This window comes from Cygnus atratus, chromosome 26, assembly GCF_013377495.2.
Source record: "Cygnus atratus isolate AKBS03 ecotype Queensland, Australia chromosome 26, CAtr_DNAZoo_HiC_assembly, whole genome shotgun sequence".
Lineage (NCBI taxonomy): Eukaryota > Metazoa > Chordata > Aves > Anseriformes > Anatidae > Cygnus > Cygnus atratus.
The window spans coordinates 3,456,693-3,600,871 of record NC_066387.1 but is presented as its reverse complement, the minus strand read 5'-3'; the positions used below and the strand labels follow the sequence as shown (position 1 = coordinate 3,600,871).

General features: G+C 45.1%; 1 protein-coding gene across 1 annotated transcript; it reads left to right on the top strand.

Annotated features, from left to right (window-relative positions):
* Positions 1-32,306: 32,306 nt before the first annotated feature.
* LOC118258995 (fibrillin-2) lies at positions 32,307-143,502 on the top strand. The gene is made up of 64 exons (XM_035568150.2): positions 32,307-32,476; positions 53,293-53,375; positions 55,671-55,769; positions 61,014-61,109; positions 63,893-63,988; positions 82,314-82,511; positions 83,763-83,888; positions 93,595-93,720; positions 102,013-102,165; positions 102,852-103,049; positions 103,694-103,837; positions 104,440-104,559; positions 105,032-105,157; positions 105,643-105,765; positions 106,462-106,737; positions 107,126-107,179; positions 109,580-109,705; positions 110,676-110,801; positions 112,386-112,505; positions 113,316-113,453; positions 113,542-113,592; positions 114,118-114,243; positions 114,969-115,196; positions 115,338-115,463; positions 115,732-115,860; positions 116,966-117,091; positions 118,024-118,149; positions 118,526-118,648; positions 119,464-119,589; positions 119,734-119,859; positions 120,204-120,326; positions 120,815-120,937; positions 121,297-121,422; positions 121,999-122,121; positions 123,314-123,436; positions 123,735-123,896; positions 124,395-124,463; positions 124,766-124,891; positions 125,226-125,351; positions 125,770-125,919; positions 126,369-126,440; positions 127,591-127,716; positions 128,251-128,376; positions 128,881-129,006; positions 129,870-129,986; positions 130,269-130,397; positions 130,927-131,046; positions 131,438-131,563; positions 132,243-132,395; positions 132,785-132,850; positions 133,091-133,216; positions 133,440-133,559; positions 134,744-134,866; positions 135,166-135,297; positions 135,888-136,013; positions 136,478-136,684; positions 136,948-137,073; positions 138,376-138,498; positions 139,245-139,361; positions 139,642-139,770; positions 140,290-140,409; positions 140,722-140,953; positions 142,184-142,352; positions 143,128-143,502. Exons 1-64 carry the CDS (start codon positions 32,307-32,309, stop codon positions 143,500-143,502), a joined length of 8,622 nt encoding a protein of 2,873 aa, XP_035424043.2.
* Positions 143,503-144,179: the final 677 nt, after the last annotated feature.

The window sequence follows — 144,179 nt, the reverse complement described above, 5'->3', positions numbered from 1 at the left end:
TTTGTTTAATTTGGTTTTGATATTTAGAGAGAAATTATAGCCAGTGTCTTCTCCAAAACATGGACAGCTCCATGAAGCTAAACTGGTGTCCAGCACCAGTAAGGATGACACCACATCTCTTCCCCTTCTATGCAGTGCTCCCTGATGCAAGAGATCCACCCATGCTTTTCCTCCTACTGCAGAAATTAACTCATCTACTTATGAAAAGGCAGAAAAATAGGCCAAATGCACAGGAAGAACACAGACTGTGACACCAGAGAAGAAGCAGAGCTAACGGTTCTTTAGGACTCATTTCACCCACACAACACACAGATGTCTCTTGAAATAGGTTCAGCAGAGAAATAGTTGACAACACTCTCCTCTCTCAGCTTCAGTTTGGGCATATTTTGAGCTGAACAGAGTAGCTGATATCTTCCAAAGCCGCTTTTTTTTTGTTCTGACAGGCTCAGTCCCTTCCAACCCAAGCCATTCTATGATTCTATGATTGTGCATAAACTTTGGACCAAAGCTTACGATGGTTTCAGAAAGGTCCACGTTATGGAGTATTTTTCACTTGATAAAGGATATGTAAATTTTTCCTACTTTTCTTTGGTTCCTGGTGATCTTTATTCAGCCCAATTTTATTTCATGTGGCACACATTCCTACTTGAATCGACCCCATTCTTTAATGCTTCCTAAAGCTAAAATGTAAAGTTTTAGGAATCTGAGAAATTGCAAATGTCTTTCATTATCCTTTTAATCTTCCAAAACCGATTAGATTATAGGATATCTCTCCACTACATAGCAAACAGATGTTCTTCTTGTAGTGGTGACCTGTGGGAGGCATCATTAAATTTGTTTAGTTTAGGGTGTCTTGGAGATGCAATTATTCTTTGTGGTTACAAGTTGCTGCAACCTTCTATATATGAGCTAGGATTTGGCTGAATTTAGAGTGGTGTCAGTAATGGCTTTTTCTTGAGTTTCCTTTCACCATTAGTGCCCATCTCTTAGACAATCTTTGAGAGAGAATTTCTGAGCAGGTTTTGATATCATTTGCTATTCAACTTAGAGGTGACTACTCTGAAAACATGACTGGGGGATGGTATGGGATGTGGCTGTTTCTCATTTTAGTAAGGAAATAGCGTAACCTACAGATTCAGAGATTCTGTGAATGGATTTAACTCTTCCTAGTGCTATAGTGGGTGAGGCACTGATGAGACGTATTTTATTCCTTTTATTGCACTTCTCTGTGACATCTGTGCAACACCAGTAGGAGGACCTTGTTAGAATTCAGTGTGGTTGTTTTTGTGTACATGTAACTCTTGTTTTTTTCAGACCTCAATTTTTCTTTTTACTGTGTTCAAAAAAAATGTGCTTTCACTGAAGACACCAAGGGAAATGCCAGTGTTATATCCAAATTTTTTTATTTTCAGCTATATTGGAGTTTCAGAGTGAATGTTTTTGTGTGGGTGGTGATTGTTTTACAGAATAGCTAAGATTCTTCCAGCTTCTATTTATTTTATTTTATTTTATTTTATTTTATTTTCCAAACAAGTTAGTCAAATATGAGTTTTACCTTCTGAAAGATCTGGACTTCACTTGGGATGAAGGTCTCCATACATAAAAGAGGCTGAATAGAAGCTTTTCTTACTGGAGAACATTTATTGCTTTCTTACTTACAGGCTAGGCCACAGCACAACAGTGTAACACCAAACACAGAGAGGGAATGCAGTTTTATCTGGTGGACAGATTCTCCTCTCTGAGTAGGTGTTGATGAGAGTAACAATGACCAATGCTTTGGAAAAAGTGTCTTAAGTGTAAGCCAAGTAAAGCCAGGTCATTAAGGGGTGACACAGTGACTGCTGAAGGACATTTAATGAAGTCATTAGAATGTATGCAAAGGAAACTCTCCAGTTTTCAGGGTTCTAAAGAGTGGGTAGCCCTCTGATTTGGTTAACATGATGGGTAACTCCAGTAGAGTAAGAAAAGGGTATGACACCAAAACCACTAGTGTCTCAACGTTAACAGCAGATGGATCTGCACCTGCTGTGGCTGACAGTGACAGACAAGATACAATATTTGCAAATACTTTGAGGAGTTTGCAAACTCCTATGGCTTGCATAACTATAGGATGCGAAGGCATGCACAACATGGATCACAGGCAGGAGAAGTTTGGAAGAGTTCCTTTTCAGAAGAAAAATGTATCAGAACATCAGAAACTGCCTAAAAAAAGGCAAAAAAAATTTTTTGAAAAAGAGATCATAAGTGTAGGTGTAGCAGTGATTGTAGGATAGGTGTAGCAGTGGTACTCGCAAGAGACCCTCTTGGGCTTGAGCACCATTAAATTCTGCTGATCTGGCAAAGAACAATATGTGAGAAGGATGAAAATACTGTAAAAGAAGATGACTGAAGATGAAATTTAGTGACACAATGTGAAAAGACATGTAGTTTATAAATCATGAACAGTAACTTTGGATGTAAACTGGCATTTACAATTAGCAAGTGGAAATAATGGAGGGTGATAAAGATTGGTATGAAGCAGTCAATCAGAAAAGGACCTTCAGCTGAGGAGTTAGCATGGTAACTTATTCAGGCAGAAAAGATGTGCAGCACTGCTTATGCTAGCACTTCTATCAGCTTTGACAGCTACCTAGTGCAGTGGCAAGCTATGGTCAGTTAGTTGGTAGTTTCTGGCAGTCATGACCACATGGCTAGTAGCTACTTTGAGGTTTGTTTTCATAGGGATATTCCTAGCCAGTAATCATGACTTACCCATTTTTTTTCTGGATTCCAAATTTTCCTGTTTCTCTGGCATGTCTCAGCTATACTGAATAGAGTATTTTTTTGGTGCTCTTCTTGTGTTCTCAGTACCTCCTCCATGGGTCAGCCCGAGTTTGATTTCAGCCCTTCCTTCTAGGAAATAACCAAGTCTGTCAGCAAAGCTGGAATTTGCATCAGAATAAAGAGTCCAGAAGCTGGCATAAGCCTTGACCGGAAATGCAAAGTTCTTGGGCTGTGGAAAACTTCTGCTCATTCACTGTGCAAATATTAAATTCAGGCTCCCTTGCTGCTTAGTTTTGTCTGAATGTAGAGGTTAAAATACTGTGAGAATGGTTTGTTTTATTTCCAACTTGCCGGAAACCAGAGATTCCTGGGTGATTTCCAAGGCAGTCACTAAAACCAAGTGGATTTTGTTGCTCTACCACATGCGAACCTGAAACTCTCAAGATCCTCTGATCCCTCCAGCAGTGTGACTGTCTTCACTCCCTCTCCTGCCATCACTCTGGACCATTCACGATTCCTCTGTGTGTATTCCTTTAATTTCTTTTGTATCCATCTTCCAGTAGCTAGATATTTCTCTGGTTTCTCTCCAAGACTGTAACCATCTCAAATGCTCTAATAAAGTGGAGAGATGTGACTTGCAATGCATTTTGTCTCTTTTAAGCTTTAAATCTGAATGAAGGCAATTCAGCTGCTTTGACAGGGTGGTTTTCATGGGCCCCTATTTCATCATTTCCACAGAATCACAGAATGGCTGAGCTTGGAAGGGACCTCTGGAGATCATCTAGTCCAACCCCCCTGCGAAGCAGGACCACCTAGATCATATTGCACAGGATGGCATCCAGGTGGGATTTGAATATCTCCAGAGAAGGAGACTTCACAGTCTCCCTGGGCAACCTGTTTTAGTGCTCTGGCACCCTCACAGTAAAGAAGTGTTTACTCATATTCAGCCAGAATTTGGCAGAGATGCCTAGAGTTAATGCTGGAAATTTCCTATCAGTTGACTTAAGGAAAAGAAAAAGGTAGATTTTTAAATATATATATAATATTTATATATATGTACATGTATAAATATATGGAAAGGCTGGATTCCCCTTCACTAATATCTGGACTTACAAGTTAGGCACTCTGGCAAAATGGTTCATTTAATCACAGTAGGTGATGCAGTAGATCTGCACAGTAACCACAGGTGTGGAACATGTCAGCCAGATGAGCTAGCCCACCAGCAGAAGAGTTGCTGGGACAGCAGAGACCTGCCTTAATGAGACAGTGCAGTGGCTGAGTGTAAACTGCCTGCCAGAACCTATTCACACACAAGTTAAAATATGGCAGGGAGATACAAAAGATGTGGAAGTATCAAAAGTAACGAGAGATTTCCCCTATAACTTTATATATATATATATTTATTTATTTATTTTTGCCAGCTTTGTAACATTTTTGGATAAGTGCAACACTTGAGAACCCCAAACTGGCACAGATTAAATTTCCTATGTGCCTGTTTTCTACCATGGGGGCAGTATCTTCAAGTGTGTTGATAATGGAATTGAAATGCAAAACACATCTTGATGTGTCAGACTGTAATTTATAGTTTGTCATATTTCTCAAATTCCCCATATATGCAGCAGGATATTCTCTCCTTTTGTAAATTATTAGAGTTATTTTGATTTGAAGTCAAGGTGCATCAGGAACAGCCATTCAAATTGTGTGCGTGCAGCACTGCGGGAATTGCATGAGGCCACAATACCTGCAGCTGCTGCTCTTTGAGCCACAGCAGATTGTTCTTTCACTCAGCTGTGAATGCTGTGCATTGCTTGCAAGCTGGCTTACCATGTTGCAGTGGTGCATTGGAAAAAAAGCAGGACTTCTGTGTTTTGTCCTTAGCACGGAGGGAGAAATGCCTAGACTAACCCCAGCAGATCCAAGCAAGCAGGGTGGGGAAGTGGCCAACAGCTTGGAAGCAGGCCCAGGCTCCAGCCCTGAGCCTGAGAGGAGCACAGGCCTCAGCTCAGTGCCATGGCAGCTGTCCACATGGAACGTGACGGCTTTGGAGAACTGCACTTCTGCAAGTCCTCAGTTCCAGGAATGTTCTAGGAAGTGGGCAGAATCCTACTGATTTTGGTGAATGCTGGAAAAGCCTGTTTTTCCCTTGAGACTCCATGTGTTCTTTCACGATGCCGGTGTGACATAGCAGCCTCTGATGTTTGGGTGATATTTAGGGGAAGGAGGCCTACTGTCCCCCATTTAACCTGTGTGCTTTCCTCTCTTTATGTACTTCCTTCTCATTCAACCAACCCTCTTTCCCTGCAGCTAGCAGAAAACAGGCCTTTCTAGTTTTTACCAAAATAAACACAGTTCTGTCCAACATGGGAGGGAAGAAAGAAGGGGGAGAGCACAGGTCTCAGTTGTAAAAGGAGCACAGTAGGAAAGGGCTGCATATCCTGGCCCGGCAAATGCTGGAGGTGATGCAGCACACTAAAATACCAAAGGAGTCAGCAGAGTTGGGACAGGACCTTCTCTAGCTCCTACATCATTAGGAGTGTTTACTGAGGGAATTCTCTCCTTTTCACTTGGGCAGGCACACTGTACAATCAGTGCTGGGAATTCAGTGTTTGTTCCAGTGCATTTCTTTGTAGTGATGGGGAAAACATGAGTGACCACAACAGATCCGTCTCCCTACTTACGAACAAGACACTGTAACGGGAATTAAACATGATGCCAGGAAAAGAGGGCGGTGGAGATTAAAGGTCTTGCAGATGTGTGCAGTGGGATGGCAGCATGCAGAAGTGTCGAGGAATATTATAGGTGTCTGAATATTTTCTGTGTCAGTACAGGATTCATCCACCTGCTGGTGGATGGAAAAAAAGATTTAAAAAATTAAAAAGACTTTAAAATTTTCATTTAAAATATTTTTTTTCTTTAAAAAGATTTTAAAAGATTAAAATGGTGCTGTTACATTTGTTTTTTTGCCATTTTAATTTGGTTCCCTTCCCCCAGCAATATATATACATAAAATAAATGGTTTGAAAAGTGGATTTGGCCTTTACTATTTAGAAGTAACTCATGATCCTCCAACTACCCCTGGCAGATCTGCTTCAGACAATCCTGAAGTAGTGGGGTTAGAGCTGGTCTGAATTTTCCGTCCTTCTTCCTGTTGAATGCCCATGCTCATCCACTTCACCAAGCAGCTGGAATCCCAGCCACATAGTAAGAGACTGGCTCCTAAATAAGATTTTGCAACAAGGAATATTCAGAAATCTGTAATTAATCGGGCACATGTGAGGCTCTCTGAACTCTGTATATATCCCCTTCTGTTACACTGGTGACATGTCTGTTTGCATTTTTAACTTTGTAAAGTAGTGGTCCATGGTCCTACTTTACGGCATATAACTGCTTTCTCCTTTTGGTCTTTATCTGCAACCTCATGTCTAATCTTAACCCAGAAAGACAATATTTCTTGACCCCAGTGTTAAAAGCAGCAACTACTCATGAGGTATTTCAGAGAACGTGACTTTTCTGGGATTCTACCCCTCCAGCCATGGATGTTTAAGCTATCAGGTGGGATTCCTTATCCATGTTATGTCTTCACAAATTGGCCTCTTGGCCCTCCCTGGGAGGGTCTGTCTCCCCTGGAAGGAAGCCTGCCTGTTTACATTTTGCTATAGACCAGGGCCCATGCAGGCTGGACTGTATTTCTTGGGGCTTTAGAAATGAAAACAATGATACTGTGATAGAAGAAGTTGGCAAACACAGAATGGCCAAATGCAGAGAAGGAGGAAGAGGAGCAGGAGAAGGAGGAGGAGGAAGAGGAGGAGAAGGAGGAGGAGGAGGTGGCTTATGTCGTCTAGGGTTCACATCTTGCTACAGCAATTGACCTAAAATAGTTTGCTTTCCTGCCTGTGCTCCCTGATATGAGCAACTACAAGGTGTTTCTCCTCCACCTGGCATTTAGAGAATAAGTGTCCTGGAAAGTCCTGAGCCTTGTGATCAAGGTTTACTGGGACAAGCAAAGGAGAACTGTGTCTGGCACATTGCTCCCAGCTCATTGTCTAGTCTCCATACATTTTCTACTATCTTTCCTTTCCCAGCACTGCCTCCACATATTCAGAGGGGAACTCAGAAGAACCTGGTCGTATCTCTTGACTGTAACAGACTGGGACACCCACAGAGGAGGAGGAAAGCGTCAGGTGCTGTGGTGAAGTGGTGTGTTGTACAGGAGAGCAGAACCACACTCAGACCTGGAGACATGAATTCCCCCTTATTGAAACTCAGGCAGGTTTTGTCCAGCCCAAAGGCCTGATCCTGCCTTTTGGCAGTTTGCCCTTCCAAACTTCATCCCTGTAGGATGGCCCAAGAGCTGTTAATGAAGGTACTTACATGTTTTTGTAATGAGAAAGGTTTATCTTTTCCCATTACTTTCCCCCACCTGCACTCATGTTTGATCAAATCCTATTTCAGTGAGGCAGGTACTCACAACAATATGAGATACAGGGGTCTTTATACTACAGATACTCAACTTCATCTGTCTTAGCAAGGCAGACAAGCCTCTTCTCTGCACACCAAAGGCTGTCAGAAAATTGTGTCTGTGAGCACAAAGGAAATATGAAGGACTTCGAAGAATACAACCATAGGGGATGAAATTGTTTAAGAAGGAAGATGAGATAAAATATTTCAGAGCATACGGGGCTTCTTGACCACTCCATCGTTACCCATCCACGCCTTTCAAAACTTGAGCCAGAAAAACAAAAACAAAACAAAAAACAAACAAACAAACAAAAAAAACCAAACCAACCAACCAACCAAACAAACAAAAAAACAGAAGCAGTTAACAGAGACCTGGGCAGGAGCCAAGAGCTCTTGCTGGAAGCTTATCTTCCCCAACAAAATACCTGATGTTTGCGGCAATGGACATGGTGTTGTCCTCATAAAATACAACAATAACAAAAAAAAACCCAAGCATTGCTATTCACAGATCAATAACAAGCCATAAAAAAGCACTAGAAATGCAAGAACATTTATTAAAATGGAACCATGTGTTTCACATAGTCCTGTCTTCACAAGCTTGTGCACATAACATTGATGTTTATGTTCTCCTCTGGTGTGTGAGGTTTTTTTTCTGTGCATGTGCCATTTAGTGACTATCCAGAGGAAGCCTGAATGGACTCATGTCTCCAGTAAGTAGGACCAGGAAACCCCGTACACACCGGTTGATACGCAGCTGCAGAAAAAACACAAACTTCCTGCAGAATGTTCTTGCTTGTGTCCCTGCAGAAACAATCAAGGAGACACGATCTTATGGGTGTAAGAGACCAGCAGCAGCTGGCTGCTCCTGAAGAGATTGGGAGCCTGGAGTGAAGGGGGATAGCCTGGGCAGCAGGTCAGGGCATGATGTCACAGTACTGGAGCAAGTCAAGCAGGGCAGACTCAGGGATGGTATCAAGGGTCCACCAGGAGTCCAGATCATCAGAGAAGTCCATAGTTATAAGGCAGATCTGAGGTCAGCCCAGGATTACAAGTTGGGGTGAGGATCAAGTCTGGAGACAATAACCAGGGTGAGACAGTCCCGTGTACACCAAGCAAGTCAATAGCAGAGCTGTCTGGACGTGCTCTCCACATGGTCCTCAGAGGTGAAAGGGGCAGCTGTCAATGACACTGTCTCAAAATTGGGCACCCAAGCTCTCAGGAAGTGGGGAAGAATGCCATCAGGGCCCTTAGAATAACCCTTTCTGATCAGTAGACTTAGCAATTGCTGATCTGCCTTTTCTTGATATAAGCACAGGAAGCCTGCTACACCTTGCAAACTATTTAGGACTTTGTCAAAATCAAGTACCATGAACTTTACAAATAAACACTAGTTGGCTTTTAGGGAGTAAAATGATGTAATCACTCTTACTTCCCTGTTTTCTTCGGCTATAGCACCTGTGCATTGTAAAGCCTTTTGATGACTTTTGTGGTCTTTTTTTCCACTTGTGCAAAAGTATTCCTTTGCAATAAAAGTAGCACTGGACTCCTCTGCTGCGCAATTGTGATACTGGAAAATCATATTCTATTCCTCCTAATGTCTTTGTTTCTGTCTTCCTCTTAACCAAATTCAGTTCAGTGTAGGTAAGGCTCTGTGACTATGATGGAGGGCTGCCTTGCTTGCTTAGTTGTAAATTACCTCCCCTTCAAACTGCTAAGACCAACTTTCTATTCTTCATCTAGGACTTACTTGGTTACATCATGCCAATCAGCAGTCAGTTCTAACATAAGAATCTGGACTTTCCTTTCTCCTGATACTTTGTGCCAAAACTTCACTTAAACAATATTGCTATGGGATGTGAGACTGCTAGAATTTCGAACTCTTAACAATGTCTTTTTGCAAATGAATTCAAGCCTCAAGTCTTAGTAATCAAAACTGGATATCCCTGCTGGAAAGAGAGCCTAGTTATCATTTCCTCACAGCATGGGAGATTTACCAGATGGCAGAACAGCATTTTCAGTCAGCATTATAGCGCTGAATAAAGGAAAAGCCTAGCTAAAGCAATCTGAAAGGGAAGAAACTAAAGCTTGTCAGCCTCTTATGGAAGTCACATACTTTACTCTGACAGTCTGCAGAAACCTGAAATTTTCAGGGCCTTATCTCGCTGGCACTATATTCTCTGTATTTCACTGCATCAGTCTTCTTGTTTTAATAAAAGGGAGAACCTTCAAGTGAGAACAAGTTTTTGCTTTAACCTTAAATGAAATCAGTGTTTCTCCACCTCTACTACAGTAAAGGCACTAATGCATCCATATCGTTGAGAACTTGGCCTTGTACACAGAGCTGCAAACAATTAACTTTAAAGTGGTGGAACTAATCTTAAAGTGATGGGAAAATCCTTGTAGATAGTTATTTCAATGTACATAGCACTGAGCCTCATTTTATGATTGCCTTCTTTGGCTTACTTTGTGTCACTTACAAAAAATCCTATTTAAGTTTTTTGCTAAACTGTATTTAACCTTCTGCATATCATAGAAATATAGAATCATACAATGGGTTGGGTTGGAAGGGGCGTTAAAGATCACCTAGCTCCAACCACCCTGCCATGAGCAGGGACACCTTCCACCAGATCAGGTTGCCCAAAGCCCCATCCAGCCTGGACTTAAACACTTCCAGGGATGGGGCATCCACAGCTTCTCTGGGCAGACTGTTCCAGTGCCTCACCACCCTCTGAGTAAAGAATTTCCACCTTATATCTAATCTAAACCTACCCTCGTTTAGTTTAAAGCCATTTTCCTTGTCCTATCACTACATCCCCTGACAGAGTCTCTCCCCAGCTTTCCTGTAGGCCCCCTTTAGGTACTGGAAGGCTGCTGTAAGATATCCCCAGAGCCTTCTCTTCTCCAGGCTGAACTACTGCAACTCCCTCAGCCTGTCTTCATAGGAGAAGTGCTCCAGCCCCTTGACCATCTTGGTGGCCTTCTTCTGGACTTGTTCTAATATGTCCATGTCCTTCTTGTGCTGGGGGCCCCACAGCTGAACACAGTGCTCCGGGTGGGATCTCATGAGGGCAGAGTAGAGGGACAATCACCTCCCTCAGCCTCCTGGCCATGCTGCCTTCTATGCAGCCCAGAATACAGTTGGCTTTCTAGGCTGCAAGCACGCATTTCTGGCTCATGTCAAGCTTTTCATCAACCAACACTCCCAGGTTCTTCTCATGAGAGCTGCTCTCAATCCATTCTCTGCCCAGCCTGCTTTTGTGCATGGGACTGCCCCAGCCCAGATGCAGGACCTTTCACTTGGCTTTGTTGAACCTCATGAGGTTTGCGTAGGCCCACTTCTCAAGTTTGTCAAGATTGCTTTGGATGGCATCCATTCCCTAGAGCTTGTTGACTGCATCACACAGCTTGGTGTCATTGGCAAACTTGCTGAGAGTGCACTTGATCTCACTGTCCATGTCACCAACAAAGATGTTGAACAGGCCAGTCCCAATACTGAACCCTAAGGAGCACCATTCATGACTGATCTCTACCTGGGCATCAAGCTGTTGACTGCAACTCTTTGATTGTGACCATCCAGCCACTTCCTTACCCACTGAGTGCTCCATCCATCACATCCATGTCTCTCCAATTTAGAGACAAGTATATCATGGGAGACAGTGTCAAATGCTTTGCACAGTCCAGGGAGATGATGTCAGTTGCTCTTTCCCTATCTACCAATGCTGTAACCCCGTCATAGAAGGCCACCAGATTTGTTAGGCACAATATGCCCTTAATGAAGCCATGTTGGCTGTCACCAATCACCTCCTTATTTTCCATGTGTCTTAGCATAGTTTCCAGGAGGATCAGCTTTATGATCTTGCTAGGCACAGAGGTGAGACTGACTGGTCTGTAGTTCCCCATGTCTTCCTTTTTCCCCTTTAAAAAAGGAGGGTTATGTTTCCCCTCTTCCAGTCAGTGGGAACTTCACTGGACTGCCACGACTTCTCAAATATGATGGATAGTGGCTTAGCAACTACATCCGCCACTTTCCTCAGGTCCTGTGGATGCATCTTTTCAGGTCCCATGGAATTGTGCACCTTCAAGTTCCTTAGATGGTCTCAAAAGTAATCTCCTCCTATAGTGGGCATTCATCATTCTTCCAGTCCCTGCCTTTGTCATCTGGGGCCCAGGCTATGCGGCTAGAGCTCTTGTCAGTGAAGACTGAGGCAAAAATGTCATTGAGTAGTCATATGGTCTGAAGGTTTGGGTAGACCTTTGTGGAGCCAGGATTTGGACTCGATGATCTTTCTGGGTCCCTTCTAACTCTGGATATTCTATGATTCTATGAGTATCTTGGCCTTCTTCATATCCCAGGAGACCAGGTCTCCCATTACGTTCCAGAAAGGGCCCCCACTTTCCCCAGTCTTCCTTCTATCACCGGTGTACCTGTAGAACCCTTTCTTGTTGCCCTTGATGTCCCTGGCCAAATTTAATTCTAAACAATCTTTGGCTTTCCTAACCTGATCCCTGGCTGCTCAGACAGTGCCTCTGTATCTGTCGCATGCTATCTGTCCTTGCTTGCACTCTCTGTAAGTCTCCTTTTTCTGTTTGAGTTTGGCCAGGAGCTCTTTGTGTTGTCCGTAGATCAGCAAAACCTAGGTATTTCAGACAAACTGGGAAGTTTAAGTTATTTCCAGATTAATTATGGTGTAACCTAGGTCCAAAAAAGTTATACCATATGTTTTTTTTGCCTAGGAAAACTGACCATGACTCTGGGGGAAGTAAACATAAATTGCAAACTGGAATGAATCGAAGTATGATCTTTCTAGGAAGGATGCAAGGAGTTCTTGGGGTGCAGCCGACTCAGTTGCTTGAAAGACTTCAAAACTAACAGTAACTTTTGTGAGCTGCTGGATCTTGATTGCTCTGACTGGTGTTTTCTGCTTGTAATAAAGACAGTTGCACCTGGCAGCAGGGAAGCTGGGCTTTTTGTTTTAAGTAACTAGTAGTCTTATATATGATACTAGCCATATTAAAGAAGCCTTGAGTCTGTTTTGTCTTCATCTCATATTGAAGCAATCCTGAGTTCCCTGTGAATGACAGGAGTTGCCAGGCTTAAAAAGAAATATGTTAATCACCTGGATCTGTGTATATGTACTTCTTAAATGGGCATGGCATGAGAACCAAGTGGTTCATGTTGTAAGGTCAAAGTCAACATAGTAAGGTGCCATCAAAAACATATTAGCAGTTGAGTCTTAAAAAGGTGACACAAATAGCAAACTGTTCAAATGCACATTCCTTAGATGTCAGCTTCAGTGGAATACAGAGTAGATCCAGGGAAAGAAGAGTCACAAGTACAAATATGTGTGGGGTCTGTGTATTATGTATTATGTGTGGGGTCTGTGTATTATGAGGTGCGTTATATAAAACACTGAAAACATCACTGATTTGCATTTAGCTTCAATGTATGACCCATTCTTCTCATCCTTTAATAAATATGATTGTAGGTAGCCCTAATAAGGCTATTTTTAAGTATAACAGATAGTGTGTTGAATACCCACTAGTACATACATGAGTAAACATGCTGAAAGTAAGTGATGAAATGACCAAAGAATGCTTCATTGTTGTGTATGTGACTAATGATTTATTTATTTATTTATTTATTAACTTTTGCTTGACAGATTGTGATAGTATTCCATCCACTAGTCATTTCTTTTATACATAGCCACTGACTGCATTGGGTCTACTTTTATTCTAGTCACCATATCCTGTACCAGAATGCTGCAGTTCAGCGCAAGCTTTTTGCCATATGATGTAGTGAAAGAAAATACATCACAAAATGGGAATAGAAAGTAATGATACTAATAAAAGGAAGACTTCTGCACTGAAAAAAAGTCTGATCTCATCTAGCAATGCTTAGTTCACTAGTGCAAGATTAATCAGTGTGTCATTGTCACTTGCAGACTACCTTCTTTCTCTAGTTCCAGACTCTCATCGCCTATAGGAGAGGTCTTTGTTTTTGAAGCATGAAAACCCAGCTTTTTTTTTTTTTTTCAGTGATTTGCTGATGCTAGGTGATGGCATTGTGGTTTAACGCTGATGGAAAGCTAAGCACCACCCCATCACTCTCTCACTTCCCTTCCTCAGAAGGACAGGGAGAGTAATTACCGTCATGGACAAAACAGATTCAGCACACAGAGATTAATGTAATTTATTGCCTATCACTAGCAGACTAGAACAGTGAGAAACAAACAAACAAACAAACAAACAAAAAACTAAAAACACCTTCCCCACCATTCACCCTCTTCTACCTCCTCCCGCTGAGTGGTGCAGTGGAACATGGAATGTTTCTCCCACAAATAGACAATATAGGGAACAGCACAGGGCATACAGTTAATCCTATGTTATTCAGAAGGTCAAATTTGATTGTCACAGAATCATAGAATCATTCAGGTTGGAGAAGACTTCTAAGATCCTCTAGTCCAACCTTTAACCTGGTACTAGAGTCCACCACTAAACCATGCTACCAAGTTCTACATCTACACATTTCTTGAAAACCTCCAATATGCATTGCCTGGATCATGTCAGACACCAGAAAGAGACAGCATTAAATGACTATTTCAAACAAATAAGTCATGTAGGTGTTGGCACTGAGGAAAATTTGCTTCTACTATTAGTTCATAGCTGTCACTAGGAAGAGAACTAAGAAGAAAAAGGGTGTTTTGCACCTCCCAGAGAAGAAAATGTTAAACTATTAGCTCAAATCTATATATGTTAAAAGGAAACAGATTTACTGCTGGCACTTGGTTTATTCTCTCATTACATTGAACTGGAAAAGAGACCCTTCAGGCAATGGACTAAAGACATTCAGGTTACTATGGCCAAACAATGACATCAGCTGATAGACTAACTCATAACAGAGGATGATGGTGACTCACACAAAGCCCTGACAAGCAGTCTGTTAATGAACCAAAAGAATAAAAAGGAAAATGTATTTCCCCAGATCTTGAAATATTAATGATATTCACAAGAGGACAAAATAATGATACAACTCCCAGTAGAAACAGAATGATCTTCTGCCAGACATCCAAAGACACAAAGACATCTACTGTGCATGTTACTTATGACACCACTAAAAGCTGCACTGATTTCATGATTTAAAGACAGGAATCCTGCACTCTTACACTGTCTAGCCATTTATAAATGGCCATTGTCATTTAGTAACTGGTGGACAAAATTTGTGCTTAACACTTTTAGTCTTCCTGTGTTTTTCAATAATTCATTTCAAATGTATCCTGAAGGTTTTGCATTCTTTATAGACAATAAGGTTAAACTCATCACCATGCTGACCCTCGTATGGGTCTATGCATGCCTGTGATAGTCCAGCCTAATATACTGCTAGTACCAGGTCTGGATTAAGCCAATGAACTTTCTTCCATCCAATTACCATGTTCAAGGGATAAGTGAGGTCTGCTTTATTCTGGGGCAGGAAGGGAGTTTAAGTATCTGGACATTATCCATGCTATGATGGTTGTTTTGAGGGCAGGAGAAGAGTTCCCATTAGTTTACTAATCCGAATGGAGATGCTTCCCCCTTCTTATGGCATAGCATAACACGTGTGGCAGAAGAAGGCTTTGCTCATGCATTTAAAGTATTGCAGTTTACTGCAGACACAATACGGGGCTGATATTGCTGCATGGGTTGGCTTGTTTTCTGTGACATCAGTCTGCTTTTGTGTGACAGTAGCACTGTTACAGCAAACTCTGCACTGTTCCAGCTTGAATGTTGCCTCTGTGGTCTTACAATAATCACAATACAGATGCAGCTTTGCACAGAAACTTCCATGGATGCAAATCTTCGGAGAAGAACTGAAGAAAAGAATGGCCTCATTCAGTATAAAACTTGAGATAATTTTGCATTTACCAACTGATTCTGAACAGGCAGACAAATCAATCACAGTGCTTTTCACTGCCCCATGCCCTATAGAAAAATACTTTAATTTTACCTTAAAATACAACCAGGTCTGAAGCCGAAGACTATAGTTATTTGATAGCTTAGAACATTACCTTCAGCTTTAGAAGTAAATATAGGAAGGAGTACTTAGAGAAAAAACAAAACAGGTGCTCGTGGCCAAGCTGGATTGTAACTAGGCTGCTCTTACTATGATCAGTCAACATCACTTATGCTGCTGAAAACTGACTTCTTGTTGGTATACAGGAGAATGACTTTTAACATGTTTTGACAGTCTTGGTGGCATGTGGGAGCCTGGTGGCCATAAATGCAATAAAAATGTACAATTTTATTTATCTTTACATGGTCAGGGAGCTGAATTCACTGCTATAGATAATTTCCTCAGAGATGGGAAGTCTTTACTGAAAACACACAGGACTTCCCACTTTCTGTGTTAGAAGTGACCAAGACTGAAAATGAGACAGGAAAGAACAGGCATATGCAGGACTCCTCCACATGTGAGCATCCAGAAAAACCTTCACAAGGGATCCTCATCTTTACCCAGGTATTCATCTAGTACATCTTTGTGTACACACAAAGATCAAACATTTTTTCTTAAAATCTCTGATTTTAGCAGAGCTTGTGCAGAGTTTGAGAAGGCATCATGTGAAAGAAAATGATTAGAAGTTATTAAAGGGCATGCTTCCATTGCTTGATAGTAGGTCGAGAGCTCAAGAAAGAGTCAGTGTTACAGGGGATCTATTCAAGGAAAAACAATGCTGCTTTAGCACAATGTTTTGTATAGCTGCAAAAATTCATAAACATAAATATACTGTGTTTCATAATTGCTTTTAAACCCCTCTACAGACCTTGGCTTTCTAGTCAGCTGAAAGCTCCAGTGCTTGGTCAGAGTGTTAGGACACCTTTTCAGTGACATTGCCAGAATTTGCTAGGTTGGGATGGGTTGAAAATGCTAGCATTTGAAACACTCATAGTCAGTCCAAAGAAAGATGATAGGAACTTTCCCCACAGCCATTCATTCACATTGTTCAGTCTATGCTCTGCTATTGGGGGTCCTGAAGAATCACTTGTTTGAACAGTGCAGTACCAAATATAGACAAATTTTGAAGAACAAAACTTGCGTTCAGTGGTCTCAACTAACATAGAGTTGTTTTGTCTACTGAGAAAGGAAAACAAAATACAATATAACATCATGCATTGGCAGGGAACACAACAGATGACCTCACAGGTATTACCCATCTAAAAACAGTGTTGAATGAGAAAAAAAGGACATAAACAGGACAGCTTTTATTATCCAAATAAATAGCTAATTAAGCTATCTGCTTTCATCTTTTTGCAAGGGATGCTTGTCATTTGCCTCTCTACAATTCATGAGGTGGTGCATTCAGTCTGGCAGTGGTATGGGGCAATGTGAGATTTCACTCCTATTTCACTTCCTACTTAGAAACTTAGCACTGTGTTCAGATGGAGCGTACTGTATGTCTTGTCTTTCCATAATAACGTTTCAATGTTCACCTTTCTGCTTGAATTCATGAGCTATAAAACCAGCTCATCGGCTTTTGAAAGCAGACACTTGCACAAAAGAAAAATGGTTTTCTCCAACATTTTTTCTTAGTTTTCTCATTTTTGCTTCTTCACTGAGAATTTCACAGCTGAGAGCTATAGGAAAATGCCAGGCCTCCTCTCTTGTGTGTTAATGAGTAATACTAGAATATCATTCATAGTCATCCAGTAGTTCTTTTTGACACACTCTTACCCTATACTTACTGGATGATAATTCAGACCCTTCAGTACTACCCCCTTTAGGATGTTGTTCTGCAAAATAGAACAAATGCATTTTTTTTGATTCACCTACATTTTTATTAGTTTTTAATTGATCTTAATTTTACTTTAGGTCAACCTGAAATTTTCCCTTTGACCTAAAATGAAAAATTGCACTTGTCTTCACTTTTTTTTTTTTTAATCAACCCTAAAAATGACAAGACAAAATTTGTGATGGAGCTATTATTTTAATTTTAAAACCTGGAGGTTGGAAGGGACCTCATGTAGGTTGGAAGGGATGTCTAGTCAACCACCTGCCCAAGGCAAATCCAGTTCAAGCATGTTGTCAGACCATACCGAGTGTTATCTCCAAGGCTCGAGATGCCATCATCCCTCTGTGTCTCTTTACAGTATTCAACCATTCTTTGTTAAAATACAACAACAACAACAATCAAACAAACAAAAACCATTTTTCCTTATATCTCTGCAGAATTTCCATTGCTCCAACTTGTGTCCATGTCATCCCAGCCTTTCTTTGTGCACGTCTGAGAAAACCTGTCTCTGCCTTCTCTTTACCCTCCTGTTAGGTAGCTGTAGACAGGATCTTTCTCCCCTTGCTTTCTCCTCACTGAACAAACCCATTTTCCTCAGCCTTTCCTCATACATCATGTAATCCAACTCCCTGACCATCTTGGTGGCTTCTGTTGGACTTCCTCCAATACATCAATGTCTTTCTTAGACTGGGGAGCCAGAAACTGGAGATAGTGTCCAGATGTGGTCTTACAAGTACTGCACAGAGGGAAATAATCGCTGCCTGTGACCTGCTGGCTGGACTCTTGCTAATACATCCCAGGATGTGTTTGGTCTTTCGAAGGTGACAAAATCTCACAATGTCATTACCATCTTCATCAGCACATTGACATGCATCCCATCTGGCCCCCTGCATATTTCTGTTTTGGAAAAAAATAAAAAAAATAAAAAATCCAAGAAATACCAAAACTTGAAATTCTTACTTTAAAAAAAAAAAAAAAAGTCCTTCAGATTTTTTGGGGGGCTGAAAAAACCTGCAGATGGTTTCAGAACACCACACAATATTTTTTTTTTCAGCAAATTTGCTTCCCATTGAAAAATTCTCCCCATCACCACTTCAGATCTGTTTGTAAACTCTATGAAGTTTACCTTATCTCTCCTTTGTCGCATGTTGTAAAAAGACTAGTAAGTACTTTACAACTGAAAAGGGGAAACTGTTGCCCTCTGCTCCCCTCCTGAACCTCTCCAGTCCCTGTAGGTTCATTCCTTTGCTATGACTCCTTGTGCCAACTGACAGCTCTGGGCTTGGACTGTTCACAATGTTAATGGGCACAAACATGTTTTTTGCTCATTTGTGCTGAAAGGAAAAAGGATGTTCTCTCCCCTGAGGAATGACTCCAACCTGTGCCTTGCCCATGTCTGAGCTCAGAAGCGTGTGGATGTGCTTGAAAGGCAAGCACAGAGCTCTGCCTGATCTTCATCTTCAAAATAAACTAGCCGTGGATTTATCACACTGATACTTCTACAAAGTGAGTCATATGAAGAGATATTACAGGTTTCCCTAAAATTATCTTTTTTTTTTTCTTTTTTCTTTTTTTTTTTTTGGAATTAGTCCACATGAAATGTGCACACTTTGGACCTTCCACTGGGGAAGTACACTCATGTGGTGACTCACTGATTGCTGATGTCCTAGAGAAAATCCCAGTTTCTCTATCTGAAAATTGTTTTTAGACTTTGCCTGGCAGATTCAAGCAGTAAGTGGCTGGAAATCCTGCATACAGCATTGAGCAGAAGAAGTTCCTGGGATCTAGGGAGTTGGTCCAGTGTTCTCCATCTGTTCCAGCACTGTTGCCAAGTTAAACTTTTGTGCTACAGATTGCACAAAGGAGAGAAAAGAACTACAAATGAAAAGGTTTGAGAGTGGGAGACTTTGAATTCAACCAAAGGAAAAGAGAATAATGTGGGCCTCTTTGGGACCAGCGCAGACAGCTGCAGCAGGAACTCTCTGCCTTCAAGCATGTGGCAGGAGAGTTCAAGGGAATGACCCCTCCAAGGCTGTGAATCCCCCACCCCACAAGCGAGGGCTGCATGCAGACTCCAGCTCACATGAGTGCAAGGAGAAAGGTGTTTGTATCCCTGATTTGAATTTCACAGGAAATGGAGGGATCGCCTTACTCCTGGCAGGAGAAAGACATGATTTTCATTCTAAATAAGGCAGCTCACATGTATGTCAGAAGTTCCACAGTGAAATCCCACTGCACTCACTGCATGTCTTTTTATGAATAAAATTTTAATAAATGTCCAGTGTTTGATTTTTTGCAGCAGACTTGCCTGGCTTTGATCTACATTTGCCTGGGCTCAGCATGGCTGCTGCTGCCTGCCAAGCTAAAGAGAAAAAAGTTACTTTCCTTAGTTTAAGTAAAAGCGTGTTTTTTTTAAAAACATCTTGGCTGTTGAGTTGTATGTTATACATCATGCCTTAGCCCCATCCCTTCTCTCCCAATCCAGAGCGCACACTGAAACAATTTCCCTGTGGTTTCCCTCCTTGGTGGAGTCGAATTCCTAGAAAACAAAAGGAATGTTGCAACTGTGATCACAAGCTCTAAGACTGCAAATCTTACATAGACAGGAGCCTCAGTCTGAGCAGGACGCTGGTAGCAATTTATCATGAGTGGGTACCTTTGGTTTGAGCCTTACTGTTGGCTCCAGCTAAGCAGACAGGTCTGTTCAGACAAGTACGTGTTTGTCACAGGAACATCATTGTCCTGTTACATAAAACCTCATATGTGTGCAAAACCAAGGGATATTTCTACAGCCCTGGGAATGGCACAAAGCAGTGAGGATCTGATCGCTTCTGTTGGCCCCTTGTCCCTCCAACCCTCATGCAATGTCACTCAGCCCTCCCAAGGCCAGTGCTTTCTGTGACTTCCAGTGGCAAACCCATTAGGGCCTGAATCTGACCCAGTCTCATCTGAACGGCTCTGACTGAATCCCAAAGTCTCAGAATGGCATATAGGCATTCATGTAAATTAATCTGAATTAACTCTTGCAAAAGTGATATAGCCAAGAATCCACCTAGCTGGCAGTTGGGCAGTGACCCACAGCCCTGCTGGACCCAACCTTCCGCCACCCGCCCCAGAAGGCTGACCTAGATTCACACAGGGAGCTGGTGGAAAGGTGAACTGGTAATGAGAGCCTCACCGGCTACTCTTTGGGCCAGTGTGACAGCAATGTCAAAAAACGCCAGCCCTATAACTCTGTTTGTCCATGCATCACCGACTTCTGTTACAGCAAACCAGGAGAGCTCTGGGAAGGAATCAATTGGCAAGAGTGGCACCTGCCCAGGCATCTATAGCATAGGGCTGTCTCCTAGCCAGCACATATTCCCCATGTGGGATGCCGTCCTGTTGCAGAGAGAAATGCTGAAATGATGTCAGGCAACCCTACTGCAAGGGCAAGGCAACTGCAGGCTCCATTGGTGTCTGTGGGCCACCCAAAATAGTGGTGGTTCCTCTGCCAGGCTGGCATCGCATGCTAACAGCGTGAACAACACTGAGAACAGAGGATTGCTCGTGATCGACATGTCTAGAAGAAAGCTGCCCTTTTCTGCCCAACCTCAATCATTTCTGTCCATTGTGTATGGGCTTAAAATCTGGACTGTGTGACCCAAAGGGCAAAGAAAATAAGTAGATGCCACCCAATGCTCTTTTTTTGGCACTTCAGTCACTCTGGTTTTACCAAGCCTTTCCGCTTTGGGAAATCTATGAAACAAAGCTTCACTTTATTAAAATGGCATTCCAGTGCCTCAAGTGATTGGTTTGCTCAATGCACCAGAAGCTGCTTGCTGGTCCCTTTCCCTGTCCTTCCACTACGTGTCACTTAGTGTGCTGGAAGTCAAATGCCCTTCTCATCCCTGAGGAACCCTTTGCAACACACCAAGCAAGCTTTGGCTTTCTAGAAGTACCAAAAAATGCTCAATGCTGAAGCGTGCCCAATGTGGACATTTGCAATAACAGGTACCCCTCCTCTCATAAGTCCTGCTCTAGACCTTCTACCTTACTTGGAGAAGATCTTAATGAGAATCTTTTTTTTTTTTTTTTTTTTTTTCAGAGAAAAACAAACTTGCTTTTGTGAGGGATTGAGAGGCCTCGCAGAAGGATCTAAATACACTGGAGCAGTAGACAATCAACAACAGCATGAAGTTCAACAAAGGTAAATGACTGTGTTATAGGTTTGGTGGGGATAGAGTTAATTTTCTTTATAGTGTCTGGTAGGTGCAATGCCAGCAGGTCAAAAGAGGCAATTCTCCTGCTACATGTAGCACTGGTGTTGCCTTACCTTGATTATTGTGAGTAGTTCTGGGCTCCACAAAAAGGATGTTAAGGTACTCGAAAACATCCAGAGGAGGGCAAAAAGGCTGGTAAAAGGGCTGGAAGGCATGGCCTGTGAGGAGAGGCTGAGGACACTTGGGTTGTTTAGTTTGGAGTAAAAGAGAATGTGTGGCAGTGAAATTTCTGGCCTGAATTATTTAGAATGTCAGATAAGATGATAAAACTCTTTTGATGTTAAATACCTGATGACAGTCCGAAGTGAATGAAATATTTATTGTTGTAGGATGATTTCCCTAAAGAAACCTTTGTCTGAATTTGTTCCTCACACTTTTTAAATTCTTCACATGGTGTTGATAGCTTCCACTTTTGATGTCAATTTGTTTGAGATGAAATTGGACAAGAAGTTTCTGGAAATTCCCTGCATTTATTTTTTATTCCTATTCACTCCAGAAGCATGGTTCAAAGGAAGATGGCATCATACCCACATTTGGGGGCATGACACCTGAAGCACAAAGAGATGACTTGATTATCTCTCAGCAGATCTGAAGAAAGATGAAACTTGTCTTTTGAGCACTGCCTTGAGCCCACATAAATCACTTACATTGTAGAACACCCAGGAACAGCATCAAAAACGTTGTCTATGTAATACCAAGGTTACGTGGGACTTGTGCTCCTGCAGCATGTCAAGAAAAATTTTGTTGTGGGGAAAAAAAAAAAAGTAATTTAAGTGTCTGTAATGGCTGCGAGCAGCACATGCCCCTTTGCTATGTGTCTGCCCCCATGCCATCTGCAGACCGCTCCCATGCCATCTGCCCAGACTATCAGACATTCTGCTAACTTGCCAGGTTTATTTGGACTTGGCTTCCTGCACACACTATTGTATGTCTTCTGCCGTGCCAGTGCGTGAACTTCAGGATTACTGGTTTGTACTGCCAAAAACCCAGCCCGGAAGATAACACTAGAGCTTGCAGTTAAGCACTTTCAGGGCACATGTCTTTCCCTTCCATTACCTAGCACATCTGACTCTGGCCTATTTCTGAACAAGTCTTGTTCTTTGAGGAACATGTCTCTGGACATACTCTGCAGCTCTGGACTAGCTAGTCCAGAGCACTGCAGGTTGTTCTGGACCCGAGGGACATCTACCTGCCTTTCAGGAGGAGTCCAGTTGCGACAGCTCCATCCAGAACAGAGCATCATCAACTCCCTATCAAGAAGAAGTGGAGACTAGTCACCTGTACACAAACACAGCTATCTGGCTTCTTAGAATCCTTTTTATGACCCCCTTCATCCTCATTATCTGAGTAGCTGGTTGTAGCGATCACAGCACTACCTGCTGGCAGCATCCCATGCCCCGGCATCGCAAAGCTCTCAGGTAGTGCAGGTTTATCATATGCACTTCATTGCATCCTGCTCAGACCATTATACACCATATCCCTTAAATAAAATCTCGAATTTCTTAGAGATTTCAAGGCTAGAGCGAGCAGCTGTGGGCCTGCCAGGACACAGCCTTGCAGGGATCTTGGAGCAGCAGTATAAATCTCATATTCCCTGACCTCAGTTCACAGCAAGAATCTGAATACAAGAGCCTGATTTTGATTTTTTTAGATGACTTCATGCTTAAGAACTGTTGCTGTCCTGACAGCAATTGTGTCATCTTGCAAGAAGCAACATGTACTAATTTTAGATTACCCTCACTGAAGTCAAAAATAGAAAAGTTAAAGCAACCTTAACTCGGATTTGTTAGGCTTTGTTACATGTTTTTGACAGTCACTGATATGACTGAAGGCATCATCTGCTACACATTCATGCAGAAATACAGGAGAGAAGTGTAATAATGTGTAACATCAGGACTGACAATGGTGAAAGAGACAGAAAAAAACAAGTTCCCTTCTCTCATTATACTCCTTTTTACAAGATCCTGATACCATGTATTGCCCAGAGAAAGAGCCAAAAGATAGCCAAGTCAGGCATTAAAAAGAAAATGGGGTTCACAACCTTATAGGTAACCTTAAACGTTCTCCCTTATGGATTTTAATGATTATAGTGACACAAACAAATGATGATCTCATGTCATTTTTTGATTAGATTGTTGCATGCAGTGCACATGATAGTGCTCACCAAAATTAGAAGTGATCTTCTTCTCTTCTCTGTTGGATGGTTATACGCATTGTTTTTTGCCCACAGTCAGTCTAAGACCAAAAGAGACATGGCAAAAATTCCTGGCCAAATGCAGTGAAAAACTTATAAATCTTTTTTGAGGTTGTCAAATATTTTTGAGAGATGATTATTTACAAATATTTCATTAATTGTAAAATTGTATGTTGTACTTTTTCCTATCAAACCAGAATTTTAGGAACTTCAGTAAATAAATATATATATAATATAATGATTAAAAAAAATCCAAAACCCAAAGTGCAAAGTTTAATATCAGATTATATGTTTATGTCAAGCTAAAAATGTGTTGATTTTTCATACATCAAATCACCCTTAATGACTCTCTCTTTCCCTTCCTTTATTTTTCAGTTTGTTCAGTGTAGAAACAAGCAAACAAACAAACAAAACCAATTACTTGTACAACTCTATTCTAATGAATAGAATTAATAATAATAATCAATAAAAAGCGTTTTATATTATGCTTCACCTTTTAAAACTTGAAAATTTCACTATTAGTGTCTCTGCCTGACAGCCATGTGAACTAATGCAAGACGTTATCCTGTTTTACACAGAGGCATTTTAAACAGTGCAGCTGACAGGAAAAAAAATTGCTTATTTTGAGACATATTTTACATCCTCCTGGAAGCAATGTCAAGGCACATGCAAGACAAAGAGGTGATCCAAGATAGCCTTCACCAAGGGCAAATAGTACCTGACCACCCTGGTGGCCTTCTATGATGGAGTGACTGCATAAGTTGACAAGGAAAGACTGACCAATGTAATCTCCTTGGACTTCTGTAAAGCCTTGCTCTGCCCTTGTGAGGTCCCACTTGGAGTGCTGCATCCAGGTTTGGGGCCACCAGTACAAGAAGTATGTGGGGCTGTTAGAGTGGGTTCAGAGGAGGGTCAAAGATGATCAAGGGGCTGGAGCACCTCTCCTGAGAAGAAAGGCTGAGAGAGCTGGGGATGTTCATCCTGGAGAAGGGAAGGCTACAGGGTGACCTCATTGCAACCTTTCAGTACTTAAAGGGGACTTATAAAAAAGGTGGAGAGCGACTCTTTGTTCTATCAGATATTGACAGGACAGAGGGGAATGTTTTTAAACTAAAAGAGGGGAGATTTAGATTGGATGCTAGGAGGAAATTCATCCCTCAGAGGATGGTGAGGCACTGGAACAGGTTGCCCAGAGAGGTTGTGGATGCCCCATCCCTGGAGGTGTTCAAGACCAAGTTGGATGAGGCCCTGAGCAACTTGATCTAGTGGGTGGCATCCCTGCCTATGGCAGAGGGTTGGAACTAGATGATCTTTGAGTTCCCTTCCAACTCAAGCAATTCATTGATTCTATGATCATTTCTGCAAAGGAAACCTACTTGTTCTGTGCTAGGCCTCTAAAAACAAGGGACTCCAAATCATATAACTATGAAACGATCAGTTTAAGTGGTGCGTCTGTCACTTCACAGAAGCTTGGTGGCAGGGGCAGAGATTACAATGTTCTTCAGACCTGTATTCACAGATTTAGCAATGGTACAAACCTTGGTTCCATATCTCTCACCTCTTGCTAACAAACTTTCTGAATTTGCTACCTCTACATAAAACTTACAATGAGTAAATTTTCGCTCACCTGTGATTTGCTTTACTGATATTTATGTAAGGATAAGAGGTGTTTCACCACGGAAAAATTTAGAATCTTCATTTCATAAGACAGTAGTCCTCATTCTGCTTGAAATTATACTAATCAAATGAGATGTCTGTACAGCTTCATGTGAGGCATAGAAGTAGATTAATGACTTAATTTACAGATTAATAGCTGATTTCCATGAATGACATACAAATAGGTAAAACAGATGGCAGTTTGCAGTGTATTAATATAAAAAGCATGTTTACCTCTTTAGTTGTTCACTTGGGCTTTATTATTATTTATTATTTATTTATATTTATTATAAATATTATATATTTTGGGGTTTAATGTCCTTCTAATATCAAAGCACTCAGATTCACAGGTAGCTGAGATAGAAAAAAAAATAAACATTTGGAAACAGTATAGATCAGATTAGTTTATAATCAAATGATCTGAGTATATTTCTTGCAGTATGACAATTGACTGTTACCACATATATCAGGAATGCAGTGTTGGGCTTTATATTTTACTTTGATTAGGTGATGAAAAATGGCAGAAAAATAACCTTCCAAGATATTTTACAGTCCATCTGTATGCATATATACTTACTAAGTTATGCAGGCTCTGCACCAGCACAACTGTCTCCGAGTCTTAAGCAATGTCTCAGATGGCACTCACTCCGAAAAACAGGCCAGAAAGCCAATGTTTAATTGCACAGTTAAGTAGAAAGAGACAGATATGACACAAAACAATCTATTAAAAGGTGATCTATAGCAATTAGTTTGGGTGTAAGGTAGAGAGATTAAGTAACATTTCAGAGAAAAGGACATGGACATCATATGTACTGACAGCTCTACCATTGCCCACATGAGGAACTCCTGGAGAGCTTCACATGATGAGACCCAGAGCACTCACATCAAGTCATTAGCATCCTAAAAAGGTACCATGAACATCTGAATACTGAACCAGGAATGTTTTCTTTTTCTTCAAGGCAACAGAAATGCAATAATCTTTATTAGACAAATTATACAGCCAGAAAATGAAAGTTTGGGTACTAAGAGTTTTCTTTGGGCATGATTTGGAATCCACAAAGGCCAAGCTAATAAAATTCCCCAACTTAATTATGTTATTCAGTTAGGCAGCCTTACTTAAAATAGTAGTGGCTACTGTACTTGTCCTATAGCAAACTTTGCTAAAGATAGATCTGTTATGTTGTTGATACTTATCTGTCTACAGATCTTTATTCCTACAAATACAGATTCTCCATATGGCTTTTTAAAACTACACTGGGACATATATTTTTTTATATGAATATGTAGGGCAATTTTCTGTGGGCTGGTTGGGAGTACATTTTGCCATCCTACTGCTCCTTCCACTTCAGAGTTTCTCCCTGGCAGTTTTGTGGACCATGAAACAATTTAGCTGAGAAATATCAGCTGGTCCACCACTTCCACAGGCACGAGTGGGCTCACTGCTAGTTCTTGTTTTGTAGGGGGCAGATATACACCCCAATATTGCCTGAAGTAAAGATGACTTTCTTCCAACTTCAGACCTGCTCTAAATTTATATTGGACACAAGCATTAGAGGTAGATTACATGCTTAGGTATTCATTTGCCTTCTCTATACCTCAGAGCAGGTAGACCCAGGAACATTTAGGGTGAATGTATTATTTTGCACAAAAACAACACCAAAATACCCAGCCACCCAAGGGGAAAGCAGCTGGAGAGCTAGAGAAATTATACAAATGTTAGTAACTCCGTGTGGCCAGCAACAATGATGTGACAGTGGGGAAATAAAAAACTGGTTGGAGACTTGAATGAGACTTTGAAAGAGATCTTGCTGCAATGTCTGAATCCTGGGACTTGATGTGCCTTAATCAGATACAGCTGTGCTGAAAAGCCTCAGTCTAGAAAATAAAGGAGGAGCTAAAAGCATCATGTTCATAGAGATTTGCATATGTTGAACGGATTAAAATGCTGCTTAACCATTCAATAGGGAATGTAGAAAAAAAGTGTATTTCCCTCGCGTGCCAGTCATTTGCAGGGTTGTGTTCAACTGCAGCCCCTCAGAGAGAGGTTTTAGAGAAAGGAAAGCAAATGAACCTGGGAAATGTTAATTAAATGCATTCTCTGAGATCAGTTACATGTGAATTAACAGAGGAAATGGATTGAGCAGGATCATGCCAGAGGTGAGGCACAGGATAGCATCTATTCTAAGCATAAAGAACAGTCTTCAGTAGCCCAGATACACCAGACTGTAGACCCAAATAAAATTTATCTGGCATTACAAGTGCATTCCAAAAGTAAAGATCTGTGGTTGATTTTGCACCTAAAAAAAGAAACAAGAACACTTCTTCATTTATGTAGTATCACCTTTTGGACACTTACTTTTAAAAATATGTGATGGTCAAAAGCCATAGACTTTCCGGAGTTCCTGAAAATATAACAAAGACCCTGCGTGTATTTTTATGTGCCAGAATACCTTTAATTATCTACTGATCACGTAAACATTGTTATGAATACAATGTAGGAGTTAACATGCTTTGAACTAGACTAGGCTGACAAAGGGAATCTTTTGCATCAACAGTTGTACCCTCCAACTTGCTGTGCCTTTGAGAGAGAGAAAAAATGTATTTTCTTATACTTTCATTGCTGTGTTGCTCTGTATGAGCAGTTCAGCCATTCCTAATCAGGTGAAATTCACATTTATTTTAACATAAATAGGCACTGCAGGGTCGGGCCCAGGAAATAGTTTATATATCTTGTTGAGCTGTAAAAAACACTACAGACTTGTTGACAGAACTGCATTCCTTGAAATGCTCCATTATTGGCTGCTTGTAAAATCGAGGTCTGCTTTTTCCCTGTTAGTCCCCACAAGTTTGTTGTTAATTAGGCTGAGCATCATTCTGACTTCTATAAAGCTAGTAGGGGGTTAATTAGGAAAAGCAAAAAGAACAAAGAAGGCAGTGAAGATGCCTCAAAGAGAAGCAGGAGAAGAGATGACAATCTCCCTGTGAGCTTGAGGCTTGCCTTGGAATTTCTGCACCTCTGTAAACTGAATTGTGAGCTGTATTTGAACCCTCAGCTGCTGAGTGTAAAAAGGTAACTGAGCCCTGAGCCAGATGGTAGGACAATAAGGAAGCTTCCTCATGTTGCTGGTGTGTTGGGCACAGCCTTTTAGGGTCCATTTGGTTCAGACCCTTATCCGAACATCTTTGACCTGAAAAGCAACTTGATTTGGGGTTTCCAGGGAGACTTCTGGCATACGATCCATCCATACATGGGGACATGTGCTTCTTTCTGATGGTGTGCACAGAATAGAGTTCAAAGAGGAGGAGGAACATGTGCATTTTATTTTGTGTTTAAAGAAAAGATGTCAGTAATGATTCCTAAGCAAGAGGCAGAGAAAAAAAAAAAAAAAAGTATTGTATGGAACAAAAGAGCAGAATTAGTCTCACAGTTGGCATTCAAAGGTCATCATAGAATTATTAATTTATTTAATTAGTGAAAATGCTTGTAACGTTAAAGATTTTCTCTTTTGGAGCCCAGGTAACTTTTGAGTGTAAAGGTCCTGGGCTGGGTCACTTAACCTTCAGGTTACCTGTGTTTGCTTAATTGTTTCACATCAGCTGTGCTGAGTAAAGAAAGTGATCAGCAAGAAAAGTACCTTTTACTTGAAAGTCTTTTTTTTTCCTGCTACTGTTGACACACAATCACTTTTCTAAAAAAGAGATGAGGAATCACCCCCAAATTGAAAATGAATTATTTTTCATCAGATCTTTTGATGTGAAGTCACTGTTACTAATGCCCTTCTGCCTCCTGCAGCTCCAGCCTAAATTTGGGACAAGCAGTCACTGCATCCAGCTGAACTGAAAGTGCTCCCTAATTAACTGAGCTAAGCGAGTCCTCCACTCACAAGGAATGGCTAGGTGATAATCATGTCTGCATTCAAACGTCTCTTGCTAAACCCAACCACTCCCCCCGCCCCAGTCCCTCCTTGAAGTTAAAAACTTTTGGCTCAAGAATGCGGTAGGGTTGTCCCTTGCTACTCCCACTCCTCCTGCACCCCTTCCTCCACCGCAAGGCCCTCCCCCTGTCCAATTTGGATTAGGCTGTACCTTTTCTTCTCTTCCTTCAAGGGTGAGGGTTTTATTCCCTTCTTTTCTGCCCAGATCTCCACTAAACAAAGGAGCTCTGGGTACATCACCAATTCCAGGACGTAAAGGTATTTAAAAAGTTTCTGACTAAATCCAATCCTGCATAGCTAGGATCGGTTTTCTTTCTCTCTATCTGTAATTGATGTTGTAATTCTTTGTCTGCCTAATCGTATTTTTTTTTTTTTAAGTTTTATGCATTTTTTTATTAATTTAATTTGCAAACTCAAAGGCATGGTTTTGAAAAGTCTTTCCTGATTCCTTCCAAACTTGCAGATCAGTTTTAAATCTGATTTAGTGATTGGCTCTCTCCTTGCTTTGTCAGTGTAGTTCTTACAAGTGGTGTTGGATGGAATTTCTCAAAGCTGAAAATAATTTTTGAGCCTTTTTAACTCTCTTTTGATGGTGTAAATGACTTTTCCATACTCTCTCAGTAAGACTTTTGTTAATGTTCTCATAGTACGTGCCTGTGTATCGATCATTTTGTCTTGCTTCTGATTTCTCTGTGAGGAAATGGATAAATCTGGAGTTTCTTCAGCTTAAATTTCTGCATGAAGGCTGGAAATCTCTGGAAGTGTAAAACTTTAAGCTTTTAATGACTTCGCTTCCATTCGTGAGCTACCTTGAGAACTCTGGGAGGAAAGGAAATGCTCTCCCTTTTGTCTAGGGGAAGGTAATCATATTCCAGCCTTCAGCAGACAGGCATGTGCAGCAAAGTAGCAGCAGAGCTTGCAAGGCTGCTGCAGGAAAGGCAGTTTCTTTGTCTCTGCCTCTGCTCCCAGCCCTGCCTTTTCCTTCCCACTCTGTCTTTCTCATTCACTGCATTTGAAATATTAGAGCCTGAAAAATGCATGCCCTCAAGAGCTGAGAGATTCCCAGCTGGGACACCGCTCTGGAGTTGTGAGGAATTTCTTTTTGTTGTTGTTCAGACGCATTTTCTGCCTTGTCTGGGCTGATTTTGCCTGCTTTGGGGCTGGGCTGGAACTGGAAAGTGCTGCTGTGGGAAAGCAAGGGGGACAGTTAGGGGAGGCTCAGGGGCCCTGTCCCTCCCAGCAGGAACGGACTTAAAGCCCGTGCCTCTCTCAGAAGCAGCAGATATTTCCACCCTGGGTGGAGAGGGGAGACCTGTGAGGATTCCTCCCTGAAGGAGCAAACTTTAGGGTCTTGAGGTGAGAGATGCTTTCTAACCCTCCCCCGACCAGAAGAAGCAAGGAAGGGACCCCAACTCCGATGCATGGGGGTGGGCAAGGGAGGAGCTGAAGGGTCATTTGCACATGCCAGTGCAGGGCTGGGGGATTTGGAGAATGGGAGCGGTGATGGGGGCTAGGGGGAGGAATAAGAGGACACAGGATCGGGGGGTGCAGTCTGGGGAGAACATTGTGATCCGTTTTTCAGTCTTTTCACTGAGCTTTCTCATAGCCTCCCTGGTCTCCCCCTCTGAGCCCAGCCTCACAGCACTGCCTGTTCCTGGCACCCTCTGCCCATATGTGCACCCTCAGCCTAAGCCTGGGGCCATGCTCCTTGTCACTGAGGAAGACCCCAGTCCTGATTGCACTCCTCCTCCTCCTGGGTCTGTGTTGTGTCAGGATCTGTGTCCTTTACCTGGGTCTATTTTCCTTTTGCCCTCAGTGCCACATCAGACCCAGTATGACCACGAGGACTAAAATTAAGCTGCTCCAGAGACTGCTTTGGGTGCCTTGTCCATAGTACTCCGTGTCATGAGCTGGCCCTCAGCTTCTCCTGAGGGCTTAGCTCCTGGACTCTGCACATATTAGCCCAGGACAGGGTCCAGAGCCTGTCCACAGAACCCTCTCCCCTGTGTTACTGTCCCCAAAGGAGGGAGAAGGGCTCACATCTTTTGTCCCAGGAAGGGGTCTTGTTCATCAAGACTGATCCACGTGGGCTTGCTTAGGGCAGAAAATCTCTGGGGACTGAGAAACTGCCCTGGTGTGTTTCAGGGCAACAGCCTGGACCTGGTCTTTGTCTACCTATGGTCTGGCTCATGGGCTCTGTTGCTGGCATGCAGCCTGGGAGAGCTGGTAATGCTGTGCTCATCCCAAGCTGTGTCCATAACCACAGGCGTCTGCCTCCTTTGGCCCACTCCCTGCCCTTTGAAGAAGTTTTGGACCCCATACCATCCCTCTCCCTGTGGCCTGTCATTCCCAGCTGCCTGGCCCAGCTAAGGCTCTCTGCTCCTACATACCCCCCAGCACACCCAGCTCTCCACCTTGTCCCTTCACCCTCTTCCTCTATTCTGTTCCTTCATCCTCCACAGAAACCAGACTTAGCTTAATGTACTATGTCTCCATCCTGTAGCCCCACCTCACAGTATTCCATCTTGAACACGCGACCCTTTTGCCTACCTCAGCACTGGCATATATATTCTTCTGATGTGTTTTCTAGCAACTCCTCTGACTGCTTGAAGTACCAGGTATCTGGGAGGTTGTTTTCAAGCAACTAATCTCTGTCACATATCCAGCCTGGCTTGAATACAATACAGTTTTGCAGAGCTATGGGACCTGGGAAGATGGTCCATAAATAGGATCCACCCTTCCTTGAAGTGCTAGTCTCCTCTTGCTTCATAGCCGTGCATCTCGTGTTGCTCCTCTGAACCTAGGTACCGCGCCAAGTTCAGTATCATGACCCACTACATGCAGGTCACTCTTCATTTCTTCCCCAGGAAGGCAGGAAAACTGAATACAAGAGCGGAGTTGTAACCCTTGGAGATCTTTCGGTTTCTGTCTCTTGGGAAAGGAAGGCTTTGGGGATGATGTTGTGCAGAATGATAGTGTGAGCATGTTGGCTGCATGCACAAGGAGCCAAACTCAGTGTGACTGTATGATCTCACTGTATTAGCTTTGGGGGGGGGGACAGCCTGGGGTGAACAATCATTTTAAAAGTATGGAAGCCCTTAAGAACACTTGTCTTTCTCTTTCCTCTGTCTTTGCTTCTAGAAAGGGAACAGCAGAAAGGCACCTTGGCATTTAGGGGCTGCTGCCAAAATCCATCCTCCACCAAGGCAGCAGGGACCCTCCAGCTGGAAGAAGCTTTCGGGGCATCCAGGGGAATCGTGGAATCCGTGCCATCATGGGGGTATTATGGCTGGCCAGGTTCATGCTGGGATGTACAGCGGTTTTGTATGTGGAACAAACCCAGGGTCAATATGAAGGGGACTTGCAGACAGACAGATTTGCAGGCTATGAGGAAAGACAGCCAGCAAACAGAGTGAGAAGAAGAGGCCAAGACACTTTACGAGGGTATGTTTAATATTCATTTCTATTTTACAAAGCAGAACTTTGTTTGTTATTATAGCACATAGAGACATGCCTACAGAATTGCCTTTTCTATTTTTCATTGAGTTTAGGAAGGAATCTGCTCTGCAGACCCAGGGTAGGAGGAAAACTCTTACCACAGGAGACAGCCAAGCAGGCAGAGAACCCAGACTCCTCCTGTGTGAACAGAGTGCTGTGCACTGGGCTCTGCGGCTTTGATCAGTGGATCACAGTACTACAGGGGCTCGCACCAGGACTCTGAGGAGCCATTCACATCCTGCCTGCTGGTGGGAAGGATCCTGGACATTTGCCTGGAGCGATGGCTTTGGCTGGGATTTCCACTGTCACTAGCGGGGATGCTGTCAGCTTGGGTTTCAAACCTGTTGTCACTCGTCTCTCTGCTACCAATTGATGCTCTGGGCTGTACTGAAAGATTATTGCCTCTGATGACTGCTTTTACATAATGGTTGTTCTCTCGATCGTTGCTCATGGGCAGGCGTCCATACTCAGTCCTCTGTTGCGAAGTTGTGGCTTGTGGTCTCATCTATAGCCAAATCAGTGTGAGAACTGGACTTGTGAGGGCTTTCCACCTGAGGAGGGATACAGGGCTCAGCTAGAGAATACTGGAGCTTGTGCTGGAGCTCAGCTGTGTTTGTGTGTTCTCAAGATGGTTCCTGGCCCCAGCACTGATTCTGAGTTATTTTAAGTCTGCCTGGCTGTAGTTCTTGGAAAGTGTTCCTGTGTCCGTGGGCAGAATCAGAGCAGAACGTGATACACGCGCAAAGCCTGAGCTGTGCCAGAGTCCTCCAGCACTTGCTGGAGAATGCTTTTTGAATGGGATGGAGCACCACACTTTCAGCCGAGACAGACAAACATGTATGTGTGGGCTGAAGCTGGAACATAGAACCTGGCAGTAGAGCTGCCATGGGCAGGGCTGTGGTGCTGGCATCATTTGTTCTTTGAATTCAAAAATGCACAGCCAATTGTTTCTGTGATGGTGGATTTAGAAAAGATGGACAGCAGCTGCCCTGGGGCTTGTTCTTCTCAAAACTAGTTACCAAAAGCAGCCATTAGCTCATTCACAGGGCAGGACCACCTTATGTCTCTTCCATTATAATCCACAAGTACTTTCGCTGTGATTCTTTCAGGTATCTTTGTGGATGTAGTCCATTTATCCCGCGGGCAAAAAACTTTCCGAATCTTTGTGATTAAAAGGATGATGGACATTTCTTACAAAGGATGGGGTGACTGTCTACCGGATCCAGAAATTCTTGTTCAGTCTGGCAGCCCAGGGCAATATGTGATTGACCACTATGTTCATAAGGGGAATAGAAAAGAATGGAGGTCCCTGGAATCCAGTGATCTTATGAAACTCGGTGACCTAGGTGACCAGATACTGTTTTCAAAAATAGCTTACAGATTAAGTTCTTTAGACTTTTGGGAATCTGAAGGGTCCAAATCCCACAAATGCTTTAAAAACGAAGCCCAAGCTCCCAAGTTAGAAAACTTTTCTCTAATTTAAAGCCTCAGACATGAGCTATCATTTAAGTAAAGTAATACTCAAATTACGAGTTGTGTAAGCAACTAAAGGCCACACAGTAAATTTGAGGTAGGCTCAGAATCAGGCCTGAAGTGTTGGTCTCCCAGTTCTCTGCTGAGAGCTAAGGACCACATTGCTACCTCTCTCCTTTTGTCTTCTGCTTTTTTAATGCCCTCTGAAACAATTTATGTAGGAAGAGAAAAGGCCCCACTGGGATAAGTGCAAGGTCTGTTTAGGGAAATCTGTGCAACTATAAATTAAGATTAACTGAAGATTCATTGTTTCCCAGCCCTTGGAAGAGCAGTCTTTTCGCAAGGGAGAGGATTGTGGTGGACAATGAAAGGAAAGCTGGCAAAACTCAGAGTGGCTGGAGCTTTTGCCTCAGGCAATTCCCATGCTCTGTGTCAAGTGACTCTGACAGTCTCCTTGGATTTGTGTTGAAATCTCTCCTTCAGGATTTCTAGCCCTTCAGCAATTGCTCTGTTTAAAATCTCCCTCTCTCTGTCTCTGATAAACCACTTGAGATGAGAAATCTATTGAAGAATGATATTTAAAGTAGTGTTCTACTGGTCTGAGAAGGCAGCTACAGATGTCACCATCTGCACTGTTGTAGATGAGGCTGTCAGCCACTGAAAGCCATCCCCTGAAGAGTCCCAGACCCAGTAACTTTTGTTGTAGATTCCCCAGACTGTCCTAGTCCCTCATCCTGCTCTGCCTAGAAACAGCTCTAGAGAGTGGCAGTTGTGGATAAATATCTTCCCTGACCTGTTGTTTGCTGCTTTAAGGTATCAGGATTTGTTGCTGCTGTAAAATATAACCAAAGGTTATAAGCAAAGGCTATCTGCATCTTACACATTACTTAGCTTTTTCTTCATGCCTAGAGCTTTGACCATATTAAGATGGTTGGGTTGGTTACAACTACCTCAAAGCAGGTTGTAGCTGGGTGGGGGTTGGTGTCTCTTCCCAAGCAACAGAAAAAGAGGAAGTAGCCTCAAGTTGCACCAGGGAAGGTTTAGGTTGGATATTAGGAAAAAAATCTTCACTGAAAGGGTTGTGCGGCATTGGAACAGACTGCCCAGGGATGTGGTTGATTCACTGTCCCTGGAGGTATTCAAAAGATGTGTAGATGTGGTGCTTCAGGACATGGTTGGCAGCGCTAGGCTAACAGTTGGACTTGATGATCTTAGAGGTCTTTTCCAACTTAAATGATTCTGTGATTTATTCTTCTTTGTCCCTCCTTTTCTCCGGAGTGGATGGAACCATAGATTCTTTCCATCTGTACGTTTTATTATATTTAAGTTTGGGCAAGGAAATAGAATAATACCTTAACTGTATGGAGGGGTGTTACCCAACTGTCTTCCACCTCCTTCCAGCTTGCTACACAGTGAAGTGTTAACCAACTCTGGAAGAATCAAATACACAAGAATTTATTTGGTGCTCTTTCCTACTTCTGCACATAGCACAGCTGCCTACTCTACAAATAACTCCCTAAGTTTTTCCCTGAAAAGCCCCGAGTAAGCCCAGGCAGCAGTTGATATCTGCTCTCCCTTGGTGTCCAGTGACTTTTTGTGAACCCTTAGTCAATTAGTATTAATAGAAATACACAGAATCATTTAATATCGTAGAGCTTGTAGTGAGAAACTGTTCTCTAAAAACTCCTGTGTGAGTGACACAAGCTCTCCTTGTATGAGGATAGTTATAGATATATTGTTAGTAAGCGAATCAGTGAGTTCTTTTTGGTAAAAAGAGGCATCATCAGCAATGTAGGAGGAAAGATTGTATATGGTTCTGTTGGATAACATTACTTGGAATGTTACTTCGTTCCCAACCCAGTCTTCCTTAGTAAATAGAAAGTATGATATAAATGCAAAGCATGAAAAAAATGCAAAATAAATGAGCGTGTTATTCACCAATGCCTTTACAAATAATAACTAATAAAGTAATGTGGAGCAATAAGTCACAGCCAAAGCCATGATTTAATCTATCCTTAAACCCATTAAAGTAGAGGCAATTTAAAATGACCGTCTCCTGAAAGAAACAGCGCTGACAAACCCATTTATGAGGCAAGATTTGAATGGGGTTATTAGTTTAATGAACTATTGAACAGTTTCCAAGAGAAAGAATGTGTTTAACAAAGGGGAAAGAAAAGATGATTAGTCTGCAGCCAGCTGAGCTGTTTGCTGGCAGTATGATTTCCTGTAGGTTCATGGCTGTCTGTTTTTTTCCAAGTCAGAATAAAAGCTCAGCTATAGCTTGACTTTAAACAGAACTAATTATGTCAAGCCCATTAATTAGCAAATGGCCACTGCAATTGAGAAGATAGATGAGGAGATAGTGTTTGGGAAAGACAGACATACATCATACCTCTTCCATTGCTATGATTTATGCAAGAAGATGGAGAAATGTCTAAATGAATTGTCAGATATAACAAATATGAGTTCACAGGCTGCTCTGCCATAGATTTGACACCTTAATTTCCACTTGATGTTGGGGAATGGAGAGGAAGGGCACATTGTGACTGCAAAGGACAGGAAGAATTGTTGGGATGTAGATAAACTTTCTGTGCATCCGTAAGCTTGGAAGCTCAGGTGCAGTGGAGAGGGAAAGCAGTGGAGAGGGAAAGCTATGGGCTATGGTTCTGGGCTGTACAGCACCAATTTAAATTGGAGCTGGCACTGTGATGATGTTTATTGTCAAGGGAAGCTTGGGCACAGCAGAGACTAGCTTCACCACTCTTCCAATTCACTCTGAGATGTGCATAGAGAAAGATGATTTCCAGCATCATTTTAATGACTTTATTCCTGGTGTTGCAGTTCAACAAGCATCTTAGTACAGTAATTATTAGCTATTATCAGCTTTTTTGTCCCTGTGTGATGGGATCTTACTCTCACACCGCTTACGCCCTTGTGTTAGTGTTGGCACTGCTTTCCTGAATTGCTTTTCTGACCTGGATTGCTGCCTGAGTGCTTGTGGAAAGGATGATGCAGCACTGGAGTGAGAAGCCAGGAATGGGGAGAGGACAGGGCTGTCACATTCAGGGGCAAAACCAGTCAGTTTGCATCGACCTGAAGTCCTGGTAGAAGCAGAGCACAGTGAAACCACCTTCAAGTCCCATGTGTTTCCTGGTGTTTGCTGTTCCTGTAAATGCAGATTAACTCTCCTAATTACTTAGCAGCAGTATCAGTCTCTGGGATTTGTGTTTCCATATACAGATGCTCTGCATGACAAACAGATTTTTTTTTTCACCAGCAGCAATTGTAATTTTCTCCACACTGTCTCTTTAGGTTTATTGTAAACATGCCTTTAAAAAGAGCTGATGCCCAAAACAAAACTAGTTTGGTCAGAAGTTTCATGATTCAGGGCCTGATTCTGCCTCTGATAAGGTCAAGGATAATTTTTATTTTTTTATAATTTTTTATTTCATTAAAAGGAATAAAGCTTAAGCAAATCTTTCCTGCAGTGTTACCATCCCAGCTGCTACTGTAAGTTTAGTGAGAGGTATTGGTTTCCCCAAAGTGAAATTGTCAGAGTCCTTTCAATGCAGAAGCTCAGCTTGACTCCTTTAAAAAAAAAAAAAAAAAAAAATCAATTTCTTGACTTCAAAGTTGTGGAAAATTCCCTTGATAATGAAATCTTCTTTAGAGAAAGAACCAAGGTGCTTCTAAAAGTCACTGGAAGCTAAAATGTCCCACTTCTTAATTTAATCTTTCAGTTTAGGCAACCAGACTCACGTTTACTGTGTGGGGAGATTGTGAAAAAGACCCTGGACTAGGGTAATCTAAATACTTTAAAAAGAAAATTTGTGGTGTATGTAACCAACTCCACTGACAGACAGAAACTACATATGTGCACCTGAAGAGAAGCAACAGGACTACAGTACTTACTAAAAATCATTGCCTGAGAAGAACTGGGCTGCTTATGGTTGCCCACACGTCAAATGCTGTTTTTCTTACAAGGCCTTGCAGTGCATGCCCTTAGGATTCTCCAATTTCAAGGATCCTGTTTTGGGACATCTCCACTTAACAACAATCATAGAATATCCTGAGTTGGAAGGGACCCGTAAGGATCATTGAGTCCAACTCCTGGCACCACACGTCTACCCCAAAATTCAGACCATACAATGAAGACGAACATGACAGAGAAGAGCAGGGCTAGACTCTAGCAAAGTTTTCTTGCCTTCTCCCACCATACTCCTGCCATGGGGAGAATGTGGGTCTTTGGGCTCCAAGGCCTGCAACCCACCCAAAGATCAGGTTGCCCAGGGCCTCATCTCCAGGATGGGGCATCCAAAATGTCTCTGGGCAACCTGTTCCAGTGTCTCACCGCCCTCTGAGGGATGAATTTCCTCCTTACATCCAATCTAAATCTCCCCGCTTTCAGTTTAAAACCACCACCTCTTGTCCTGTCATTGTCTGACTGAGCAAAAAGTCACTCTTCATCTTTTTTTATAAGATCCCTCTAAGTATTGAAAAGCTGCAATATAGTCAGCCTGTAGCCTTCCCTTCTTCAGGCTGAACATCCTCAGCTTTCTCAGCCTGCATTCATAGGAGGGGTGCTCCAGTCCTCTGATCTTCGTGGCCCTCCTCTGGACTTGCTCTAACAGATCCACATCCTTCTCCTGCTGAGGGCCCCAGACCTGGGGCACTCCAGGTGGGGCCTCACAAGGGCAGAGCAGAGGGGCACAATCACCTCCCTGCACCTACTGGCCACTCATCTGTTGATGCAGACCAGGATGAAGTTGACCTTTTGGGCTCCAGGCACCCACTGCTGGCTCATGTTGAGCTTTTTGTCCACCAGAACCCCCAAGTCCTTCTCTGCAGGGCTGCTCTCAATGAGTTCTTCATCCAGTCTGTACTCATGTCTGGGATTGCCCCGGCCGAGGTGCAGCACCTTGCACTTGGATTTGTTGTACTTCACACACGTAAACTTTGAGATTTAGTCATAAAGCCGAAGTTCAACCAACAGAAGGAACAAAATTAAGGCAACAGCTGGAGACTTCTGACTTAGGACTCTCATTCCTAAATTTTCCTTGTCTTAATTTATATTATTAAATAGTTGATCTTGGACTTCTTGTCTAGGCTGGTTTTTCTTGTTACTGGCGGGAAACATAAAGGCAAGTGTTGGCATGGCAAAGAGATTGTCTGGCATAGAGTTTAATAGGTTATAGGGGTTTGTTTGGAATTTTTAAGAAATGGATTTGAAGTTTAATTTGTTTCAGAGTTTTAAGGGAAAAAAAAGATGGAAGAGTTGGTAACTCTGCTTTCCAAATTAAAGTGTTATGCAGTTCCTGGAAATCAATTGCATTTTTAGTTTATTTCAATGGAAAGTCTTCCCTGTGCTTCTTTGCTGATATATAGGATTTAAACATAAATATACTCAAAAAAAGAAGACTTTCCTTACCATCATTCATACCAAATGCATGAAGATCTGAAAAAAGGGAAATAATAGACTTACTGACAAAGAAAAGATATATAACAAAAGATTTTATAGACACACAGTGCTTAAAAAAGATTGTAAACGTTACTAGGCTTGAACTTGGCATTAAGCAAAATAGACTGAATCCAAAACCCATATAGTCTTCAATAGGCTTTCCTTGCATTTTTCTTCTTTAGTTTTATGAAACTGAAAAATAATCACATCTTTAAAAAATTATTTTCATTTCTATTCATATTTTTTGATAAACCTGATATTGAGACAGGGTTGTCTTTCTGAAACACAAAAGATTCCTGAAAGTCTTGGATAGCCTGGCTTGTACTGAAAATACAGCACAACAACTGGTATCTAACCATAGTGCTCTTTAAATAATGAGATGACTAATAATAATATATATATTTTTTTAATGTTAGGACATTTGCATCAAAATAGAGGTGCCAACAGCCAAAGGAAAGGTTTTGACAGCCTAAGATAACTCAATAAAAAACAAAATCTTTCATTTTGGCTCAGTTTGTCCATTTCCTGGTCCACAACTGAGATAACGTTTTAAAGAAAAATTGAGACTTAGGGATTTTTGGCAGGGGAGAGGGAGCAATTTTTGATGTAATTATTTCATAAGCAAAATAAACCTTGTATTCTCTAGTTCTAAGTAAGGTAAAAAGAAAACAGATGTGTATTAATATGACCATGGTTCTGCTCTCTCTCAAAGTGCCTTTTCTCTCCTCTGTATATCCTGTCTATTTAAGCTCATAGATCTCAAGAGGAAATACCTACTAATGAATAACACAGAGGAGCCAACCCTTAACTGACACCACTGGTGTCTGGGGACTCCTGCGAAATTCCCTCTTTATGATCTGCTTTTGCGGTGACTTAGTTGAGGTTACTGCTATATACCAGAAATGTCCAAAATGCAGCTCATAAACACATCAGTGCATGATGACCGTGCATGTGTGCAACGTTATAGTTGTTCCAAGGATGGGTGTATCCTGCAGTCTGCTTCACATGGCTTGGGTCACCTAAGCTTGTGCAGAAATTTGTTGTAAGCATAAGGATTTATTTTGATGTGAGCTAGTCACCTCAGTGGCAGCCAGGCAACATCCTCAGCCCGGTTTTCCCTCTCTGTACGTGTGTGTCCAGAGTCCCTGGGTGACCATGTGTCTGGGAGGGTTGTTGAAACAATTCTTGACCTCCAGCAGACTTGGTGTTGTGCCCACTGCCCTGGGGAGCCTGTTTGCTCAGGAGGAAGCTATGTGCCAGTTCACATCACTTTTTGAGTAGTGGGATTGGGGTTTTAGGGGCTGAAGTAGGGGCAGCTCCATGAGACAGGGAAAGTAAAGGGTCTGGTAGCAGAATTGTGAGAAAACTCACAAGTCTGGGACTTCGATGAGATCAGAGAAGAATGTTTCTGTTGCCAATATGATAATCCCCTATTTGAGTAAGTCCCACATGTGGTCGCTTGTCTGCCTTTACTGTCTTGGTCCATGTTTTTCACCCTGTTGCAGAGAAGTTTGGTGATTGTGCCAGACAAAGCATGAAGCAGCCTCATCCTGGGCTCATCTCAGCAACACACTGGCTGTCATAGTTTGGGTATTACTGAGAGCCTTAGGAAAGTGATCTGTAGGTCATCTCAGCAAACAACTTCAAAATGTTCTGAATTCTAAGTCCTTTTGTACTCACAGTCTTACCCAGCAAAATAGCTGTTGCCAGTTCTAAGGTTTGTAACTTCTGCTGGTATTAACAGAAAGTTAGCATTGCTGCACCTTTAAAAGTGCTTTCTTAGAACCAAATGTAATTGAAATCTTTGGGACAAGCTAATTCCTAAAAGCTAAACATATGTTGTGCTGCTTTACAGAACAAGAGAATGACTTCTGTGGTGGGAGAAATTAAGCAACTCCTTTTCAGGACTGAGTCATTAAACTTAAATTAACAGGGGGTTGCCTGGCGTACTTCTCCTGTGTATTTATTGCTGATACAAGCAGCTGGCTTCTCTAGGGGTATTGCTCTACTTTCTTGTTTGCAAATTATTTAGCAAACTATCCATCACAAAAGCACGTATAGGCCTGGGGGAGTACACAGAAATATACAGATAGCCTGATCCTAGAACTGTAAAGCTGATAAACCACCGAAAGAAATAATTGCAATACATTTGAGGAAATGTGTAAGTCAAGAAATAGAGGGACGCAAATATGCTCCTCTACAGGCCAGTGATCCGAAAGTCAACATTGTTTAAAATCTGTTCTCACACCATGACACAATCCCAAATCCCTGTGGATGGCAAGATACGTGGACAAAAACCACTATCACATTTGGCAGTAATTATTGTCCCCCGAGTGATCTCCACTGAGACTAAGGGTGACTGATTCCTGCAGTGGTGTTCCCCAGTTATTGTGTGAGATGGTCCCTGGAGCCTAACAAAAAATCAGGCTAAGATCAAAACCAAAAAGAATATTCAATAATAGGAAAAAAATCCAGCTTGGGTAGAGAGGTAAGATCATCTTCCCTGGAAAAGCCACATGCTTCAGTCATGTCAGACTAGAGAATGTAGTGGTAATGTTCATACAAATTAATCATATTTGACTTAGGACAGGCATGAACTTCACGATAAGAGAATAAGCCGCAAGGGCAAATAATCTAAAAAGATTTTCCATGTCTCATCCCTAAAATATGTCTTCTGGGGATAGCAGACACACCTTTTTTCTGCAGTATCAAATCAAAAATCCTGACTATTCTGGAACTAGCTAAATTGTCACTGAGTTGGTGAATTTACAGCAAAGGGTAACGCTAAATGGTTTGGGGAAATCTAAAGCAGCATAAGTGGCAACGTACATTCCTAAAACTGAACAAGCATTAGTGCTTTGAGAATTGGACAAATCTCTATTGTTGCTGAATAGTTTGATTTCCCCATAAATCAGAATATCATAGACTATCCCGAGTTGGAAGGGACCCACAAGGACCATTGAGTCCTACTCCTAATATTCCTTATCTGAAACTTGAAGGACATAAAAAAGAAAAAAAAAAGAAAACAAGGGACAGGAAAGGTAGTAACTATCAGCAAAACCTCCTTCTTGTAACGCTAAGGGGCCTTCATTCATCCCATGTAAGATGTCAGAATTGCTTCACCCCCAAATGGATTTACATGTCTCTCAAGATACACAGAGAATACAGAGAGAAGAACAGAAGAAAAACTAAGACTGAGCAAACTTAATGAGATCCTAAAATTAGGAGATGGTGCTCTAGCAGGAGAGGGTGTATTTAGCACAGTTTCATCTGCATGTACTAGGAATGGTATAATTGGAGAATATAATTCCCATGGGGCCTGAGCAAATTATGGAAGCTAAACACCCAAAAGTGTGTGTAAGAGCATATCTTCACTGGGGGAGGAACAGGACGTTTGCCAGTAGTGGCAAATGACAGCTTCTTGCCTTTCAGAAAACTCCATTGGGAAAAAAATAAAGAACATTTCTGGAAGTAAGCGTGGGACCTCAGAGACTGGCAGATGAGGGTGGGGAACATCTTGGTAATCTCCTGTTCACCTAGGTCATCTCTGCTAGGGACACCACTCATTTGCTCAGACAGCATTTCCTCCAGGACCTGGAGGAAGGTCATCACTGGACCTTATCTCCCTTGTTTTTGTCTTTTTAAAGGAAAGCCTGGGATAGTAACTCACCTGAAACGCTGTTCATTGATGTCTTGACTCCCATGACTTCAGTGTCAGGCTGTCCCACCCATTTTTCCCTGCATAAAAAAATGTCTTACGGGAACACCCCAATCTTTATGGTAGTGTAGTTAGAAGTTACACTTACTTTCCTTTCCAACGTATGGCCAGTTGAAGATGGGTTAAAAGCTCTTATTTGACCTTCATGCAGATACTCATCCCCAGTGAGATCTTTAAGATCTTTAAGTGTGTGAATTTTACGCTGAGTAAAGGCAAAAGATCTGTAAGGGTATTTGCTTGTTTAATTTTAATGCTTTTAATATAACCAGAGAGCTCTTCTTTTTCAAAGGAAACTGTGGCACCAACCACAAGTGAACAAAAGATTAAGGAGGGACTAGAGAAGTTCATAGAAAAGACATTTGCCAAAGACTAGTAAATTCGTAGAAATTACATTGATTCCAGGACATCCTTGACCTGAAAATGGGTAGAATTGAGGGCAATGCCGGGGGGAATAATTACCTATATTTACACTCTTCTCATAATGTTCTGCATGCATCCATTTTTGGCCACTGTTTGAGAATAGGTATTGCACTATATGGACCCTTGACAGATGCCATATGGCTGTGCTTACAAATAGGAACAGGCTTTAGTCATATCTTGTGAAATTAAACTGCTATCTAGCAGGGTCTTTCTATGGAGCTGATAAGCAGAGTCTGGAGATTGATAAGTGGGAATTCGAGAGTTCAGAGTTTGTTTTAGAGATCAGTTCTGTGAATCCTTACAAGAGGTTTATCAGATCACTAGTACCCAAGATAAATAGGCCCAAAATATCATGGAAGTGAGAGTTCAAGATGCATGCAAATAAATCACTAAAATGTTTACTTCCACTCTGACCAGAGAGGCAGTCATTTTGAAAACAAACCATGAGTCAGAGACCTTCAGGGCTATGTTCAGCACTTGGAGAAAAGAAGTAGCTAAGCACTTTGCAAGAAGAACAATTTGAAGCAGTTACAAAGGTCATCAACTTCTAGTCCAAGGATGCCCCCCTCCAGGTTCTCCGTATCCCCCTAGAACAGTATTCCAGGTGTACCCTCAGGATGAGCTAGAAGACAGGGAAATAGCTCACGGGGTCCTGCTGGCCAGCAAGGATGCTGTTGAATGGGGATTTCACCACGATCACTGATCAGGGTCTCAGCATGACTCCATTGGCTGTTGTAGATGCTCTGAACAAAACCAGTTTATTTTGCATTGGTTAGGAGCTCAGATGATCTCTTTTACAGATAGCTGCGGGTAGTCAGCAGTTGCTGAGGAGCAATGCTGCCTTTGCACCTGGCATTTGCCAAATGAATATCTGTAACAGCGAAGCTTTTACACAGAAATGTGTGTGTACTGTGTGTCCAGAACGTCTAGAAAATAATCTCTTGACTTCTTGTCTTCCTCCAGTCACTCCCTTTAAGGCTCAAGGTCTGCATTTGGGTGTATTCTTGTGACCATATTCTGTCCTGCCCATTTTGAGGGCCAGCATCAATGAGGAAGTCCCTTATCTCGTGATCATTAGGTTTGTGGCTGGATAGTGAAGTTGTGCTGCTCCTCACTCTGAAACCACCAGCTGTAGACCCAATGTGATCTCTAGGGAAGTTGCTGTTCACCCTTCTATGAAACACGGGGCTCCAGTCCTAATACTATCCTGCACAGTTGTACTTTGGCAGGGCAGAAGAGTGTTTTTTACTGAATGTTTTACTGTTGTGTTTGAAACAGAGAAGAAATTATTTGTCTTTGGTCACTCGCCTAACTTACATGTGGGACGTGGTAAAAGTGTAAGCCATACTTTTATTAACAGTCTTATTAACTTATCTTATTAACAAAGTTTACAAAAGCCATTACAAGTACATTACAAAATGTACTAATTTCTGAATGCACCTACTCCGTATCCTCCACGTGTTCTTATTGCACTAAGGAGAGCAGAGAAAACTTGCAAGAGATGTAAAGTGTTGGCATCTCTGTCCTCGCCAGGAAACTCAAACCAGTGCAGAAAGTTATTTGCTCAGTGCATATCCCAGCTGGACCCTTTTAGCTCAGACTCCTTTTTCCACTGAGCAGAGAATATCTTGGAAAGTAGTTCTCATGAGACATCTAGAGCACTGAAAATCTGTTTCCACCCAGCAGGAAGAAGCCTTAGGCTGTATCAATGATGGAAATAGAGGACTGATAGATAAGGAAAAGGGTCCCTATGTTCTGGTAGCAGTTTCCCAGCCCAATCTTTTCCATCCATACACAAAGTAATCAACAAGCTGGGAGAACCATTTGCTGGGCCACTGAGTGTGCACCAGAGCAGAGTAGTTCCAAGGTCACAGCTGAGGGATGGTGCTAAGGAAGCTCAGTCACTGGTCAAGGGGCTTTTCCATCAGGAAATTGGCCCAAAGTGATCAGCTGTAGTGAATTCTTCCTGAATGAATCTTTCTGGTCCTATCAGTACTTATTTCCCCAGGTCATTGTCCTATTTGCCAGCAGACTTTTGTCCACTTGAGCAAAGGGTATTTGGGGGCTTTTTCTGCTATTGAGCATGTGTGAATTTTGGACCTCTGCAAGCCCTCCTTAGCTCCTGCTTTCTGTCTGCTGTCCTTGGAACAGGAGGAGAGTGGCTGCTCTTAAAGTGAGAACATGGTTCATGACCTGACCCTGGAGAGCTGAATGTGTAAGGGCCTTTGTTTCCTCAGACACACTATGAGTCTATTCAGCTTTATCTTAGATCTATATCCTGCTGTTTGGAGAGATCTGAAGTCTCCCACCTTGGAAAGCTGCCTTCTAAGAGTATTTAAAAATGCTGATATAGTGCCAAGCAACTGACAGCAGTGTGGCAAACAAGACAAAGGGACTAATATTTTGCTTTCCTGTGAAGGTTCTGTGGTCTGAAGAGGGTAAAGAACAAGTGAAAACCATCTCAGAGTGGGTGGGTATAGCTCTGCAGCAACATGGGAAGGAGTTAGGTTAAGATGTGGGAGAACAGGGATACTGCAGACCAGGTTCTGCTTTCATTTTACCATAACCTTTCTCCAGGAAGTCTTTAGCTTGATAAAGGAGACCTGTGCAGTCATGCTGATGGAAATGCAGCACCACTTTCTGTAAGTTCCCAAGGGTCTGAGTGGGCAGTCAGGATTGATCCATTATCGCCCATGGAGACAATGTCGTTAATGCTATAGAAAGTGAGTGCAGGGCAGGTAACAAGTCTTTCATAACCACCTACCCTGGCTGAAATTATCATTCGTTTGCCTGGAGGGAAGATGAGGCCAGTGAGAAGGAAAACGTTTGAGCAGCCAGGGAATAACCCTGTGCAGACCAAAGCACCTCTGAGAATTACTCCAGCCCTGGCAGTACACTGATTTTCATTCACTTCTGTCTTCCTCTAATTTAAGGAATGGAAATAACACTTCTGAAAGCCAGTGACAACTGAAGCACACCGATTAACCATGACAGGGGAGACAAATCCTGGGCTGCAGTGCCTGTTTTCTGGAAAGCACGCGCTACACGTAGACAAGGCTTCATTAGCTGTGGGTCTTGCTGGTTGGCAGGAGAAGTGCTACTTGCAGGGCACTGCAGTTATTACAGAAAGCAGCCCTTTGGTGACTGTGCAGAGTTTTCTGAAGAAGACCCAGAGCTTCACTCGAGCTGGGTATTCCTTTTCCCACGGCTGGAGGACTGGACAAATATCTGTGTGATAATATCCATGTATTGAGGACATAGGGGTTAAGCATAACATAATAATATATGTTACAACATAACGTGGTTAAGCAGGAAGCTCAGGGTAACTTTACTTAGTTTTTGTCTAGCATCTGTCTGCAAAACATTCTTAGCCCAAACATCACACGCTGTGCTGTCTGCCCTCTTCTACCTTTAACAATGAGAACATTTCTGCTGGGGTCACACTAGACATCTGACAATAACTGGCAGACTGAGCCCATTCGGGCTGCTTTCTCAGCTATTAGGCAACAATTCAGTGCTTCAGGCTGTATTTCCCAGGCTGCTTACAGGAACAACCAGATTCCACTTGTGTTCTGTCCCCACCAGCAGACTGGCACCCTGAGCCTGTGGGCAAGTTTGTGGTGTGGTCTGTCTTCCAGGGCTTGCTTATGCTTTAGACTCCATTGTGGATCTGGGAGAAAGGCTTCTCTTACTAACAGCCCTGCATTTTCACATCTCATGTCTGTAGTTCTGCTCTACTGAAGTGTTTTCTTTTTTTTTTTTTTTCTTGGCATCTCCCAGTTCTCAAATGTAGTCCCTGCCAGCAGGCAGGATTTAGTGCCATCAATTGAAATTCATGCTTACTTTGTCTCTGCTTATCTCTGTAATTCTACTGTTTATTTAAAGTGGACAAAGAAGACACAATGGCCGCCATTGCTTTTCCTTCTGTCCTTTCTTAGCATTATTCTTTTGTCCATATTCATTTTCATTTAAAAAATTCTCTTTAGTATCTGAGGTCTTTTCAGACTCTTCCTTGTCTGCACACACTCTCTTACTTCTGTGGCTCTAATACCCAAAGGAAAAGTCATTAGAGTATAAGCACAGTCTCAGCATTATAACTATGCCTCTTCAGGACTACGTCATGTCTGTATAAGACCACCTTGCTACTGCTGGCTAGCAAGAAGATAAAGCTGACAGTGAATACAAGTAAAAAGTCTCTTGATTTTTAATTTCGGACTCTGAAATGTCTGCAGATTTTGATGACCAGTAATCATCAGAATGTTGTCGCAAGTTTACTGAACTTGAACAAATTTTCCTCTAGCTTTCACCTTTCCATTCCTTGGAACACTTCACCATGACGCGTGGTTGCTCTTTTCTGTTCAACAACTAAATGGCATGCCTTTTATCTATACCTTCTTGCTGATAAGAGCATGTGTTTCCAGCATGTATCTTCCAGGATCAAGATAACTGCTATTTATTTCCACAATTGTTTTTGTCACAGATTTGCTGAAGATACTTTCTTTCTTACAAAACACAATTCTCCTTACTGAGGTCTTGTTTTGGAATCTAATTTCATTCACCATCTAGGTAATTTACCTATGAGGTAATTTACCTATAGTACTAGAGAGTCCTATATCCAAAAAAAGAACAATCATCCATCCATCTGTTCTGTATGCTGGGTACCTGAGATCTGAAACTTAGGCTTTATAGGGCCCCCATCTGCTCAGAATAAACTTTATCTTCTGAGTTAATGATGTATGTCTACTTCCTACTGGAGATTTGCAACTGAGTATCAGTGGCAGCACTAGCTAGCTTTGTATTTTATCCAACCTAATGCAATCAGGAACTGTAGCCCAGGATGTTCCACCATCTGCAGGGCACTTAAATCCAAGGCAACAGAATCAGTTCTGCATTCAAGATCTCCTTTTATCTGCTAGTCACAGGAGAAGCAACAGATGCCCAGACTCTTGGAAAAAGTAAGCCCATTCAAAGTCAAAATACAGATTTACTCTCCACCTTTGACCATAGCACGAAATCTGATGGTGTTGTAGCAGAGCTCTTGATTCTGTGTTGGCAGGTTTGGTGAAGGAGGCTCCACAGAGCACGGGGCAAAAGCAGCACAACTAGAAAAACAGCTGCCACAGTTTCTGCACAGGTCATTGCGTGCTCTGGGAAAACTAGAACAGGGAAGGAAAGCAGCACCTTTCATTGACCAGAAAGTCATTCAATGTTTGTGCTGCTCAGAGGTCTTCTAGTCACCATGGAAAGCAGAAGCTAAGATTGCATTTACATGGAAATAACAGTGTTCAGTAGAGGGTTCCTTAGAGTTTACTCTTAGGCCTGCTCAGTGGTTTTGTCATTATTGTAAACTCTGCCCAGTTCAATTTTCCCTGTGAAAACATTATATTTCGTCCACTTGGAAAGAGACACCTGCAGCGTATCTGCTACACATCTGCTGCATATCTGCTGCATGTCTGCTGCACATCTGCTGTACATGTCCTGCTGGTCTCTGTTTTCTGTCTGCTGTGCTCTGGATTTGCTGGGTGTGTGCTGCACATCATCATTGTGACTGCTGTACATCCACTATGTTTCTGTTATGTCTGCTGTGCATCCAGTGTATATCTGCTGGGTCTACTTTATGTTTGCTGTGTGTTTTCTGAATGCATGTTGTATGTCTGCTTCACGATTGCTACATGTCTTCTGTGTAACTCCTGTGCATCAAGTGCAGTCATGCCAAAGGTGGAAAACTTGTGGATGCCTAGGCAGCTTATTCAGGGTATTCTAGGATCCACCAGCCTCTCCCAGCCAGGAATCAATCTGTTGCCCTAAACCACTGCAAGTTCTGGCCAAAATACAGACTGGAATCTGGCAAAGGGACTCTACAGAGTGCTTCTGATACTGGCTGTTGTGCCCAAGGTGCACAGCCAACCCAGCACCCTCTGCCTTCCCACTCTTGGCTCACTGCAGAACCTTGAGAATGGAAACCGGAGGAAGAAAATATTCAAAAAATCCCCACCACTTAGGCAAAACTTCGAGGCAGAAGCAAAAGGAAGTTCAGGAAAACATAGACTGATGGCACACAGTCACAGGCACCTCAGGATTTGAGGAAGAACAAGCAAGACAAGTTTTGCAGTAGGCACGTCATGGCATGGGAGGGAAGTTAAGACATCCATGGTTAGAACAGTTCCTACAAGGGCACAGGCAATGTTTGGGATGCTGTTTTAAAGGAATGAACGGAAGGTGAGACAATAACTGTTTTACGCATTTTCCTTGCTGGTGGCAGAATACCAGAGGGTCCATTTTGACATCTAAATTCACATCAGGAGCAGTGTGCTATTTTTTAAGGGTACAAGGAGAAGAGAGTGGAGGTCTGTACTCAGCTGGGTCATGCTGTGCAAGCGGTTTAATAAACACCAAAAAAAAAAAAAAAAAGGCTTTGTGAGAACAAACTAGATCCAACCAGAAACTAATGTTTGAGATGCTTAACTTATTCAGAAACAGCTAAAGAGGTATTGTTTTATTAGAGTTGTTCCTGCAAGGTGATTGGTGATATTGAGCTGCTACTTTTTTTTTTTTCCCGAAAGCCATTTTTGGAATTTCATTTTTTTCTGTGGTTCTCCACTGAGTCACTTCAAAGAACATATTGGTGTGTGAGGTACTCTGGATTCCCTGGGAGGTGGAAGCAGATGCTCAGATTGTTTTAGATCTTGAAATCCTTTCATCTATAAAGGTCACTTTTTTTTTTCTTCTTTTTTTCCTTCTAGATGTAGCCAAAGAATATACAAACTACATAAGAGTTTAGCAGCAGTTTGGTTTTGGTGGGTGGTGGGGGTTCAGTTTTTCAGTTTGCTAGAACGATGAAACATGAGCCAAGAAAGCCTTGTTTTCTGGCTTTTAATGTAGATGCTCTGATTCCGGTCTGAAAGTACCAGTCCTAGGAATACCCAGGGTGAAGGCAGCTCTCAACTAAGGCTCTGTAAAGGGCTTGTTCCCAGGTGTGATTTCCTCACAGCTGCCATCTGCAGCAACACAAACCAGTAGCAGAGATGTTAGAAACCACCAGGGAAATAAAAAGAGACTGTTTTGTGGAAAATGAAATGAATTTGCTGATCTAGCTGAAGAAAATGATCATATTTTCAGAATAAAAATAAAAAATAAACAAAGCAGCCAGTGCTTTTGTATACGTTTTTTTAAAAATCAGATACTGTTTTTTTGTTCCAGTCTGCTATATCCATACATTTGCTCCCACGCGGAGTAGCCATATAGCTAGAGATACTTCTACCGGTAGCTGAGATATGCATGTAGCTGTGGAAGTGTATTTAACAATGAAATGGATTACAGTGAACATAGACTTACAGAATGTCTGAGATGGGAAGGGACCTCCCCTGCTCAAGCAGGTCCATCCAGAGCAGGTTGCCCTGGACGATGTCCAGATGGCTTTTGAAGATCTCCAAGGAGGGAGACTCCACATCCTGCCCAGTGCACAGTCGCCCACACCATGATGAAGTGTTTCCTAATGCTCAGATGGAAACTCTGGTGTTTCAGAAACATCCCAAACTACATAGCAGAAACTTCCTAATCTGATTCATTCACATAAAGCCACCCTCTCTGTGTAATGATGGTGATAGTTACGGATTGTCAATAACCAGCCCCAAGCAAACTGCTGAACTGGTTGACATAAAATGTAATCAATAACAATTAGAATGAGGATAGCATAATGAATAACAAATGACATAAAGTTGGGTCCATGGATCCTGGTAAACTAGTTTGATATTTTCCTTCCCTTGTCAAAGAGAAAGTGAAAGGGTGATAGAGCCTACATTGGTCTATTGGGGAAGAGACTTTGCTCAATCCGGCAGTCAAAGATATAACAAGATCCAATGCCTGAAAGTAAAAGCTAGATAAACTCAGACCCTGAATAAAGCCATTTTAACAATGAGGATTACTGCAAGCTGGAAAACTACCAAAGTGTATCTTTCACTCTTTATTTTAGTTCAAATTCTCATGCTTCTCTAAAAGATGTGATCCCTCAGGGACTGCACAAGACGTTGAAGGATTGCTGGCCAGCGTCCAGCCAAGGTTTGAACACTGTCTACACTTACCTCTCTACTGCCATCCCCCATGTTTGATCCTTTGGTAGAGCCCTAGCATCTCTGCAAGGGACTGCATTCTCAAGACTCCGCACTTGACAATGTCACAAGACTATGGGTATCACATGGGTTTGTGGCTTTCGTGTTTTCTTTTGGGAAATTTTCTTTGAAAGTCTGTTATTTCATTTACGGATGTGTAGCATGGCACAACATGTTGTAAATGCCATGCTGAATTATATGCTTGGGCTAGATTTCTAGCCTTCTTTGATGCATGACATTGATTAAACTGACAAAAAAAAAAAAAAAGAAAACTATGTCCGGCCTGTCTGATTGACGGTTTGGAATGTGCATAACTTTGCCACTCAGAAAGGAAGAGCGGGACTTTATCTAACATACACAGGGCTGATGAGATATGTGCACAAGGAACAGATGCCCTTGCCCTGTTCAGGTTATCAAAATACTCAGTTGCCTGTGATTTCTAGGGTTGTCTGCTGTCTAGGTCTTGCTGTTCCTATGTGGAAATGTGGGTCTCCAACTGGCTGTGTCTAACTGTGTGGATATGGCCCCATTCCTATACTGGGAGCCTACACACATGCTCTGGCTTAGTATAATGGTAGACCTGGCTGTGCCTCAGTTCCTCACCCCTCCATAGTCCTAAGAGGGTCACTCTAAGCCTTTGGGGCTCTGTTTTTGTCTGGCAGCTCGGAGGTGCAGGAGTGGATCTGGTGTCAGCTGCTGTGGTTGCAGCAAACAGACTCCTTCACCATGAGCAGTTTACAGAAGTATGTGCAAAGAGACATTTATTCCACATGCTAACAAGTGTGGAGATAATTAGCCACATAGGCTTGACCTCTCCAGACAGCCTGCTGGACTTCAGGCAGCTCCTGCAGAGTCTCCTTTGTATCTCTCAGTTTGGAGGAGGCACTTGTCTTGGACACAAGGAGGTGACAGCTGTACATTTTGTGCAAGCCATCAGATCAGCAGGAAGCTCATCTTCCTTAGAAGCTCATCTTCCTTAGAAGATTTCTTCCCTTCCTTAGAAGGAAATTTATCCCTCAGAGGGTGTTGAGGCACTAGAACAGGCTGCCCAGAGAGGTTGTGGATGCCCCATCCCTGGAGGTGGTCAAGACCAGGTTGGATGAGGCCCTGAGCAACCTGATCTAGTGGGTGGCATCCCTGCCTATGGCAGGGGGGTTGGAACTGGATGATCTTTGAGGTCCCTTCCAACCCAGGCCATTCTATGACTCCATGATTCTATGAAGCCAGTGGTTGTCAGTAAGAGCTCCATCTGTGCAGCTGGAGCTCTGAGCTCCATGATCCTAGCACAGTGCATTATAGCTGAAATGATGGCAGTCATATATGCCCTCAGTTCCCTTCACTCAAATGTGTAGCTAATTGGGGCTTTCTTCATAGGGAGGTCAGAAGTCAGTTATTAAAGTAATGTATGTTGACTCCATTTGGTGGGAATTAAACATGGCTTGTTTAAGCTCAGAGTGAGGGAACGGAGTTTAGCAGAGAAATGTCATGCAAGAGACTATTCAGCTGGTCTCATACAGAGATAATAAGTGCTGAATATCCAATGGCACTGTACAGAAACAGAGGAAAAATTGTTTTTAATTTTCAGACCTAATGTCTGTGGCTCGAGGTTCCACTCCTACTGCTGCCCTGGCTGGAAGACGCTGCCCGGAGGGAACCAGTGCATTGTCCGTGAGTATCAATTTTCCTGTTAAGGGCACCAAGGGAGCTAACTGCCGTGTGGGAAGGAATACACATCTCACGCTTCAGCATATGACAAAACATCTCATAATCCACTGGGAAAGGAGCAGTGATTGTTGGGAATTCTCATCTCTGCTCGCCTTGATTAAAACAGGGTTGTTGCAATTGGTCCCATTTAATGCATGGCCTTTTGTCTTCTGCCAAATTGCCACTTTGTTCCATGTTGCTTGACAATTTGTGTGCCTGCTTTAGAAGATTAGCCTCAAAGGAAGACTTTTAGTGACTCCAGAAAAGTAATTTTAGAGCTCTTTAGTTAGATGAAATAATTTGGCTGCTCAGACAAGATCTAGGTGCTGCCATTGGAAGCATGTTGCCATGAGAAAGTATCCACAAGCAGGAATTTGCATTTTTCTTTCAGTGTCCTCTTTCTAAAGGAGAATGCTGATTTATATAGATCACACCTCTATTTTGGCAGATAGCTCTACTATTTGGAGTAGATCATTGTTACACTCTCAAGTGCTGATATACACCTATAAAATCCATTAAGGGGCTTAGGATCTATGGCTCGTTTCTGTATGGTAAAGGCATAAGCTAAGGGGAGATGAAGGAGTCTGCCCTTTGGAAGATGTTCCCATGGGAATTGCAAGTCAGCTCAGGGGTAAATAAATGAGGTTCTTACTGGAGACGATAGGTGTAATTGTACCTTTTGTACCATTTGGTCATGCTTCATGCTGAAACATAGCAAACACACACTGTAAATGCATGGTGTCCTGAATATATTAACTGTATCCTGGACACACCAAATAGCAGATAGCACTGTAGGATGCTTATATCTCCCTGTATTTTAGCTTTCTAAAGGAATCTTCTGCATTAGAGCACACTTGGAATGGCCTTTTGCAAAACTTCCTAAAAATAATTAACAGTGGGAGGTTTGAAGTTGAGGAAAACAATAGGGTCATCTTGCAGAATCTCCGACATAATACAGGTTACATATTTCAGAAGATATTCCACCTTCAGAGATGAAACTGCATCTTAGAAGGAAGTCATCTTAGTGAGAATTGCCTCATGTTTCCCAATATTAATATTTCCTAATGTCAGGGGTCTCAGATGCACAAAACTGAGCCCAGAGCCACAAATATTCTTCTCTTAAAGGAAATACTTTCAAGCTTATTATGAGTGATGGGGGCAGTTTATGCATCCTTGTGCACAGTGAGTAACCAGTGCCAGTGTCTGAGTGCCTGAATTGGGCATTCTACTCACTAAAAAACAAAAGTGAATAATGACTCGGGAGTTAAATGCATTTGACTTCACCCCTGGTGGTGGTAAGATATGGAGTTCTGCATCCTCTCTTTTCCCGATGGGAAGAGACAAGCAAACTCACAAAATCCTCTTTACTTTAGGAAATCCACTGCCCTGTAGACAGTGGACGCCCTGTGAAGTATACAAGTCTTCAGTTTAATGCTGGTTGCAGTGAAGGGTTAAGGAACTTGCAACCAAATGGCTGCTCTGTGGCATGCAGGGTTAGCAACATTCAGGGTTGTCTGCTGACTTTTCTCATAGCTGTAAAACATGCCATCTGGGCTGGAGGTCCTCAGGGAACTGTGCCTTATAATTGTATTTATAAAAAACACAGAGATGAGATAGTTTCATGGGACTCTAATGAAATCTGTGCTTACACAGGTGGAACAATACTGTCAGCTCTTGGCTCTCATGGTACAGGAAGGGAAAGAGATTAGCAGGGGTCCCAGACAAGAAAGGATGGATTGATATGAAGGCATCCTGCTGATTCATCTCTGGCTGACTCAGGCTCAGCCCCTCATTCAAAATGAATCTCAGTAACAGTCATTTAGCTCAGTGCCAAACTATGGACTGCAAAATGCTGCATGGAAACACACACACACACACAAAAAAAAAAATAAGGAAACCTGTTCCGGTGTGAATGTCACTTGTCTCTGATGAGAAACATTTTTAGCAGGCAAAAATAGTGAAAGGTGCCACATTTTCCCCGTCCTCTGCTTGGTGAAATAGAAATAAAATAACAGGCCCAGCCAAAGTGTGTGATAAAAGGAAGATTTCTCTAGGAATTCATGCCCTGTGAATGAATGAGTCCTTCTTGCTGTTGCTCTGCCCACAGCAGAGTCCTCAGGAGGTGCCACAGCTTCCTCCCCAGCTTATTCTTCTTAAAACAAGGTGAATTCACACCGTTTTGGTGGCCAAATATGAGCCTGTGAGGAAGTTCACAGAGTAGCACCTTGTGCTAATCACTGTCTCCTTCTCTTCCTCCAGCAATTTGCAGGAATTCTTGTGGTGATGGATTTTGTTCGAGGCCAAACATGTGTACGTGCTCCAATGGACAACTTTCTCCTAACTGTGGCTCAGCTGGAGGTAAGAAAACATTGCTGCTTATTGTCCTCCCTCTGAATTAGTTATATGCTCTTTTAAAATTTTCCCAGTCACAATGGGCAACAAGGTTGTAACCTGAATTGGGCAGCATTCAAAAAATCTTTTTTTTTTTTTTTGTGTGTCTGTGTGATTTCTGCTACTTTGGTATAAAAAAATCATACAGGATACAGAAACTGAATTTCCCAGCAGCAAATAGCAACACTGCTGCCAAAGAGTCCATCCACTCCTGGCTGTTCCTTGAAGTGGAATTAAATCTGTCACTGCTTTTGTTAACCAAATAATTATTTTTTCCAATGCTAAGTTTATTAAGTTTTGGTAGGCTGTGATTTGAACATCTGAGAGAATTGCCCAGTGTTTTTAGAGAACTGCAGTGACACAACGAAGTTATGCACTTGTCGGTGTTGGGAATATAGAAATTCCATTGCCCCTTTTTCTGCCTTTTTCTACCATCTCAGACTTTCAGGTCAGAGACCTGAAAAGTTCTGGGAAGAAGACTAGGTGGCTGAGGTTTCTGTTAACATAGCACATAAACAAACTATGGAGGACTTGGAGGAGTGACAGTCAAATATCCAGACAGCAATTCCCATAACCCTCTAGTAATTCTTGCAAGACGTATTCAAGGCTAGAGCATGCAAACACTCCTTTACTCTGCAGCACATGACTCTGCACAGAAGGCACTCCTGTTTGAATCTAAAACCTGATAGCTAATGGTCTTGTTTACTCAATAGTGTTTCTCCGTGCCCCTTTTTCCACTGTGTTGTATTGATGAAATGGAGCTGGGAGTCATGGTAGATGCTGAGCTGGTTATGAGTCAGTAGTCATTGTGATGGTTAGTAAAGCCAATCACGCCATGAGTTAGATTAAGGGGATCATGGCGAAAAAGTCAAAGGAAGGTGTTATCCCCTCTGCTTGCCACTAGCAGGGCTGTTGCTGGAACGCTGAGTCTGGTTCTGGGCTGCCAGTGCAGAAGTGATGAGAGGAAACTAGATCTGCAGTGGGTTGCAAAATGGTTGGTCTATAACATGTGTCCTCAAAGGTGAAGCTGGGGGAGCTGGTCTGATTTAGTCTACGAGGAGTCAGAGAGGGATCCAGTAGTAGTCTGTAATTACTGGAAGTGCAGCTACAAAGGCAGTGGAGCCAAACCCCTCTCAGTAGTGGCAGGCAAGATAACAGAAGTGTCTGGCCATAGGTTGCAGCTTGGGATGTTCAGGTTGTACACAAAGAAAAATTTCTTACACAGGAGGGTGGTGCAATGCTGGAACAGGTCACCAGAGGTGCAGAAGATCTCCCTCCTTGGGCAGTTTCAAGGCTTGGCTAGACAAAGTCATGGCCATCCTGATCTGTGGGGAGGCTGAATGGGGACATCCAGCAAGCCCTTGTACCCACACTCGTGAGTCTGTACATAATTGTATGAAAAAGTGGCTTACACTGAGCCTTGAACTGGAATACCCAGTGGCAAATGGTCAGATGGTAGTTTTGCCTTTGCTGGTTACCTGCAGAAAGTTCCAGACAGTTCTTTCTACTCACTAAACAGCAGAAAGAAACAGACAAAACTATGTGAATCCTTCACTTAAGAGAGAAAAAGGATCTGATATCGAGCACTATAGCCCATACGTGAGAGGAGCCGGCAAGGCCTGTAGGATCTGCGTGCAGCCCCTCACAGTCCCTTCCCTCACTGTCCCAGTCTCTCCCCGGGCAGACAAGGGACATCTATCTGAGAAGCACCACTGTGTGCAGGTTGACTTAACAGCCTCGGAGCTCATTGGGTGCAGATAATTGCACTCCTGCTGGCAAGACGAGGGCCACCACCAGCACAGAGACCACCCGCCCAAGTCAGTGCAGACTATGCATAAGCCAGCAGATCTGCCCGAAAGGGCTTCATTTGTTTCTCAAATTCTTGTGAATTGGGGCTGGCCTGCACTCCAGATCTCCAGATGTGGGCAGGGATATTGGGTGACCATTTGCACCTGAATGTGTAAGTGGTGCATCCATACATGATGACAGTGCTCAAAAACGCCAGCCAAACAAACAAGCAAAAGCCTGCAAGCAAAGGAGCAGAGCTGTGGCTCTGTTCAGAGCTGTGTATTGTTTTGAGAAGGATGATTTTGCCAGGACAATGCGAGATGCAGAATTTAATGGGATTTTATAGCATCTTTTAAGGTCTCGTGGCCATTTCTAGAGACAACCCAGAAATTTATTTACCATTATTGCCCATCTGTAGGCAAACTATTGTTAACAAAGTGACTTGCAGGCATCTGACTGAAGGCCAGAGAACTAGCCCCCTCAAACCTCAAAACCACATTCGGGGCGTGACTGAAAGAAGGAAATTCCCAGAATCTAATTCCAAAGCGCCACATTGTCCTACAACACTGCAGATGTCCCCAGAAAGTGCTCAGCACTGAAGCCTATGTGTGCATAGCTCTGCAAACCTTCCCAAATGCTTTGCTGAATGGAAGGTGCTGGAGACACAAAAGTTTCTGGAGTGAGGGTCCATATGTTAGCAATCACAGAGGAATGCGAGGAATGCTGTAAGCAGTATATACATTTGGGCACAGACCTGGCATTCCTCTGAGCCTGGGGTGGATTTCAGCATGTGCTCCGGGTGGAGGGTGGGGGTGGAGGGGTAGGTTTCTCTGCAGAAGCTTCCTTAAATCTGGCATTCATTGTGGGGATGTTTAGATCTGCATTTATCATGAATGCTTCAGGGAGGTAAAACAGACAAATAGTGCATTCCAGAGGCAATAAAAGCCACTCCTCCTCTCTCTGTCATAACAAAAAGTTTGGTTTCTTACTTGGGAGAGTAAGGTATTTCAGGAGTAATTTGCAAGTGACTGTTTAGATAGTAGTAGTCAGTAAGCAGACATAAAACCTGTCTGCAAACTCCACTGCTGATGGCTGGCAGAACAGCTGCAGACACTGATCCTTTAAAATAAAATGTAGAATGAATCCAATCCAATGGGAAAAGTTAACTAGGGAGAGCTGTTATTCTTTTTCCTAGAACTTTGGTCTTTGCTTGGAAAATCCTGACGAGGAATAATAGGCCTTTAAATTCTTATTTGAAAGATTTTCTTCAGCACTCCAAATCTAGCAGACCCTTCGATGCTAGCCTTGGAGATAAGTGAAATGGTGATGGGACCTCAGGGTATTTGGGATTACAGCAGAAGTAAGAAACGGGACCTAAGCAGGGCTAGAAATAGTATATTTGCCAATTAGTTGGAAAATTTCTGGATGAGTGTCAAGGCTTTTCTTATGTGCAGAACCTGAACTACTAAAATTTCTTAGCTTCACTAGATCTTACCCCCTGCTGAATGCCTTGAATGCAAAACTTGGGAGACTGTAGGGAAAAGCTCCGACAGACGGACAACTCTGACAGACAGACACTTCCTAGCTACTTCTTCCTACTGTCTCTGGGCAGCCCTCCCAGATTTGTTGTATGTAATTGCTTTCCCAGTGCTGATTAATTGTAGTGAGGGGTGAGGGGTGTAGGGTAAGAATGTGCTGGAAACAGAGCCATTTCCCAGAGAGACTGGTCTCATGTCTGACAATCTGGGCAATGCTTTGAAGCCTCAAGCTCAGTTTCCTTAATGATTAAGCTTTCATCTAAATTTGGCCTGATCTCCAGCCACAGAGCAATAGGAATTGTAGACATCACGACTAATTCAAACCATACTAGAAATGCATGGATTAAACGTACAGCACATGTGCTGAGCATGTTGAATGCAAAGCCCTGAGACTTCCCATTCCACTCCTTCTTCCTGTCAGGCTTTCTGTGAACAAGGCGTGAACCATGTAATTATCCTTATTGGATACTTCTGATTTCTACTACCTTTTGGGCAGCCATTTCAATTACGCTAGCCCCAACCCTTCTCTTTTGGAGCTGATGTTACATGTACAGAGAATACACCAGCCACATCTGAGTATCCACTCATGTACGCACTCTCCAGCCTCAACTTCTTCAAGCTGCCAAATCACAGCCCTTCTCTCCTGGCATGCAGGAACTGTGGTGTACATGCTGCAAAACAGTTTTCGCATAGCTTACTACAACCTGACGCACTTGCAGTTTGAATTGTCACATCTCACAAATTAAGACTGCATTGTTCCAGGCATTTCAGTAAAGAATGAAAGCTGTTTAACCTGTATTTGTAATTCAATGTTTAGCAATAAACCTCCCCTTTTGGGCTCTTTTACTTTAATACCACATCCTTAACTGTTGAATAGTGATGAAACAGTTAAAGCCAATACTAGCTTTGTGTCTACATCAGTATAAAACTGACTGACTCTTATTTATTACTATTGTTTTTCTACAGTGTTCACATTCGGTGTTCCATAATCTACTGTAAAAGCTGAACTCTAACATAGGAAGAAGACTAGATAATACATGCTTTTCTTTTCAGATTTGTTGAAACCTTCTTGTATTAGATGAAACTCATCAATAAGGCCACATAATCACTGTAAAAGGAAAAGAAGTGTCTTTAAAGTTGATGGTTTTCCTCCATGAAATAAATTATACCCCCCAAAACATCTCATAGGTCTTTTAACATGCTTTAAATAAGAAGGCATTTTAAAGATTGAAGCCCAGAATGTGAAAAGCGTATTTTGAAAATGGAGCAAAAATCTAAAATAATAATAAAAAGATATGAAAATTTTTGAAATGTGTAGTATCCTAAAAGAAAAAAAAAATGTTTAGAATGACGGAGTCATCAAAGAAAGGGAAATATGGGTAAATATGCCCTTACTCTCAGTCACATGAGCTATGGCAGGCCATCCTGTAGAAAGGACAATGTCCTGCCTTATCCTGTACAAGATGGACTTGAAGAATTGTGTCCCCTAAACTGCTCATAGTTTTACACTACCTGTAAGACTTGTGGCTTTTCGTTGTCTCAGCAGTTCAATACTACCAGGTACAGGAACAATAAAAATACCTTCTGTCTAAGGGATAAGGAACAGACTATGGTGTTTATAGTTGTAAGAAACCCTGGGGTGATTATACTTCAGTAAAAGTGCAAGCGTTTAACCACACCATGGGCTCATATCCTGTAATGGGAATTCAAGTTAATTCATTTTACTTGAAAAAAAAAATGGACATTTAACATCACCTTTAGATTGTGCACTGAGATATGAAGAAATTAAGAAAGTTTTGAACATCGCTTATTTGTGAGGTATCCACCTCCTGTCACAGACAATTTGTTGCATTGTCTTCTAATATTTCCCTGCTTTTCTCCACAGTCCAAACCTGCAATGTGAGGTGCATGAATGGTGGAAGCTGCAATGAGGAATCTTGCCTCTGCCAGAAAGGTTATACCGGAACATACTGTGGACAACGTAAGTACTTGCAACACATGCTGTACACCTTACACATACTGATGTATTGTTTGCAGACTTTGATGGCCTCGCTATATTCTCCTCTCCGTTGGAATCTCAGCTCACTCTCATTAGGAGACATGTTACATTTGTTCTGCCCGGCCTGGCTGGGAAAAGAATTGATGCCAAAGTTCTGTGCCACCACCTTTCTGGTTCCTTACAACTGCACATCCAAACTTCCACGTGGCATTTAAAAGACCCCACAGTGAACACATCCATCAAGTGCTGACCTTAGCACGCTGCTGACCTCAAAGTCAAGACTTGCCATGACTTGTACCTTTTTCTCCGGAATTTGACATGAGTTTTAGATTGAGGAAACTCACATCAAAACAGTAAGGACATTGCCTTAGACTGCACATGTCCTGGCTCTCAGCATGAATCCCCCATGCCAGGAAGAGCAGTTGCAGGCTTTGCTGATCATCCCCTGTTTTTCTACAGTGCTAGCAGAAATTAGGTATCATTTTTCTGTAAATATTTTTAGAAAAACAGTACATTCTCTGGGAATGGATTTTTGATTTTTTTTTGGTGGGAAACACTCATTTTAGCTCAGATGAAGCCTGCTTTTGATTAGAAGAAGAAATACTAAATATATACATATATATTATAAACTAGGTTACATTTTGGATGGTGATCGTCCCCCTCTACTCTGCTCTGGTGAGGCCGCACCTCGAGTACTGTGTTCAGTTTTGAGCCCCTCAGTACAAGAAGCACATCAAGGCCCTGGAATGTGTCCAGAGAAGGGCTACGAAGCTGGTGAAGGGCCTGGAACACAAGTCCTGCAAGGAGCGGCTGAGGGAACTGGGGTTGTTTAGTCTGGAGAAGAGGAGGCTCAGGGGAGACCTTATTGCTCTCTGCAACTACCTGAAAGGAAGGTGTGGGGAGCTGGGGGTCGGCCTCTTCTCACAGATAACTAGTGATAGGACTAGAGGGAATGGCCTCGAGTTGCACCAGGAGAGGTTCAGGTTGGAAATTAGGAGACATTTCTTCTCAGAAAGAGCAGTCAGGCATTGGAACGGGTTGCTCAGGAAGGTGGCGGAGTCACCATCCCTGGGGGTGTTCAAGGAAAGGTTGGACATGGTGCTTAGGGACATGGTTTAAGTGGGTGACATTGGTGGTAGGGGGTGATTGGACTAGATGACCTTGGAGGTCCTTTTCAACTTTAACGATGCTATGATTCGATGATTTTTTTCTGAAACTTTCCAAAAAGTTCAACTGAAGGCAGACACACCATATGGAAAATTTCATTCTGAATAGCTAAAGCTTGGGAAAGTTATAAGTAAGTGCAAACCAGGCTTTATAATGTAGCAGGCTAGGCAACTTTTAATATGTGTTGCTACCAGCTCCACCTATAATATCTGCAGCAGAGTTTTCATAATGGTTCAGATGTGGGCAACACATCACCGAGAGGGTGGAGAACAATGGAGAGTCCCATTGGCAGCATTCCAGTAAAGCAGATTTCAGTTCTAAAATGGGTGTAACCTTTGAAGGCTATGATATGCAGCAGCACCTGGCCTCTCTGCCACTATGCTTGGCATTAAACCAGGAAGGGCCACAATGAGGTAATACACAGGATTGCTGTGGGCCCCACCCTTCAGGTGAGATTATAGTCTTCTGATCCTCAATGTGCCAGTGGTGTTGTGCAACTGAGTAGCTTAATGAGTGAAAACCTGTAAAAAAAAATGAGGAAATTTTGCAACAGTCCTAATTAGTCACTACAACTGCTGAGATTTTAATAGGTCAGTGGCATCCTGCCCATCTCAGCCTCTCACATGGACTCTTTAAAGTACTTGATCTTGTGGTACATATGAGTGCTGGCCTTTCATCTTCTGTTCACTCAGATTATGCCAGAATATGAGAGAATAATAGAACGCCAGCTAGTGTGGGTGTGCTGAAGACAGGTCTGAAGAAGATGGGTATTTCCAGCCAGTGATACCACACAATTGTCACAGACAAATCTGAATTGTTCACAATGAAAACTGAATTTATCTTCTCAACTTTTCTCAGGCTTGTCATCATTTACCTGTTGCTTACAAAGGGACTCCCTGCCCCAATTCTAACCCCAGAAAAGTTATTTTTGTCCTGGAAAGCATCATCTCCTGATACTACCGCCAGCCCAAATGAGCACATCTTACTATAGTGTTATGAAGGAATGAGTTGATGCCAATGCCACCTAAAATGAGCACTAACACTATGCCAGTGTTTGATCCATCCATCCAAGTGTTCCTCTGCTTGCCATGTAAAGCAAGACCACCATGTCGTCCTGATTGCAGATGTACAGGTGTGGTCAGAGTAACAGGTTTGGTTTATTGTCCTGCTTTACTCTGCAAGGCAAGATGAAATGGCTGACTGGTCCTTTCTCACATTTCGTTGTTGTCCTGTTCCCCTCTCCTTAAATTTAAATGTTTGCCTTTATAGAGTTTGTCATTTGTATTGATTCGTCTTGACCTTGACATTTAAATCCCAATGCTGACCTGAATGAGCTGAGATTCCAGAGCACAGGAAATCCTCTCAAATGAAACGAGAGTTTATAGCCTTTTTATAAATGGTTTCACTCATAAACAGGAAGTCATTTTCTGGGAAAAAAATATCAGGCTTTTCTCTGTATGTTCACTATGTGGAGGAGATTCTTGACAGGTGAACACCACAAAGTAGGTGATATTCCAAGCCCTCCCAGCACCACACAGTTCATGCTGCGGTTTTACTGAGAGCAGAAATCAATCATTTCTATTTCTCTTTTTAAACAGCCGTCTGTGAAAACGGCTGTCAGAATGGAGGTCGTTGCATTGGACCAAACCGTTGTGCTTGTGTCTATGGATTCACTGGCCCCCAGTGTGAGAGAGGTAAGAAACAGATTTACATATTATCACTGACAGAGCATAGCATCAGGAGTTGTATATTCAAGCATATATACTAGGGATACTCAATTCTGAGTGAATTTCTGCTCAATTCCCTGGTATGAAGATTCAGCCCTTAATAACAACCTCATGTCCAAAGCATTCCCTGGGATCCCAACTGACTGCATATCTGTTTCGTGTCTGTGGATCTTTCTCATTCCACATGTGGCCCCTTGTGGCTCTTTTGTTAAATATCAATAAATCCCTGTGCACAGTACAAAAGAGGTATTTTTCTCTTGGGCATTCCCTTGCTTCTTGTCTTCGTAACCAGGGTGTGGCTTAGAAATGTGAGGAAGCTCCTTATCGCAGCATAAGGGAAGGTGACACCGTCAGCCCCTTCCTAAACACTAAAAGGGAAAACATAAACTAAAACTTTCAAAAATTTCAGTGTGGTGGATCAGCTCGGTCCAAGCACACATCCTGTGTCTTGCTCATTCCCCTCTCCCTTGGGATGCGGAGAAGATAGAAGGAAAGCAAAAAACCTCATGGATTATGATAACGTTAGTTTACTAAGGAAAGCAAAAGCTACATGTGGAAGCAAAGCAACACAAAGAATTCATTCACTACTTCCCATCAGCAGGCAGATATCCACTCACTTCCTGGGAAGCAGAGCCTCAGCATGTGTAACAGTTTCTTGGGAAGATGAGAGCCACAACCGTGTTATTTTCCCCTTTCTCCTTCTTTTCCTGAGGCTGAGCACAATGTCATATGGCATGGAATATCCCATCGGTCAGTTCAGGTCAGCTGTCTATGCTACATCCCTTCCCAATCTCTTGCCCAGCCCCAGCATACTGCACTGGATGTGAGGAGCAGGGAGCTGGGGGAAAAAAATCGATGCTGTGAAAGCACTTTTCATCAACAGCCAGAACATGAATGTGTTATCCATACTGTTTTAGCCACAAATGGAAAGCTCAGCAGCATGCAGGCTGCTGTGAAAAGAAGTTAACTCCATCTCATCCAGACCTGACACAACTGGCTAATTTTGGTGACCACCTTGAGTTACCTTGAACCAGATTTGTACAACTGTCAGCATTCACTGATTCTGCTCAGGATTGCAACTACTCACTGCAGCTCTTGCAGAATAGTTAGGGACCTCACACAGTTAGGGGATCACAAGCAAAACAGTCCTTTAAGGATTGGCCAGATTGCAGAAGAACTCTGTTGGACATAGATTGACTGCAGTTCACCAGGCGAGCACTCAGCTTCTGTATCAGTAATATGGAAAGATGTCTTCTGCATCTTTCACTGTATAGAATCAAACTCCTGCAGCAATTCCCTGAATTTTACATGTCTTGTCTGCAGCAGGAGACCTTTTCATTGGGCTGAAGGAGATCAACACCATGTACCCTCAAAAATGAAAATTAATGATGAATGCTAACAGTGCTTACAGCTGTTGATTTGCAAATTAACGTGGACCTGAAATCTGAAAGGTCAATATTCCAACCTGTGCAAAATTATTTTTAAGATTTAGTACTATATTTATTTGAAAATATTGAAAAGTGTGACTAGAGCCAAAGGTTTTCCATGAATTTCCTACTTTATTTTAGTAAAAATGTTTCAAAGGGAAACATAAGCCAGTTCTATTTTGTTGTAAACCTCCCTCAGTTCATTGCCGGCTGCTCATCCAGTATGAATCAAAACATCTTCACTAAGAGCCTGAGAATATGCTCTTAGTGACATGTGGCTTTGCTGTATTTCATCCATCCAGCCAGCATGTGCTGAGTGACTAGATCAGGTTTACCCCAGTGTGGGTATGGCTGAGGTTTTGGCTCTGAGATATGAATTTTCTCCCTTTCCTGTTGGCTTAGGTGGACATCTCACGACACTGCTCTGATTTGATGTTGGCAAGGGCCAGAGTGGCACAGAGCAGAAATGAAACTGAAACACCATGATGATGTGCGAACTCCCAGGATTAACATCAAAGTGCCCTGGAAATATTCTGCTTTTCTAGCCTCTCACTTTCCCGAGATTGGGATAATTCTGTTTAACTCCCTGTTCAAGGATTGGATTGTTCTTGACTTTAATGTTTTGGGGTTTTTTGTTTTTTTTTCCAAGTTGGGGATTTTTGGCAACATGATTTAGAGGGTGAGATAGGAATAACAGTTGGTTTCCAGTAGCCCAGGCATCAGTCAGTCCTGGTTGAACAGGAGCCAGCAGAAATATGCAGAACTCAACATAGTTGTGCAATGTTCCCTGGGTTACAAAAGTCTCTACTGAACTTCATGCTGCAGGTGCCCCATAAAAGGCCTCTGCTGTGGTTTGAGCATCACATTTATTGGATGCCAAGAATTTAAAAAACCTCCACACACATTTACTGAAGTAACCTTTCATTGTTCCAGTCTCCTCCTTTGTACTCTGCTGCAAACTCAGATATTGGTGGACCACTGCATTTATATATTCTTTAATACCTCTCCTTGCCTTTCTCAAACAGGCATACACGCACACTCACTGCTTTATTTATGGAAAGGTATTATGCCAAAAACCTTTCTCTTTTGAAAGCTGTACCTTGCAAGCTTTTTTCCTCTAAAATTCTTGAATGTGAGCTAGAGAACTGTCCATAGAGTTGCTTGTTTTTTTTCCTAGCTCACAGGTATCTGAAGTTGATATGGACATTGTTGATAAGACATTAATGTCTTAAGACATTCTTGCATACAGCAATGGACTTAAAAATCCAACTCACTTTACTTTGTGTGCATGGTAGGAGAGGGGATAGGAGAGGGGGTGGGAAAGTCAGCCAAAAATGGGGACTGAACAGGGGCAGACTTTGGAGACAGCTTGCAATGTATAAAATTATTTAAATAAAGAGAGGATTTTTAGAAAGCCTGTAGAGATTTAGTTTGGTCCAGACTTGTACTAAGAGACAAAACAAGCTCTCCAGCTGTGTATACACAGGTCTGCCCTGCCAAGGCAAACAGAGCATTTGCTTTTCTAAGAGATGTTAAAAGTTACACTTTTCAAAGAAGCTTCTGGCTGGGAAGTCTGTGGGTCTGGTGAGGTGGTTGTGACTGACCTACTGGTAATCGGTAGTGTGACAATGAGGAACTTAACCCTACCAAGGAGAAACTGCACTCCTGCTCCATTGCTAGGCAAGTTGAGATGAAGTCCCTAGCACCAGACTTACTGGAAACATGAACACTGTTGAATTTCTGTTCAGTTTCTCCTTTTAAGGCAGCCATGGTATGTGACATATTTACAAGCATCCTTGGAAGTCTCCAGTAACAGGAGACTCAAGTAGCAGTCTTAAAAGCAACACGGATCATCCGTAACTCTCAGTTTAGCTCTGAGTCTCATTTTAAACGTTTTTTGTTTGTTTTTTGTTTTTTGTTTTTTTTTTTTTTTTCTCTGAAGAAACATTAATTCAAAGCAGAACCTAAAACCTACTGGCCTTGTAAGTAGGAAGTCCAAGTTTCAGCCCAAGACTCCTTACCGATGCTCTCCTAGCATGTCTCGTAAGGGTGCTGGAAATTACTCAGATTTCTGCCTGTGTCTCCACAGGGAGAGAACTTCCAGTAACACCACTTACTGTTTAGTAAGACATCATCTACCTTTCTCCTTTCCACTCAGAGTAGTTACAGTGATGTTTCTCTTGGGAGAACTGTTGTTAACTACTAAATGTGGCTCTCTAGCATTAGGCAACATTGGTAGTATCCTTCTTGGCTAAAGAGTGCAAAGAAAATAACAGTGATTACCCTCAGCTCTGTGCTGTGACATATCTACTGATAGGAATAACCTGGCCAGGAAGATCAGAACACAGTCAACTTGCAGAAGGGAGGAGGTGTTGTAGGATACATCCCTCAATTTCTTCCAGCCTGCTGTTGAAATGGAGCAGTTGGTTTGAATCACAAGTGGATAATGTGGAGATTTAATGTTCTGAGCATAGGATGAGGCAGTATAAGGTCTACTGCTCCATCCTGAGTCTGGCCCACTAATTATGGGTACTTGGAAAATTCATTACATCTCCACCGTATTATGTTCCTCAGTAAAGTAATAGCCATTTTGCTGCAGCATGGGTACTGTGAGGATTCACCAAAGGGTTGCAGGAGAGCTGGTAAGTTAACCACTAACAGGGATGAGAGAGGAATTGAGGCAGTACATTGGTGGTGAGATACAGCCCACTGTGTATTTACTCTTGTCCAGGTTCCCAAATTAGCCACCTCCAGGCTGGAACTGGAGTGTTAAATAAAGCATAAGATTCCTCAGACTGAAAAACGATGTTAAGAGACCAGTCTGTTAGGAAGGACAGACTCAGTTCAACTCATACTGCAGTGGATGGCTGGCTTCTGGACCAAGAGTTGGTTTGCCTCCACCACACCTTTTTTTGTAGGTGGAGATGTCACCTCAACCTAAGAAAAAACACTATTTTCAGCCTGAAATAAAAGCCAGGAAATATGTATTTTAAAGACACCCTTATTATCAAAATTCACCAGTATCCATGGTTCAAGTATAGCAGAACCGGGCCAGGTGATACCTTACATACAGGTGACACTGAACTGATGACTGCTTGGTCTTGCAACCTGCTCTTATGTTTGACGGAGTGGTCTGTCAGCTCCTCTGCTGCTCATCTGTGTCCCTACCAAGGAGCTCAGCACAGGCATAACCAAGAATCTCAAGGGGTTCCAGGAGAAATCTCTCTGGTGCCAGTCTTCCCCATGAAAATTTCTTCCCAAGGACGCCTAAAAAAAAATGGCACCATTACTTCAGGAATAGTCTTCGGTCAAATACACATTATAGCCTGAGGGCTGTATCCTCATCAGCAGTGCACACACGGACTGAAGAAGCACAGGGGGAATGTTCCTCTGCAGAGAAATATTTCTTGTAGAATGGGACAACCTCTGAAAGCAGTGACCTGGGTTCTTCTGCTCAGTCAAGGTGAAGGAACTGAAAGCTGAAGCAAAACCAGTTCAAACTGGAAAAAAACAGATCATGTTTTTAACAAGGAGGTTAGTTCCAACCGGTTATCTTCCACAGGAATGTGCTCGATACCCCTTGTACTACATTGCCTCACTTTAGACTCCTTTGGTGTACATGTGTCCAGCTGAGCACATAACCTCATGAAACCTTACAGGTGAAGAGTGATAGCAGCGCTGGGCAGGATTCATTGACCAAATGCAGAAATTGCCTTTAGGATGAGTGTATACAGAGAGGTGATCAGGTCTTCCACAAATGTCTGCACTATGGAATTCTCTGCATTTATTCACGTGAATCCCATCTCTGGAATCTTCAGATCAAGAGGGGATATTTAGTAGGATTTAGGAAAGACTCCCTGGTTGTTATACATGGGCTTATCTGACGCCGGATTTAAAATCTTTAACTCCCAGAGCAGTATAAAGATAGTTGTCTGTAAACTTCTCTCTGCTGCAAGGCACAGCACGCTGCCATTATCTCAGATTGTTATATGCAGGGCAAGGATACTAACTTGTTTAGAGGAACACACAGCTCCATTCATCCAGGTAATATCTGTGCCAAAGTGCTGGGGTTCTCAGAAAGGCTTATTAGCATTGTACAGACACAACTCTATTGATTCTAGTGCCAACATTAGCATACACTAGTATGGCTTGCACTGTTAGGGTCTGCTTTCATACAGGGGCTGGGGTATCAGTTTGGATAGGCAAGCACTGAAAATGTACCCATCTGTGTTGATGAACAGAAGGCATTCAAAACAGATTATAGACTCATTTTAGGCTTTTAATTTGATTTTATTTTGAATTTATTTTGCTATAAACCATAAAAAGAGATCTTTTAATTTTTAAACAATAATAACCTGAGTTCCTGAACACTATGCAACAGCTTCTGCTGCTGTAAACTTAACAAGCTGCGTGTTCAACAACTCAGGACTACGGTAAGAGGCTGCTTTGTAATGGAAGCAAGCTAACTACCTTCACACTTCATTCAGGAAATGCTCCACTTGAGAGGTAAATACTGTAACAGCTAGGTACTCAAAGAATCTTAGCATCATTTCCTCCTTCTACTTGACATCTTCAGGGATAAAAACTAGTGGATATATTGTATAGCCCCAGCAGCATTGGTAACATGATCTCACATTGCATCAGTGTTGGAGGAAAAAAGTATAGAAAAAAAAAGAATCTGTGAGAAGAGAGGCCAATTCTATTTAATAGTTTTCTTGAACTTTAAAGAAAAAAATGAAACATTTTGATGTCATGTCTCTGATTTCACCCTCTTTCAAGTAGGAAAAAAAATGTTGCAAAAAAGTGACAACATTGGTCTCAGATGAAGGTGTGGAAGATTGTTCTGTGTAAGAAGGATGAGGTTTAATTTGCCTTTTTTTTTTCCCCCATACAAATGCTGAAGCCATCACTGTTGATGACAGTTGCTATCTTAAATGAAAACATGTCTTCTTTTATTCTGAAAAAAAGAGATTTTTTGATAACGTTCTTGATCTTTGTGGTGAACTCCCTGATACTTTGCAGCATCTCTAAACTTAGAGTTGTGGTTGCAGAAGGGTACTAAAACCTGAAGACCATGAAAACTCCAAAGACACTTGGAGTTCTGCAAACAATAGGGAAGAGGAAAAGACAGTAATTTGTTCGTGTAGCTGTCTGTAGTTCCAATTTTTTATATGTTAGCACATGCATAACATGAGGATCTCCTTTGATGTGCACTCAGACAGTATTTCTGAGTCTCCATGATGTGTCTATGTCTGTGTCTGTAGATTCTTCAAAGTTTCAAAATGATTTTGATGTGTTTGTTGTTGTTGTTGTTTGCTTTTGTTTTTGTTTTGGCCTTGTAAACCCTGGGTTCATCATAACTGCTATCATTCCAGTCCTGGAAGAAATCTCCATTAGCAATGAGTAAGACTAACACAAGTCCCCAAATTAACTGATTTTTGTATGCTATATCAATTTCTTAAAGATCCTTCCTGTATAGGAAGACAGTTCCTCTCATCCTCCTAATTTCTAAGCATATTTGTGACATCTAATGTCTATCAATGTGACTTCCACTCTTGTCTATCGTCCTGAAATATTTAACCACTAGAAGAGTTGCTTAAGGAGCCTGTTTCCATAACTGCAGGTGTTTAAGAGCAGGTAACATAAATATTTGTTAGATCTAATTCTAGTAGAGTTAATCTTGTCTAAGGGAAAGAGGAATCCAAAGTGATCTATTACATTCCCTCCAGCTGCAGCTTTTTTAGTGACAGATGCTCTGTGCCATATATAAACAGCATACATGATCCAAAACACCATTTTGTAACGTACAGATGGATGTTAATGAGTCTGTCAGCATAAACAGCACTTTAATCCACTCAGATTTCCAGATGGTGGGAATATTGCAGAATATTCCATTATTCTTGCTTGTAAAGCCTCCCCAGTCCATAGAAGACTTATCATGTGGTTTAGTCTCAGCTTTTCTGCTTCCTCTTCATAATGATTTACTTCCCAAATTTTCAGTTTAATTTGGATGATTAGGAGAAAAGAATCAGCTATACAGGATGTGTCAGATCCCCCTATGTATATGCTAAAACTCTGACAGGAAGCAGCCAACAGTAAACACAGTCCCTCTATTCACTCCTTTCTAAAACTCAGCTCATAGTCCTGAACTTCCAGAATGCTGCTCTAAGTGAAATAGTTGGTAGAGCTGTACATATTTTGTACGTTCAGCTGGAAACTGCCCCAGAGACCTGGCATGCAAGAAGATACATCATGGTAACAAGGGGGGGCCACGAAAACTACAGAAATTTAATGATATCTGAGATAACTCAGAAAGGTCTTTAATCTCAGCCTTTGCATTTCAGAAGAACATATGTCACATTTATTAATTTGAGGTGCCTAACAGAATTTTTGTTTTGGGAATAAATTGAAAAAATACCTCCTCCATACTACCTATGGCTGTGCCTGAGGTCCATGCGGACTGTGAAACTGAGCCCCAATCCAGGTGCTCTTCTCAAAGAACAAGTGATGTGGGAAGATACATAGCAACAATCAACAAGCAGGATGTGGCTCCTGCTTTTTGAAAGCATTTGTATTTGTACTGCTGAGACCACGCAGCACTTTGAAGGGATGAGCAAAGCCTTGACCTCAACACTGGGGAGCTGGGGAAAGATTGACTGAGGGGAGGGAGAGGTGACCTTCCTGTCACCTTCCTTTTCTTTTTGCGTTTCTTCGCTAGGGTGGATTTTATTAGGACAGATGGAGCACTCCACTTTGGTCCCATGTTTTGAAGGGTTAGGAGACATGACAGTTTATATTGTGGAACAGCCTTAGCTTTTGTCTTAGATACCCTCTGTGCCTCTGTCTTGCTGACATCCCTTGTTGTCTCAGAAAAACACTGGGCATGGGTGGAGAAATGGTCAGTGAGCCATCCTAATATGAGACTGAACTGAAATGCTTTGCCGGGCAGTTCACAGGCATCCCCTGAACTGAAAAGCTGTTCCAGAGTTTCAGGAACTCTTATTCATTTCTTGGGTTTCATATTAATTCTCTGGGGGAAAAAAAAAAAAAAAGGAAAACACTGGCTACTGTGGCTCATTCTGTCAGGCCCATCAAAGCTGTCTGAGTGGTGTGAGTACAGTATATGGCTGAGAAATTAATCTGCCTACACCCAGCCAGTGGTTCTTCCACTCAATTCCAGATTAAATTTGAAATTACTTCAAGTAAAAAACTTATAGAGGAATGCTATTGGCAGTGGTTAAGATTTTTTTCCCAAATGAGCTTTTTAATAGAAGACTGTGTTTACAAAGAGATTTCTCATCCTAGTTTGAAATGAGGCATTTAATTGATTTTCCCAGTACTCTGGTAATGCAGATGGTAAGACGTAAAACAGAACTCGTAGCTGAGGTATGTGATAGTGTTCCTTCTTCTCAGCCTGCCTTCAAAGGTGAGGCATGAACTGCCATTTCTCTACAGTGGGATAGAATAAGTACTTTGTTAATCAAATGTAGTCCAGAGAGGAAGATTGCTCTGATATATATACTGCCATAACTTGTAGTATGCTTTTAGGCTGAAAGATCTGGCAGAAACTTCACCATGAGTGGAGTCTAACTCTATTGTCAGTTGTAGTTTGCTATTTTCTTCTTGTGGGTGGGCTTATTTGATAAGCTATTTGTAGCCCTGAGGAACCACATTTCCCTCTCTTCTCTGCAGAAAGCCAGCCATGGTCAGCTGAGAGCACTGGTGGGATGTAGACACATCCTCCATGTATAATTTTGCTGCATGCCTGTGAGCATTCTGGTATGATTGTAGATGATCACATACTACTTTTCTTCCTCTGAGACGTGGGACAGCACTCCCAAAACACTGTTGTTTTCTGCTTGGTGCTCAGTAAGGAGCTCAGTTCACTGTGCACAGGAGAACGCTGGAACAATATAGGTTGGGGTCTTCCAGTTTGTGTAGCTGGCACCTCATTGCCTGCACTGAGTTAGGCAGAAAGGTGACTGTCATATCTTCTGACCCTTCATCACTCTTGGATGCAGTCACCTGTGGCTTTATCTCTCGTTCTCAGTGTGGGAAGGGGTGTCATGTGTCCAACAGAGTATCCTGGTGTTGTTGAACATGCTGCTCAGTGCATATGGGAGCAGAACATCACTGGAGCAGAAAAAAAACAAGGTTGTGAAGTACCCGAGTTTCTCACATCCATGGGTACAAAGACAGCCTCTGAAGAGCGGATCTAAACACATGACACATTGGAACAAATGTGCCAAGGGGCCTGGGATGTATCTGGCAGCCACCAGCCACTCGAGGGGACATGACGTCAGAAGTAGTCCTTTTGGGAGGAAACTGGCAAGAAAGTAAATGCCTCGCTTCACATTTCACTGATATCTAGAGACTCTCTCTGCAAGGGTTTGTGAGCAGCCTCAGCTAGCTAGCTACGAGGAGTACAATACAACACCACGTCACAGTCACCAGCTCAGTGAAGCATGTTTGGAGATGAACACCTGAATCACTGCATTTTCACTGGACTGAGATCAACCCAAGGATGATGTGCATCAGCGCTCTGCTGACTGCAGACCTAGACCTGTGAAGGTAGAAGAGGAGGAATGCATACTCAAGAGGGGCGTTGCTTGGCCTACATTTACTGAAGGCCCTAGCGCAGTTCTACAAATAGGCATTCAGCTCACAGTGGCACAGCAGATCCAGGTCTGTCCAGGCAGACAGGGTCCACACACTATGTTTGTGGCTGGGAGTTGAAGCAGTGTGCTGTCCTGCTCCTCAAGAGCTCAGGGAACTAGAGAGAACCCAGGAGCACCTGCAGGAAAGCTAAACACTTCCTCTGTATGGGTCAGGATGTGAATACAGGGTAGACAGGCTGAACTGGATTGATGTATTATCATTACCATTTCCCCCCCTTGTACTAACCATTGACTCCTTTCCTATGAGGTCTTATACTAAAAGTTCACTGCAGAAGACAGTGCAGCCCTGCAGAGAAGGACTTGGGGGTTCTGGTGGATGAAAAGTTCAACATGAGCCGTCAGTGGGTGCCTGGAGCCCGGAAGGCCAACTGCATCCTGGGCTGCATCAACAAAGCAGTGACCAGCAGGGGAGGGAGGTGATTGTGCCCCGGTGCTCTGCCCTTGTAAGGCCCCACCTGGAGTGCTGCATCCAGGTCTGGGGCTGCCGGCACAGAGGATATGGATCTGTTAGAGTGGGTCCAGAGGAGGGCCACAAAGATGATCAAGGGGCTGGAGCACCTCTCCTATGAAGGAAGGCTGAGAGAGCTGGGGATATTCAGCCTACAGAGGAGAAGGCTCCAGGGTGACCTCATTGCGACCTTTCAGTACTAAAAGGGGACTTATGAAAAAGATGGAGAGCACCTGTTTGCTCTATCGGATAATGACAGGATGAGGGGGAATGTTTTTAAACTAAAAGTGGGGAGATTTAGATTAGAGGTTAGGAGAAAATTCATCCCTCAGTGGGTGGTGAGGCACTGGAACAGGTTGCCCAGAGAGATTGTGGATGACCCATCCCTGGAGGTATTCGAGACCGGGTTAGATGAGGCCCTGAGCAACCTGATCTAGTGGGTGGCACCCCTGCCTATGGCAGGGGAGTTGGAACTGGATGATCTTTGAGGTCCCTTCCAACCCAAGCTATTCTATGATTCTGTGATTTTATTATGCTGGAAACAGGGTGATTTACAAGTAGCAGATTTGAGTATATCTGAACAGCTTATTCTGATATGTCAGAAGATAAATGACCTACATTAGGCATTAGAAAACAGTGCCAGTGCTGTTACATCTTCAGTGCTTTATCGGGACAAAGGCTAATTGTGTGGTCCAGGCCTTTGGGTTGCCTTCCCGTATTCACTACTGAGCTTGTTACACTTTGTGACAAGTCATTGAGGATAACAGTGCATTACTAGACTGGGAGATATTTTGGGGCAATCTCTTACTCCATATACAGGATGGCTGCTGAATCCTGTTTTACTGATCTGAGCTCTGAGCACTCATTTTCTGCCGTCTTCAATCAAATTGTCCTTAACAGTCCTATTTTTTGCATGTTTTTCACAGTCTGCCCAATAAATACTCTTACCATTGACTGCAGAAAGAAAACAAAGCCTGCTGAAGTGTACTGGGATAAGAAGATGCTAAGGAGAATGCAATGTTTTCAATTATTTTAATTGAGTCTGAAAAGAAGCAAGTAACACGTGATTTGTGTCCGCCTGGTCACTCCTGAGACTTCTTCCATCTATTTCAAGATATTTTAACTGTGAATAAGCCTTTTCCAAAGATCACCTTGCCCTTTCTAGCATAAGCCATGCACTGCACTGTGTTTTGAAGCACAAAGACTTTGTTGAATGGAGCAACAGATGACTGCAGCTCAAACACGGTAATATTAATACAATCAGGCAAGATCTGTAAAACTAGCCACAATGTTTGGAAGTCATCCTCACTCATTTGTGTCCTTCTCAGTACTCGCTCCTAACGTATTGTTCACTTATTGTTATTGTTAACTTATTGCCAGAAGGAAGGTAGGCAAAGTCCATAAATACTTTGCCCCAAAATACTTCTCACCTGACAGACACAAATTTCTTCTTCTTGTACTCAGCCATGGACTCCTATGGTGAACACAATCAGCAGCTGTCCAGGAGAAATTCCTCCAAGTTCAGCTCAGTCCATCCCATCCCAGCCACCATCTCCATATGTTCTTTCCCGTGGTATCCAGGAGCCTGCCCATAGCTGTAATCTCTGCCAAAGGAGTTTGAGAGGTGCAAGGTTCCACCTGGGGCAGATGTGCTTGGAGAGAAGAGTCCAGAGCTATTAAACCCCTATGCCACCCCCAGCACCTCCATGTTTGCACTAACCGACCAGGCGTGATTCAACACCTCTCTTCTACGATGGAGAACACAGCGTGGTGGTGCCAGCCTCCTGCTCCAACACTGACACACGTTTCTACAACTGCTTCAAGTATTGGCTCCTTGTTGCTATGTGTGCTTTGTGCCTCAGATGCCACTGGAGCGAAGAACCCTTGGAGGAAGGTTATACATGAAGCTCTATCTCAGGTTTCATCAGGCAAAGATTTTGACAGGAAACTGTAAAAATAGGACAGGAAAACTTAAAAAAGTTCTTTCTTTACTATTTCCTTTGAATGTGTTTTTTCAACAGTTGGAATGTCTGGCCTTATAAACTGCCCCAGCCAGCTTTTTCTTTTTTTGCAAAACTCCAAAAAGTTAAACATCAAGAATATGACTGTGTTTGTATGAGGTAAGGAAATGACTAGGTGGAGAAAGTATTCCATGAAAACTGAGTCCTTCACAGAGACCTTCGTGCTCTCTGCACCAACCATCCACCCTCTCATCAAAGCTGTCATGGATGTACACAGCCTGAGAGGTTTAACAGATATTTAGGGTTGCACTACATGCAGAAACCTATAGTCAATGTACTAAAATCTGCATTTACTACAGCAGGAACAATTGCAGAATGTTTGGCGGACTTGTATTCACTCCCTTCAGTTTGTTTTTTGTCTGGTGTATTTTGCATGGTGGTCCTCTGGGTACTTTCTGTCCATGGTCTGTCTGTGAGTAGAGCATAAATTGCTCCATTTAGGCTTTTAATTTGTAATTTATGAGCTCACCTGGCAGGTCCCTGAGAGCACAGCTGGCCTCCTCTGTGGGCTGTTCAAGGAATACCCCTATTAGGGATAGCAGGCGTTGTATGGGAATCTTTTGGGTAGAAGTCTGCGTGGGAATCTGCCAGATTAGTGCCTTGCCTTGATTGCATCAGCTCTTGCTCACTCCCAGGGCTGTGCTGACTACCCATTTGTGTGCTTTCTGCCCCAAAAGCCCAGAAGGTTACAGACAAAAAGAATTGCAAGGCTTTGCCCCGCTGGACTGGGGACCAAGTCTTCTGCTGACGGAAATCGTGCAATGACATTAGAAAAATAGATATCAGGATTGCTAGCCACTGTCCTTGCGCCCCTTTACTGGTTCGCTGAGCTTTTAGAAAGCAATGTGGAACTCTGCCAAAGCCTGGGGTATGTTATAGTGACCTCATCACAGTGAAGCTGTATCTCTCTGGAGATTACTTACAAGCAGCATTTGTCCATACCGTTTTAAGAAAAAGCCTTCATTAAAAGCATTGTTTATTATGAGATGGAATTTGATTTTTAGCAAAGAAAATCTCTTCTTCCTTGCTGCTCTATTTATTTATTTTGCAAAGAAGGAATTCACATGGCCCATGGCCTGTCTCACAAGGGGATTCCAGCTAAATAGTGCTAAAGAAAGGACAGTCTAGAAGACGGAGTGAGAGTGCAGAGGAGAGCTCTTCCATCGCTTTATGTTCCTTTTAGTGTGGAATCTGCAGAACTGCTTACATGACGGGGTCAGGCATATTTGTGTTTCTGGGATTATGGTTTTAAATAGCGATGAAAGTAGTGTAATTGTTACTGCTTTTGAATCTTTACCCAGGGATGTGAATTCCCATTCCAAGCATTTATTTACATGGTGACACCCTGCTGGGTAGATGGATGTGATAGAAGTGGGGAAGGCTATCCTTTTTCTTGTGAAAATTTTCAAGCAAAATACTTTTCTGTAGAAGTTCTGTGTCAAAAACTACCTTTTAGTTTGTTTGTTAGTTTGTTTTCCCAGAGGGACAGTAAGGACAAGTTAAAAGAGAGTAAAAAGTTCGTTTAAAATGTCTTTTTTTTGTTTGTGTGTTTCCACAGCAAAGAAATAATTTAAACTGGTTATGAAGTTGTAAATATTCCAGGTTCAGAAACTGTGTCAATTCAGCTGTTATAAAAAGCTATCTGAAGTTGCATGGAAGTTATAATGAATATATGAAAAATGCCCTTATTAATAGAAGTGTTGAGTGTGAGAGCTCCTTCAAAGAAATTAGACTGAGTTGCTGAAATTAACATTTCCCTACAAAATAGTGGCATTCAGTTATGCTGTATATCCCAGGGAAACATTCTGTACAAAAGATTTCCATTTTCTTCATTTAACACTGGGGAAACCTAGCAATAAAGAAGGTGCCTTGCAACTGTTCTACATAAATGTTTGATAGTCTCAGAGTGGTAATTTTAAATAGTCTGGATGGATTATTCTTTTTAATGAGATCAAGCTGCATTTCTGGCAAGAATTACAGTTGGCAGAATCGTGTGACATTCTTATTACCTCTTGTAGTAGGTGAGATGTATTCTGGCAAGGTGAACTTGGGTGAAATAGTGTAGGCAAAGCCAGGACAACATCCCTGATCAATGTAGCACCCTAGGTGCTGGAAGCAGGGGTAGCTATGAGGCTCTGTGCTCTGGCTTGGCTGAATCAGGAATGCTTGAATCCATTCACTCCACTCTCATGTTGGACTGTCACAGACTTTCCAGCAGAAGTCCATGCAGCATGTTGGTGAAGACAGATGTCTGCAGCAACTGTAAAGTATTCCTCCACTTATGTCCTGGACACACTAGTTAGGATAGTGAAAAATGTTTAAAGGGATATTTGCAGGAAGCTGTTTGCAAGCGGAATCATGTGGCTCAGTGTAAGAGGGTGTGCAGTGGCTTGGATCCCACTCCCTAAGGGTTTGGGGAGTGACCATTCATTAGCCAAAGGGGTTCCTAGCGATTTCCATGACAACCAGCCAAACATGGAAATTGGGAATGAGGTCTGTTCTTGTTACACTTCCTCTTCTGAGCACATCTGGGGCCTGTATTGGCTGTAGGATTAGGCAGACAAGACTCATTGTAGCCCTGAACTGACTGCGGCATCTGCAGAAGTGTGTAGTTTAGGTTAGCTCGTGTTTTAAAACCTTACTGTCCCAGTGGGGTAGGGGGAGGTGAGGGTTTGAAAAGAAAGAGCATAGCAAGGAATCAGATTTCTTGTGGTTAACACAAACACCTTGATGCTGCAACTCTGATTCCGTCGTGTGGTTTGAAGTTTGAGCACAATTTGCTGGCTGCCTGGGACAAGTATATGACCAGTAACCTAATCTAACTCCACTGTGATAAGAAGCCTACAGACCAAGGGCACTGAGTATGGTCTACTTTGAAGCTAACAGAGCAAGCAAGAAAGAAAAATGAGATGTGTAATGTTGCAGTTGATAGATATTGGGAGGATAACTGATGTCTGTCCTATAATGAGTATTTACTGTTTGCAAAACTATTTTTGGAGAGGATAAGTGAGGCAGCAAACTGGCCTGTTGTTTTTTAAATCTACAGCTGATTGGTGAAGGACTAGATAGCATAGACTGAAGTTTTTCTTCCTAAAATAAGGCCTGATGTATTTATTGCAGTCTCTTTAATGAGATCTACCTGCAGGTGGAAAGATGGAAATCACCCATATTCTACTACTGGACACTGTAATTGTAAGGCTGAGTGAGTATGAAAGAGGAAACAGGAATAAATCCCAGCTTTCAATGAGGAACGCGCTTCTTCTCTGCTTTTATAAGAAATCCAGCAGAAAAGACCCAGCTTCTAAAGGACAACTACCTGCAACAAAGTTCCTGGAAGATGGGATCCTCTATGTAGACTGTAACAAGTCTTTAGGCATCTCCTAAGTACACATATTTCCTTTTTAAAAAAAAAAAGAAGAAGAAGAAGAAGATTGTTGCCTCATTAAATATTTAATAATTTGACCCATTAAAATTAGCAACAGATGGGAATTGGAATGCAGGCAGACTTTCTGGACTCCAGACTGCAATTTCCTTAGCTTCATTCCATCCAAGAAAGTAATTTACATATGGAAATCTATTTTTGTCAATTATTTGTTTAAAATTGAGTGCTGTCCTTACAGTTGCACTTTCATTATCAGTCTCAAGGAAGTGTTGCTGCAGTGCATCCAGCCGTGCTTCAGCAGGATGATGTGGGAGGTGCAAGTTCACCTCTGCCTTCTGTAGAGTGCTGTTATGTCTCAATTTTCTGTTATACGTGTATGTGATCTGACTTTCTAAGTCAAATAGAGCCCTTTGTAGATACATACCACAATGACATCAGACATTTAAATTTAAAGTTTTAAAATTGTTCACCTGTATGGTTATTGAGAGATCTCCTTGGTCTCAATGTTAAAAATTTGAGCAAGAGGCTTTCAGTTTTATAAGAAAAAGACAGTGGGTGAGAGAACAACTCAAAATATGTTGATTTGTTTTCTAGGAATAAACTAGAACAAACTAAAGCATTAAACTTGGCGTGGCAGGAGAAGTTAATGAGAACCATGTGCTTTGGTATCTCATTAAAATTTTGGTCAAAAACCAAACTATGACTATTTGGTAACTTACCATTGCAAACACAATACACGTCTGTTCTGATTTCCAAACAAATGCATTTTTATGAGCTACTGTCAGCTTTATACCTACGTAACTTTAAAATCATTGCCCTTTTTTTCTCAAATCCATCCTGTTGCTTACTTCTCAGTGACATCCACAGACCAACCTTCTTTTGAGACTTTCATCAGTATTAAATTTTAAGTATGACTGTGTTTTCAGCTGCTCAAAAATACAAATAAGAGGGAACATTAAGCTGGAATTAAGGAATTGTGGGTTCTTCCCAAGAGTTAGAAGAGGATTTGTTGTGTGCTTTGCTGTGTAGCTAATGCTTACCCTGATTCCAGGTGGAACAATCGTAATACAGATGTAGCTCACCCAGACTTGACTCAGCATAGACAACAGGGGTGAGGAAGGTATATAAGCACAGGCATTCTCAGCCTAAAGCCTATAGTAATTTCCAGCATTTCCAGATGATCTTTTATAGCCCAGGATAAAAGCACTCCGTCATGGTTTCATGCAAATGCAGGTCTGACAATGTGGCTGTACCAGTGGGAGAAAGTTTCCTGTCTCAAAGCATCTATTCAATGGTTTTCCTTGTTTTTTGCTTTTTGCACATCTGTGTCAGTATTTAAGAAGGCGGCAACCAATTGCAAAGATCATGTGTGGAAAGGCTTGTATCTGACAGCTTGCAGGCCAAGAAACAGAGCATAGACAATGAGCTTTCCTTTGTTGTGTGTCTTGTTTTACTAACACATTTCTGGAAATAGAATTATTAGTCAGTAGATGTGTGTGCCACTACTGCTCATGGCTCATGATTTAGCTATCACCACTTTCCACACAACTTTTTGTTACTTCACATGACAAATTCAAATGTTTCACTGCAAAAACATCTCTGAGCTGATCTGAACACTGATGCTTGATGATAATTTATATTTCAACACAGTGTAGGGACACAACAAAGAAACCAACATCTTGAAATAAGCTCTTTTTTATAAATTTTGTTGACCTGGAGGTATGAGGCTTGCATTTGCTGAGTATGGCAATGTGGCATTGGAGTTCCCTGTTATGGGGATGAAAGGAGGTCCTCAGGGACCAAAATGTTGTACTTTGCCCATATGTTCATGTTATGTGGATTGTCAGGCCCTAAGACTGTTCATGAGATGCTTTTACCATGCCATCGCCATATACATCTTTTCCCTTAAGTTCAATTGCTTCATTGATGACAACCATCCACAGAACAGGTGAACGTGCAGCCCTGAAATCTCCCCTTTGCCTGACTTTGTGTTTTGAGTTCGTTCTGGGGCCAGTGCTTAAAGACCACTGACTCAGAGCATGAAATAGCTCTAGTTCATGGTATGAACCTGGGGTGGACAAGGAAGAGCTGTCTTGGAGAACCTCTAGACAATCACATGAAACATGCATCTGAAAGGCGGCTACTAATTCCAGTGCTAGTCTCCAGCTTAGTTTTAAATTTTTCATCTTCCCATGATTGCATAATTTTTTTCCAGAACTTGTTGACTCTGTACTTAAATGGCTGTGCTGGTGGGATGGGGAATAGACACAGTGTTTGACAAAGGACCTTGTGCTTGTTTCTTAATCTAACCTGTGGTTATTTTTATTCTCCCGCAGACTATCGTACTGGTCCCTGCTTTAGCCAAGTAAATAACCAGATGTGCCAGGGCCAGCTCAGTGGGATCGTCTGTACCAAGACCATGTGTTGTGCCACCATTGGACGGGCCTGGGGTCACCCATGTGAGATGTGCCCTGCCCAACCTCATCCCTGCCGCCGAGGTTTCATTCCCAACATTCGCACTGGAGCCTGCCAAGGTAAATGCCATGAACATATAAGATGATGTTCCCTTATCCATTCTGATGCGTACTGAAAGCACAAGTGATGGATAGCGGACAGGAGTCCCAATATAGAGAAAGCTGTCTGTGTAAACTTTGCTAAATCCACAGTTATGTCAGAAGATTCACCATAGACCTTAGGTCTCCCATGTGACATACACTTCAGTAATATTCGTCACAAGTGACAAAAAGTGGTCTGTGGACAGAACCAAGGTAAGGGCATTGAAGAATGACATTTTTTTACTCATTTCTGGAGGCCAAAGTTTGGTCTCTTTAATTAAGGCTGTGGTGCAGGGGAGAGCAGTGTTTGTGCCACAGGCAACATGTTCCAGCTTTACCAGCAGTGCCCTGGGTCCCTTGCTTCTCCCTTGGTTTGTCTGTCTTGTAGTTGAGAGCAGGTAGAAATATTTTCAGCTGGAAACATTCCATGAGGTCAGACTGTTTCAGGCGAGTGTACTGCCTTTAGTTAAGTTTCCAGTGGAAGCGTTTGAAATTATTTGAATAAAAGTGGGTGCTTCAAGTTTAGCTTTATTATTTGATTCTGTTTCCTCTGACATAATACCTACTCTCCGTGGTCATTTTACTTCCACAAGACTTGTAAAATTTGTAATACTTAATGTAATTAATATCTACATATATATTTGTTTTTCTAACATGTTACAATGTTTGTGTTAAGATGATTTCCATTCTGAGGTAGTTTCAATGTATGGATTTCCCCAGTCACATTCAGTTTCCCGTCACAGATGAGGAAATCATGGCTGCAGGATGAGCTTGCTGGGTCTGGGCTGATGAGACAAGCTTACAGTTTGTGTGTTCCCCTTTCTGCCCTGCATCAGATGTTGCTCTCTGAAGGCTGCAGGGCAAATCATCTCTCATCTCCAGCTCAGCCACTGACTGAACCAGGAGGAGGTAGCCACAATGATTGTGGCCTTTTCCTCCATGTGAAACTGGCTGCTGAGGCTGGAGATGTTTGCCGTGAAAAACAATACAATAGTATTCTCTCCCTTCTTGTTTGTGTAGATAAGCCAACAATAATTTTATGTCCATTTTCTGTCCTTCACCTTATCTCTAATGTAATCCAATGGGTAATTGCATTAAAAATGTAAATCCACCTACTTGGAGCAAAGCTTCCTGTTTCTCATAGCACTACCTGTTCTTCACCTTGCTGGGCTGAACCTTCATCCGTTGCAGTGGCTGTACTTTCTAATGTCTTTGCTTTTTTCCTTGTAGATGTGGATGAATGTCAAGCCATTCCTGGCCTCTGTCAGGGAGGTAACTGCATCAACACAGTAGGTTCTTATGAGTGCAAATGCCCTGCAGGACACAAGCAGAGTGAGACCAGCCACAGATGTGAAGGTAAGACTGCCGACATCCATCTGCACAGCTTCACCAAACTGCACAGCACTGGGTTCCCAGATCCACTCCGAGAACACAAGGGCATTTAAAAACCTGAGAATCACCATTCTATGATTCTGTGAATCTCTCTGCATTAAGGGCATCTCCAAGGCTGGTAAAGTAGAGAGATGAGAGAGCCCCCATGCCAACCCTCATTTCCAAGTAGGAGAGGGCACTGCAAGCACCAAGGCATGTTAGAGAAAGCACTGCAGTATGAATTTCTGATCTGCTTATCTGTTTCCTAGAGTACAAGGCAAGAAAATGAGGAATGGACCTTGCCTGATCTTCTCTTAAACTCAGAGTGTTTTGTTTTGTTTTGTTCTGTTTTCTATGGGTGTTGTCTGAAAGATATTTTAATGCCAACACAAGACTAATTGAACAGGAGGGATCTCTGGAGGCCTCTAGTTCAACCTCCTACTTAGACCACAGCTAGGTTCAAAGCTAGGTAAATCCATAGTAAAATGTGGAGCGCAGACTAGGACTGTGTACAGTCAATATGTTATTCACCATGCCACCAATCTGAGCACTCTTTATGCTGTTTTGATAGCTTGACTCCAGTTCCCTAAGGTCCAGTCTCAGCAGCTCCGCTACCGCCATTCAGAATGTCCCTGAGAGGTGTGCAGACCCCTACAGGAAGGACACACCGCCCCCAGGCATTTTGCAGCTGTTATTCTGCCTTGCCAGGCAGGCTGCACTACTCAGAAGTGGAGGAATAAACATTTTGTTGTGTTTTCCAAACATCTGACAAATGAAAATGGGTGCAAGCTGGAACGTAGGAGGTTCCCCTTAAATATGACGCTTAAATATGAGATGAAACTTTTTCACAGTGAGGGTGACGGAGCACTGAAACAGGCTGCCCAGGGGGGTTGTCAAGTCTTCTTCTCTGGAGATATTCAAAACCCACCATGGACATGTTCCTGTGTGACCTGTCCTAGGTGTTCCTGCTGCGGCAAGGGGATTGGACTAGACGATCTTTCAAGGTCCCTTCCGATCCCTAACATTCTGTCATTCTGTGAAAAGGAAAACAGCTGTTCCTGCATCAGTTATTAAAGCTCTTTCCCACATCCCTTAATGAAACTCTGCTGGCCTATGTATGCCATTTTCAGGTTTAAATATGTTCATTGTGCTCGTGTGACTGTGTCCCACCTAGATGGGCTTCGGGAATTCCACTTGCCTTTCATTCTTCTCCAAGACTCTGTTGTAATGAAGAGAAGGGATGATGAATGCACTGGAATCCAGATGTTTAACCTGGAATTTTGTTTCCAGGTGGCGAAGTTACTGACAGAACTGTAGGCAACTATTAGAAGCAGTCAGTATGACAAAAACCCACCTCCATGGCACTGTGCATTTGCAGCATACATTATCCTATGGGGCTTCTCCTAATCCTAGTGTCTTCTCAGGGATAATAAAAACATCTCACTGCTTCCCAGTGACTGTTCCCATATGCCCACTCTCCTTCAAACCACTGGACATTTTCTCGGCTGGTATAATTCTAGTAGTGCCTCTGTCAATGCATGCTGTGTGACCTGGGTATAGCCCTTCAGAAAAACTTTTCCAAAGTAAGACACCAGCTCAGGGGCTAATCCTTTGGTGGGGGTTGAAAACTCCTTTTTTTTTGTTGAGAAAACATCTGTTTCAGTGCATCTTCACTGGCAGGATGCCATAAGACTTTACAAAGTTTGAACAGAAGGGTTCCTTGCAGTGCTCCAGCACCCAAGGACTTGGAAACAGAAGAATCCAAAACAGCCATTTAACACAAATCTCAGGCAACAAACCAGTTCCCCATATCAAATTTATGTCCCATGCAGTTTGGCTAGCCAATGGGCAAAGGTTGGGCTGTACTAGAACCACACACCCAACCTCAGGGTGCAAAAGATTGTTCTTGCATTTGTCTGCCTCACCCATGCTGGCTGGGGACCAGACAAAGCACATATGATATCAGTTTAGCTGGAATCTTCTATACACCAAGATTAAAAACAATCCATTGTCTGAATCTGTCGTCCAGATGCAAGGGGCCTCTGCATGGGTCCTCACTTCCCAGAAAGCCTGCAAAAGCAGCTCAATGCGGCCATAAACAGCTTCCTTTCACTCTCCTTCCTGGATGGCCATAAAAAGAGATGTCTCCAGCATCTACGGTATCTGCTCCTTAGCTTATCTCACCTCAGTTGCTAAAAAGACCACCAAAGGAGGGTGCTTGCCTTTAGTATAACTTACTGACCTAGGGGTCTTTCTGTGAGAGCGACATAAACATGAGGGATGCTCTAAGCTGAAAGAGTTGTGATTGTTTTTGAGGGCTAATTTCCCAGGCATGAATCACCAACATGTCACCACCATGAAGTCAGAAGGAAAAGAGGATACTGTCATCTGGGCTATCACTGCTCCCCTCTGGGACATGTACTCCATATATTCCAGGGGAATAAAGAACCAGCATCTTGTCAGGTGTTCATCTGATGCTAACACTTTATGAAGTGTTATTCAGAACATAAAGGAACAGCACAAAGCTACGGCAGGGGAGGTTCACACTAGATATAAGGAAAAAGTTATTTACTGCGAGGGTGGTCAAACACTAGAAGTGGCTTCCCAGAGAGGGAGCTGATGCCCCATGCCTGCCAGTGTTCAAGAGGCATTTGGACAATGCCCTCAATAATATGCTTTAACTTTTGGTTAGTCCTGAAGTGATCAGGCAATTGGACTAGATATATCTCTGAAGGTCCTTTGCAACTGAGGAGCTAAGCCTTGTCTCAGAGAGTTTGCTGCATGCTTTGATATGTCAGGAGTGAACTGCTTGGTACAGCAGATAAGCACCTAATTCCTAACCTCCTGAAATGTCTGTACTGCTAAAGTCACTGTAACAGTCCAAACTACACTGGGCCAGGGATTTTTAATCAAAATAATGACCACAACCATAAGAGGATATATTCTTTATCCAGGTGTGCTCCAAACCTAAAATCTCAAAGCTGTAGGAGTTCCCTTTTTGAGTCTGTTTGCACTTATTTTGCAGCTGGTGAAAACAGTGAATTCTCAGCTTGCACTGAGACCATCTCTCTTGGGAAGAGGAAATGGTTTCCTCTTGTTTTCAGATGCCTCATTCAAGTCCAGCAACCAGGAAATATTAAAGCTAAATGAAATGTCTGTATTAAATTCTTCCCTAGTTCCCAGGAGCTTGTATTTTCTGCTTATAGGATTCTTCCCGGGGAGTGAAGTCAGCAGATGGGATTGTGTTTGAGCCAAAGGTCAGAGCCTGTGTCACTGTGTTTGCTGATAAATGATGTCTCCTTCATTAATGCAGCAGCATGTACCACTAATCTTCTTTGGGCTGTTTATCAGTGGGAATAAGCAGGAGTAGAAATAATATCATTAGCTTTCCATGGTGATACTTGCCTCTTAACAGAAATGGCACATGAAATCAAGGCTTCATTTTCAATTCCTGAATCCCTGAAGAGTAAAGATGCAGTTCTTATGCAAGATCTACTATGCTGATAACACAGTCCAGGTCAGGCCCTGATCTCCCAAGCATATCAGATGGTTGCAGCTGGATACACTGGGTGAAATTTGGTCAGCCCCGTAAGGAAAATTATGTCTTTGTTCTATCTGTTAAACATGAAAATGCGCACACAACATCGAGCTTGGATTTGAACTTCTATGTTCTCCAAGTTCAGGGTTGCTTAGTTCCAGAGTTATTTCTACAGCTCATCTCTAATGAATGTGACACTTTCAAATAGTGGCTTATTTTATGCCTTTGTTCATTGTATTCTGAGGGAGCTCGAGGGATCAAGAGTTCTTGAGCCTGGGGCTGTACAACACATAATGAGAAATTTCTGGCACAGAGAGTCGCCTGCTCACTTTCTGAAAGATATAAGCAGTCTGTGAAACTCAGCGAGGAGGGGGAAAGAGGAGAGACAGGATCTGAGGATGGGGAAGGCTGCTCTCTTAACCGGTACTGAAGACAAGGCTGGCTTTGCAAAGGACAAAGGACTGCATTTATATTCTGTTTGTATGCAAAGATGAGCAAAGAGGACACATGTCAGCTTACAATTAAATTGACACATCCTAGGCTTGGCTTATGGAGGATCAGGGAAAGAGCAGGATCTGTTGAGGTTTGCAAGGGGACTAGAAGTGTGTGAGTTCTGAAAGAGTAGCATGCTTTTTATCAAGCAAACTTCTTAACACTGCTGGAAGAAAGCATTGTTGAGGAGGACACAAGAAAGCACTCCTGACAGTAATGGTACAAAATGAAGGAAGGAAACATCAAAACTGAAATCATCACATTTTCCTGATACAAAAAGCTTTATCAAGAAATCAGAGGGAAGGGGAGTTTGTTACACTGAGTGACATGTTAAAACAACCATTAAAATTATACTTAAGGGAACAATTCTGTCACATGTTCTCAAGCATAGAATTGCCAACTGAACAAAACTTTTTCTTCCATGATTTCAGTGGTTCTCTGCCAATAATTTCATTTCTTGTCTTAATAGCCCTTCCTGTATGGAATAACAAAATGCTATGCCAGCTCTATTATCAGTGAAGTATGTAGTACCAGTAACTCACCCAAGATGCTTTCCAGTGCCCAAAAAGGAATAAATGTCTCATATCCAAATCTGTTCCTGAATGATACATACAAGATACAATAAAGTACATAGAGAAACACCAGGCAAGGGGGTGAAAGGCATTGCATGCTTTGTGCAACAAGCTCTGTTTAAATCTATTCATGATAGATCCTTTTTGATAGTCATCTGCATCGCCAGGAGACAGATTCTGCCAAGGAAGAACAGATCCTTTAATTATTACAAATCTCTCCTTTTTTAACTCACCTCTTTCTATTTAGCACTTGTTGACTGACATGTTAGATGCCACTTATGTCCCTAAGGGCTAGTCTGCAGTAGTCTTTTTGTCACCACCGCACAAAATTCTGAATTTGCTGATGAAGACAAGGCTCTATTTTTTTACTCTGTTGAATCTCATTCATGTTTCTAAATTGGAGGGAGTTTTCCTGCTTCTTTCGTGAGCAGAGAGGGTAGGCTGGCCCATTTTCCTCCCGATGGAACATGATAGCCATTTTATTAGCGTGTTTTCAATTTTCTTACAAAATGTCTAGAAAAAGAGTTCATTGTTTGTATCCATTAAAAGCTCATTTCCATGGATTTGGTGTGGCTTGGAGGGTTCCATTACTCCCTTCTGTGGTTTCTTTGTGCTTTCTGGAAGGGAAGGTCTGAGAGTCCCGTGTGCTGCACGAGAGAGGGCTGATGAGGCGTGACCTCTGCTACGTGACACAGAGATGTTTTCTCCATCAGTTCCTGTTTTTTCTAGCAGATGGAAAGGTTGGGGTTTCAGTCTGTGGGCACCCGTGTTGGATGGGCTTTGCAGGCTGCAACTCTCTCTGTTTCTGAAGTTCTGTAGCCCTTGGCTTCTAGCATCTTCAGTATTAAATGATCAGGCCAAGTCCAACCCAACGAAATGGAGATCAGGTCCAAAATCAACGTTTGCATTGAATTCTGCCATTGTCTGAAGAGCAGAGTGCACAGAATATTGCTTTAATTCTTAACAGATATTTGGAAAAGTCATGAAGTAGCCAGGTTGGAGTTGGAAGAATTCCTTACCCAGAACTGGCAGCTGGGTGTTAATGAGAGGTGTACATATGTGTCCCACGGCATCAAGCTCTCCAAGGACTTCAGCTTTGAATGAATCAAAACTATGAGGCACTTTAGAAAGAGAAAATAAAGAAGGCAGATGTGGTTGGGAAGAAGTGAAATAACAACAAAGCCCAGAGCTCAGTTTCTCAAAGTACAGGATGTGCAAGTAGTCTCAAGAAACGTTTGCTTTTTTTTTTTTTGCTTTTTTTTTTTCTGCATATTGTCTTGCTAACACTGGAATCTTCTGAGCTAGGATTTTAAATGAAGAAAAAAAATGTTACAGCTTGATTTAACTTTTTGAATTAACTCTATTTTTCCTTAAGAAAGGAATGTATTTGCTGTCACTCCTGCCCACCCTTCACATACGCTTTTTCTTGGATGACTGACACTACCAGTAGTGAGCTAATAAGATGCCTGCCTGTCAGCTGGCCTCCAGATCTCTGATACAACAAACTTCAAGAGAGCTATGCAGATGTTTTAAACAGTTATTTCTGATAGTACAACCAGCGTTTGCTTCATAAAAGTCTATCTCCTGGAGTGTTCTGCAAATTGTAACCAAACACAGGCCTGTAATTAAACGACAGGGTAGACTGTAATGATAAAATCTCTTTCCCTGCAGGGGCCCAGGTGGGGGAAGTGTTTTCTGTAAATTTGCATTGCTGCCTTTCTAGGTTTCAGGTCATGTTTATCTGTTATAAGGACTCTGAGCATCAAAGAACTAAAGGAACACTGCAAGGACAGAGGCAGTGTCTGCTGTGTGCAAAAGGCAGCCAAAATTATGCTTATGATAGCATAATTTTAGAATTACTGAGAAAACAAATAAGAATGCATCTTCCCCTCTTGGTGTATGGTGGGCAATGGAAGCAAGGTCAGGTGACACAGGAGGACTACAAAGATGTTGTTTGCTGTTGTAGGGAGAAAATTCATGCGGCCAAAACTCAATTAGAGTTGAAGCTGGCCAGTACTGTGGGGCCAACAAAAAGGGCTTTTTAAAGTGTATTGTCAGGAGAAGGAAGACTAGAGATAACATAAGTCTGTTACTTGATGACGATCATCACCACAAACCAGAGACTTTTAATGATTCTTTGCCCCTGCCTGTAACACTGATGATGGGCCCTGGGATCCCTTGAGACCTGATTTGGAGGGCCATGACTGGGGGAATGATAAACTTCCAGCCAACTCTGAGCTTGTTTGGGATTTTCTGTTCCAGATGAATGCACATATGTCTATAGGTCCCAATGGGATTCATCCCAGGGTACCCAAAGAGCTGGCTGATGTCATCGCAAGACCTCTCTCAATTGTTTTTCAAAGGTCTTGGAAATTTGGAGAGGCCCCAGTTGACTGGAAGCCAGCAAATGTTTTTCTAATTTTCAAGAGGGGTAAGAAAGAAGACCCTGGTATCTACAGGCCTGGTAGTCTCACTGCAGAGCCTGGTAAGATTATGGAAAAGATTATTCTGGCAGTTATTGAAAAAAATCACTTGAAATACAACACAGTCATTAGTCACTGTCAAGACAGGTTCATGGGGGGAAAGTCCTGTGTAAGTTACTTAATTTCCTATTATGACAAAGTTACCCATCCAGTTGACAGAGAGAAGCCAGTAATGTGATTTTTTTTATTATTATTTTTATTTTAGCAAAGCTTTCAATACTATCTCTTATAGTATTCTTTTGGACACAAATGTCCAGCATAAAACTAGACAAATACATAATGCAGTGAGTGAACAATTGGCTGATGGGTCAGGCTCAAAGAGTTATAGTAAATGGGGTTTCATCAGGCTGGTGGCCAGTCACTAGTGGGGTTCCCCACGGCTCCATTTTAGGGCAAGTTCTTTTCAATGTTTTTAGAAACAGAGTGATCTGGACACAGGTCTCCAATTCATACTAAGTAAGTTTGCAGATGATGTTCAATTAATAGGAGCTGTTGACTTCCTTGAGTGTGGAGAGGCCTTAAAGAGAGATCTTGACAAATTAGAAGTCTGGGAAATCACCACCCATGTGAAATTTTATATTTCAGTATGCGTAAAACTAAGCCCAAGTGCATGGGACAGGTTATAGAATCATAGAGTTGTAGAATATCCCAAGTTGGAAGGGATGCACAAGGATCATTGAGTCCAACTCCTGGGTTGGAGGACCACTCAAAAATCAGGCCATATGTCTGAGAGCGCTGTCCAAATGCTTCTTGAACTCCGGCATGCTTGATGCCATGAATTTCCCTGGGCAGCCTGCTCCAGTGCCCAACCACCCTCTTGGTGAAGAACCTTTCCTAACATCCAGCCTGAACCTTCCCTGATGCACATTCCCTCCGGTCCTGTTGCTGTCACCAGAGAGCAGAGCTCAGCACCTGCCCCTTCACTGCCCTCATCAGGAAGCTGCAGGCCGCCATGAGGCTTCCCCTCAGCCTCCTCTTCTCCAGGCTGAACAAACCAAGTGACTTCAGCTGCTCCTCATGTGTCTTCCCTTCTGGACCTTCCCTTCACCATCTTCACAGTCCCCCTTTGGGTGCTCTCTAACAGTTTTATGTCCTATTTTATAATGTGGTGCCCTCAATGTGAGGCCACACCAGTGCAGTGTAGAGTGGTATGTCATGGATGTGTTTCCCTGTCAGCTTCACAGGTGTAAACAGCTTCATGAGATGTGGCATTAGTATCTGGTTTCTGTGAACAGTCTAATGAAAAAGCTGGCTCTTAAGAACCATAATCCAATCCCTAATTGTTCAGGCACAGCTGGAGAATTGTGTGTAGAAACTCATTTTGACAGGGCCCAATGTAAGCCATTGGGATAGGATTATGTGCTTTCCCTTAGGATAAAAAACGTGTTCTGCCTGAAGATCTGGAGGGACTGATGGTTACTTGGCAGATTTTGGTGCATGGGGAGCAGGGAGATGTTTGCTTGGAGACAGAATTCCTCATAGGGACATCAGCTGCATCAGGAAGGAAACGTGGGGGAGAGGCAGAGGGAAGAATCTGGCTCTGCAGTGAGATGCGGATGTGAAAAGCTCCTGTCGGAGCTCTTTCAGCATCCAGACTCAGGTAGCCAGGCCTTTGGCAATGAGACTAATCTCTGTGTTCAGTTTGTGGTGAGGGTATGCTGTATCTCCACATTAGGCAGATCACACTGTAAGTTCAAATGGTAAAAGCTGTATCATTGGTGTGGTTTTCTCTGAATTTCAGTACTTTGGTAATCTTTCTGCAATCATTACCATATCTTTGGGCACTGAGGCTGCCTGGCCTCTCTGAGTCCTGAGCATAGCTGTTGTGCTTTGACAAAATCTTACTATAATGTCCTTAATTTCCACGGTGTCATGGTTTAAACCAGTAGACAGCAAACCCCCACATAATCATTTGCTCACTCTTCCCCAGGGGGATGGGGAAGAGAATCAAAAGGGTAAAAATGCAAGAATTTGTGGGTTGTGATAACGACAGTTTACTAGGTAAAACAAAAGCTGTGCATGCAAGCAAAGCAAAACAAGGAGTTAATCCACTATTTCCCATCAGTAGGTAGATGTTCAGCCACTTCCAGGAAAGAAGGGCTCATCACACATTGTATTCTGTCTTACTGTTAGTACACAGGTCTAGTACACACACTTGTCTTAAAATTCAACCAAGTTCCTCCTGTATGGAAAAATTCTGTGAATATTGTAGGTGTCCAGTGCTTTTTAAAAACATGATGTTTTCAGAAGCATTTCTGCCTTCAGAACAACTGTTCAGGCACCTGCACAGATGTGTTTCTGTCCTAAAGCTTCCTTTGTGCTCCAGGGAGCTGAACACTTTAGATCAACCTACCCAAAGACCTGTATTGTCAGTGGAGGTAGGTAGATGCCTTCATGAAGCCTTCTGAATTACTCTTTAGGGGAGTCTTGTTTTCTCTACTGACCTACTGCTAGGAGTCCACTAAGGGTTTCAATCATCCCATGACAGTCCTTAACACCAGCAGCTGTCCTCTGTGTTTCCAACTCTGGTCCTGGATCGATACTGCAGGTAGGAAAGGAGATGGTTTGCAAAGGAACATAATCACTGTTGGTTTATTCTTTTCTAGATGTGGATGAGTGTGGAGCAGTCTCCAGCGTGTGTGATGGTGGTGAGTGTACCAACACAGCAGGCAGCTACGTGTGCACATGTCCGCGTGGTTTCATGACAAGCCCAGATGGATCCCGCTGCATTGGTAAGACGCTTGATAACTCTCACAACCACTGATGTAGAGAGAAGTCATACTGAAACCCAGAACTCACATCATGATAGCTATTTGGAAATCATTTCAGAAGGACACGTTGTTCATGCAATAGCTGTAAAATGCTGCTTTTCATGTGCTGTCCTTTCATGTGCTGCCATGGTCTGGCCTGGTCACAGGTTTTGATGCTCTCCTCCTTGGCTACTGTGGACCAGGGCTTTCCCCATCTCCGAGTCACAGAGAATAACTTGGGCTGCAGATGCCTTAGTGTTTGAAGTGTTTCACAGGGGGCTGCTCAGGGACACTAAGAGGACTGAGGTGGAAGGTGTCTCTGGCTAGGGTAGTGGTCTGCTTGAAGAAGAACCCTTGTGCTCCTATCCTATCACTTTTCCCCTGCGTTAAATGTCAGACAGACAGAGATATCAGCAGTCCCCCTGTGACTGAATTGAAGGCATGGTTAATGGCACAGTGTGAAGGTCCAAGGAAAAGCCTGTAGGCCTTCCTGAATCAAAGAGGAGCCCAGTTACGGGGAACAACACCCTGCAGCTGCACTTTCATCCACTTGCTTTGCAGAGGTGAAGGAGCAGGAAAGTTTACTCCAAATGTTTGCACAACCAATGCAAATAAATGGTGACTTTTGTCATCTCCTCCTTCTTCCTGTTTAGACTACAGGTAATGGCTCATAAATCTCTACTGCCCCAAGCTAATAAGCTTGGACTCAATTGGCCTCATTTCACTGCACTGAACTCAACCTTTCAGGACTGAGTTGCTTTGCACTGAGGAGCTGGCTGTCTGGTTTCCCTCTGTAGTCACTGGAAAGAAAGGTGCTTCCCAAGCATGGCACGGGGCACTATAGACACCAATTCCTGCACACATGCTGAGCCTGCAGGCTTACAAGGCTGCTGTGTAAGCTCTTACACACTACCTTGTAGCCCACCTTCCTCCCACAATATCCAATTTCTGGCAACAAAATAACTTTCAGGCCCAGAAGGAAATCACAGTCTTGCAGACTGCATGAAGGGCTTGGTTGTGGACAGTGTGTGCCACTTAACAGGCTCAAACATACCTGTTCACTCTGTCTTAGTTTGGCTCAAGATGCCTATATTTCAAAGCTTTCCAGAATTGGCTCAAGTCCAGGCAAGCTTTCCCCAGACTTACGAGCTGTTTTGCCTCCAGACTACAGAGCCTGGAGTGAATCTTGCATGTTTAACAGATCAAAATTCTTTTCCAAGTCTTGTAAATATTTGATGGTCCATTTCTCTTTGAAACAGACAACAGCATCTATGATAAATAGATCAGCTCTCTACTTACTTGCTTTCAGCAGGGGCAGTTACTTTAGTCAAAATGAACCCCAGGGTTTGTCTCTTCATTCAGAAACTTAATTTGCCTTTAGAAACGCAAGGATGCAAGGATCTGTAAAGAGGAACTGTTACAGGAAAGGCAAGGATCTTTGGCAAGGATCATTGTTAGTGCAATGGAAAACGTCAGGCACAGTTTTCTGTGGAAAGTCCTGGAAATTAATAAAGAAAAAAAATAAATATAAAAGTCCAAGCTCTTTTATATCCCTAGAACCTGGAATAAAAATTAATCATGTTCCAGTTCCAGAAAGAAAATGTTATAAAGTATAACATACGTTTCACCTTGTTTGGGCACCTGGTAGGTTTTAAGAAGAATTAAATTCTTTTCCTCCCTGTTTCCCAGGTCCTTCCATAAGCCTTGAGGGGTGTGAAGGCTGTCTGATGAGTCATATGGATATTTCTCCACTTTCCTTGAAAATAAGTGTTTCAAGTAAAGAGAACTAAATAAAATTAGAAAGACCAAATTTAAAAATAGTCCAAAGCTTAGTTAGCTACAGTGGACTATGACTGCATCTAAACTCAATACATCATGCTCTAGCCATTTCCCTGAGCTAATAAATGCTGCTAGTGTGCTGTCATATTTTGGGACGAACAATATTTTATCTGGCAAAATACACAGTTACCATTGGGTGTTGTTGCAGTGGAATCCATATTTTATAAACCCTGTTTATATCAGTTGAGGGGGTTTTAGTGCTCATTTTGGGAGTTTTAACCCACTATTTACATCCTATGAAATAAATCAAATAAATAGTTTGTAAAATTGAAAGTTAATAAATAACGTAGACACCCTTAAAACAAGAACAGCATCAGGAGAGAGCAGAAGAGATTGTCATACCGCCACCTCTCAGAGGTTTAGACTGGAAACGACCACATACGGCTTTATATATAATGGGGCACCCACACTGAGTATGTGGTGACTTTATGGTGGCAAACTTCATATATTCCCATCCCTTTCCCCTCCCTCTTTAGAAAAGTAAACACCTTTTTATTGCATTTGAATAATCTCCTGTAGTTTTTGCAGCTGAAACAGCAAGACACTGAGCTTGAGTTGATCCCAAATCTCATTAGCTGCCTTCCTCAGTAAAATGCAAACAGTGGCGTAGCTGGAGAAAGTCCGTCATCATTTGAAATGAACATTTATTGAATGATTCAACCATCTGTGCTTGACACAAAGAATCCAGTTCCATGTGTATTCACAACAGTTTCGTTCATTTATGGTTGTAAAAGACAGGCTCAGTGCTTTGCAGGCAGCAGAAGAATCTGCTCTAGCAGTTTGTGAGCCTTGTTTGTACAATGGTTTGCTTTTCAAGAACTGCTTAAAAGCATAGTTTTAAAATGAGTAAAATGGATGTTCAGATGCATTTCCAGTCATGCACGTGGTATTCCCTTGTTCAGTGCAAGCCAGCAGTCCTGCACATTGCTTTATTTGCTCATTTCTCCTGATAGGGCAGCAGTGCTCTGAAAGAGAGGCTGTGAGAGATTGAAAGGAGGTTGTGAGGGTGTCACTGAGGGCCTCACCTGCCCAGAGAACCCTTTCTGACTGCTTTGGTCATTGTCCAGGAAGGGAAAGAGCAACAGGAAAGAGGAAGTATGAAAAAATAATATTTATGATGGTAAGAAATGACAAAAAGGAAGTGGTGTGAGGGTCACAGGCTCAAAAGGATTAAGAAGGAGCTGGAGAGACTATGAGCAGAGCCCCCCCAACAGGTCTCAGCACTTCCTAAGGGGTCAAGGGAACGGGGTATGCTGCCAAGGGGAGCTCTTCCCAGATACCTTCAGGGACTGAGGGTATAGAAAGGCTCCATAGTCACTGGGACTCCCATCCTCCTACCTCTGGTGAGCACCATCATGTCCAGGCCCAGGAGTACAAGGGGGTCCATGACTTGGTGGGACCTTGACTGGGGACAATAACAAGAAAAAGAGGAGGGAGAATTATTTCAAGGATGCATTTATACCTCAGGCTTAAAACAGTTGAACTGAAAGGTGAGTTTAGAAAACAGTGAACAGCCAGGAGCCAGGGAGGAAGGGAATTTACAGTATCACTTGCAAACTGCCTTCTGATAATCCAGAGCTTCCCTGTTTGCACTGCCGCCTTCCTTCAGTGAGACAGCAGAAGTGGCACTGGTGGCCAAGGTGTGTCATGGATATTGGTTTAGTGGGAGTTGCACCCAGAGTATGCATTATTCCTTTGTTCTCACATCACTTTCCACTGAGATGGACACCGCCATCTATACTAATCTTACTCAGACAAGAATGAAATTGGTTAGGTTTCCAGAAACTGAGAACATGTGATGACATCCTTAGTCCTCAACATTGCATGAGGCTCCTTTTGCACCTTTCTTCCATGCAAACCAAACACCATTGGACATCTTGGGTGGTAGTCCTCTGGCTACATGCTGATGTCTGTGTTGCAGTTCCCTGCTGAGTTAATCACCCTCAGGTCCTTTTGTAGTCAGGGCCAAATGCCTTTTTCAAACCATTAGTTTGCTTGGTTTTGGCCACTTGAGATTCTCAGTTTCAGTAAAAGGCAAGACACAAAGAGGAAGAAATATTTACCCTCTAAAGTTCTTCCTTGGGATGCAGTACCAGTGCTTCCTATTCCTCTTTCTCTGCCTGCTTCCACCCCACCTCCAAAGAAACAGATCAGGTTTTCACCAGGATGAAAAGTGCAAAACTAGGGAAATAGTAATTTAAAAAGCTATAATAACTTTTTATACTTGTCCTCATATTTGTGCACTGGTAAAGGCAAGCTGATATTTTTCCCCTTGTTTTCATTTTCCTTTGCCCCTTTGCAACTTTTGCCCTGATCTTCTTTATAGTTTCCCAGTCCTTGGGGAATTTACAAATAACAAAAAAGGAATTGATGGGAAAAAAAATGTTCTGTGATGAAATGAATGTGGTAAGTGTGGAGAAAAACAAATGAAATTTTAAAAAATCAAGAAGAGTTTATTCCCTTAAACCAGAAACAACTAGAAATAAGTTTTCAAATTTATTTTCATTCTCTAAGTGTCTCACTTTTTCTCAAGTGACTTCCATAAAGTACTCATGATCAAATCAAAGAAAATTATGTATGTATGCAGTGAGAATCCATTGCTGTATGCAATTCCTTTGCACAGACTTTTATCTCTTCTACTGGCTGCTTAAAAACTGGAACCAGCCAACAAGTTCTTAGATGTCTTAACCCCCCCCAAAATGCCAGTCATTTGCAGGTGCATGGCAGATCCTAGTCACCTTGTGCCCACCACAGAGAGGATGTCCACACTGCCATGAATGGAGACTTGCCGTGATGAATTATCACCCGTTACCCAGAGTGTGCAGCTCCTGGTGTAATGCTTGTCCCAGGCATCATGCCACACCTCTGCCTTTGAGATGCAGGCCCAGCCATACAGGTGCAGACTCTGCCAGACACTGACAGGCAGCTCCATCTTGGAGTTGCTTCTGTCCCAAAATGATATGCAGACCAAATTCCATTTCCTGCTGCATTCTATTTCCACCTTCCTGGTGGGACCTTATAAAGCATCCACAGCCTTCCTGAATCAGAGACCACTGACAGACCTATGGGTCTATCCACCACCTCTGTGCACTGTGTAATCTCATGTGCACCTTATTTCTCACTTGCAGCTTTATCTGATTTACTAAGGTTATTGTGCAAATCTGTTCCCATAACAGCTGCAGAGCTGAACAAAAACATGACGGCTTTTCACTGGTACCTCCAGCATGTGGGTGGTCCTGGAAGAGGTCACAGAGAGACTGCAGGGACCCACTGTTCTTTCTATCCACCCTTGCCTCTGCCCAAGGCAGCTCCAGATGGGTTTTCAATTGGTTCTGACCTTCATTTCTGAAAGAGATTATTACAAACTGCAGCAAAGACAGCTGAATTTAATAAATGTTCATCCAGATGAGTAAAGGCCAGACCATTCCCTCCATTACACAAACTGCTGTGACCTCTCTGCCTTGTCAAACCTGTCAACACATATCTGTCTGTAGGAGAAGAAGTTGCATTCTCCAAATGACTTCTTGCTCATTAACTGGCTGGCTGTCACCATGTATCACTGCCTTTATGGCAGCAAGCATCCCATAGAAGAACAGAAGGGCTGGGTGGAATCTGTTATTTCTAATGCCCAGAGGGTTTATTCCAAACTACCACCCTCCAGTTTAGAAGTTCATCTAAGCTCTGTCCTAAGTGGCTCATTTAGATAAATTCACACCAATGGTTTGAGGTAAAGGGGCTCATGCAATTTTTCGAAGTGGCCCCACTATGCTGCCCTGGCTTGTTCAGAGACCAGTTGCTTTCTGGAATAGGAGTGGGCTTCATGCTGTTGTTAAATAACACTCAACCTGTCAAGGTGGTGTGGAAATAAGACTCTCTTCTACACACCAGCAGCTGTCACCAAAACCTACAAAGATATGGGCATTGTTTTTGAACTCTCTTCATTTGCCAGAGATCAAGGATGTGGGATGACCCAAACATCCATACAGCTAGTACTTTGCTTTACTAGGATTAGGAGCTATTCCTGTGTTGCATTCAGTTCCCTTGCTCAAAGTTCCTTTCTCCTGGTCTGTCTGCAAGTCTCTTTCGTGGATAACATTTCTGTTTAGAGGAACAGTTCATGTTGAACTCGGTGCTGGGGAATGGCTGAAGGAATGTTACTAAAAGAACTGCTGGTATAGTCACCCTGGCTTTAAACGGGGTTACTGTCCTCTGCAAGTCCCCGAGATGTGATTAAAGAAGAGATGTAACTACAGCCCACAGATCAAACAGTTCCATGCAATTAATTTCAGTTATATTTCAGGAAAGTGTCAGCCTGCTGGCTAATTCAGTCTAAAAGCACAGACGACAAATCAGACTAGACTTTCCCCCTCATTAATTTACTTGAGAAACAAGGACAGGAGATGAATGAGTGGAAGATTCCAGGTTTTCCTAAAGGGCTTGGTGCCAGACAAGGCTTGCGAGACATATGAAAGACCCTCAGTCTCCTGGGCCTTGTCCAGAAGCCACACACACTAAACACCGCTGCCAGGCTTGGTGTCTGTGGCTTTGGCTGTGCCTGCAGGCTTTGACCATCATCCAGGGCTTGTTCTTACCGCTCCGTCCAGGCTGTGGGAACTGACCCATGACCTGAAACAGGCATCCTCTGGGAATGGGAGGCCATCAGACGAGAGGCGTGTGAGATTGGGAACAGTCCATTTGGTTAGGGAGCGACGCTGGAACCTGGCAGGGAGTGTTTCCTCGTGGGAAGCAAGGAACTTGGGGCAGGTACCTTTATAACCATTCTGGAAAGAAAAGGTACGGCCTTGCTTGAGTTGTGCAGGTCCACACTGGACCATGGTGGCTGTGGAAAGGTCGTTGCTTCGTACAAGTACAGCATTGGGGATCACTGGCTAATGCTGGAAGTGTTGTACCTTGATCCCCAGCCTTGCCAAAGTGGTGGCTAACCACCTTGGTCTGCCACCTTGGTCTACCAGTTCTGTCCTGCTACAAGTGAAAACAAAACAAAGAAACAGCAACTCTAACCTTCATTAGTTTAGCAGTCAACAGGGAACTTTCCCTACACACTTGTATGCCGCTGCACCCACACCTTCCCAGAGGAGAACAAGGTTTAGTGAGGTGCAATACTGCCCACTTTGCACATTGCTGAAATTTGTCCTTTTTTTAGAGGTTGCAATCACTAAGCTACACAGCCAGGCTCACTCTTCCCAGTACTCCCTCTGTCTGGATGAATTTGTCTCCGACTCTGTGCTGTTGTCAACAGATGAGGGTGTTGCTCAGCTTTCTGTGTACCTCAGACATGATAATGAATTTCCAAAATATATTTTTCACCAAGCCTTCTTTGTTCCTAGATTTCATTAGCAGGTCTGAATTACCTTTGAGGCAGTATATTTGGACATGAAATGGTAAGGAGGGACTTTGTCCCAGTCCATGCTTAGAGGTGATGGAGAGGCTCCAAAGGGTCCCTCAAACACTGTTTTTTGGAGCACTTCATTCTTAAAACACAGTCAAGAAATTAAAGTATGTCAAAATCAAATATCAGATCTGCCAGACTTCTGCAGAGGCTAAGCAGGTTTGTCCACAAAGGAAGGGAGGTGCATTTGTTATTACAGCTTCTGGGATGTGGTCGTGTTCAGGGACTGTTATGTTGACACTGATGGACAGTCTTTGGTCACAAGTGTAACGTAAATAAGCAAGACAGACACCAATGTCAGGAAGAACCTGAATAATGGAGATCTCAGCCCCAGGATGCAGTTTTGAATAACGGATTTACTCCAGAACAGTTTATCTGCCCCTGCTGAGAGGATGAGTCAGGCTGTCCAGTGGTGGCATTATTGATGTCTGCAGTGATGTCTCTTGTGGACCAGCTATCCTCAGCCTTTTCTCTCTCCCAGCTGGTAACTCGGGGTGTATGGTGGGTGAGTGAAGGAACCCAGACCTGACTATTGACATCCATCATCAGTGCAGAAACTGTTGAGAGAAAGGAGACACCTGTAAATAATCTCATTTATTTGAAATGGGAAGGTAAGGAAACACGAGATGAAGTGGGGGATCTCATCTGTTTTCTCCTCTGTGAATTCAACCAGAATCATCTTGTCCTTCTTGCGGGGTTCAGGGCAATAACCAATGGAGAGAATCCAATGGAGAGGTGTTGCCAACCTATTGCCTCTTTCTGGTTTTGGTCAGGTGGCTTATAGGAGCCTAAATGGGAATCTGGGATCTAACACTAGAGGGTGAAGCTTGTCTCCTACAGCCTTGTTGTGCACCAGATGAAGGTGCTGGAGAACATCACGATGTGGGAGGATGAGGCAGAACAGAAGATCAGATTAGGATAATGGACATGAAGAAGAAATACCAATGGGAACAGTCCCTTGGAACCTGACCAAGAGTGTGATGATGATCCCCTCTGAATGTGTCTCCTTCTCTCCCTCTCTGCAGACCAGCGGATTGGGACATGTTTCTCTGCTCTGATCGGGGGCCGCTGTGCTGGGGACCTCCCTGGCCAGTACACAAAGATGCAGTGTTGCTGTGACTCGGGGCGTTGCTGGGCCATCGGTCAGACTCCAGAAATGTGCCCTGTCCGTGGATCTGGTAAGTGCAATGCAAAGGCTCTCCACCTTCTGCTGGTCCAACCTGTGGCTCTTCTGCCCTGCCCTAGTTATACCCCAGGGTTGCACAGACATGGTACACCATCAACATAACACCCAGAGAAACGTTGCGTGGGGATGCTGGCTTCTGTGCCTGGGGTTCATCCGAAGGCAAGCCAGATGACTTCAGCCAAGGCACGAATTTATCCCTTTCCTCGTACCCCTTCAGCAATTTTTGGCTCCCACCATAATTGAACATTGGGGCCAAATAATAGTGAGACCACACATCAGGATGCCTTCAGAAGGCGTAACACTGTAGCTATCTATATCTCCCTGCCTTTTTTCCTTCATCACCAGCAACCCCTCCTCTGAGAAGGATGGAGCTTTACAGTACCAGTCTGTCACCCTTCTGTGTCCCCTCCTTTCCTGCATGAAGGGAACCCATGGTGCCATCTGCCCAACACACCCCAAGAAGCAATTGCCAAACACCCTGGCAAGTTGTCCCATCATCTGGTCTAGAGTGTACAGCATGAAAGCCCTCCTTACCCATCTGCCCTGTTCCCAGCAGCATCCACCCTACCTGCTGTCTGCCTCTCCACCCCTCTGCCTCTGCTCTCTGCACTCTAGCGGAGGCAGCAGGGGGGTTTAAGGCATTCTTGGAAAAGCACTAAGGCAGCTGGTTTGTTTCAGATGAGTACCGCAGGCTTTGCATTGAAGGACTCCCAGTCGTGCCAGGGTTCCCTGGGAGCTTTCCAGGAATTCCTGGATTTGGGCCCAATGGAGTTGGGCCGGGACTCAACGGACCTGGAGGCATCGGACCAAATGGGGCAAATGGACAAGGCGGGATCCCAGGTCTGCCTGGAATGGGCCCAGGAAGTTCAAGCATTGGTAATTAAAATTACTTTCTTACTGTGCTGACCCAACTTGGCTGCCTGTCTCAGAACATACACAGCGTGTTTGCCTGTGTGCCGGCCCACTTCTCTGAGCTGTGCACACATGAGCAAACCACCACTGCTCTTAGCCAGATACAAGATTTATTATGACATTGTGGAGGTGATGGGATGTGACACTAATGCTATGCAGAGTGCTGAGCCCAGAAGCAGATCAAACAGCATCTCCTGGCAGAGCAAGGGAGCTGAAGCTGGCTCCAGTGCAGAATATCTTTCTAATTACCAAACAGGAATGAAGCTTTCACGTCACTGCTTCACTCTCTGCTTCCCCAAAACAGACTTTTTCCCACCACCTTGGACTCTCTTCTTATGTGCATCTCTGTATAGCTCCTGGCTGAGAGCTGAGGCCTGCAGAAGTGCACTGGATGACAATAAATATCAGTTCTCACCTTAATTGCTGTGCAGTCTTGTGGATGCCAGCAGGGTGAAGGCACATCTGGTACCACAGCACTCTGCAGAGCATTCTGAGGCAGCTCAGTTTGTGTCTGCAGCACCATGGTGGACTTACTGCTCCTCCTTCAAGAGGACAGAAATGGGAAGGGAGCTGTAATATCTGTCTGATGCTGTCTCTGTGCTTTCCAGGAACTGCCACTTTAAATCAGACCATTGACATCTGCAAGCATTTCACTAACCTCTGCCTGAACGGACGCTGCATCCCCACCCCATCCAGCTACCGCTGTGAGTGCAACATGGGGTACAAGCAAGATGTGCGTGGAGAATGCATTGGTGAGTGGAATCTGCTTGACACACACACAGGTCGGCGCCCACCGTGCACCAGCCCCATGCAAGCTCCTGACATCACCTTAGGCTGCTGCCCCAACAACCCACATCCCAGACAGAGCTCCCTATGAGAGGCTGTAGTTGGGCTCATGTCAGCTAATGAAGCTGGAAGAAGATGGAAAGGATTTGTCTACCCAGCAATGGTGACAACTCTCCTTTGGTAGCCATAACATTGCCATTGGCTTAGCTGCTTGTCACTGCTTAGCAGATTCCCAAGACAACCTATATTCTCCCTCCTTCGCTCAGTGGGCAGAGCTTCCAAAAAGACATGGAAGAGGTCAAGCTTTCTGGTCTGCAGGCTTCTGATCCCTTTCTCCTCTGACTGTACTCTCTACGTGGTCATTATCATGTATTCAGGCCTGGCTGGCTTTACCTTTCAACCAGCTCCAGCTTTTGGCTCCTCAATGCAGAATGTGACTGCTTTCATCCTTGCTGGCCATGCTGTCAATGGGTGCAGCAACTCACAGAAGCCAGCATTTGTTGCCTTTCCCAGTAGCTGTGTGTGTGTTCCCTTAGTGACTCACAGATTTAAGCTTTTCTTCTTGCAGATGTGGATGAGTGTTCCAGCAGCCCCTGTGTGCACGGTGATTGTGTGAACACACCTGGCTCCTATCACTGCAAGTGCCATGAAGGCTTCCAGAGCACCCCTACAAAGCAGGCTTGCATCGGTATGTCTTTTCTGTCCCTGCCTTTTGGGGGAGACACTGTATGCTACACCAATTTCAGCAGGATTATCAAAGAGTTAAGTTAAGAGTTAGTTGTCTCTGAGACACTTAGTAGTAAGCCTGTCCATGGCTTTTTGTATGAGTTTTTTTGCTGCCTACTATGGGCTTGAACAGGCATAGGATCATTTCAGATACAAGGGGAGCCCTAGGGCAGGATATCAACCAGGACATCATGGAAGTCCTGAGATCCCAGAGCTCTAAAATCTCAAAACTAGTGCTGCTCCCAGAACATGCAGAGAGCTTTTCATACATTTCCACCTCTAGCAGTTTGCACAGAGGAGAAGACTGTCATCCTGGAGCAGAATACACTGTGAAAGACTGAGAGCACTTTTCTGGGTTTCTTATGGAGCTGATTAAGCTGGAACTGATCCTCAATCCACCTGCTGCTGATTTCCTATATTTATTTCCCTGCCAGATATTGATGAGTGCATCATGAATGGAGTGATGTGCAGGAATGGACGCTGTGTTAATACTGATGGCAGCTTTCAGTGTATCTGCAATGCTGGCTTTGAAATCACCCCTGATGGCAAGAACTGCGTTGGTAAGCTATTTCCTGATATGTCATCATCCATCGCCTTGGGGAAGTTGGAGCTGAGCTGAGACTATATCCTGCCTGGGGGATACTTTAATCTGAGCTGAGACTACATCCTGCCTGGGGGGATACTTTAATCTGTGCTGATCTTCCTTCATCCTGGATAGACACTGCTATGGCAGAGTGTATCTTGAGTGGGTATCTCTTGGGAGGAGAGGAGAGCAGAGCAGAGGTATGGAAGCAAGATACTCTCTATCACCTTGAGAGTTGCTGCCTCCAGAAGCTAAGGTACAAGTCCTACTGCAAGCTGAACCAGCTGACTGAGGTACAGGACAGTTCTTAACAGGAGTAGCAGTGAGAACTTCGCCTGAGGATTAGCACCTACTGCTGTAAGAAGCAATTTGACTACAAGTTTGGTGACAGGAGTGTCTGAGCACAGGAGAGTCTGCTGGAGCTCTCAGGCCCTGCTCATTTTTTCTGCTTGTCCTCCTCAGATCACGATGAATGTGCCACAACCAATATGTGCCTCAATGGGATGTGTATCAATGAAGATGGCAGCTTCAAATGTATCTGCAAGCCAGGTTTTGTGCTGGCTCCCAACGGACGCTACTGTGTCGGTGAGTAGGCCTCTGAGCTTGGCCTCTGCCCTCTTCCCAGCCTGTCACACATGTTTTTGGGGACTTGCAAGGAGTCTGAGGCCAAGGGAAGCTAAGAAAAACCAAGCCTGGTTCCAGGCATCTCCGGCTCTGCTGCCAGAAATTCTTCCCTAACAACAGAGTGGGCACAAGGGAAAATTTTATTGCACCTCAACTATTTCAGTGCAAATTTGAGCTTAAATCCTCTTTCCACAGGAGGTTAAGCAGGGCTGTGAAGCTCTGTATGGCTTACACAGTGTTAGCTGGAAGCCATCATCTTCATGGCTTCCCCAGCCTCTACAGTATCTTCCACCAGGGTTCATGTGTCACCTCCCAAAGCCAGGAAGTTTAGGGTGTGAAGGCAGAGTGGAGAAAGGAAGAAGAGGAAAATGTAGCACTCCTCTAACACACTGCTGTGACACAAGGTGAATTCTCTGTCTCACTGCTCCATTAACATAGCAGAGTACAGACCCTGCTGCTCTGAGAAGGGGCTCAGTCTCAGGAGACTGAAGACCTCCAGATCCCTATTCCTTTCCTTGAATCATCAGCAGAGCCTGGCAGAACATTATGCGAAAGCATCATAATAATGCTAATAAGCTAATGCAATAAGCTAAAGCCCCTTTCTGTTTTCTCCTGCCCATGGGTAGCTTAACAGCCAGTTTGTGCTTCCTCTTCCAGACATCGACGAGTGTGAGACACCAGGAATCTGTATGAATGGCTGGTGCATAAACACAGAGGGCTCCTTCCGATGTGAATGCCTTGGAGGCCTGGCTATCGGGGTGGATGGACGAGTCTGTGTGGACACCCACATGCGCAGCACCTGTTACGGAGGCATTAAAAAGGGCACGTGTGCACGGCCCTTTCCAGGAGCAGTCACGAAGTCCGAGTGCTGCTGTGCTAACCCAGATCATGGTTTTGGAGAGCCCTGCCAACCCTGTCCTGCCAAAAACTCTGGTGAGCTCCTCTTCCGTCTGGGTTTGCAAAAAGCCAAGAAGGTGCTCAGAGATGATGTTCTGAGTCTGTGACAGGTTCTTCACGAGATGGCCTAGACAGCTTGGCAATGGTATGGAAAAGCCATGGGCAGGGGGAAAGGGGTGTAACCTTGCAGTCAACAAATTTAGGTTGAATCAACAAGCAAATCTGATGCTGATCTCATTGCAGAGATTCTCACAGTTTTGGACTATTAGCTGTGAGTACCAGCTCTAAAATATACATTGCCTAAGTGTAAACAGACACTGCTTGGAAGCCCACAAATGACATTCTAACAAACAAACAATAAATTAATGCCACTGTGCTTGAACTGTCCAGAAACGCTAATGGCTCTGTTGTGCTTTCTCCGCAGCTGAATTCCAGGCACTCTGCAGCAGCGGCATTGGAATAACAGCTGATGGCAGAGGTACATGCATCCCAAATACTATATTCTAGATAGACGCATCTAAAGTCATTCTCAGCTCTTTCTTTCATCTGCTTTTAACTGAGTGTGCATATATCTGGGTGACTGTGGGAGCATGTGCCATAAGGGACTCAGCGCTGTGGAGGAGCATTAGAACATTATGCCTGTGTACGTGAGAGCACTTTGTGAGTAAGCTCGGGGGAGGCTGCATAGCCTGGGTGGTTGTGAGTGTATGCAAGATCATATCTCTGTGTTAGTGAGTGTCTGTGGGTGGACATGAGCTTGGGCACAAGGGGATAGGGGTGTTCTATGTCTTTCCTCCTCCCTACAAAAGCTTGAGTTAATATTAAGCAAACAACCCTGCAGACTGCATATTGAATCAAGTAGTTGATTTCTGGCACCCTGCAGCAACTCCATTTCTGGGGATGTGAACACAGAGTTTAGTTTTATGCACTGCTTTGATAGGAGTGAAGAGTGTGACCAGTTGCATCCTCTTGGTTATTTCCCTCCTCTGTCCTCCAGCTCCTAGGTCGCAGAAGAGGGTTCACAGTCTTCCAAGGACAGGGAGGTGATAAGTGCATGTTGTGCTGCATGAGACATGTTGCCAAGGGGCTGCTTTGAATTAGACAGCTGTGCAAGATGTCAGGCAGGCAGCCACGCTGCCAGCCCTGGGCAGTGCTTGGATTAGCAGGAAGAACACAAGGCAGCCAGCTATCTATGGTCTTTCAAAACTTTCCAAATGGGAATGAGCCAGAGGCAAAATGCTGGTGGCTTCTTGGGCTTCCTTCCAGGGTACCATTTCTTGGCCGAAATCAGTCTCGGGCTGATGATAAGATGCTTTCTAGCAAGATATTAATGTCAGACATGCTTTGGTCAGCCCAGAACTGCCTGCAGCCAGGGCTATTTACACTCAGCACCTCTCCAGGGTTGCAGTTCCCTGGGGATGTAACTGAACTCCAACTGCATGGAGGCAAAGGCCAGCAATGTCTGGAAAGCCCCAGCCTGGGCTGCTTGCCACCTGGCACTATGGCACTGCGAGGACACTGCTGTACAAATGAAAATGTGCCTTGTTCAGTGGGGAGGCTGTTTCTTGCCATGATAATATCTTTTTGCCTGGCCACGAGAGGTTTGCTTCAAAAAAAGAGGTTTGCAAAAAAGGGCAGTGAAATGATATCAGCACAAAGCAGGAGGAGCTGTCCATATGGCTGCCACCCCTCCGTGTTGCTCTCCTCATGTTCTTGATTCTGTTGACATGGAGCACTCTCCTCTTAAGGACAGAACTCCCAGTATGGGGGGGCAGGAGGTTGGTGATGGCGGGGACACCCACATCTCTTGACTTCCAGACCTCCTGCAGGCCTGAGTACACCCACCATGCACGTGGGTAGCAGTGGCCTGTGATACCCACTGCACATCATTGCAGAACAGTTCCAAAATCTCTCAGGCTGGGATAGGTTTGTCCAAGGCACCTTGCAAGTCTTTGAAGCTGAGATTTTGACATCCTACAGGCTCATTGGCCCATGGCCCTGCCCTCACCCGAACATAACACTCCCCTCTTTCCCTGCCCTGCCATCACCACACACTCTCCAGGGCCTTAGGTCCTCACATCTCTCATTCCAGGGTGCCAAGCTGTTCTCAAACAGTTCTTTATGTCAAACAGTAGGAAAAGGAAATTCACTTTGGCCTGACTGGGACTTCTTCCAGCCTGGTGACTGTGTGGTCAGTGAGTCTATGCAAGTCTGGGGACCACGGCTAGGTTAGGGGCCACAGGGATTCAGTGCCATTGGACGGGCTTTGCTGTGACCATCTAGCCATGGGCATGACCCTTTGCCAGTCCAGCTGCCCACAGGGTGCTCTCCAGCATGTCTGGGTGCTCTTTCCCTGTTCTACCTCTAGCAATGGTCCTCTGTGGTAGGGCTGGATGTGCACAGGTAGGTTGCCCATCATGCTCTGTGTTTACTCCAGTTGTCCCCAGCATCTTGCTCACAGCACCTTCCACCTTCTTGCCTATTGAAATAGGCAGGACAATTAAATGGTCTGGTATGTGGGAGACAGGCACTGTCAGTAGACTCAAGAAGATAACAGAAGGACCAGAGAGCCCTCCATGTGGTGATGAGTCTGGATGCGTCTTAACTCCTTGTCCAGTTCCCTCCTCCTGAGCTCAGAGCCCTGTATCATATCAGCTGTGTATCCCCAGCTCCAAAGTACTGGGAAGAAAGGGGTGAGGCTCCCCAGAGCTTACTAGGTTACACCAAGAGGGTAGGTGGGACAAGAAGGAGAGATTTCTGCAGAGGGGTGCCCTAGCTGGCTACTGACATCAAGAAGCAATGAAGAATTAGAGTATGGAAGATTTCTTTGTCTGTGGTTGGCCATGATCCATCTAATTTGACTTCCTTCTCTGTGCAGACATCAATGAATGTGCCCTTAACCCAGACATCTGCCCCAACGGCATGTGTGAGAACCTGCGTGGGAGCTACCGCTGCATCTGCAACCTGGGCTATGAGTCAGATCCCACGGGCAAGAACTGTGTGGGTGAGTTCAGGGCAGCCCAAGCCCAGTCTGTCATAAGGAAGCAGTGTGGCATAGTCCAGTGGTAGTAGGGAGGGGGTGCACATGCAGCGTATGAGGCTAGGAACCAGACACAGACATTCACAGTGCAGCTGCACAGGAGCCTGAGGTGATACAGCAGCTGATGCCCTCAGCACTGTCTGTATTCAGGGGTGCCTTCTCCACGTGGAAAAGCACAAGGTACTGTGCAAGAAAATGTACATATGGGGTTTAACATACTTTCCACATAGCATTGCTTTGAGGATGGGACTATATCTCCCCCTTGTCATCTCGCTAAACCTGTTGCTGTAGGATTGCTCTACATTCAAGAAAGGGGCAGGCCACTCTGGAACACGGTCCAGACCCCCCCAAGTGTGGATTGAGGCACACCAGATCACCTGCTGTCCACCTTCCATTGACTGGATAAAGAACCTGAGTAGAAGGGAGGGATAGATGACGTAAATCACAGGAGTGTTTGTGGAGGAACCCTCAGGACCTATTCCGACCTCCTACACAGAGTAGAACTGCCACCAGTACAAGAAACATCACCTGGTGATGATACCAAGGTGTCAGGCATGAAAACACCAGACCCTCAAGAGACAGCAAGGGCAGTGAGTGCTAAGAAAGATGCTGGGCTGTATGGGGTGGACTAGCCTACTCTAGAAATACCAGCACTGCCTAAGCTGGGTTAAGTCCCTAGAGAGGTGCATCCTACTACCTAGTGTTGCTGAAAGCAGTCAGTGTTGGCGAGGCAGATGTCTTTTTGTCTCAACTACGTTCTGGTTTTGTCTGCAGACCTGTATGTGTTTGCTTACACACATCATGCCTTGTATAGTATTGATCTGGGCAAAAAGGAGCATTTCTGTGCCTCTCAGGCTGTTGGAGTGCTGTAGGGCTGGCAAACTGAAAGAATGGACCCTGGTGTTGTAGCTCAGAAACCCTATCTTTTTCACAGATGTTGATGAATGTACTGTCAATCGTTTGCTGTGTGACAACGGACTGTGCCGCAACACACCTGGCAGCTACACCTGCACCTGCCCAAAGGGCTTTGTCTTCAGGACTGAGACAGACACCTGTGAAGGTATTGTGACTCTTAAGACAACAGAGAGCATCTTTGCAAGTTATGAAGAGTGAGCTATGTCTTGTCATCCTGCCCGAAATGAGCTCAAAGTTTAATGTGTCTTTGGTTCTCTTTTGCCCGCAGTGGTTTGAGCTGGAGCAGGGCCAGGTTTGGGGATTATTTTTTTTTCCAGAGGGAATTTCACTCTTTATTCAAAACAGTGGACGTACAAACCCCAAAACGTCTGAGCTTTTCAGTGACTGCAAACCAGAACAATTTCCTCCAAGCTCCCAAAATTGTAGCTAGAACCTGACCAAAATTACAAATTTGGGGTATTTGATTGAAAGCTTACAGTTTGTAGTAGGAGAGATTTGTTTGCTGACCACAAAGCCCCAAACTCCCCAGGGAAGTAGTCACTGCACCAAGCCTGTCGGAGTTTAAGAAGCGTTTGGACTGTGCACTTAGTCACATGGTCTGAATTTTTGGGTTGACCTGTGTGGTGCCAGGAGTTGGACTCGATGATCCTTGTGGATCCCTTCCAACTCGGGATATTCTATGATTCTATGATTCTATGAAAACACTGGCACTTTATGCATCTGTTTAGACAAAACCCTCATTATCTGTAAAGAACGTGATAAATGGCAAATGCCAAGAAGCCTCACATCTGATGCAGACAAGCACGTAAAGGCCATGGTCAACATTGTGGCTGCTCCCCCTTAGCCAGCAGCATCCCTGAGTGAGTGAGTCCATCATTCAGGATTAAAAGGAGGACAGGGACAGGGGACATTATAGCAGCAGTCTGCTACAGGCCACCTGATCAAGAAGACCAAGCAGATGAAGCCTTTTACAGACAGATAGAAGCAGCCTTTCATTCACAAGCCCTAGTCCTCATAGGGGGAGGCTGGTGGGGAATGGGAAACTCAAAGGGCAGCCTTGGGTGCAGTGACCATGAAATGGTGCAGTTTTGGATCTAGAGTGCAGCAAAGAGGGAGCACAGAAAGCTTAGTACCCTGGACTTCGGCCTCTTCAGGGATCTGCTTGATAAAGTAATATGGGACAAAGCCCTGGAGGGAAGAAAGGCCCAGGAAAGCTGGTTAATATTCAAGGATCACCTCCTTCAAACTTGGGAGCGATGCATCCCAACAAAGAGGAAATTGGGCAAAAATGCCAGGTGGCCTGCATGAATGAACAAGGAGCTCCTGGCCAAACACAAACAGAAAACAAGTCCTACAGAGAGTGAAAGCAAGGACAGATAGCATGGAAGAGATACAGAGACATTGCCTGAGCAGCCAGGGACCAGATTAGGAAAGCCAAAGCCCTACAATTTCCCAGTAGTTCCATCGACGAGCCTCAATCCATCTATTTCCCCAATGCTGAAGAAGCTCGCTAATTTCAGTGCCTGCTGTCAGGGCCTATCCACTTTGAGATGGCGCATACTTGGAGTTGTACATGCAGGATTCTTACGGCCTGGACTGGTGAACTTCTGAGCAGCTGAAAATTTCCCTTCTTCATGTTCTTTGCTTCTTGCCTCCCCAAGTCCCTGGCCCAGAAGACTGCATCCCACAGTGCTTACTTACCACAGTGACAGTCCATTTCTTTCTGCAGATATCAATGAGTGCACCTCTAACCCTTGCGTGAACGGTGTCTGCAGGAACAATGCTGGCTCCTTTGCTTGTGAATGCTCCCCAGGCAGCAAGCTGGACCCCAGTGGCACCATCTGTGTGGGTAAGGATATGGCCTTCTGGAGGCAACTCCAGGACACTGATTATCAGCGCTGCCCTACAGCAGCCCTTGCTGTTCACCTGAAGCAAGTCCTGTGATCGTAGCCCAGGGATGGATATCCTTTGAGGCCTTTCTTTCTCATCTTGTGTTTTCTTATTGTTAATTGTAGCAATTAACATCTCTTATGCATCCAGGAAACCTGAAATGCTGAAACTTCAGACAGTGCTCTGGGCATTGTACCAGACAGAAATCCCTAATTGTGCTGCAGCAAGACAAAGCACAGGCATGGGGCCCAAGGGGACCCTACAGCTCATGATGGTGTATTCTCACTCACCAGATGGATTTGTAGTGTGCTGAGATTAAGGCACATCAAGATGAAGTAGATCCCTTCTCATCAAGATGGTGAGAAGGTACTCACTTCCTAGATGGTCAGGGCCTTGCATGGCGTTGGTGTATAGCAACCTGGGGCAGCTATGCAGAAGGGACTCTTTCTATCCAGAAGAGGAGCAGGCTGAGAATAGAAAAAGGGCAGGACACGGAACTGATGCAATTGTAGTTGTATCAGAGAGCACAGAAATGCTGCTCCACAGCATAGCAGTGGGACACGGCTCTAAGGAACAGCAGTTTGGGTCCATGCTACAAAGTGCTTGGCCCCATGCCTGATAAATAAAGTGGAGACAGAAAGCAATAGTCACACTGCAGCTTATGTATAGTTTCTCCTACCTGCTTATTGTGAAAGGCTGGCTGTTATGAAGTTGGGAACATTAGCCAAGGAGCAGCTCTTGACTCAAAGCCTTGCCTTTGTCCCTGCAGACAGCATGAAAGGGACATGCTGGCTGAACATCCAGGATGGACGTTGTGAGGTGAACATCAACGGGGCCACATTGAAATCAGAGTGCTGTGCAACACTGGGAGCAGCATGGGGCAGCCCCTGTGAGCGCTGTGAGATTGGTAAGGTTCTTCTTGGCAAACAAATCATGAAAGTAGGATGCAGCCCATTTATCTGCCAATGTTCCTCTGTTATCCTGTTTTCTTGCAGATACTGCCTGTCCCCGGGGCTATGCCAGGATGAAGGGGGTCACATGTGAAGGTAAAGTGTTGCAGGACACAGAAGACTTTTTTAATTGGGAACATAGTCATTGTTTATTTGTTGTTTTTCTGCATCTTTGAGTTTGGACACGGCTGGCTGGAGTCTCATACCTTCTGTGTTATTTCGTGCTTTCTTGCTTTGGCATCTGCCCTGAACACTGCAGACGGGGTGCTCTAAATGGAGACCGTTCAGTGGTGTGTAGCACCAGTGTGTGTACACACAGCAGTTATGTTTATGCGTCGTCGTGCTGCTCTGTCAGCTCTGTGCCAGCTGTGGACCTGTGCAACAGGACCACCCTCTCTGTCTGTTCCTCTCTGAAAAGGCTTCATGATGCAGCCTCCTTGCAAAAGTGTCTGGGTATGGCAGTGCCTGTGCCTGTAGCATGTTTTTCAGTGTGACAAGCTTCCAGTGCTAGCCAGGTGGGCAGCTCTGGGCTCTTTCCAGCTTCTCCAGGAGCCCCTCGAAGCCGTACTGGGCACGACTATGTGCCACCCTCATGCCTGCCTCTTGCTTTCCTGCCAACAGATGTAAATGAGTGTGAAGTGTTCCCTGGCGTCTGTCCAAACGGCCGCTGTGTAAACACCGCCGGGTCCTTTCGGTGTGAGTGTCCAGAAGGGCTGACCCTCGACGGCACCGCTAGGACATGTGTGGGTAAGAACACCTCATCTGGTCCATCTGATCAAGACCCCTGATGTCTGTTCAGCCATCTCCACATAGGCCCAACCATCCCATATCCAACCACATGCCATCAATCAATCCCCAAGACTGCTGCTGTCTGCAGCATGTAAAACTTGTTACGAGCAGCCAAAGCAAGCAGCCCAATCAAGGCAAGTGTGCCACAGCTTCATGTCCCAGGTCCAGCCAGTAGTGCAACCTTTGTCCTTGCGTGGATATCAGGAGTAGCCAATTCTGCATGCTATGTTTTCAAAGGTCCACCACTTCTGTTCATCACGGCTGTTACAGTGATCAGACTTCAAGCAGATAACCTAACAATACAGGTTAATGACCCTGCCCAGGAGCCCTAAAGCAACTCCCAGCTGCTTTCTGGGCACATCATGAAAAATGTGTGCCTTTCATAGGGTCATCTGCACTACTAGCTCCCCCAAGGAGGGACTGTTTTCTGGCCATTGTGCCAACAGTCACAGGCCAGCCATGTCCATATCAATCATCTTTAATATCATCCCAAACACGGTGGCCATTTATCCAAATGGCCCATACCTGGGCATTGTTTGGAGGATGTTTTCTGGCTCCAGCCAAAGCTGTTCTAAGGACAATGCTAACTATGGCACAGGGCTAATGTCCCAGAAAAAAAATACCTCTGGCCTTTCCAGAGGTCAGGTGCTGCAGGCAGGAACTCAGCTCTGCTCTCTCACCAGATGTGCGTGTGGAACAGTGCTACATGAAGTGGGATGAAGATGAGTGCACAGAGCCTCTGCCGGGCAAGTACCGGATTGACATGTGCTGCTGCTCTGTGGGCTCAGCCTGGGGCATCGACTGTGAAGAATGTCCCAAGATCGGCTCTAACGAGTACAAGGCCATCTGCCCAAGGGGACCTGGCTTTGCCAACCGAGGAGATGTGCTTTCTGGCAGGCCCTTCTACAAAGGTGAGAAGAAAGAGGGGAGTGGTTAATTGTGGGCTGTGCTCAGCCTATCTCAGCTACAGCCCAAGGAACCTGGTTCCAGGACCCTAAGTTCATTGCAGACATCCCTCTCCTGAAACACTGCTGTTCAACCTTCCCCTACAGATGTGAATGAATGTAAGGTCTTCTCTGGCCTGTGCACTCATGGGACCTGTCGGAACACCATCGGCAGTTTCAGATGTCTCTGTGGCAGTGGCTTTGCTCTGGATGCTGAGGAAAGGAACTGTACAGGTAAGGGAAAAAAAATGTTCCTCTGAACCACTCTTGCCCATCCCACTGCCTTGTGGGATGCTTAGCATTATGGTGGCACCCAGAGGAGTCATGGCAATTATCTTAGGGATGTTCAGAGAAGCAAAGGGCAGAGTCACAAACAGCTTGTGACCCTCCTCCAGCTTGTGGTAGGAAGGATCAGCCCTGCACCAGAGAGAGGCAGCCCAGTGCCAGCTGTTGCGCTTTGTAGCCTGTCCTGCCACCACTAGCTGGTCTTCATCCCCCACAGATATCGACGAGTGCCGCATCTCACCAGACCTGTGTGGCCATGGCACCTGTGTCAACACGCCGGGCAGCTTCGAGTGTGAGTGCTTTGAAGGCTACGAGAGCGGCTTCATGATGATGAAGAACTGCATGGGTAAGGGCTCATCTCTAGGGCAGAGCAGCACCCTTACTGTTTTTCCCTGGGGAAGAGAGTCTCTGGTACCAGATCTGACAAATGACCTCATTCCAAGCTGCTGTCTATGTGTCTGGTTGTCCAGCTACCTATTTGTCTCATTCTTCTGGCTGCACCTGGGCACTGTCAATTACACAACAAATGACCTGGGCCTGTAGAGATGCTGTGAGAATTTTATTAGCTCTCTGTTCCCTGGTATCAAGCCAAATTTCTACGTTGCCTTCTAGGGGCGTTGCAGGAGTCCTGATGCTGAGGAGAGATCCCTGACAGTGTTTGCTCTCCCCAGGGCAGTGAGTCTTCTACCTTTGTTTGGTTGCAAAGGCAGAACTGTGCTGAATGGCAGTACTTGTAGAGGAAGGGCTCTGTGTGAAGGGTTGAGAGTGCCATAGATGGTCCTGGGAGAACAGCAAAACATGTAAATTGAAGTCAGAGGTTCATGAGACACAACACAGGCTCTCTGTGCATCAGTCCTGCATGTCAGCCTCAGGGGAAGTTCTCAAGTTTTATTAGGAATGCTGAAAGCAATGTCTCCACCCAGACCTTTTCGCATCTATTTATGAACTTCTTGTCTAATTATATTTTGATCAGCTGCCTGCTGATCCTATCTATCTCTACAACCTCCTGGGGCTAGAAGTATTTGCTTTTAACCAATTTAAATGATCCATTCTACTTTCACCAAAGGCACCCTTCTTGTATGGAAGCATATAGTAAACCGTTGTTCTAAATTCAGCATAGACACTGCTTTGCTGATTCTGTGAGCATCAATCAAATTCTACTTCTCTTCAAACTGCAGAGTCTCAGTTACTTTAATGTCTTTTTATAAGGCAGCCACTCCATCCCCTTGGCTCTTTTGCTTAGCTTTCACAGTGTATCCTAACTTGCAAAGATCCCAGCTGCACACACACAATGCTCAAGATGTGGGCACACTTTATACAGCAGCAAACTGATTCTTTCTGTCCTCACAATTCTTTCTGATGATGACAAATTTTGGGGGGCTTTTTTGGCTGCCACATTGGGAAAACCCAGCTGAAGGGAACAATTAACCACATTTCATGTCACTCTGCAGATATCAACGAGTGCGAGCAGGACCCACTGCTGTGCCGAGGCGGGATCTGCATGAACACAGATGGCAGCTTTGAATGTATCTGCCCGCCTGGACACGAGCTGACTTCTGAAGGGAACATTTGTGTAGGTAAGGTGATGGAAAGCTATGTTATGACCATAGTCTCATCAAGGATAATGATGCAGGGAGACTTGAGTCTTGAGACTTGAGGCCCATGAATTTTCTTCCAATCCCATGTATGTGTAGAACACACTCAACCAGGAAGTTCTGAGATGACTCCCAGGGTTTCACTGCATTTATGTCTCTTGTTCTACCTGCTCTTCATTGAATACAGAGCAGTGGGGTGCTGGTAAGGAGAAGGCAGATCTCGGTTTTCTACTGGCTGCTATAGCTATATCTCTACCAGTAAATTAAATATTCTCTAGGCCTGAAGCCCCACGATCTCTACCCACACAAATCCATACAACCAAGGTCTAGCCTCCCAAGCAAGTTGGTGATACCCCAAGTAGGAATGGTTCCTAGTCCCTTTTAATCTCTGAGATTGGTCTAGGCAGTGTGAGGCAGTGTCAAGTGCTTGTTATGTGTTAAACAACCAAGTTTTAGTGCTCATTTGTAGCTTTGTTTAGACCATTTGCACAGCCATAACCTGCAAGCCAGCAATAAGTGTGCAAGCGAAAAGAACTTGCCTTGGGCAGACTGAGCTGAGCTGGGTTCTAGCATGATCAGGAATCTGTGTTTCAGGCTCCTGGGAATCATAAACAGCACCAAGTAATGATGGGAGGAGGCAGTGAATTGCTGACTCAGAGAGGACAGAAGAATGAAGGTAGAGTTAAATCAGACCAGCCTGGGGCTGAGCCTAGGGACTGCAGGTCATGGCTCTGGGGAATCAGCCTGCTTTCTCTTCTCTGGACAGAAAGTACGTGGGAGAGTATCAGGTCAGAAAGCAAGGACAAATTGAGTTTAGAGCCAGTAGTACATCAGGGTACCCAGGGCTGTGTATGAAATGATGCTCGACATGGTAGCAGGATGGCTGGCTGCTCAAACTCTTCTCTCCACCACAGATATCAATGAGTGCTCCCTCAGTGACAACCTGTGTCGCAATGGACGCTGTGTCAATATCATCGGTACCTACCAGTGTGCTTGTGATTCGGGCTTCCAGGCCACACCAGACAGACAGGGCTGTGTCGGTGAGTGCTCCACTTCTCCAAATGCTATGCCAAGACCCCAATATGCATCCAGGACCCTCCTGGCTTCATACCTCTTATGATGCTCAGCAGGGTGCCTGAGTATACGTTAACATCAGGTGTGGGGGGAACCTCCTGCCTGTTGGCAAAGGGTTATCACCAGCTATGAAACTTGTGAGCTGGGAAGTGGTTGACAGTGAAGGCAAGAATGCTTTCACCCGGGCAGGGGAGCTTTGTTCCCTCTGCAACAAGCCCATCATGAAGGCATCTCTCCCACCTTGTTCTTGCATGCTGGCACTGAATCTGAGCAGGTCTGCTGCAGTGCATGCATCCCAGCTTATGACTTAACTTGATGCCTGACTTCTCCCTTCACCCCCAGACATTGATGAGTGCACCATAACCAACGGTGGCTGTGACACGCACTGCTCCAACTCGGAGGGCAGCTATGAGTGCAGCTGCAGTGAAGGCTATGCACTGATGCCAGACAAGAGATCATGTGCAGGTGAGTGTTCAGCTTGGCTCTCGTAGGTGCTGTCCCAGGGTCCTCTGCATCCACTGCCTGCCAGACGTAGTGTGAGAGTGAGGGGGTCTCGTTTTTAGGTCACTTCTGGAGAGGTGATTTCTCTGGACTAAGGTTTGCTCTGCACTGCTGTCAGTTCACCTGGAGTACTGTGTCCAGTTCTGGGCTCCCCGGCACAAAAAAGACAGGGATCTCCTGGAAAGAGTCCAGTGGAGGGCCACAAAGATGATACGGGGCCTGGAGCATCTCCCCTGCGAGGAAAGGCTGAGAGACCTGGGTCTGGTCAGCCTTGAGAAAAGAAGACTGAGAGGGGATCTTATCAATGTTTATAAATACCTGAAGCGTGGGAGGCAGAGGGACATAGCCAACCACTTTTCAGTGCTCTTTGGGGACAGGACAAGGGGCAATGGCCACAAGATGGAGCCCAGGAAGTTCCACACCAACACGCGAAAGAACTTCTTCCCGGTGAGGGTGACGGAGCACTGGGACAGGCTGCCCAGGGAGGTTGTGGGGTCTCCTTCTCTGGAGATATTCAAGGCCCATCTGGATGCCTCCCTGGGCAACCTGCTCTAGGGAACCTGCTTTGGCAGGGGGGTTGGACCCAATGGTCTCGGGAGGTCCCTTCCAACCCCTACGATTCTGTGAGTCAATGTCCAGCCCCTCCTTACGGGCCCCCCAGGCCTGTATATAACTTGTTACACAGCCCCTCCTGTGACTCCCTCCTGCCCCTACTGCTCCCACAATACTCTTTCCCTGGCTCTAACTTCTTGACTTCAGCAATGGTTTCTTCTCTCTAGATATTGATGAATGTGAGGATAATCCAGACATCTGTGATGGTGGGCAGTGTACTAACATCCCTGGGGAGTATCGCTGCCTCTGCTTCGATGGCTTCATGGCATCCTTGGACATGAAGACTTGTATTGGTAAGGACATAGCTGTGCCCTGGGCACATCAACACTGTACCACGAGGCTGCTGGGGGAGGGAAGGAAGGAGAGAAGCAGAAGCTTGCCTCAAAGTCAGGACATGGTTGTTGTGGTGCTCAAAGCAAGCCCTTTTTCTCCTGCAGATGTGAATGAATGTGATCTCAACCCTAACATCTGCCTGCACGGCGAGTGTGAAAACACAAAGGGCTCCTTCATCTGCCACTGCCAGCTAGGCTACTTCGTCAAGAAGGGAACCACAGGCTGCACAGGTGGGAACACACCAGCAGTGAAGCCCTGGGGTGATGGTGGGAGCCCTCACAAACACCTCCTGCAGCTGCCCTGGAGGGAACACCATCCCTCTGATGGGGGATGCTGTGGGCACCCCTGGGGCTGGGAGCCCCTCCTGGGCAGGCACACACTGGCAGTAAGGCAAGTTTCAGGCAGGGTGACACTTTCCTGGTTTATAGCCAAGCCAGCGAGCTGTCCTTCCTTTTGTCTCTATATTCCAGAGGGGAACAAAGATCAGCTCTTCAGCTCAAGGATACAACCCCAGGGCAACCTGTTCTTGGGGAAGCTAAGTTGTGTCATGCTCTGATATTCTTCCTTCTTGCAGACATTGATGAATGTGAGATTGGGGCTCACAACTGCGACATGCATGCCTCCTGCATCAATGTGCCTGGGAGCTTCAAGTGCAAGTGTCGCACAGGCTGGCTTGGAGATGGGCTGAAGTGCAATGGTGAGTTCTGATCCTAGGAGAGCATATTGGTGTGTCCAGGTGCTCTGTGGGTACCTATGAAGGTTGGGCTGAGTTGGCTTACAATGGTCTTGAGCCCAAGGGGTCCTGCATGAGGATTTTTCAAAGTGTAGGTGTAGGATGAAGGGGGGCTGCAGGTGTTGCACTGTCAGGCTCTGTGACTGTCTGGGAAGGATACAAGTGATGGTGGCAGCAAGGGCATATGTTTGTGGGATGTGGAGTGTGGGTGTGTGATATTGAGATGTCAAATTGGCAATGTGGCTGTACAGTGGGGTGTTGGGGCATGGTGTAGTAGGTATGCAGGGATATGTGGGTGTAGGAGGTGTGTAGAGATGTGCTGGTGTATGTATGGTGCACATATACAAGTGCAGGGACTCACTGGATCAATGTGTGTGGTATATATAAAGGGATGTAAGGGTGTATGCGTGGGTATGTGTGTCTGAATTGACAGGGTGCTTTTCCCTCCCCAGACCTGGATGAGTGTGCAACTGAAGAGCACAAGTGCAACCTGAACGCCAACTGCATCAACACACCAGGGTCCTACCGCTGTGCCTGCCGAGAAGGCTTCAATGGGGATGGCTTCTCCTGCACAGGTAAGTCCCACAGACTCACTGAGCAGCAGGAATGTGGCTTGAGTGTCCTGCTGAGGCAAAGGTCTCACCCCTCTCAAACTCACCCAGCACCTGGCTACCTGTGTGGGATTCCCCAAACCAGATATCCTCCAAAACCCACTGCAGCCTGCCCTGCACCACAGCCTGCTGAGGTACCTTCAGCCGAGATCCACCTTCTTCTCAGCTGGTGTTTGGGAGGGATCAAGAAGTATCGCAGCCCCTTCTTTGCAGCCTCCTAGCAGAGGGATGGGAACAAGCTTGTGGGATATTCCTGGGTGAGGTGGAAAAAGCTCCTATATTTGGGTGGACACCATTTCAGTCTCACACCTGTCTCTCCCTAGATGTGGATGAATGTGCGGACAATGTGAACCTGTGTGAGAACGGTCAGTGTCTCAATGCACCTGGGGGTTATCGCTGCGAGTGCGAAATGGGCTTCAATCCCACAGAGGACAGCAAGGCCTGCCAGGGTAAGTGCCCAGAGTTTTGTTAGCTACTTCAAGATATCCAGGGTCTACCTCCTTTCTGGCCTTTGTCTCTCCTCAGCACTATAGCCACCCGATCCACCACTAAGCAAGACACACCATCATCTGGTGGTGCAAGGCTCCTGGGTTCTTGAAGGTAGTCAGAACCCTGACCATCAGTGCTGGGTACCACAATGTCAGTGCTGAACTGTAGGCTCTGCTCTGACTCCAAGGTGCTATTCCCCAGGCTGGCAGCTCCAGGTGAGACCTACTCTTCAGACATGTCAGCTCTTCCACTTCCAGGCCTTGGTCCCCAGCCTGCAGAGAGGCTGGGCTAAGCTGAGGATCCAGGCAATATGTGAGCAATCAACTAAACAGGAGTGAGGGGAGAAGGCATAGACACAGCATTCCTGGTCCTGCTCACCCAGGAGGTGATATCCCTCAGCACTAAAACCATCATGAGGACATGGGTTATCAAGTGGGTGACTAGGCTGTGGCTCTGCTTTGCAGTGGGAGCAGGAGAGTCCTGTCCCGTCCCTCACCTTGCCAGATCCTGAGTACCCAGCTCTCCCTCTCTTGCAGATATTGATGAATGCACTTTCCAGAATATCTGTGTCTTTGGGACCTGCCAGAACCTGCCTGGGATGTTCCGTTGTGCCTGTGATGATGGCTATGAACTGGACAGGAGTGGAGGCAACTGCACAGGTACAGGACTTGCATGGGTCCATTGGATGAGGGTTACTGACCCATGGTACAGCCTCTCCTTGAATATTGTGTTCAGTTCTGGGCTCCACAATATAAAAAGGATTTTAAGGTACTTGAAAGCATCCAGAGAAGGGCAACAAAGCTGGTAAAAGGGCTGGAAGGCATGGCCTGTGAGGAGAGTCTGGGGACACTCAGGTTGTCTAGTTCTGGAGAAAAGGAGGTCAAGAGGTGACCTCCTTACTCTCTACAACTTCCTGAGGAGGGGAAGCAGAAAGGGAGGTGCTGATTTCTTCTGCCTGGTGACCAATGATAGGACTTGAGGAAACAGCACAAAGCTGCACCAGGGGAGGTTCAGATTCAATATTAGGAAAAATTCCTTTACTGTGTGGGTGGTCAAACACTGAAACAGACTTCCTAGAGAGGTGGCTTGATGCCCCATACTTGTTGGTATTTAAGAGACATTTGGATAATGCCCTCAATAATATGCTTTAGCTTTTGGGTAGCCCTGAAGAGGTCAGGCAGCTGTACTGTCACTCAAGAAATTTTTACACAGGTTTGATTTAGCAGCATTTTAAGATATATTAATACTGACTGCATCAGTTGACACGGGAAGACCGACCGATGTCAAAGGAAGACTAACCGATGTAACCCTGGGCTGCATCAGCAGAGGAGTGGGCAGCAGGTGGAGGGAGGTGATTGTCCCCCTCTGCTCTGCCCTTGTGAGGCCCCACTTGGAGTGCTGCATCCAGGTCTGGGGTGCCCAGCACAAAAAGGATGTGTATCTGTTAGAATAGGTCCAGAGGAGGGACAAAGATGATCAGGGGGCTGGAGCACCTCTCCTGCGAAGAAAGGCTGAGAGAGCTGGGGCTGTTCAGCCTACAGAAGAGAAGGCTCCGGGGCGACTTCATTGAGAACTTTCAGTACTTAAAGGGGACATATAAAAAAGATGGAGAGTGACTGTTTGCTCAACCAGATAATGACGAGGGGGGATGTTTTTAAACTAGAAGAGGGGAGATTTAGAATAGAGATTAGGAGGAAATTCATCCCTCAGAGGGTGGTGAGGCACTGGAACAGGTTGCCCAGAGAGGTTGTGGATGACCCATCCCTGGAGGTGTTCAAGACCAGGTTAGATGAGTGGTTTCTGTGGCAGTCTTCATCTTTCTTTTCAGTCTTCATCTTTCCATCTTTTCAGACATCAATGAATGTGCAGACCCTGTGAACTGTATCAATGGCCTGTGCGTCAACACCCCTGGCAGCTACCTGTGCAACTGTCCGCAAGACTTCGAGTTGAACCCCACTGGTGTGGGCTGTGTGGGTGAGTGGGGACCTGTCTGGTAAACACACCTTCCTGTCAAGAGCTTGGTGGTCCTTCTTGTTGGTAGTGGCCCAGGATTAGCAACTAGCAGAGCCTGGGGTGGTGGACCACAACATGCCCTGTAAAATACCTGGCCGTCCATGATGGGCTTAACCCTGCAGCAGCAGAAGAGTCCTTTCCTTCTGTTACGACTGGCCCACCTTGTGTCACCAATGTGGGTGCTCTCCTGGTTGGAGAGATGTTTTTCCTCCTGTGCACGCAATTCTTTGCTTACTCACACAGTGCTTTCTTTGCATAGATACCCGTGTTGGAAACTGCTTCCTGGACACCCAAGATCGAGGAGATGGGGGGATCTCCTGCAGTGCAGAAATTGGAGTTGGTGTCACCCGGGCATCTTGCTGCTGCTCACTGGGTCGTGCATGGGGTAACCCCTGTGAGCTTTGTCCTCCAGCCAACACAAGTGAGTTGGGAAGTCATCTGGGATGAACTGGAGGGGCTGGATGGGCAGCATAGGGCAGAAAGAAGAGAAGGGGCTGTGCCCCTGTGGCTTCTCAGATCAGGGTAGGAGTCCTGGGTCCAGTATTTGTTATAATTATGGTAGAGCAAGGGAAAATGAGAGAGGAGAGGCTGACCCTGCTGTGTAAGGTTAGACATGTAGACCAAGGCTGGGGAAAGGTGGGGGGAGACCAGGCAGGTTGTGACTTGGGGGTCCAGACTGGGATCCTTTGTTCCTTGTCACAAGGCTGGGAAATGTGGAATAACCCCATTCAGGATTGGACAGGCAGAGCTAGGGAGGCTGAGTTGGCTTAGAGGGTGACAGGAGTCAGGCTGCTCCATCTGTACCTCAATCACTACCCCCATGTCCTGTTTCTCCTGGGTTTCCCCTGGGTTTCCCTCCCTGTCCTGTTTCACGGGAGCTCACTCAGCTCAGGACCCCCCTGACTGACTTTTTCCACAGCTGAGTACAAGACCCTGTGCCCTGGAGGAGAAGGTTTCCGGCCCAACCCCATCACTGTCATCCTGGAAGGTAAGCCCACCTGGCCACCCGGACCCTCACGAGGGGCTCAGGAGCTGGGGGAGCCTAGCCATGTGTGAGCACCATCTGCCACATCACCGGGCTGGTTAGTGCCTGCTGAGTGAGCCCTGACCACCCAACGGTAAACAGCAAGTGAATGCTCAGACATTTTCCAGACACCTCACAGAGCTGCTTGGGTGTCAGCAGGAGCTGCAGGCAGTGGGATCAGCACAAGAGGGGGGTCCTGGTTTGAGGACGCTCCCTGGTCTGGTCTACCAGGTAGTGAACACCTCCTGGCTGCTCTCCCTCCACAGATATCGATGAGTGCCAGGAGCTGCCGGGCCTCTGCCAGGGTGGCAACTGTGTGAACACTTTTGGCAGCTTCCAGTGTGAGTGCCCCCTCGGCTACTACCTCAATGAGGACACACGCATCTGTGAAGGTAGCTGTACTGTGCTTGTTGCCTGTGGCACAAGCGTGTGCATGCATGTGTGTATGTGTGTGCAACAGAGTCGTGGTTGTATCTGTGCTGGGCTTTCCCTTTATGCTGTAGGAGTGGTTGGCAGAATCTCTTCCCCTTTCTCTTCCAGATTTCCTGTTATCACAAATCCTGGCCCCTTTCTCTATGCCAGGCCATCTTGGTCCCTATGCCAGCTTGCATGTGCCCTGTGCCAGGCCTATCCATACCTAGGGCCAAGCCCATGTCCTCCACCCCACATCAAGCCTGTCTCTACCTGTGCCCAGTACTTTAACCTCCCGTCTCCTCTGTTTGGCAGATATTGATGAGTGCTCTGCTCACATTGGGATCTGTGGCCCTGGGACCTGCTACAACACCCTTGGCAACTACACCTGTGTGTGCCCCCCTGAGTACATGCAAGTCAACGGAGGAAATAACTGCATGGGTATGGCATTATCCAAAACTCCGGGAAGGGGCCCAGCAGCCCCCTGGCTGTGCCCTACTTATGGGTGGTGCTGTGGGCAGCATGGCATGAGCAGTTTGGCTGAGTGGAAGGCGTGGGAAGTGCTGGGAGCAGGGGCTGGGACTCAGGATGCCTGAATGCATCCCTGCCCCTACACCACACACGTTGCCCATGTCAGAGGATGTGCATTGCCACTGCCTGCTGTGGGACAGAGTCCAAAGCTCTCACCAAGCAGAGCTTCAGCCCATCACTGCAGCCACTTTGCTGGGCCTGTGCATTACTTGCAGTCCCTGAGCACCAGGACAGGGCCGTCTGACATATCCCTGGCAAGGAGCTCGCTCGGGCTTGCAGCACTCATTCTGAGGGTGGGCACAAGACATTGTCTGGGCTGCTCTTGCAGACATGAGGAAGAGTGTGTGCTATCGCAACTACAATGATACATGTGAGAATGAGCTGTCCTTCAACATGACCAAGAAGATGTGCTGCTGCTCCTACAACATTGGCAAGGCCTGGAACAAGCCGTGTGAGCCCTGCCCCACGCCAGCCAGCTGTAAGTCAAACTTACTGGAAAGGCATCTTGAGATCGTGGCTACCCTCTTACTTTTCTGTGCACTTTGAGACACAGACACAGGGGGAGTAACAAAATAATGGGGGACAAGGGAAAGCATCATGGCTGGCAGACAGTGCCTACAGGTGTGAACGCTATGGGGACATGCACGTGCATGCATGTCTCTTTGTGTGCATGTGCCAGTGTGCATGTGTACCTGTAGGTGTGACTGTGCCCTGCAGTACATGTGTAAGCTCTCTGCCCTGTGCCATACGCATGCTCATAGTTCCCCATGTGCCAGCCGCTGAGATTCCTGGCCAGGCACCACGCAGATCCCCTCTGACCTGTTAAATCCTCTCTCCACTCACTCCAGCCATTCTTGGCCCTTGTCCCTCTCATTCCTCACTGCCTGCCCAGCAGGCATGGCCATGACTGCAGTGTTTCCCTTCCAGCTGAGTACCAGATCCTGTGTGGGAACCAGGCCCCTGGCTTTATCATCGACATCCACACAGGGAAGCCCATCGGTGAGTACAGCCAGCCCCTTCTGTCCCCACATGTGCAGCGCCAGGTCTGCTCTCAACCCTTCTACTTTCTCCCCGCAGTGTCTGTAAGCATGTTTGCTTCCATTCCCTCAGCAAATTAAGCCTTGAGTAGAAGAGAGAAGGGAAAGAGGTGGCAAACATGGTTGCAAGCAGTTCACCAAGCCTTCAGGACTGTGTCCAGAGTGCCTGGGCTGCTCAGAGCTCTCCACATTTGCAGTTGTCTGTTGGTCTCAGTGCTACCTGGACAGATGGGTGGCCAGTGACCACAGACAGTAGCCAGTAGCCTGTAGCCAGGTAGATCTAGAATTCACGTGTGATAGACCTGGCATTTGCACTGCTAGCAGCACAGGCATTACAGCCTCAGGGTGCTGAGAGCTGATGTTTCAGGTTTGTATTTTGGTAGATGGAAAGTCAGAGGTGCTGGTGAAAGCTATGGAATTTGTGGAGTGTCTATGGAAGTTCTGCAGTCCTGAAAGATGGAAGCTTGTGAGACAACAGATTAATTAATCATTGCTTCACCTGATCATGGCATTGCCAACCTGACGCCAAGAGAATGAAAAGGAGGGAGATGACTTCATCTTCCACTCCAAGGAAGCAAGAGTTTAGAAGCATGGGCCATGCTACAGAACGTGTCAGTCACTTGTGTGGGACTGCAGGGCTGGCAGGCCTGGTGGTGAATTGTACTGAACACAGAGATAAGAGTCAGGGCCCCACAAGCCATCTCAGTGTTTCAGTGGCCTCCCTGATCTTCCCAGTTCCAGCCTGGTATCACAGCCTGAGCTAGTGTCTATGTTACTGCAGCAGTATACTCGGACAAAGCAAGGTGGATGTCCTGAGTAGGATCCTTCCCAGCGTGTGCTGTGCAGGCTCTGCCAGCAGTCCTATGGCTCCTGTGACTTACAGTCTTGTGTGGCTCTGTTGTGTAGGCAGAATTCTGCAGAGCGGTCCTAGCCTGGCACTATCTGCAGGATCCAGTAATAATCCTGCAAGAGTTGCTCCACTGGTTGCCTGGTGGCCTTTCCCTGATAAATCTTCTTTCTAGAATGAACAAGGGCAATAGTATTCTGGTTATGGGGGGTGCTTTCTTCCTTTGCGCCTTCCTGGTTTGATGACAAATGTTATCTGTGTCTAGATATTGATGAGTGCAGTGAGATCCCTGCTATCTGCACAAATGGTGTCTGCATCAATCAAATTGGCAGCTTCCGATGCGAGTGCCCCATTGGATTCAGCTACAACAACATCCTGCTCATCTGTGAAGGTAACAGAGCAGCCAGGACAGTGCTGCCAAGGGTGCATACAGGGGTGGGGGGGCTCAGCGTAGCACTAGCATCTCCCCAGCTCATGGGGCATCAGGGTCAGCGCTGTCAGCCGGACATAGATAGAATCCACACATTCTCAGCCTTCTTGAAATTATTTGACTTTTCTACATCAAATCTTGGACAAAAAAAAAAACAAACTGATTTTTATGAATATTCCTTTCTGGTTTTCTCCTCCTCTGGTTTTAGTGGGGTTTGTTTGTTTGTTTGTTTGTTTTTTGGATTGTTTTGGTTTTTTTTAGTGTTTGTAAATGTTGTTTACAATGTGTTGTAAATGTATTGTTTAAAAGAGTTGAATTATACCTAAGATGCATTATTTTATTGCAAAACAATAGAAAAATGATGAGACTTCTTGGAACAAACCAAGGGTAAAAATTCAGTTGATTCCAATTAGCCTCTCCAGCCCTACCAGGATAATGTCTGGTGAGTTGTTGGCACTCTGCTCAGTCAAGGTGTGCACTTCTCTCCTCCCGCAGACATTGATGAATGCAGCAGTGGGGAGAACCTCTGCCAGCGCAATGCTGACTGCATCAACATCCCCGGCAGTTACAGGTGCGAATGCTCAACCGGATACAAGCTGTCGCCGAGCGGAGCCTGCGTGGGTAAGATGGGAGCTGTTTGCTACCTATTCTAAAGGCACGTGTGGGAGGTGCTGACTCCCCTAGGCTATTCATCTGGCTTTGCAGACCACCCTGTGTGGACCAAAGGAAGGACAGGATGAAGGATATGCCAGACCCATGCACTGGTTCCTGGTCTTTTGTCAAGCTTGGGGACCTGTGCTGTGATTATGGGATGCCTACACTTTTAGAATAATTCCAAGGGACTGTGGGCCCCTGGGGGTGAAAAAGGATCTCTGTGAATTACAGCTTTAGTTTGGCAGCTCAGGCCATTTGCTTTAATGAAACTTACTTTTTTAGAGATTGCAGATCAAAAAATCCTCTTGCTTCTTCTCTGTGAAGAGCCATCTCTCAGAAAACTCAGATCCCATTCTGCTGCGCTGTTGCTCACAAACACAGCAAGCAGGGGTCTGCAAAAGGTTAGCACCTTGACTTCTCCCATTTGGTCCATCCCTTCTGCTCACTGGTGCCCACTTTGTTTTGTTTTAGGTCGCAATGAATGCCAGGAGATTCCCAATGTCTGCAGCCATGGGGACTGCGTTGACACCGAGGGCAGCTACATCTGCATCTGTCATAACGGCTTCAAGGCCACCGGGGAGCAGACCATGTGCATGGGTCAGTGTGACTGCCCCAGCCCTGCAATGTCCTTTTGTGTGAATCACTATATCAGGATGGACGTGAGCTCTCCCCAGCACCTGCTGGGTAGTGCCAAGGACAGCCAAGGACATGGCCTCTGTGTCCTCTTAATCCCAGGCTGGCTGTTGTGGTTTAGCCCGGCTGGCAGCCAAACACCACACAGCTGTTCGCTCACCCTCCCCCCTCCCTCTCCAGGATGGGGGAGAGAAACGGGAAAGTGAAGTCTGTGAGTTGAGATAAAGACAGTTTATTAAGACAGGGAAAAGAATAACAAGAACAACAACAACAACAACAACAATAATAATAATAATAATAATAATAATAGTATTAATAGTAATAATGTGTACGAAATAAGTGATGCACAATGCAATTGCTCACCACCCGTTGACCGATGCCCAGCCTATCCCCGAGCAGCCGGCCCCCCCCTCCACCCCGGCTAGCCACCCCTATATATTGTTCAGCATGACGTCAGATGGTATGGAATACCCCTTTGGCCAGTTTGGGTCAGCTGTCCTGGGTCTGTCCCCTCCCAGCTCCTGCTGCATCCCTAGCCTGCTCGCTAGCAGGACAGAGCGAGAAGCTGAAAAGTCCTTGGCTTGGTGTAAGCACTGCTCTACAACAATGAAAACATCAGCATGTTATCAGCGCTCTTCTCATTCTAATCCAAAACATAGCACCCTGCCAGCTACTAGGAGGAAAATTAACTCTGTCCTACCTGAAACCAGGACACTGGCCTTGCAAATCCATAGACGTGTGCAGCTCTCTGGACCCTGTCTGCACATCCAAGACAGTGTCTCTCAGCTCACATCGCCCCTCAATCATCTGTGTCCGTTTCCCTGCAGATATTGATGAATGTGACCGGCAACCTTGTGGAAATGGGACCTGCAAGAACACGGTTGGCTCCTACAACTGCCTTTGCTTCCCTGGCTTTGAGCTAACACACAATAATGACTGCATGGGTGAGTTACATGCAGTCCCGACCACACGGGTAACGGGATGATTGGTGTCATCTGGCAAGAGCTGAGGGGCACTCCCTGGGTGTCACACAGTGGCATGCAGAGGGTGACTCTGGGTGCCACATGGCAGCTGTTTTAAGAGTGATGGCTGAGGGTTACCTGTCAGTGGCTATGGGGGTAGTTGGATGTGTTACCAGTCAGAAATAAGGGGCTGGTGAAGGTGGTACACTGACACTCACGCTGTGCATATCTCTTCCCACTGTTCTTGTCATTTCCCTCCCACAGACATTGATGAGTGTTCCTCCCTGGTGGGGCAGGTATGTCGAAATGGCCAGTGCATCAATAGCATCGGCTCCTTCCAGTGCCTGTGCCAAGAGGGTTATGACCGGACCCCTGATGGGAAGAACTGTGTAGGTGAGTGTACGGGGAGCAGGCTAGTCCTTCTCAGTGAGTTACGCCGTATGCTGGCATGGCTGGCACGGTGTAGTGCTAAGAGACCCGGTCCCCAAGCTGGTCTACCTAAAGTGGTAGACTTGGTCTGCCCCAAGTCCTGTCAAGTCAAAGCACTGTCATTTGACTGCCAATGGAAAACTGGATTGGACCCCACTACGCCTGCGTCTCTGTTCCAGCAATGCCAGGAACAGTCATGCTAGTGTCTTTCAACCAGCTGAGACCTGCAGACAGAGAGGGCAAATATTGTCTTGTCCACGCTCCTAAAGCATGCAGAGTCGTACCAGCAATACCTTAAGAACTGCCCTGCAAGGCAGGACTGGCTTTGCTAGAGATGGTCCCAGTGCTGGTGCAGCCTCTGGGGCTGCAGGGACAGACAGGCTTGTTGTACCCTGGTTACTTATGTCCACCACACTGCAGAAAAGGTACCCTCCACCTGAATTCTCAGAGCTGAGCACAGACACTGCCATTGCTTATTTCCCCTCCTCTGCAGACATCAATGAGTGCGTGAGCCTGCCTGGGACCTGCTCCCCCGGCACCTGCCAGAACCTGGAGGGCTCCTTCCGCTGTATTTGCCCCCCTGGGTATGAAGTACAGAACGACAACTGCATTGGTAATGTTGGCTCTCTGTCTCCTCCATTCTTAGCACAGCATGTGGTCACCTTGGACTATTCTCAGAGCAACCATATTCTTCCTGGGTGGCCTGGGGCATGCATCACCACCCCCCAAATATCCTCTTGAAAGCAATTGGACACAGAGCAAGGCAAGGCCTGCTGCCAGGACAGGAGAGGGTCAGTGGTTTTGCTGTACCCTGACCTCTTCAATTGTCCCATTTGCCCTGAAGGTGGGTTAAAGGGTAAGGCCAGGCTTTCTGTCCCCAAGAGGGGTGATGACCTGTGAGCAACAGAGCTCCCCAAACATCCTGACTTCACCTGCTTTTAATGTAACGAGCAAAGGAGTGACCCTTGGCTGCTCTGTAAGTAATGCATCTGCAATGGTCCCAGATATCAACGAATGTGAGGAGGAGCCCAACATCTGCCTCTTCGGGACGTGCACCAATACTCCTGGCAGCTTCCAGTGTGTCTGCCCTCCTGGCTTTGTGCTGTCTGATAACGGACGACGGTGCTTTGGTGAGTGTGGCTCTGCCTGCAGGATGGTGAGGAAGTACAGGACATGGTAAACGTTAGGACAAGAGGGAATGGCCTCAAGTTGCGCCAGGGGAGGTTCAGGTTGGATTTCATGAAAAATTTCTTCTCAGAAAGAGTGGTTAGGCATTGGAGTAGGTTGCCCAGGGAGGTGGTGGAGTCACCATCCTTGCAGGTGTTTTAAGAAGAGGGTAGATGTGGTACCTGGGGACATGGTTTAGTGGGCAATGTTGGTGGTAGGGGGATGGTTGGACTAGATGATCTTAGAGGTCTTTTCCAACCTGAATGATTCTATCTAACACAAACACCACAGATAGAGTCAGGAGCTGGCACAGCACTATTGCTGCCTGCTGTGCCCTCTTAGGGGTGTGCTCAAGACAGAGAGTGTTGGGGGGAGAGGGAGGAAGGGAAGGGAGGCATGATAATAAAATATCCTGGTTTGCCACCAGTTTATGCACAGCTCCAGGACAACTTGGTGTCTCTGAGCCAAAATTTAGGGGTGTGTGGGCTGCTCCCTTCCTCTGCAGCAGCACTGCCTGCCTCTAGAGCCATCCTGGACACAAGTGTCCAGAAGAGGACCTTCCTCATACTGAAGGGGAAAGGGGAGGATTGCATAACCACTGGATGTCTGCAATGACCTGTGCATTTCACTGTCCTTCCACAGACACTCGCCAGAGCTTCTGCTTCACTCGTTTTGACAATGGGAAGTGCTCTGTCCCGAAGGCCTTCAACACCACCAAGGCTCGGTGTTGCTGCAGCAAGATGCCAGGAGAAGGCTGGGGAGACCCGTGTGAGCTCTGCCCACAGGAAGGGAATGGTAGGAGTGCTGAGCCCCAGCTCCATGGGAGATGTGTCTGTGTGTGCCTCCAACGTGAGCAGTATGGGGAAAGTGTGCAGGTTAGGCCGGACAACCTGCTATGAGAGCTGTCCAGCAGAGACAGCTCCTTCATCTCGGGAGTACTGCTTTGAAACCTAGTAGCCCTTACTAGACTGCAATATTCCCTGAGCCTCCAGCAACCATAGTCAGGTTATTGGGAAATGGATTGCTTAGTTCTGTTTTGGATATGCTCTTGTTTCTTGGTGGGACTTTAGATAAGGCAAAAGTATCTCAGTGCTTCCAGATGCAAGGCAGGCATAAGTGTTTCCCATACAGCTCTGAGGGTGTAAGCATGTCTAAGCATATCTCACTTTTCTACTTTATTCCAGTTGCCTTCCAGGAGCTGTGTCCTTATGGTCATGGAGCCATCCCAGGCCCAGGTGACACCCGAGAAGGTAAAAACTGATTTAGGGATGAGAAGAAATGTGTCCTGTGGGTGTGAGGGACATCAGCGTAGAAGCAACCAAACTTAGGCTATCTGGAGAGTAGGGTTGCATCACAGTGGCAGCAAGGGAGGGATGTAGGACTGGGTGCCCTCCCAAGCCCATTGTCTCTGCTCACCAGCCCTGGAGAAGACAGAGATGTTTCTGGCCACATGCTCACATGAGGTTTCGTTGCCTTGGTTTCCCCTCTAGATGTGAATGAATGCTCAGAGAACCTGGGTGTCTGCATAAATGGGGCCTGCATTAACACTGACGGCTCCTTCCGCTGCGAGTGCCCCTTTGGGTACAACCTGGATTACACAGGAGTCAATTGTGTAGGTAAGGGTCTGAGTGGGAAGCACCGCTCCCTCTTGCATTTATCCTCCTGATGTTAAAGTCTGTGAGCATGCTCATGTGTGAAAAGAAAGATTTTTGAATTTACTTCTCCCCTGCCCCTTCCTTTTTTAACCCTGGCTCCTGACTTTGCTGGGCCTTTTTGAATGCTCTGCCTGCGTCTTTCCTATGTAACTCATCCACTTAACACAGTCCTGGCTTCCTTCAGATACAGATGAATGCTCCATTGGCAACCCTTGTGGGAATGGTACCTGCACCAACGTGGTGGGAGGCTTCGAGTGTGCTTGTGACGAGGGCTTTGAGCCAGGTCCCATGATGACATGCGAAGGTAACACTGCTGTGGGGCTGCCTTCACCCCCCCATTGCACAGCTCCGGGGTGAGAGGTGGGAGAAATCAAGTAAACACCTTCCTTCTTTCCACTATCCCTTTAGCTTGGATAACACTCTCCCAGCCAGATTTGGACTCTGGAGTCTTTCACTTACCGAAGTCATGTTACATTACTCCATCCTGGCTGGGAGATGTAAGGGAAGAGCTGAAGAGTTTGAACTTTCTGTGAGGAGCCCATGGGTTTCCTGCTCCAGCTTCCTTCCAAATGATGGGTTTTGCTCAAACTTTAAGAGCCAGTCTGGCTGAGGTCTGGGAGAATGTTTCCCACAGCCAAACTGGCAGGGATCGCTGACATGTTTTTTGCTTTCTCTCTCACACAAGATGGGTATTTTACCTGGGAAATCCCCAGCCAGTGAAGAATGGTGGACATGTAGGGCTGATATAATGAGTCTTCTTAGCTCTCCTGGGACACACTGCAGCTGTGGTCTTCTTGTCTTGGGTTGTTGGGGGTTAATGTCACATAGAAAAGTGTGAAGCAGATATCTGGGGAGTCCCTTTTGTCCTTTACAAGGTTTTTATTCTTCCCTGATGGTCCTTGCAGTACCCTGCCTCTTTTCCAAAATTCTCACATTTCTACAGACTCTCTGGGGACAGCAAGTGCCTTATTCTCTTTGCTAAATCTGTGCCTAGCCCCAACAGTGGCAGTGGTTCCCACAGGGTCCTTCATCCACCTGCCTCCCTAGCCACCTGTACACAAATTGGGTACCAATTGGGTACCCAGAAAACCATAGCCATATCTAGGCTGTGTTCATATCCCCACTTCATCACTGCCTGGGTGAGTGAGCAGCAATCAGGTCAGCCTGGCTAGTCCCTACCTCCGTGTACATCACAGCTGGTCCCCTTTGGCTTCTTCTGAGACCAGAGCCCAGGGTGAGTGCTGGAGGCCTACCTGAAGGCAGGAGCTGCCTCACCAAGGTCCTGTCTCCATCGCAGTTGCTCAGACACCATGCGTCTGTCCTTCTGCAAGAGCAGACCATGACAGGAAGCCTTGGTGAAGCGCAGAAAGTTCTCATGAGATGCCTGCACAGGCAGAGAGTCTTCCTGGGGAGGTCCACTGACATTACTGTCGAGCTGATCCCATTCAGAGCACAGAGTCAAGCTCTCCCCTCTCTCCTGCCTCCCAGATATTAACGAATGTGCACTGAATCCCCTGCTCTGTGCCTTCCGCTGCATCAACACCTTTGGCTCCTACGAGTGCACTTGTCCATCTGGATACGCCCTCCGAGAAGACAGAAGGATGTGCAGAGGTAAAATACCCCTTCTGCAGCCATCTGGGCCCATTTGGGTCCCACACGCTCCCAAGAGCCTGGCCCTTAGCCTGTCTCTGGTGCTGTACAGAGAGAAGGCAGGACTTCTGGGCTGGTGTCTCTTGGCTTGTGTTCACTCTCACATCTACCCTGGTGTCCATGTTGTGTGCCAGCCAGCCTTGACCAAGGCAGTAGGGATTGACAGAGCACTGCAGATGTGAGCACTTGGTCTTTAGGTGCCCCCACAGTGGTGTAGATCTGGAAGGATGAACACGGTCTCATGAAGTTCTCCCTTGCAGATCTGGATGAGTGTGTAGAGGGTCTGCACGACTGTGAGTCTCGAGGAATGCTGTGCAAGAATCTCATTGGCACCTTCATGTGCATCTGCCCACCAGGAATGCAACGCAGGCCTGACGGAGATGGCTGCACAGGTACCAAGGACCAGGCTGGGAGGGTTTCCCAGTGGAGCTGTAGACCATCCTAGGTGGAGACCTGTAGCCTTCATTGATATCCTGTCAAACAAGTCCGTTCTGGGGTACCTCATGGGTCAGAAGTTCTTGTTTTACTAGATGCCTGCACACCCAAATCTCTGCTCATCAGTGGACCCATGTGTTCCAGCACAGGATGACGCATTGCACCTAGTGTCCTTTCTCCTGATTTTTTCCATGTCTGTGTCAAGCCTCTTTGCACTGAGCTGCTTTTGGAAGGGCCAGTGCTGGCTAACCCAGACCTGTACAGTATTAGGTACAAACAGAATGCGTGTTGTGCCCAGATCCACTCCTGGTCTGGCAGCTTGGACTTGCAGGTGGAGAATGTGCAAACCAGGGCTGGGCACTCAGCCGCCCTGCTTTGGGGGAGGTCCAAGGAAAATGAATGTGTTTCTCAGCTGTCTGAGAATGTGGGAGTGTTCCTCAGGGATTGTGTGAGGGATTTTCAAACTGAGTGCTAGCATGGGAACTCATGGAAAGCTGCAGTTTGTCCTGGGCCTCACTGCAGCTCTTTATGGCTCCTTCCTTCCTAGATGAGAACGAATGTCGCACCAAGCCTGGAATCTGCCCCAACGGCCGCTGCATCAACACAGTGGGAAGTTACCGCTGTGATTGCAATGAAGGCTTTGAAGTCAGCCCCTCTGGCACAGAGTGTATCGGTAATTACCATGTCCTGGTGGGTCTTGAGCAGTCTCTTGTCAGTAGCAGGTGTCGCTTTTCAGGTGCTTCAGGATATCGGAGGGGAATTTGCCCAAGTGAATATTTGAAAATGTTGAACTACTTCATCTATCCCAGAAAGTGGGAGCTGCCATCCTCGGGTCAGGCTGCAATTTCAAGCGGTGCCAGGGAGTGTTTCTGAGTACAAGAGATGATAAAGTCTGTGAAAGGACACTTGGAAAGGATAGAGTCAGGGACTAGCCTGGACACCCAGGTCCCAGCCTGCAGGGAATGGCCTGGGTTGCCCCAGAAGACGGGTTGCTGGGGCATCACCTTTGCCTTTCACATTATCCAAAGCACCCTAGATCCATGCTGGAATTGACACAGGCGGGTCAGGTTGCTCCGTTATCCTTGGTGCTGACATCGTCTCACATCCTGAACTTGTCTCCCCACTCTCTCTATCCAGACACCCGCCAGGGATTCTGCTTCACCGAAGTGCTGCAAACCATGTGCCAGATGTCCTCCACCAACCGTAACCTGGTCACCAAATCTGAGTGCTGCTGCAACAGTGGGCGCAGCTGGGGCCCCCAGTGTGAGCTCTGCCCCCTTCCTGGAACTGCCCAGTACAAGAAAATGTGTCCTCATGGTCCAGGGTACTCTACCGATGGGAGAGGTGAGCTGGGGGCCAAAGCAAATTTAGTGCAGAGAAGAGAAAGCAGAAACGTGGGTACAAGCAGAATTCCACTGGAAACTGACTGGGAAAGGTCTACACAGTGCCTGGAGCAGACAAGTTGCCTCTGTGACATTATTTACAACTCCCTGCATGTAATCTCTGGCTCTCAGAGAGGGCCTGAGTTGCCCTGGCAGAGCATAGTCACAGGAGCATGGGGTCCAAGGCAACATTGGCAGTAACAGGTCCTTCTCTCCCTCTCACAGACATCGATGAGTGCAAGGTACTGCCCAACCTCTGCAAGAATGGGCAGTGCATCAACAGCATCGGTTCCTTCCGCTGCCACTGCAGGCTGGGCTACACCGCAGACATCACAGGCACAGCCTGTGTGGGTAAGTCAGAAGAAGGAAACCCATTCTTTCCTGGGAGGGTGACAGAGCACTGGAACAGGTTGCCCAGGGAGGCTGTGGAGTCTCCTCTGGAGATATTCAAAACCCTCCTGGATGCCATCCTGTGCAACGTGCTCTAAGTGACCCTGCCTGGCAGGGGGTTGGACTAGATCTGCAGAGGTCCCTTCCAACCTTGACCATTCTGTGACTCTGTAATTTCTCTGTACAGCCCTTGGCCTTGGCAGGCCTCCCTCTTCCCCTGCTTTTCAGCATGCAGAGAGGGTCCTGTAGCCCGCACCTGGGTCCTGGTCTCCACCTCTGTCCCTACTGCCCTGTGTATAGATGGCAGGGCTCTGCAGACTTTGTCCTATTGTATGGCAATACATCAAAGTCATCCCTCCCTGCTGTTTAACTCTTTAAAACCCAGGGTCCTTATTATCTCCCACTGACTGCAGGGGTCACAGGGACATGGGGGTGCAGGGGGTGGGTGTGTGAAGAGATCCAGAGATGAAGGTTTGTGAGCAGCCAGACCTTTCACTGGCAGACCAACAGGCTCCAGCCAGCCTGAATGCCACTTGGGGAATCCAGATGTTGACATAAAAGGCACCCCTGGAATCATAGCTACAGGAATCTGGGAAATGATAGGAAATAGGAATAGGAAATGAGGAGGAAGAAGATGTGCCACACTTCCAGTATTGAGATGGTGTTCAGGACCATGCCAGCAGCAGTGTCCTAGGTACAGAGTGGAAAAGAGGTCTCGGCTCTCAGAAACTAAGCTGTGTGTGAAGGGCAGATACGACCTTGAGCACCAGGCCAGGATTCTTCTCTGAACATCTGGGACCTTTCTCCAGCTCTGTGCCATCCAGCCTTGCTCGAAGTTATGGGCCGTTTTCAGAGCCCATTGCTGCCACTCCCTGCAGGGCAGAGGTGACAGCGCCCAGAAATAGGGGCCTGACCCCATCCCTGATGTTCCTAGCACTCAAGAGGAGCATACACCCGTCTCCTCAGCCAGGAAGGAACTGGGCAAGATACACTCAGATACACCAGGTCACACCACATCATATGTCTGAGCAGGGAGGTGATTCAGCCCTTTTCCTTAGGAGATCTCCTAGATTTGTTGTGGTGGCTCCAACAGGGGTGCTCCCTCAACGCTCTACTCTTCTGCTCACCTGCTTCCTGGAGAGTGGAAAAGATGCATTTGCCTGGGGCAGGGAATGGGGACCCCATTCAAAAGATGCATTTGTCTGAGGACCCCATTCAACAGCACAGCCTGTGAATGCTCTGCCTTGTGTCTCTCGAATCCAGATCTGGATGAATGTAACCAGTCCCCTAAGCCATGTAACTTCATCTGCAAGAACACAGAGGGCAGCTACCAGTGCTCGTGTCCCCGAGGGTATATTCTACAAGAAGATGGGAAGATCTGCAAAGGTATTCACCCAGGAGAAGGAGGCAGCAGAGATCCTGCCTCATCTCTGACAACTTGGAGACTGCACGAGCTGATTAACGTGTGACAGACCAGTCAGGTCCTTTTGTTCAGACACAGGACAAGGCTAGAGAAGGAGAACGGTGCCCTGCTGGACTCTCCTGAACTGATTTCATCCCTCTACAAACACTAGACATGTCTCATCAGGAAAAAAATACTCCTTGCCCCTTCCTACAGATTGCACAGCATATTGCAAGCTGTGCTGAGTCCCAGGAGCCTTGAACCAGTGTGTATCTATCCTACAAGTGGGTCGGGCATGTCAGAGTCACCATAAGGGCTCCTCCTTGTGCTGCCATCTGCCAGCTTGGGGCTTTGCCCACCTCTCACACAGGCTGCAAGTAAGGTGGTCTGAGAGCCTGGGAGGGTCTGGGACTTGGGGCTTACAGGAGAGACAGAGAAAAATCTGGCTCCCAAATATATCTGTAGGCAATCAGAAGTCGAGGTGGGGAGAGGCTCCCTGGACTTGTGATTTCCATGCAAGAACTTTGTGTGTGGTGTTCTGAGGCTGGTCTGTGTCGGGTCCTGGTCTGCCCAGGACCACTGTATATGCCCAGAACCACCATGTATATGCCTGTGTCATTGACTCAGGCACCAAAGATGTCTGATTATCTCAGTAAAATAAACTGAGACACGTGTCTGATTATCTCAGTAAAATAAACTGAGACACGTGTTCTTATGCTTGTTGCTTTAGATTTGGATGAGTGTTCCACCAAGCAGCACAACTGCCAGTTCCTGTGTGTGAACATTATTGGAGGATTCAACTGCAAATGTCCCCCAGGCTTCACTCAGCACCACTCATCCTGCATTGGTGAGTAGAAGCATTCACTGCTATGCTGTGCAGCACCACAAGTGTGCCCAGGGGGTTAGCTTCAACCCCATCAGAGACTTACCAGCCCCTCAGCTCTGGCCCTAGAGTTCTGCAGCTCTCTAGAGAGTTGCTGTCTGCCCCTCTCCAGCCACCCTGGGATTGTGCATCTGACTTGTCTCTGTTACTAAGGCTGAGCTAAGTACCAAGATGCCAAGCAGCTGTCCATAAAGCTGCACTATCCTTGGGGCTGGACTTACAGTCAGCTGCCGGTGTTTTGCAGACAATAATGAGTGCACAGCTCAGCCCTCTCTGTGTGGAGCCAAAGGACAGTGTCTGAACACCCCAGGGAGCTACAACTGCGAGTGTCAGAAAGGATTCTCCCTGGACAGCTCTGGTGTCAACTGTGAAGGTGGGTCTTTGTCTCTGGGACTTTGACAGAAACGTGTTCCATGTGGAAAAGTTCCTAGCTCACTCACAGTCTCTGGGGTAGCTCTGCCCAGCCAAGAAGGGTCCACTCCTTACTGTGGGAGCCCAGAAATCCAGGAAAGGAATTGACCTGTCTCACTATGAGAGACCTCATGCCCCCCAAAAAAACACCAAGTGCTAAGCTAAAGGAAAGTATGTGTTCAACACAGGCAGCATGAGGCAGAACAAACTGATAATGGTCCAGGCAGACCAAAAGGCCGTAAAGCAAAAAATATCCAAGCAGAAGCTACAAGGGGATATACATGGACCTTGGGACTGAGGGTTTTAATCAAGTCCAAGCCGCAGAGCTATAATTAGGCAGAAGAACCACCCACCTACATGCACACCCTGATGGATGTTGAGTCCCAAGCATGTGCCATGTGCACATGGTCCCTGTGCACCTGGTGCTGCCCACAGGACAGGGATTTATCTCACTGCTGTCTGTTGTGTTACCTTGCTGCAGATGTGGATGAGTGCGATGGAAACCATCGGTGCCAGCATGGCTGCCAGAATGTGCTCGGAGGCTACCGCTGTGGCTGTCCCCAGGGCTACGTGCAGCACTACCAGTGGAATCAGTGCGTGGGTGAGTGTGGGATGAGGGCTCTTGGATACTGGAGCTGTAGGGTGTGGGATAGAGCCTTACCTTTGAGTCTCTCTCCAGCCACCCTGACCATCTCTGACGGTGGGTTCTGGGTTCATCTCTGCAAATCCAGCACTGCAGTTCCTGCCCTGCCTCAGAAGCAGGCCATGCCTTTACCCAGAGTTGCTGCTCTTGCCCTGCCCCGGTCTCTGAGCTCCCACTGCTTTTGATGCCAGCAGCTCTCTATATTGAAGGGGAATGAAGGCAATCCTCTTCCACTGAGTTTCTAACTAGTTCTGCTGTCTTTGGGTGCAGATGAAAACGAGTGTTCCAGCCCCACTGCCTGTGGCTCTGCCTCCTGCTACAACACTCTGGGAAGCTTCAAGTGTGTCTGTCCATCCGGCTTCGATTTTGACCAGGCCTTCGGGGGGTGCCAGGATGTGGATGAATGCTCAGTAGGTGGCAGCCCCTGCAGTTACGGCTGCTCCAACACAGACGGAGGCTATCTCTGTGGATGTCCTGGAGGCTACTTCCGAGCAGGACAAGGGTAAGAGAGCAGCCAACAGGTCAGTGTTGGGGCACCTGGTATCTTTTCCGTTAGGAAGGTGCCAGGCACACTTCTGGGGGCACATTAACATGGGAATGTACCCACTCGTGCTTGCTGTTGTGACAGCACCAAGCCCACCCCTCTGTATCTTTTTGCCTAAATTTCCACACCAGATCCCCACAGGCCTTACTTGTACAAAGCAGATTGCACACACTCACACACCTTCACATATACTCCCGAGCTAGTAGACGGACAGGGCTGGCCAGCCACACATAACCTACAGGAGCTCAGGTTAATGTTGGGTGTTGGATTACCTTGGAGGTAATAGCAAAAACAGAAAGAAAGGAGGGAGCTCTGACTGTTGTGTCAGGGCCACTTCCCTGAGAGGGAATCTCCTGAGCTGACTCTGCTGCAGGGCATTCTTAGACTTTGTTTAAGCATCTCTGGATAAAGCACATTTAAAGTGCATCTAGAGTGATGTTCAGAGGCTAGGACTCACCCACCTTGGCCCAGCTTTATCAGCAAGACTGGTAACTGGTTCTCACCCCAGCTCATCTCCAGTCTGGTTCTTGAGCCATTTCTGTAGCCTTGGATGCCTTTAGACTCAGGTGGATCCAGAACCTGGAACTGCTTCCTTGCAAGGACCCTCAGCACTATGCAGTTCCACCTCCTGCCCCAGGACTCACTGTCTGTGAGTGACCAGCTTTCAGCATTATGAATCCTTAAGTGCAGCTGTGCGTTAGATGCTGTTCCAGCCCAGCCCAGCTTCACTTTGTGAAGCAGAGTGCTTGAGTGCTCTCTACTGACAGAGAGCAATCTCACACTTCTCTCCTGTGCTCTAAGTCACTTTTAAGAGGTCCCTCCTGCTCTCTGTAGGGGTTGCAGGTAACCAGATACCAGGCGATGGTGCCCGAACTCCACCACAATTTGTAGCTCAGGTCCCTGAGACTGGCAGCCAAGGACCTGAGGTGTGGGATGCATGTTTTGCAGTGTTGCCACAGGTGCAATCTAATCCAGGGTGCAAACAGATTAAACCTACTGCCTTATTAAATAAGATGTGGCCTGATCTCCCCCAAGCACGTACTGTACACAAGACAGTGCACAAACCTTGCAAGACATGAATCCCCCATGTTTGTTTGGGTGCCACACGAAGAACCTGTGAGGGCAATTGTAAGATTTCTTTCTTGAAGCATAAATCTGAGATGGGTCTCTCTGCTCTTCTGTCACCAGACACTGTATTTCTGGCTTGGGTTTTGGGAAAGGTACCTACCTTCCTGCCCCCCAGGAAGAGGATGAAGACAATCTGCTCTCCCCTGAGACCTGCTATGAGTGCAAGATAAATGGCTACCCCAAGAGGGGTCGCCAGCGACGCAGCATCAATGGCACTGAGAGGCACCAGGTAATAAATTTATGTCATCCTGGATGGAGTGGAGCAAGACAAGAGCTGAGTCACTTGGTGGATGGCTGTCTGTAGTGGATCCCATGCAGTGTGTCCATTCCTGTGGGGTTGTCTCAGTCCGAAGCAGAGATGCCAGCTGTCTCTGTACCTGCCTTCACTGAGTGCTTGGGTGTTTATGGAGACAACCAAATCCAGAGTTCCTGCAGAAATGGAAAACTGTTCACAATATACAGAGGAGGGTCAGGACACTCTAAGTGACACACACTTGTGTGGTTTGGCCACAAATGGCTGGAGATGCATGCAACCTAGAAATAAGGCACACATTCCCTTGCAAGAGGAGCTGATAGGGCAACAGGTCCAATAGGGCCACAGGGGACTATCAGCACTTAATGTTCAGCTCCAGACTGGACCTGTCAGTCTAAATACGGGTTCTTCCTTGAAAGGAAGCTTTGGCCTCTGTCAAAGGCTTGCCCAAGTTCACAGGCCTTCTCAGGACACATAGGACTTGGAGGCATTTTCAGGCCTCGAGCAAAATGCACGTAGATTTATTGGAGCTTTCCCTGAAGATGAGGGCTGTGGACTTGCTGGTTTTGTCTCAGAGATACAGAGAACCACAAAACTCTTAGGGGACAGTAAGGACCATAAAAGTTGCACTCACTTCTCTGAGCTGCCTTGGGGTGGCCCATGAGGCAGAAACTCCTAAATCAAGTCTTTCTTTACCAGGCCACAAGCTTTTCTTGTTACCTGTAAGTAACATGTCTGGCTCCTTCCATAGGATCACACTGTGAACTTGGCCAGCATGGATGTGGATGCTCCTCTGTCCATGACGCTGAACCTCTCCGACCTGGCTCACAAGGAGCACATCTTGGAGCTTCTGCCAGCTGTGGAGCCCCTGGAGAACCGTGTGCGGTACCTCATCTCCCATGGGAATGAGGATGGCTACTTCCGCATCCACCAAAAAGAGGGGCTCAGCTACCTGCACCTGGGCCGCAAGAAAATAGTGCCTGGCACCTACTTGCTAGAAATCGTGAGTGTACCCCTGTACCGCAAGAGGGAACTGCAGAAACTAGAGGCCAAGAACCACCTCAACTACTTAGCAGGGGAGCTGGGCCAAGCACTGAGGATGAAGCTCGAGCTCCAGCTCTACTAACAGCCATGAGACCCACCCACCATACCGACAGTACAATCCTTAGCCTTGCCATCCACATCTGGAAACAACTGCCTTTTCTCTCGCTGCACCCCCTGCCACCACCTCCCCCACTGCACTGTACAACTGATGGGGAATGTCCCTCTGGGCTCAGTGCTTGCCTGGGCCGCACAGGGATTCTCCACTTCATGGGTTGCTTGGGTCAAAACCAAACCACACCACAAAAGATCTCATGAAAGCTTTGCCAAAGGTTCCAACCTTGTTAGCAGGGACACCCTCCCTGTGCTCAGCTCCTGCCTGTCTCCTTTAAACAAGATACTGTTGGTCTGAGCTGGCAAGAGCAGTACCACGGGGAAGCTGCCTGTCCTTCGTGGTCACAGGCCATATAGCACCCCACAGCCCAAAAAAATGGGAGGGGCTCTGGGGGCAGCTTTGGAAGGAGCTACACCACAGTGTGATGTTAGTGCATTTCCCAGCAGCTCTTTTTCCTTCTTTGCTTCTGCATTGTCATTGTGGTGCTGCAGAAACCCTTCCATACCTACAATGGCTGCTCTGTCTCTCTCTCTCTCTGTCCTGTCCATGTCCTGTGGTCCTTTTAGGCTCCTCTGTCAAACTGAAAAGGTCACTGGTGAGTGAAGGGGCAGTTCAGATTGCTAACCTCACATCATGAAGCAGCCAGA

What these genes read in the sequence shown, in the direction of transcription:
- LOC118258995 (XM_035568150.2), top strand. Translation starts at nt 32,307, where the DNA reads ATGGGGGTATTATGGCTGGCCAGGTTCATGCTGGGATGTACAGCGGTT. An exon ending in GTGCCCTGTCCGTGGATCTG is followed by an intron (nt 102,166 to 102,851) that starts GTAAGTGCAATG and finishes GGTTTGTTTCAG; the next exon opens with ATGAGTACCGCAGGCTTTGC. An exon ending in GAAGGGGGTCACATGTGAAG is followed by an intron (nt 113,593 to 114,117) that starts GTAAAGTGTTGC and finishes TCCTGCCAACAG; the next exon opens with ATGTAAATGAGTGTGAAGTG.